The sequence below is a fragment of the Pipistrellus kuhlii genome, unplaced genomic scaffold, assembly GCF_014108245.1.
Source record: "Pipistrellus kuhlii isolate mPipKuh1 unplaced genomic scaffold, mPipKuh1.p scaffold_m20_p_105, whole genome shotgun sequence".
In the NCBI taxonomy this organism is placed as follows: Eukaryota; Metazoa; Chordata; class Mammalia; order Chiroptera; family Vespertilionidae; genus Pipistrellus; species Pipistrellus kuhlii.
The window spans coordinates 515,001-632,309 of NW_023425411.1; the positions used below are offsets into that span (position 1 = coordinate 515,001).

Genomic DNA, 117,309 nt, shown 5'->3' on the forward strand with positions numbered 1-117,309 from the left:
CATACGATTCTTATAGGGAACAGGCCATGCCACCAACCAGCCTGCACAGCGGTGGACTGTTCCAAACACCGTGCTCAGAGGGCCTTCTCCGAGGCAGGACTCACTTTTGAGAATGAGTAGCTCTCTTCCTCAAAGTTCAAACATCACCTTCACCCTTACAGTTTATGTGTACGTTCAACTTCAAAGACATCAGCAGCCCTAACCGGTGTGGCTCAGTGGATAGAGCGTCGGCCTGTGGACTGAAAGGTCCTGGGTTCGATTCCGGTCAAGGGCATGTACCTTGGTTGCGGGCACATCCCCAGTAGGGGGTGTGCAGGAGGCAGCTGACCGATGTTTCTCTCCCATCGATGTTTCTAACTCTCTATCCCCCCCTTCCTCTCTGTAAAAAAACAGTAAAATACATATTTTTAAAAATCAGCATCAGCAGCGAGCGAGCCACAGGCAGCCACGTGCCACGGACCCTGTGAGTTTGCCACCCGCCCGGACAGCAGCGGAGGCCTCAGCTCTAAGTTAGACGCCCTTTTAAATCTTTTACCAAAAAATCCCATAAGCAGTAACCCCGTGTGATAAGAGATAGGTTCACAGGACTTTCCTCCTGTTACAGAATACTCCGAAGAGTCTTGGGTATTTTAACGTTTTTTGTTTGTTCTATTAATACACTCAGAAATCCTTTATTGTTGAAAGCAGGGCATATGTCCTCCCTTTTTCCCCATTAACCTCTCCCAGCTGCTCCATCCCCCCCCTCCCAGACCCCCTCCACCCCATTGTCTGTGTCCACGCACGCTCACTGGTGGATCTCTTCCCACCCCCCTCCCCTGCCTTCCTCTGAGGTTCCACAGTCTTCGTGCTTCTCTGGCTCTGGGTCTAGTTTTGGTTTTGTTTTTAATATATTTTATTGATTTTTTACAGAGGAAGGGAGAAGGATAGAGAGCTAGAAACAGCGATGAGAGAGATACATCGACCAGCTGCCTCCTGCACACCCCCTATCGGGGATGTGCCCACAACCAATGTACATGTGCTTGACCGGAATCGAACCTGAGACCCTTGAGTCTACAGACCGACGCTCTATTCACTGAGCCAAACCCGTTTCGGCTCTGGGTCTAGTTTTGATCTGTTTATTCGGTTCATTAAATTCCACGTGGGAGTGAGATCCTGTGATACTGACCAGCTTATTCCACTCAGCATGATCCTCTCCAGAAAGTAAGCCTGTCAATGTCATCCCCTAAGCCTAGGCCCCCACTTCTCCCCCTCCCCCTCCCCCGACAACTCCTCCCCGGCGACAGCTCCCGGTGGAGAGCCCAGCCCGGGCTCGCCTCTGGGTCTCCCTGTCGGTCACCGGGAGCTCCTTCTGTGTCCTGGCCCCGCTCCCGGCAGCCCACACCGTGCTCTCAGGAAGCGTGGTTTTGTTTCAGGAGTCACTTCGCGCCAGGAATGTCTTCCCCAGCCGCCTGCCCCCCAGGCCTGGTCCCGGCACCCTGGCCGCCGCGCGGACTCAGCACATTCCGTGGCCGAGCCGTGCGCAGCGTGGCCTCCCGCGGCGAGCGGGCGGTATTGCTGACGGAGGAACCGCGGTCACTCAGGGCCAGCTGCCGCCTCCGGGATGACAGAGTCTCCGCCCGGACGGAGCTGCCTCCGGTGTCCGATCCGTGAGCCGCCCCGGCGAAGCCAGGAGCCTGTCTCCCCCACGACTGCGACTCTGTCAACGCCGAGTCCTGAACAGCCGCAAACCCTCCCCGGTCCCAGAGCGCCCCGCCCTGCTCCGGGACAGGTTCTCCAATGCTGTGCGAACAGCGCTGGCTCCCGCCCCGGGGAGCAGAGGCCGGTGACAGGCCACGCAGCCGAGTCCGTGGCCACGGCCGGCCACGCAACCCCCCGGGAGCCGCGGTGCGGCCGTGTCACTGTGTCTCTCGTGGCCCGCTGCCAGGCGCACCGGATCGGCGCCGTGTGGCCTCTGCGTGGCCCCGGCTTCTCCCCGGGGCCTCGCTGCTCCGGCCGGTGGTGTCTGGGACCGGCCGTTTCCCTGCAGGCTCGTCCCAGCCCCAGGCCCCACGGTGGGCGGTTCTGTTAGAACAGGAACATGGGCACCGTGCGCCCCCTAACGGAGCTGACACACTCATCGGTCTGAACGGGAGCGATGATGTCCCCACACCCTGGGGCCGCCCGCGGCTCCCCACGGTAACGCACACGTGGAGGATGGGGCGTGAGACATGGGCATAGGGGCCTCGTGTGGGACCAGTGCTATTTCCCACACAGAATGTCAGCATCATCAAAGGTCCTACTGCTTTAGGTTCCTAAAGAGATGTTCTCCGGGACACAGACGATGGGTGGTGGAGGCCGGGGGCGGGGGGGGCGGGCAGAGGGGCTGTAAGGGGGGAATGGGAGACATCTGTAATACTGTCAACAATAAATGTCCTTTATAATTAAAGGGTGATATGCAAACCGACCAAATGGAGGAATGACCGATTGCTATGACATGCACTGACCACCAGGGGGCAGACGCTCAGTGCAGGTGCTGCCCCTGGTGGTCAGTGCGCTCCCACAGGGAGAGCGCCCCGGGAGGCGGGGAGCTGCTGAGGGCGATCGGCGCCAAAGAGCATGAGGGCTGCGTGGGCACCCAGTGTAAGCCCCCTCCCGGCACCGGCACCTCCTCAGGACAGGCCGCCCCGAGCCCTCAGCTCCCTGCTCCTCGGACGGGACGCTCCCTCCCTCGGATCTCCTCTGTGGACAGCGTGGAGGAGGCGGGAGAGGGGTGGCCAGCGGGACAGACGGACACCCCAGGGAGGGCCCTGCTGGAGCCAGGGCCCCGCCGGCGCCGAGGTTGAGCAACATAAGCTGGAAGCGGTGAGGTGGGGGCCTCCAGCCGTGGGGGACTGCCCCCTCTCTCCCCCCGCAGGCCCGGCCACACGGGAACGCCCCCACAAAGCGGGGCCTGTGTGTGTCTCTCCCGGGCAGGTAATTGCATGTGACAGCTCTTTGGATCACGCATGCACGCGTGTTCTCCTGCAGCGTAAGAAGCTGAGCAGATGGCGAGGCCCCCCCGGAGGCTTATTGCTCCTGGCAGCCTTCCTCCGGCTCCAGACAGCGGCCGCCCGCCTCGCGAGCAGGGGGGCTGGAGTGTCCACGGGCCTCCGGGCCGAGGAGGGGAGCGGGGCCCGCAGGGGGGAGCAGGGCGAGGGGAGCAGGGCCCGCAGGGGGAGCAGGGGGGGGGGAGCAGGGCCCGCAGGGGGGAGCGGGGCCCACAGGGGGGAGCGGGGCGAGGGGAGCAGGGCGAGGGGAGCGGGGCCCACAGGGGGGAGCGGGGGGAGGGGAGCAGGGCCCGCAGGGGGGAGCAGGGGGGAGCGGGGGGGGGAGCAGGGCCCGCAGGGGGGAGCGGGGCCCGCGGGGGGAGCGGGGGGAGGGGAGCAGGGCGAGGGGAGCAGGGCCCGTAGGGGGAGCAGGGCGAGGGGAGCAGGGCCCGCGGGGGGGAGCAGGGCCACGTTTTCCCCGTTTGTTCCCGCCCTCACAGCCCCGTCCGGCCAGCACGGTGAGGTTCTGGACAGGCGGACCTGTCCGTGCGGACCTGAGGGTGCATTCAAGTGCGAACCCAGCCCCTGTGCCAGCCGGGACCCAGGGCCCCGCCAGGAGGCTGGACAGGCCTGAGGCGCCCACCTATGACCGAGGCCAGCACATGCACACGAGCACATGCACACGCACGCACGCACACATACGCCGGCCGGGCAGGTACACGGGGCCCGGAGCACGCCCCCCGCAGGCGCCCGGTCCGAGGTCCCCAGGACGAAGCCCAGCAGGCCCCGCGGAGACGCCAGGCCCGCAGGGCGGAGGGCGCTGAGCGGCGGGCGGAAGGACGGACAGCGAGGGCTTTGGGGAACCTGCGGGAAAGGGGGAGACGCAGAGCCCTGCCAGGGCCTGTGGGTGCTGCTGGGGGAGGGGAGGCCGGGAGGGGTGGGGGCCCAGCGGGGGGGACACAGCCCCCAGGGGACCAGGTTCGGGTGGGAGCTCAGGCTGGGAGCCAGTTTCCCAACCAGCCCCGGGGGCGCCGCAGGGCGCTGCCTCCAGGAAGGCAGAAGCTGCCGGCCGCGGAGACAGGCCTGAGGTGGACGGGGCAGGCGGGGGGCCGGGGGGGGGGGGAGATGGGGGGCTCGGCCGCGGAGACCGGCCTGAGGTGGACGGGGCAGGCGGGGGGCCGGGGGGGGAGGGGGGGGGAGATGGGGGGCTCGGCCGTGGAGACTGGCCTGAGGCTGAACAGGGGAGGAGGGGGGGGGGAGATGGGGGGCTCGGGCCGCGGAGACCGGCCTGAGGCTGGAGGGGGAGGCCGGGGGGAGAGGGGGTGGGGGAGATGGGGGGCTCGGCCGCGGAGACCGGCCTGAGGCTGGAGGGGGAGGCGGGGGGGAGAGGGGGGGGGGGAGATGGGGGGCTCGGCCACGGAGACCGGCCTGCTCGGCGTTTGGCAGCCCGGCTGGCTGTCAGCAGGGCTGCTTTCCAGGAATCTCCTGTTTTCCAAGGACTTTTGCCAAGAGGTGCGGTTTCGCAAGCCCCGCAGCCCATCGCCCTCCCCGCCAACGGATAGAACCATTGGCCCCCCGAGAGCAGCCTGCCCGCCCCCTGCCCGCCCCCTGCCCACTCCCTGCCAGACCTGCCCGCTCCCTGCCCGCTCCCTGCCCGCCCCCTGCCCACTCCCTGCTCACCCTGCCCACTCCCTGCCAGACCTGCCCGCTCCCTGCCTGCCCTTGCCCGCCCCTTGCCCACTCTCTGCTCACCCTGCCCACTCTCTGCCGGGCCTGCCCGCTCCCTGCCCGCTCCATGCCCGCTCCCTGCCTGCCCCTGCCCGCCCCCTGCCCGCTCCCTGCTCACCCTGCCCACTCTCTGCCGGGCCTGCCCGCCCCCCGCTCGCCCTGGGCTGGCCCAGGCCCAGGCCCCACAGGAAAGACACTGTCTGTCTCCCCCGGACCCAGGCCCGCCAGCCGCAGGGACTGCTAGGTAAACGCCATCACTGACCAGCGCCCTTGACCACACAGCGGCCGGCTGCGTGGCCCCCATTGCCCTCACTCCATGTGCGGCTTCCGAGAGAGAGAAGCCAGGCCTCCTGCCACCCAGAGGGCCGGCCAGCCTCCCACGCGTGTGTCTAACGTGTTTCCCAGCTGAGCACACGGACCTCCCCGGTCCGCTCCCCACGCTCGGATTCCAGGCGGAGGGTCAGAGCGAGCACGTTACCTCCCGTCCAGTGCAGACACATGGTCCTCCCGCCGGGCCCTCCTTCTGGCTCTCCTCTCCCCAGCCCTCAGGCCACCCCGTTCCCTCCCTGTGTTTTTCCTGTTTGTGCTGGGATGATAAGCACCTCTTAGTCTTTACGCCCAGTCAGACCGCCCTCCTGACACGGCTTCCATTCGGGGAGACGGCTTGGCGATCCCCTCGCGGCCCGGGAGCCGCCGGCCGGACACCGGGAGGAATGCACACACGCAGCCGGCGTGTGGGTGACTGAACCGGGGGCGCTTGCTGGTGGCACCACAAACTGGGAAGGAACATATGAGAGAGCAATTGTGCAACGGGTGCCCCGTCAGGAGACGCATTCTGCTCGGTGACCGGCGGGGCCTCGGGGGAGGTGTCCCCAGAATTAATTCCGGGAAAACAGATGAATTTTTAAGAAACACTTGTAATTGATTGTTTACAGAGCCGAAGGTGGAGGGATAGAGAGCTAGAAACATCGATGAGAGAGAATCTTCTGTCAGCGGCTGTGTTTGCGTCGCTGCGTCTGCTCCTGCTGCCGTGCCAGCACACGGAGTACTGGAGCATGATCGGGCCCGGTCATGGTTGGCCCGGCACGCGTGTGTCCGCGGGCTCGGGTTCCCACGTGTGCCGCGGGCAGATGTCCGAGGAACGTGACGCGGGGAGAACACCAGTTTCCTGGTCCTGAGACTGTCCGGCGGGAGGGGAGAGGGTGTCTCCCTCCGACCTGCCCTGAGGCGAGAGGACGGCCTGCTGCCCCTTCTGCGCCCCCGCCCCCCGGACTCTGGGGCGTAAGGAGATCCTCCACACCAAGCAGCGCTCGCCGCCAGCCCAGGGGTCTCCGGGGACTGGGAGATCCTGTTCCTCGGCTCAGGTGCATTTTTGCACAAAAGAAAAATGCAAGGGAATCCTTTTCTGTGTCACTCCTCAGCCTCAGGGCGCAGACCTCCCGCCCGGGAGCTGTTACACAGACACACACACACACACATACATACACACACACTCTCACACACCTGTGCACACACACACACACACTCACACACACACACATACTCTCACACACAAAATACACGCGCGCACACACGCACACACACGCACACACATACTCACACACACACTCACACACACACTCACACACACTCTCACACACACACGCTCACACACACTCTCACACACACATACACACACACACTCTCACACACACACTCACACACACACACACACTCTCACACACACACACTCACACACACATACACACACTCACACACACATACACACACACACTCACACACACACACATACTCACACACACTCTCACACACACACATACACACAAAATACACGCACACACACACACACACATACTCACACACACTCTCACACACACACTCTCACACACACATACACACACTCTCACACACACATACTCACACACACACATACTCACACACACAAAATACACACACACACACGCACACACACTCTCACACACACATACTCACACACACATACTCACACATACACACACATACACACACACTCACACACATACATACTCACACACTCTCACACACACACACTCACACACATGCACACACACTCACACACTCTCACACACACACTCACACACACATACACACACACTCACACACACATACACACACACACATACTCACACACACTCTCACACACACACACACTCTCACACACCTGCGCACACACTCACACACATACACACTCTCACACACCTGCGCACACTCACACACACACATACACATATACACTCTCACACACATGCACACACACTCACACACACACTTACACACACACACATACACACTCACACACCTGTGCACACACTCACACACACTCACACACATACATACACACACATACACACACACTCACACACACATACATACACATATACACACTCTCACACACCTGCGCACACACTCACACACACACTTACACACACGCACACACACATGCATGCACACACACATACACACCCTCACACACATGCACACACACTCACACGCTCTCCACACCGACATGGAAGCGCGTCCGTGAGCACGGCCCGGCTGAGAACAACGAGGCCATTTATCTCCGGGAAAAGGAGCCTCAGCCTGGGACAGGGCCTGCACCCCGCCCGGCTCCGGGCGTCCCGAGAGCACGGGGGCCGGGGCAGGCCTGTCTCCCCGGGGGGCGTGCTGGGGCCCGGGAGAAGGTCTGGACCCCAAACGTGTGGGCTGGTGGATGAACGGGAGGACTTAGAGCGGGACCAGGGAGCCTGGCTGTGCCCCGACACTCGCTGTGGCTTCCCGTCCCCGGCCGGCTCCGCGCCCGGGCGCTGAGGGTGCGACGGCGAAGACCGAGCCGCGGCAGGAGCCCTGGGGTCGGACACGCTCACCCCCACCCTCCCGACCCCGCCTCCAGGTCGTGACCTTTCCGTGTTCACTCCGCGGATTCTGCACAAGCGTCCAGGGACGTCCACACGCCGTCCGCGTGGATTCCCGCCCGAGCGGCCTCCGGATCCTCGGGGATTTCCCTGTCCCACCCTGCGGGGTCTGTGACCAACCAACGCCTCGAGGCTGCGTCTGTGGACTCAGCCACCAGCCACTGGACTCGGGCTGCACCAGGCCCGTCCTGCACTGGATTCACAGGGCGCGCAGACAGACAGAGCCCGAGCCCGCTGGACCCGGAGGCCCGGGGGGCGGGGGGCGGGGGGGGGACAGGAGCCGGCCCGCGGTACAACGAACTAACGCGCACCTGGACCCTGACGGAGCACAGGCGCCCGAGAGAGGCCATGGCGCCCGGCCTGGCGGGGGTCAGGAGAGGCCGTGGGGAGTCCGCTAAGAGCCGAGGGGCCGGCCAGGGGCTGAGGGAGGCGAAGCTGGAGCCCAGGGAGAGGCGAGGCCGGGAGGGGAGGAGGCGGAGGGAAGGGATGGCGCACACAGGATCTGAGGACACGGAGCGCGGGCACCAGCGGCCGGGCAGGACGTGGGCGATTCCGTTTCTTCTTAAAGGAGAACACGTGGCTGTGCGGGGCCCCACAGGAGGACAGGGTCCCACCTGGACGTGGGGGACAGGAGGCAGGCCCCGGGGACTCCAGGGCCGGACGGGGCGTGGAGGTGGGGAGGAGGGACGATGCAGAGGGACCAGTGGGCTGGTGATGACGAGGGACGAGAGTTGCCGATGGTGGCTGTTTGCAGGAGGGAGCACAGGGGTGGGCAGTTGGGGGCAGGGGTGTCGAGAGGTCTGCTCTCCTGAGGCCGAGGGCCCATGTGCTCCAGGTGAGGCGGTTAGAAGTGAGGTCCTGGGCTCAGAGGGGGCGGGGCTGCCTGGGGGGGCCTCACAGATGGGCCTCGCCATGACAACCACAGCCCCGACTCCTCTGAGTGCCACCCGCCCCCCGGCCCCCAGCCCGCCTCAGGGAGGCTTACTGTCACCATGGCAACATTTGGAAAACATGAAGTCCAACCACAGAGGCTCCGGAATGGCTGCGAGGGCCCCCGAAGGGTTAAGTTCATAGTCAGCATCCACCTTCCCTCACCCCCCCCCCCTGCCCCCTCCGGCCCCCAGCGGCGGGCAGATCGGAGCCGGAATAATAAAACGCGATTGAGCTGTTGCAGAGCCTCAGGGAGCCAAGTCACGGTGCCAAGTTTCTTAATACATTTTAAATGGAAACACACGCAGGACTGAGAACAGGGAGAGCAGCCGTAAATAAACACACGGACAATTCCCCATTGTGCAGGGCCAGCGCCTGCCCCAGGGAGCCGCGCTCCTCCGCCCAGAGTCCTCTCCCTGGGAGGCCGCTGCGAGGGAGCGGCCCTCGGACCCGGGGCCAGGCTCGCGTCTGTTTCTGATTCCAAGCTTGGCTCCGGGCGTGGTCCAGACATGACTGCGCTGGTCCAAGGCGAGACCGTGACCAGCCAGCAACGGGGCAGGAGAGGGGGGAGCCCGGGAAAGAGAGCCTGGTTGTGCAAACGTCTGGAACCTTCTGGAGGCGGGATGCACCGCAGCTCACAGACACCTTCGTTCTCGGGCTGCGTGTGGTGGATGAGTGTGCACGCCCCCCGCCGGGGCCTCTGACCCTCCCCACGACGACCCCCCGGAACCGGGGTGCCTCTCGGAGTGGGGGTCTCTGCGGGGTCCCCCGTCCGCTCTCACCTCGCCGGCCGGGGAGAGCCCCACAGCTCTGCCGCCTGGCGGGGCCTCAGGGTGAGGGCAGGGCCGGCGCCACGTTTGACGGGAGCGCAGAGTCCGCCGGCATGGAGGGGGCGTCACCGCTCCCGTTCCCACCGGAGCCAGCCCCGCGGGACCCCCCCCCCGGGAGCCGCTGTCCGGCCCTGCTCCCACTCACCCAGCGCCCACAGCACGGGGACGGCAAAGACCCCCTCCGCATCCCCCCAGCCCTCTCGCCCCTGCGGGAACTCCGGGGAAACCCCAGGCAGGAGCCCCTTGGAAACCTCCCCCCCATCACCGCTCTCTCTGCAGCTCACACCGCGCTGGGGGCGGCGGCTCCTGTCACTGGGCCCCGAGAGCCTTATCGGTAACTGCTGGGTGCCCTCAGCTGGGTGCCCTCAGCTCGGTGCCCTCAGCTCCGTGCCCTCAGCTCGGTGCCCTCAGCTGGGTGCTCTCAGCTGGGTGCTCTCAGCTGGGTGCCCTCAGCTCGGTGCCCTCAGCTGGGTGCCCTCAGCTGGGTGCCCTCAGCTGGGTGCCCTCAGCTGGGTGCCCTCAGCTCAGTGTCCTCAGCTCAGTGCCCTCAGGTGGGTGCCCTCAGCTGGGTGCCCTCAGCTGGGTGCCCTCAGCTGGGTGCCCTCAGGTGGGTGCCCTCAGCTGGGTGCCCTCAGCTCGGTGCTCTCAGCTCGGTGCCCTCAGCTGGGTGCTCTCAGCTGGGTGCTCTCAGCTGGGTGCTCTCAGCTCGGTGCCCTCAGCTGGGTGCCCTCAGGTGGGTGCCCTCAGCTGGGTGCTCTCAGCTGGGTGCCCTCAGCTCGGTGCCCTCAGCTGGGTGCCCTCAGCTCGGTGCTCTCAGCTCAGTGCCCTCAGCTGGGTGCTCTCAGCTCAGAGTCAGGGCAGTCACAGCCACATTCATGGTTGTGTGGGGCTCAGAGGCCGGGCCCTCAGGCAGCAGGGAGGGAACTGCCAGGACACTGGGTGCAGGTTTCGTGGGTGTCAGTGTTCAGCCCTTTGAGGGCCCCCCAGGAGTGCGATCGCTGGGGGTGTGGCTGGCGGCGGGCTCCCACCCAGTTCACTTTTCAACAGAGGCTCCCACAGCTGGGCTCCCAGATGGGGTGGAGGGGGGCGGCCTTGGGAGGGCTTCACACCCCAATCCCCGGGCCATGGCCCCCCATCTCTCTCCTCCCCCCCCCCTCCATGCCCGGGTGCGAGCGCCTGGCTGGCTTGGCCGCTCACACGGCTGGGAAAGCAGCTGGTGTGCGACCCGGACGGATCCCCGGGCTGCTGCCGAGGTCGCTCACGGAGCCCCTCACCGGTTCGCACCCCAGCGCCCAGGCACCGGCCACAGGGCGGCCGGGGTCACCGCCCGCCCATGGGGCCTGGCAGCCACGCGCGTCACCACGAGAGCCGCTGCGCGGTCTGCGGGGCTTGTGTGCTTCGTTGGTTTGTTTTTGTGAACGCAAGTCCTCGTTTCTCTGGGTGACGCCCAGGAGCCGGCCTCGGGGTCTCCGGTGAGCGCGCTCCGCTGGGTAAGAAGCCGCCCGGCGCCTGCGGACGGCCCCGGCCCGGCTGTGCGGTCCGTGGCGGCCATCGGATCCGTGTCCCGCGCTGTGGCCTCCCTCCGCGGCGGCCGGCGGCCGGCGGCGCTGACACCCGCACGGCCCCGTCTCCTGCCGGCTCCTCCCGGGACGGCCGCCGTGCCCCTGCGCCCTCCGCCCGGACTGAGAGCTCCCGCCCCCGTCCTTCGCCAGACGTGCGGTCTGCGGGCACCTCCTCCCTGAACTGACGCCTCTCACTGTCCGCCCGGGGCCTCCCCGGGACAGTTCCCCCCCCCCGGGAGGGGACAGCGTGCTTCTGTCCGGGGTCAGTTCTCCCCGGGGTGGGGGGGGGCGCTGAGCTTCTGTCCGGGGTCAGTTCTCCCCGGGGTGGGGGGGGAGGGGACAGCATGCTTCTGTCCGGGGTCAGTTCTCCCCGGGTCAGTGCTCCTGCTCACGGTGGGCGGCCCAGGCCCGCGTGGCGCTGGGAACACTGCGGGCCCCTGGGTGCTCTCGGGTGCCCGCTGGCCCCACAGGCCTCCTGAGCCGCCTGCGGTGGCCGTCCTGTGGCCTCGGTCCTCAGAGACGAAGACCACCCCTCCTGCTTTTTAACGCTCTTCACTGAGGCAAACCAGACCACAGACAACGAGCCTGTGGAGAGGGCAGGCGGACTGACTCCGTGTCAGACCTTTCTCAGCAAACAGGGCTCCCAGCTGAGGGCACGTTCCGGGGGACGGGAGATGTCACCACCCGCACGGCCGGGGGGACACCCGGTCTTCCCGCGAGCTCTCACAGATCCACCCAAACACGGACACACGTGTAGTCACATCACGGCTGCGGAACCAGGAACACGGGATCCCGGAGAGCAGGTGCCTCAGCTCGCCTGCGCCGTCCGTGGCCTGAGCCGGGAGGTGCCGCGGGGAAGGGGCGGCGCTGGCACTGCCCGCACCATCGGCTGCGGAGCCCGGCGGCCCTCTGGAGGGCAACGCGCCCAGAACAGCGCAGGGACAGGAGGCCGCGCCTCTGACCGGCCTCCGCGTCCAAACACACGCCCGCGAGCCAGCCTCGGCTCAGCCCGGCCGCTCTCCGGCGGGAAGGCGGGCTTGCCGCCTGGTGGCATTTGTGTGACCTCGGCGATGGCACGTCCGTCCTCATGTGCAGTCGCCGGGATCATGCCAAAGCACACATGCACCGGAGGGCGGTGCGGCTGGAGAGAGCTGCGGGCCGTTCGGGTCCGTGTGCGTTTGGGTGCTGATCCGTGTGCGGGAGCTGCACCATCTCCCTGCCTCTCAGACCCTGTGCTCAGTTCACACGGGAGGCACTCCCGGCTCCTCACCGCCTGGTTGTCAAGCATAAGGGGCCCTTGCTGGTCTGGCTCAGCGGATAGAGCGTCGGCTTGTGGACTGAAAGGTCCCAGGTTCGATTCCGGTCAAACAGCTGCAGGCGTATTATCGCCAGCCCCGGCGTGCATGCAGGAGGTAACCAGTCAATGGCTCTCTCACTTTGATGCTTCTTCCCGGTCTTTTTGTTTTTGTTTCTGTTTTTTTAAATATATTTTATTGATTTTTTACAGAGAGGAAGGGAGAGAGATAGAGAGCCAGAAACGTCGATGAGAGAGAAACATCGACCAGCTGCCTCCTGCACAGCCCCCACCGGGGATGCGCCCGCAACCAAGGTACATGCGCTTGACCGGAATCGAACCGGGATCTTCCAGTCCACAGGTCGACGCTCTATCTTCTGAGCCAAACCGGTTCCAGCTGTCTTTTTTTATTTTATTTTTATTTTTTGGTTAGGGTTAAGGTTTGTGATATGGTTAGGGTTAGGGTTAAGGGGTTAGGGCTAGGGCTAGGAATAGAGCTAGGGTTAGGGTTAGGTTTTAGGGTTGGGTTAGGGCTAGGGCTAGGCTTAGGTTTCATGTCTGTCTTTCTCTCTCTCTTGCACTCTCTCCAACAATCAATGGAAAAATATCTCCAGGTGACGATTAATAGCAACAACAAAAGAACAAAGTGCGTGTTTGTCTCAGTACTGAAATTATTTTTATTGACTGCCATTGAAGCATAGGGACCTCCGTCTTGTATAAAACTGCTGCCTTAAATTCTCTGCTATTGTTAGATAATCCCTAGTCCTGTACACTCTGTCATTATGAGCTCTGTCACCTTAAGACAGTCTGCCATTCTGTAAAATAACTTTGTTTTTAGTTCAAATAACAGAAAAAGATAAACTTAACCGTCTGACCTTGCAAGCTAGCCATCCAATGTACTAGACTTAATACTGATAATAATTCCCATATTCTTATGCCAAGTACTAACTCATTATGTATTCAAGGTTACACGGTCTGTAACAGTAACCCACACAGAGCCCTTTGTAATATCTGCAAACAAAGAGGCTCGAAAAGTATAAATACGAAGACTTCCTCTATTTCAGGGCTGAGAGATTTGGAGGGAACACCTCCCTCTGGGCCGCGAGCAATAAATGACTCCTAATTAATTGGCTCCTGAAGGCGGCTTGTACCTCATTCGAGGATTTACGACACAGCACCGTGAGTGCTGACTACCTCCACACAAAGCAGTTCTATTTAATAATACCCTAACCCTAACCATTAAATAATGGTTTAAATAATTAGTATTCCTTAACCGTACTTAAATGATTTAACTGCCCGAACAATTGGAAGTATGTGATCACCCAGTTAGCAGCTCTGTTAACTTCTGTGTGCGCTTTCCATTGGGAACAGGCTGCCCTGCTATCAAAGCACAGTCCGGGGCCTGGGGCTGGGGCGGGGTATTGTCACTCGCGGCCCTTTATTCCGCCTTCCATCTGGAGTTTAAAAGCCGTTCCAGCAGCTACTCTCCTCAAAGCCAGGAGCACCGATCTTACCCCGCGCCCGGCCTCTGCCCCCGGTGTCCGGGCCCTCCCTGCGCCCGGGTGCAAGCAGGAGACGCGCCTGGGACTCCTGCCGCCCCGCTCACCAAGCCTGCGCCCAGCGTCACCCCAGAGCTTCTCACACTCACACCCGGGGTCTGCACAGGGAGCTGCTCACACTCACACACACGGGGTCTGCACAGGGAGCTGTTCACACTCACACACGGGGTCTGACAGGGAGCTGCTCACACTCACACACGGGGTCTGCACAGGGAACTGCTCACACACACGGGGTCTGCACAGGGAGCTGCTCACACTCACACACGGGGTCTGACAGGGAGCTGCTCACACTCACACCCGGGGTCTGCACAGGGAGCTGCTCACACTCACACCCGGGGTCTGCACAGGGGGCTGCTCACACTCACACACGGGGTCTGCACAGGGAGCTGCTCACACTCACACACACGGGGTCTGCACAGGGAACTGCTCACACACACGGGGTCTGCACAGGGAGCTGCTCACACACACATACACACGGGGTCTGACAGGGAGCTGCTCACACTCACACCCGGGGTCTGCACAGGGAGCTGCTCACACTCACACCCGGGGCCTGCACAGGGAGCTGCTCACACTCGCACGGGGTCTGCACAGGGGGCTGCTCACACTCACACCCGGGGTCTGACAGGGAGCTGCTCACACTCACACACGGGGTCTGCACAGGGAACTGCTCACACACCCGGGGTCTGCACAGGGGGCTGCTCACACTCACACACACGGGGTCTGCACAGGGAGCTGCTCACACTCACACCCGGGGTCTGCACAGGGAGCTGCTCACACTCACACCCGGGGTCTGCTCACACTCACACACACGGGGTCTGCACAGGGGGCTGCTCACACTTGCACGGGGTCTGCACAGGGGGCTGCTCACACTCACACACGGGGTCTGACAGGGAGCTGCTCACACACACACACACACACACGGGGTCTGACAGGGGGCTGCTCACACTCACACACACAGGGTCTGCACAGGGAGCTGCTCACACTCACACACACGGGGTCTGCACAGGGGGCTGCTCACACTCACACACGGGGTCTGCACAGGGAGCTGCTCACACTCACACACGGGGTCTGCACAGGGGGCTGCTCACACTCACACACACGGGGTCTGCACAGGGGGCTGCTCACACTCACACACACGGGGTCTGACAGGGAGCTGCTCACACTCACACACGGGGTCTGCACAGGGAGCTGCTCACACTCACACACACGGGGTCTGCACAGGAGCTGCTCACACTCACACACACGGGGTCTGCACAGGGAGCTGCTCACACTCACACACACGGGGTCTGCACAGGGAGCTGCTCACACTCACACACGGGGTCTGATAGGGAGCTGCTCACACTCACACACGGGGTCTGCACAGGGAGCTGCTCACACACACACACGGGGTCTGATAGGGAGCTGCTCACACTCACACACGGGGGCTGCTCACACTCACACAGGGTCTCGCTCAGGTGCCGCAGGGAAGAGCGGAGACACGGGTACTAAACCCTCTGCGTTGCTGAGTCCCTGGGGAACCGGCACCGGCCACAGGGCAGGAGATGACAAGGCACAGGAACAAGCAGGGGAACTCCACTTCTCCAGCTTCATTCTTCCCAGAGGCTGTTCGAGAAGCGATTTGTTCGAAACCAGGTCATTTCCCATCAGAAAGATGTAAATGGAATTAACCTGCTCCAGACCCCGAGGGGATCCCACCTCAGCCTTTCTGACGTACAGGGCCTGTGTGTGCAGGTTTAACGTATAAAGAACCAGCTCTTTTCATAATGGATGGTCCACCCGCGGGCCGAACTGGCTCCTGCACAGCCGCTGTGGCAGAGCGCCCTCAGAAGGCCGCCGCTCCGCCCGTCGGCCGTGGCCGTGGCCGTGGCCAGCGCCGTGGCCGCTGTCCCGTGAGGCCTCCACCCCCTGCCCCACGAGCTCTCGACGGCCTCTTCCTGGTTTAAAACCGGTCACCGTGGACTTCCCCGCGACAAGAGCATCGCCCCCCTGTCCGCTGCCGAGAGACGCCGTCCATCGCGCTGAGGTATCAGCATGGAAGGGCTGTCGGGTCGAAAAGTGAAGTTTCAGTCGCCGAGCGAGACTTTTTTTCTGTGACCAAGTTGGTTGAAAACTGAGTTGTTGGAAATGAGATCTTCGGGAACCGAGGTCTGACTGTAGACTGCAATCCCGCTGGTGCTGAAAGGAAAAACACGGGACACTTCTGGGGGATCCGCGAGCTCCTGGCAGGGAGGCTGGTGGGGGGAATGGGGGAGGGTGACCTGGCTCTTTCTTTTTTTATATTAAAAATATATTTTATGGATTTTTTACAGAGAGGAAGGGAGAGGGATAGAGAGTTAGAAACATCGATCAGCTGCCTCTTCCATACTCCCCACTGGGGATGTGCCCGCAACCAAGGTACATGCCCTTGACCGGAATCGAATCCGGGACCCTTCAGTCCGCAGGCCGATGCTCCATCCACTGAACCACACCGTTTTCGGGGACCCAGGCTCTTTCTCTCCAGGTCGCAGCCTTCTGCAGGGCTCCCCTTCGTCCTGAGTGGTGGCAGGTAGCAGCTCCCTGATGCTGGCAGGCGGGCCCGGGCACACAGGCGATGTGGCCACTGAGCAGCCAGGGCTCTCGGTTTGGGGCGCTCATTGCCATGTCGGGGACCTGCCCACAGTGAGCTCCACGCCAGCCGCCCGGGTCCCCTCCAGCTCCCCACAGGAGCGCCTCAGCGGCCAAACAGACCCCCAGGGGACCTCCATGGGGGAGGAAGCTGGCCCATACTCCTCCAGCACGATTTCCTTAGTGTCCAGACGGCCTTAAAATCCAGGAAATTTTTGATTTTTGCTCTAGAATAAAGTCATCTGACTTACTATTTTTTAAAAATAATGTTCTCTTGCCTGGCCGGCGTGTCTCAGTGGTTGAGTGTTGACCTATGTACCAGGAGGTTGCATTCCTGGTCAGGGAACGTGCCTGGATTGTGGGCTAGATCCCCAGGAGGGGGCGTGCAGGAGGCAGCCAATCAATGACTCTCATCATTAATGTTTCTATCTCTCTCTCTCTCTCCCTTCCTCTCTGAAATCAATAAAAATATATTTAGAAAACAAAACATGGCTCATCTTAACAGAGATGTGTTGTGAGTGTGAAATGCACACTGGACTTTGAACACATATAAAGCAAAAGAAGGATATTGCATTAATAATTGTTATTGATCACGTTGATAATATTGATATGATATTTAGATTTTTTAGTTAAATGGAATATTATTTCAAATAATTTTACCTACTTTTCTTACTCTTTAAATAAAGCCACTGGATAATTTTAAATTACATATGAGCGTGAATTATACTTACGCTGGACAGTGCTGTAATAGAGGCATAATATGTTAAAACTGGCTTCATAGAGAGATGGGATATAGCAAAGGTCTAATGTATGTACAATATAATTGGAGTCAAGAGAATAAAGACTTAAGGGCAGAAGCAATATTTAAAGAGATAATGGCCAAGTCCTGTCGAATACTGATGAAAGACATCAACTCATTGATCCAAAGTCTCAGTGAACCCAAAGGAGATAAACAAGAAGAAAATTGCACGTAACTCTCAATGCAGCAACAGTCAGACTGTTGACTTTTTCGCTAGAAACTGTGGAAGCCACAAGACAGTGCAATGACAGTTTAAACTGCTGGAAGGAAAAACTACCCAAGGACTCTATCTCCCCAAGGTCCTTCAGCTATGGAGGCAGAAGGAAAACTTTCAGGAAAAACCAACAAGCCTGAGCCCGCACATCCTGTGAGCAGCGCCATGTGGAACACGGAAGCACGTTTCTTGGAGAAAAGGGAAGGGTCCCCAGATGGAAGCACAGAACTTCGGGAGGAACAAGCCGCCCCGCACAGAACGGCACGGAATGGAGACAAGATGGTTTTCTGTGTGCAGCCCCAACAATCACAACGTCTCCTCAGCTTTATGCCATAAACCAGGGTGACATCACACAGCATCCCCACGTGTGGGTGGCATCAACTCAAACCGCTGTAAGGCTGCTGCATCATCGTTTAGGAGGCCAGAGGGCGACGTCAGGGATGCAGCCACTCACAAAAAGCGAACAACGAGAAGACAGAGCAGGAAAACACACGATTAATTCCCAGCTGCGACTATTGACTTCCCTCTCCCTTTAATTCTCTTACTTTCTATTTTGGAATGATGCGGTTAGGTGCACACCAATCTCAGATTCTCGGGTTTTCTTGCTGAGTCAATAGCCTGTTCTCACAATGAAACGCCTCCTTCACTCTCTAGCAATACGATAGTACTTGCCTTCGGGTGTCGTCTGAGCCTAAGACAGCCGCCCTGACGCATTTTTGCTAGGATTGAAGGTTTAATGTTTTCACCCTTTTATTCTCATCCTAACTCTGACCTGGCATTTGAGGCGTGCTCGCGCAAAGTCTACACGGGGTCTCCTTCTCCGTGCTCAGTCTGCCTACTCGATTCTCTTCCTCGGAGTGCTCTGTGTTTATTTCACGTGACTACCACCAGGGTTGCAGGAAACCCTGCCATGCTGCCGTGTACTTCCCGTTTGTTCCATCTGTTCTACCCCCTGGCTCCCCGTTTTCTGCCTTTCCGAGGATTAATCGTGTCTTTTTCTATCCCATGTTCTCATCTATTAGCCTTTTGATAATACTTTTTATATGTGCATATTCTTACACAGGATGTGTTGCATATGTACACATAGGCACACACAGACATGTGTACTTGTATCCGTTAGATTGATGCTGTTTGTGAACCTTTAAGTTTTGCACGTTACCAGCAATAAAAGGTGTTAACAGGTATTTTAGCCACCAGAACTCATCAGCAGGTGGAAACGGTGATGCACACCCTGGGCTCATCCCCAGCGTGCACGGCTGGTTCAGTACAGGAAATCCCTTCACGCTAAGAAAAGCCGACGCCGTCACGTCTGTGCACGCGCACGCAGAATTCGTCAGCATTTCACAATTCCTTCTTGGTTTTTCAAAGCCAACAACTTCGTCATAGACACCCACCTCTAAACCATCACCAAGCATTGGTTCCTGAACATACGGAAAACGTGCTGTGCCCATCATCAGAATACACAGGTTAAACCGTGCTGGCTCTGAGCAGCGCTGTCAGTGGAAGTTTGAACGCGAACTGTTGGGCGGGCCCTGGAGACACGGCACCGGCTCCTCTGAGGCCGCTGGGAGCGCAGGCTGCCCGCCTGCAGGGGGCACCGGCGACAGCTGTCCCGAGGGCGCCTCTGCCCTGGGTCCCAGCAGCCCCGTCCAGGACGTCACCTTCTGCATGGCCACCGCCCTGTGCGACCGGGAGCCGTTCACTGCGGCTGTTTGAAAGTCTGTGCACGGCCTCCACATCCCTCCACGGGGGCGGCGCCCGCCTCCTGTCCGGCAGCGGCCGTGCAGACCGGTGATGCCTCCGTGTGCGAGTGGCCGCCCTCGCAGGGGCTGCGGCTGGGAGCCACGAGGCCAGAGCGCGTGCGTGTGCCGTCCGTCCAGCAAGTGGAACAGGAGCTGGGGTGGGCTGGGGAGGGGGCATGTTCAATGTGCTTTATGTGCCCACAATGGAAGGAAAACACTCTCCTGACAGACAAACAGTGCGTGAGTGACGGGCACCTTCGGGGGGAGGGTAAGGGCTGAGCAGACGGGAAAAGACACTTCCCATAGGTGATTGTCGGCTCTGGGACCGGAGCTGGAGGAACTGCTCAGATGGTCAGACACGCACTGTGAGCAGGCAGGGAGGGCAGGGCCCCTCGCCGCCTCCGCCCCAGAGCGCGGGCCCCGTGAGGCTGGGCAGGCGGCAGCCCAGGGGGCTGCCATGGCGTCGGAGCCCAGTCCCTGCCGCTCAGACCTATTGGGGCCTGTCCCAAGGCCAAGGCCGCCTAGCGCGGGCGCCGGCGGGGAGAGGCGGGGATGGGTCCTTGGCTTCAGGAGGGGCCCAGCCCCCATGGGAGAGGGCGCTGCTGGCCGCTGACCAGTCCCTCTGCACGGGCACCGAGCAGCACGGCCCCTCTGAACTGACTCCGTCTACTGTCTCCTCCCTCCCAGCGGGAGGCCTCGGGCACAGCTGCAAATGGGGAGGACCAGCGGCTGGAGGGGGCCCAGCCTCGCCAATGCAGCCGCCCAGGCCCTGGCCCCGGTGCCGGGTAGGATGAGGCGGAGGCTGCACACCGGACTCGCGCGGTCACTTCCCCGGCCACACTCCGGCAGCCAGCGTGGCCGGGCTTCCTCCGGCTGCGGGCCCGTCCCCAGGGGGTGGAGGGACCGTCCACCACAGCCTGGCCTGCTGAGGCGCTGCCCGGGCTGCGGCCCCGGCCGAGAGGAGACTCAGGCAGCCCTCAGCTCTGCTCCTCAAGGTCAGGTGCTCCCTCAGCCCCTGAAGCCACCGAGCACCATCCTGGGGTGCCCCTGGGCTCTCCGTGCTCCCCATCCCGCCTGCAGGGCCCCCCGCAGCTCAGCAGGTGTGAGAGCCGGGCTGGCATCGCTCCCTAATGGGTTTTGCATGAACTTTGCTCCCCACGAGGCTAAGGCTGGAAGTGTGGTCTGTGCTCCGTGTCCTCGTGGGCCCAGAGCCCCAGCACACGCGTGAGCACATGGGCTTCCGTGGAAGCTGGCTGGGTGCCGCCAGCCTCCCAGTGCCAGGGAGTCACGGGACGGCGAGGTGAGACAAAGTGGGTCCTCAGCGGTGCCACCCAATGCCACCGGGAACGCCAGTCCTCGCGGCCACCCTCAAGGCCCTCCCAGCCCCGCTGACCCCTGCCCCACCTCCACCGGCCAGCAGACTTGACCTCATCCCCTTCACCCTGTCCGCCCGCCCCCTCACCCCCACCTCCGGGCTGGTGTCCCAGAAGCCGGGGTCTCACCCTCCCCTCCCCTCCCCTCCGTGGGAGCCGGCTCGGAGGCCCCTTCCCCCAGGCCTCCCCTCACTCCACCGGAACCCCCTCCGGCCTTCCTTCTCTCCGGTCCCTCCCCCTGAAGCACCGTGTTTCTCTCCGATCGCCTGCCCATGGCAGCGGCTCCGGGCAGGGCTGTGGGCTGGTTCGGGCTCAGTCTCGCAGTGCCAGGCACACAGTAGGTGCTCAGCAGATCAGCGCTGGCGGCGTGTGCTGACTGAGTGCCCACCACAGGATGCTCTCCGAGTTAATTCAGCTAAAAGGCCTGGATGTGTCCTGTTCACAACCCATGCCTCCCGGACAGGGGCCTCCCGGACATGGGCCTCCCGGACAGGGGCCTCCCGGACATGGGCCTCCCGGACATGGGCCTCCCGGACAGGGGCCTCCCGGACATGGGGCTCCGGACATGGGCCTCTTGGACATGGGCCTCCCGGACATGGGCCTCCCGGGCAGGGGCCTCCCGGACATGGGCCTTCCCGGACATGGGCCTCCCGGGCATGGGCCTCCGGACATGGACTTCCCGGACATGGGCCTCCCGGGCAGGGGCCTCCGGACATGGACTTCCCGGGCAGGGGCCTCCCGGGCAGGGGCCTCCCGGACATGGGCCTCCCGGGCAGGGGCCTCCCGGGCAGGGGCCTCCAGACATGGGCCTCCCGGGCAGGGGCCTCCCGGGCAGGGGCCTCCCGGACATGGGCCTCCCGGACATGGGCCTCTTGGCAGGGGCCTCCCGGGCAGGGGCCTCCCGGGCAGGGGCCTCCAGACATGGGCCTCCCGGGCAGGCTGCCTCCCGCTTGGCCTGTGTTCACCGGTTTTTCAGATCAGAGGAGCAGGAATGGGCTTGGATCCCTGAACTCAGGGATTTATTGCAGTTTCACGTGGGCTCAGAGCGATAGGATCTGGTAACACAGTCCATCTTCGTGGAAGCACAAGGCCTGCTGCCAGCACAGGCAGCGGCCCAGGCTCCTGGCCTGGCCAGCTCCTCGCTCCCCTCCTCCTCGTCCCCCCTTCCCTCCTGCCGTGCTCCCTCCTTCCCCCCACCTCCTGCCACTTCTCTCCCCGCCCTCTGAACCTCTTCTCCCTCACCCCCCCGCCCCTCCTGCCCTGCCCCTCCTCCCAGCACCTCTTCTCCTTCACCCACCCCCTCCTCCCCTCCCAACACCCACCCTCTCCTCTCCTACCCTCCCCTCCCCAGCCCAACCCTCTCGCCTCCGCCCAGGCCCAGAATGCTGAGGCACCTCTGCACCAGGGCGGCTCCTGCTGCCTCCGGCGTGGGTGCTGGTGGCCCCTCTGCACCGGCGATGGGAAGCTCACCCTGCGCCCTGTGGGCCGGCTAAGAGGGCTCAGGGTGAGGGGGTGGGTCTAACGTGTCCGGGTCACTCAGTCTCTGGACACCTGGAGTCGCCAAGCCCAGGCAGGAGCGGGGGGACCCCAAAGCCCAGTCTGGGGGGGGATGTCACCGTAGCTGTCCCCCACTCCCCACCCCACCCCCATGTCATACAGATGTCGCCAGCTCTCCTTGGATTGGTTTTCTCTCGAGTGGCCGGTGGCGGGAGCGGGGTTTGGGGACTTGGTGGATCGATGGCCCCAGTGTGAGTGCCGGATGCAGAGTGGCGCTGCCAGAGCGGAATTTTCCACGGGCGCGGAGTCTCCTCCTGGAGCCAGGGCGCCATCCCCCGCGTGGGCCGCAGATTAGATTAGCCCGGAGCCCAGTGTTCCAGCTAATGAAGTCCGAGGGGCAGGGAGAGGCCGGGAGGGGCAGGGAGGGGCAGGGAGGAGCTGGGAGGGGCAGGGGGAGGCTGGGAGGAGCTGGGAGGGGCAGGGGGAGGCTGGGAGGGGCTGGGAGGGGCAGGGGGGGCAGGGAGGAGCCGGGAGGGGCAGGGGGAGGCTGGGAGGAGCTGGGAGGGGCAGGGAGAGGCAGGGGGGGCAGGGAGGGGCTGGGAGGGGCAGGGAGGAGCCGGGAGGGGCCGGGAGGAGCTGGGAGGGGCAGGGGGAGGCTGGGAGGGGCTGGGAGGGGCAGGGGGAGGCTGGGAGGGGCTGGGAGGGGCTGGGCCCACATCTGTGTCCAAACCCAGCTGGCATGCCTTTACCTGTGCCCTCCCGCACAGAAGGCACCCAGTGAAGTCCGGGCAGAATTAGCATTGGCCCCAAGGAGCAGACTTCCCGGGAGAACAGCCCCGCCCTGGCAAGTGGGGAGAAACGGGACACACACACACACACACACACACACACACACGGTACGTGTTAACAGCAGGTAGACACCGAGAGTCCAGAAGAACCGGATGTTACGAGAGGGAAGGTGTCTCCTACTGAAAAACCATTTCTCCCGGAACCAATGGGAAAGCACAGTGTGTGCCCCCTCCCCCTCACACACACACACACACACACACACACACACACTGCCCCCTCCCTCTCCGGCCTCCCCGATCAGACACAGTCAGTCTCTCGGGAGCAGGAAGCCCCCCTTACAGGCTCTAAGTTGCTGCATAAGCGTATCCGCGGTGAGAGCGCTAAGAATTTCAAGTGATCTTACGCCCGATTACAATAACACGTGCTCACTGAGAAGTTTAAACACACGATGCAGCAAGAACATCTTTCTAAGCCCTCTCCGGGGACTGCATTCCACACGCAGAGCCAGAGGCTGGCGACCGGGGCCCGGGGCACCCGGAGCTGGTCCGGGGGAAGAGAGCTTGGCGGTGGGTGTGTGAGGCCGGGAGCCTGCAAGGGGGCTCCCTGCCTGCTGTGTCTCCGCAGCACCCCTCCCCCTGCCCGGCAGGAGTCCCTGCACCCCAGGAGCCACCACGCGGGAGCGGCATCGATACTGAGGCGCCTGGATTGTCGATGTTTGGAAAGACTCGGGACTGTTAAAACGCCGCGGGACGCGGGACAAATTGTTAAACATCGGGACTGTCCCGCCGAAAGCAGGACCAGCAGGGCCTCCGGTCAGAGGGCCTGGGCGGCCAGCGGGAACGCAGCGCTGGGCTGGCGCAGGCTGCTGGCCGGCACGGCCCCCCACGGGGTGGCAGGCGGGTTTGGCAAACCCCGGACGCCGGCTGCCAAGGCCCGCTGCCTCCGGCTGCCCTGCCTGGAGTATTTCAAGGGAAATTACACCCATGTGTTTCTGATTTGCTGACACTCGCAGCTCCTCTGAAGGTGGTTTGGCAAGAGCCGTTCGGGCCCGAAGCCGCGGGGAACGCTAATGGTGATGGGTTTTCTTTTGAAACGCAGGCCTGCCCGCTTACATAACGGCCGAGGGCGGGCCGGGAAGGCGGGCCGCGGCCTGAGCACCCCAGGCCGCTGGGACACGGCCCGCCCAGCGCCCCTCTGACGGGCGCCAAGGACCGAGCTGGGTGCAGACGTGTGCGCGGCTCCTCCCGCACGCCCCCCCGCGGGGACCGAGCCCACTGCCCGGCCTGCACCCGGACCTGGAATGGACCCTGACCCCCCGGTTCCTGGGGTCAACACTCAACCACTGAGCCACCCTGCCGGCCTCGATTGAGCCTATTGATTATTGATCTCTGTTTCCTCAGATCCCTGGCTCAGGGGCGAAGCCCAAATTCAAGGTGGCGCCCAGGGCTGGCCCAGGAACCAGGTCTGAGGTGTGGGACACGGGCCTGGAGAGAGCAGCCCTCACAGAGGAGCTGCACGGAAGGTTCTGGAAGGTCTGTGTGCGCCTGGGAAGCCAACAGCAGCCAGGCTCGCCCACCCACCTGCCAGGGCCCAGCAGCCGGCACAGGCAGGAAGGCCGGGCTTCCCCATGTGGCCTCGCCCGGCCGGGCCCCTGGGGACCCGCCAGATTCCGGGACCAACAGCCCTCTTCTCACCGGGGATGCACTCTCTGAGCCTCCCACCCTCTCCCACCTCCACACACACACACACACACACACACACACATACGGGATGCACTCTCTGAGCCTCCCACCCTCTCCCAACTCCCCACAAACACACACACACACACACACACACGGGATGCACTCTCTGAGCCTCCCATCCCCTCTCCCACCTCCCCACAAACACACACACACACACACACACACACAGGATGCACTCTCTGAGCCTCCCCCCTCTCCCACCTCCACACACACACACACACACACACACACACACACGGGATGCACTCTCTGAGCCTCCCACCCCCTCCCACCTACACACACACACACACACACACACACACGGGATGCACTCTCTGAGCCTCCCACCCCCTCCCACCTACACACACACACACACACACACACACGGGATGCACTCTCTGAGCCTCCCATCCCCCCTCCCAACTCCCCACAAACACACACACACACACACACACACACACACACACAGGATGCACTCTCTGAGCCTCCCACCCTCTCCCACCTCCCCACAAACACACACACACACACACACACAGGATGCACTCTCTGAGCCTCCCACCCTCTCCCACCTCCCCACAAACACACACACACACACACACACACACACGGGATGCACTCTCTGAGCCTCCCACCCTCTCCCACCTCCCCACAAACACACACACACACACACACACAGGATGCACTCTCTGAACCTCCCACCCCCCTCCCAACTCCCCACAAACACACACACACACACACACACACACACACGGGATGCACTCTCTGAGCCTCCCACCCCCTCCCACCCCCCCACACACACACACACACACACACACGGGATGCACTCTCTGAGCCTCCCACCCTCTCCCACCTCCACACACACACACACACACACACACACACGGGATGCACTCTCTGAGCCTCCCCCCCTCCCAACTCCCCACACACACACACACACACACACACACACACACACGGGATGCACTCTCTGAGCCTCCCACCCTCTCCCACCTACACACACACACACACACACACACACACACACGGGATGCACTCTCTGAGCCTCCCACCCTCTCCCACCTCCACACACACACACACACACACACACACACACAGGATGCACTCTCTGAGCCTCCCACCCTCTCCCACCTCCACACACACACACACACACACACACACACACACACACACGGGATGCACTCTCTGAGCCTCCCACCCTCTCCCACCCCCACACACACACACACACACACACACACACACACGGGATGCACTCTCTGAGCCTCCCCCCTCTCCCACCTCCACACACACACACACACACACACACACACACACACACACACACACACACGGGATGCACTCTCTGAGCCTCCCACCCTCTCCCACCTCCACACACACACACACACACACACACACACCCCCGCAGCCACAGCGGGTGGCTTTCCCTCAGGAGGATGCGGGCCCTGTTCTCCTCACTCACACCCCCTTTCCAGCCCTGGGCCCTCAGCTGCTTGATTGGCATTTGCATCCCAACGGTCGGCCCCTGGAGCCGCCGCCCAGCTCAGCCTGGCCCAGCAGTGTGCTTCGCCCCGGATGGAGGAGGCCGAGGCCCAGAAAGGGCTGGAGCCCCTCAGCCCCTGCCCTCCCCCTTCTCTGGCTCCTGTGGAAGCCTGTGCGCTGCTGGCCCTCCCAGCGCCCACCCCCATTGTCCAGGTCACCCTGCTTATGGGGTCCCCATCCTCCCACGCCCCAGAGCCACAGGGAGCCGTCAGGTGCCAGGCCCGTGCCTGCCTCCCTCCCTCAAACCACAGGCCCTGGAGCCCGGGAACCACCTCTGAGCCCCCCTTCTCCCTGGAACGAGAAGGGGTACCTGGTCAGCGCCCCCCACCCCCACCCCCGCGCCCAATGGCTCCATCCTGGGAACCCGGGACGGTGCAAACGGGCCGTGGGTGTCCAGCCGCTCTGGGTCCGGCACCCACGTGACCTCATTGGCCGGAGCTGCCATAACAGACCCCACCAGTGGACACGGCTTAAAACCATAGAAACGGTTCGCTCACAGTCCGGAGGCGGAGGTCCGAGGTCAAGGTGTCTGGGGGCTGGTTCCTCCTGGGGCTGGGAGGCAGGATCCGGAAGGATCCGGAAAGATCCGGAAGGATCCGGAAGGATCCGGAAAGATCTGGAAGGATCCGGAAAGATCCGGAAGGCTCTGGAAGGTTCTGCTCACTGAGACCCTCGGCCACTTGGCTTGCAGAAGTATCCCTCGTCTCCGCCTCCACCATCACGCACGCTGTCCTGTGGGCATGTCTGTGTCCGATGCCCCGTGTTTAAGGCGCCGGCCACCTTGGCGGGGCCACCGTGATGACCTCAGGTGAACTTCACCATCTGCAAGGTCCCTCCTTCCAACAAGGTCACGTCCAGCTCCCGGGCTGGGACCGGGCGTCTCTGTGGGGACACGGCTCAGCACTGCCGCTGTCGAGCACATTCTTTTCTTTAAATATATTTTTAATTGATTTTTTACAGAGAGGAAGAGAGAAGGATAGAGAGTTAGAAACATCGTGAGAGAGAATCATCAACCAGCTGCCTCCTGCACACCTCCCACTGGGGATGTGCCCGCAACCAAGGTATATGCCCCTTATCCCCAGTAGGGGGTGTGCAAGAGGCAGCTGATCGATGACTCTCTCTCATCGATGTTTCTAGCTCTCTATCTCTCTCCCTCTCTGTTCAAAATCAATAAAATATATTTTTAAAAAAAGGTACATGCCCTTGACCGGAATCGAACCCGGGACCCTTCCGCAGGCCGACGCTCTATCCACTGAGCCAAACTGGTTTCAGCTCGAGTACATTCTTAAAGGCGCCTTACAACCAGCACTGAACACAGCAGCCGCCGAAGCACAGCCGATGGACTGTCCTGGGGATGAGGGGGGCACTGCCACTGCCTTCAGGGACAGCGGGCACAGACAGGACCGCCCGGCCGGCCCCGGGGACGAAGGGGTGCCCCCCCCCCCCCCCACGCAGGCAGCTGCCCCCAGCCCATCGCTGTCTGTGTCCCCCGGGCCGGCCTGTCTTACACACGGCCCAGCTGAGCCCGCGGACGAGCTGTCCCGGCTGCAGGTGGTTCACCGTTTCCAGCGCCCGGATGCGGCCCAGCCGCGCGGTTACCGGTTACCGTGGCCGGATGGAGGCGGGCCCCGGGCACCTGCTCCCGGCCAATGAGGCGCCGGTCTGCCCCGGAGTCAGGGGCCCTGGACTGGCCCGAGCCTTAGCCTAGAACAGTGGTCGGCAAACTGCGGCTCGTGAGCCACATGCGGCTCTTTGGCCCCTTGAGTGTGGCTCTTCCACAAATACCACGTGTGGGCGCGCACGTACAGTGCGATTGAAACCTCATGGCCCATGCGCAGAAGTCGGTTTTCGACTCTCAAAAGAAATGTCCGTCTTTGTCCTGTTGCTATTTGGCTCTGTGGACTGATGAGTTTGCCGACCACGGGTGTAAGTGGTCGCTCCCAGCCAGTCTCCGAGATCACCATGAGGTCTCTGGTCAGCTGCCACCCGGGCCCGAGAAGGGACAGGCCACGTGAAATGTGTGTCTCGGGTCCGAGTCGAAGGGCAATGTGTCCAATGCGAGGGGCAAGGAGCGGCCGGGACAGCAGCTCCCGAACCCGCAGCCAGTGCTGCTGCTGTTCGTCCTCCCGCTCGTCATGGGGGCCTGACCCTCTCCCTGCCCCTCACCTCTCCCTGCTCACAGCCACCTCAGCTCTGTCTCCGCCGATGCTGGTGTAACCAACCCTGAACCCACATTCCCACTCCCCGTCCTCCCCTGTCCGCTCCCCCTCCCCGTCCGCTCCCCCTCCCCGTCCACTCCCCGTCCTCCCCTGTCCGCTCCCCCTCCCCCGCCCGCTCCCCCTCCCCGTCCTCCCCTGTCCGCTCCCCCTCCGCGTCCGCTTCCCCTCCCCGCCCGCTCCCCCTCCCCGTCCACCCCCCTCCCCATCCGCTCCCCGTCCTCCCCCGTCCGCTCCCCGTCCTCCCCTGTCCGCTTCCCCTCCCCGCCCGCTCCCCCTCCCGTCCACTCCCCCTCCCCGTCCGCTCCCCGTCCTCCCCCGTCCGCTCCCCGTCCTCCCCTGTCCGCTCCCCGTCCTCCCCTGTCCGCTCCTCCTCCCCGTCCGCTCCCCCTCCCCCTCCGCTCCCCGTCCTCCCCCACCCGCTCCCCCTCCCCCTCCGCTCCCCGTCCTCCCCCACCCGCTCCCCCTCCCTGTCTGCTCCCCCTCCCCGTCCGCTCCCGCCGGCAGCTCTGCACCCACCTCCCTCCGGGGTACTAGCCTCGGAAAGGGCTGGGTATGGCCAGCATCCCATCTGAGGGGAAACCTGTGGGAATCTTCCTTCTTTGTAAATGACCCCAGCACTGGCAATCGTCACTCCCTTCCTGTCCGGGCCGCCCTGTCCAGTCCCGGCGGCCCTGGGCAGGTTTTGAGGACAAAGAGCATCTTTCAGGCCCCCGGTGTCTGATTTTATGAGAGAAGGTGACGCTGCCACCGGGCGATTGGTGCTGTGTGACTGAGAAGCCCAGTGTCCTGCTGTTCACGCTCCGAGTCTTTACAACAACCTCGGGCCCGGACGGAGACACGGGGCGAAAGGACGGGCTGGCGGAGCTGTGTGACCCCCACCCAACGAGGCTTCCATCAGCCCAGGCGCCAGCCCAGCGGAGCAGCCCCCTTCATGCATGCGGGTGGATACCCTCAGGGCACTGGGCCTGAAAGAGAAGGAAACACACTCTGACAACCTCGGTGTCTTAGTTCCCACAAGCTGCGGCCACAGACCTGCAATGACAAGCCCTCCAATGCCTCGCCCGGCTCCGTCATCCAGGTGAAGGCTAAACACGTTTTATCGTTTTAAACACGGTCACCGGGGTCCTTCTGCTCCGACAGACGGAGAATGCAGAGCGCTCTGACCCCGGGGCCACTGCCCGGCGGCTCCGGGTCACTGCCTCCGCTCAGTCCCCCCTGTGTGGCCTCATCTCCCTCCGCTGGCTCCCTCTCGCTCAGTCCCCCCTGTGCGGGGCCCTCTCCCTCCCTCCACTGACTCTCTCCTGCTCAGTCCCCCCTGTGCGGCCCTGTCTCCCTCCCCTCGGCTGGCTCCCTCCCCAGCACACGCAGTGGGCTCGGCTAGGGTTTCAGCGGTGACGTCCCAGTCGGCTAACGGGTGGAATTTTCCATGAAGGAGCCGCTGGGAGCCGAGGAAAGGCCGGAGCAGAGGCTCCCGGCTCCCCTGCAGCTCCCCCTGCACCGGGCAGCCAGCATCTGGAGGAAAGCGAGAAAACCTGACAATGGAGGGATTGTCCTCGCTCCCAGCAGCCCCGCCCTCCAGGCCGGGCTCAGCTCTTCCCATGTGGACGCCCGGAGGCAGAGGGAAGGGGCCGGTGTGCCCCGGGGGCACCCCCTCCAGGGCTGCCAGGACCTTCCTCCCAAACAGGCGCGGTGGGCAGCGCTGCCCGTCCCGTGTCCACATGAGCCTGAGCCAGGCCGGTCAGCTTTCCTGCCTCCATCCAGCTACCCTGGCCCCACGCTGGCTCCCGGCCCGGCTCCCGGCCGGGCTGCTGGTGCCGCCACGAGAGAAGCCCCTGTGCGAGGCGGGTCCGGCGCGGCTCTGTCCCCACACTTCGGAGCGGAGGGCGTCCGTGTGTGACACCAGCAGAGCTTCCAACAGCACTGCCAGGGAGCACCCGCTGTGCCCGCCCCAACCTCACTCCTCACTCCACCAGAAGGCTTTTGGGGCCCTTCCTCTTCTGCGCTCTCTCTCTCTCTCTCTCTCTCTCTCTCGCATGCACGCACACGCACACACACACACAATACATGTGAGCACAGAGCACACAGAGACATGCACGCAAATGCACACACACATACAACACACACATGCACACACGCGGACATGCACGTACACACACAACACACATGCACGGACATGCACGCACACATACATGCACACACACATACACAATACTCACATGTGAGCACACACAGAGACATGCACACAAATGCACACACATATACAATACACACACATGAACACACACGCGGATGCGCACATGCACACACACACACACACACACACATACACACACACACACACACACACACACTTGCTCTGCTCCGGGGCCTGTGTGAGCTAACGTTTGCACTAGGCCAGGGGTCGGCAACCTTTAAGACATAAAGAGCCACTTGGACCCGTTTTCGAAGGAAAAAAAAACCTGGGAGCCGCAAAACCATTGGGACATTTAAAACAAATGTAACACTGCATATATTGTTTCTTACCTTAATGCTATATACCTGTCAATGCAGTTAGTTGTCAATCTGAAGAAAAAAAGAGTTTTTTCACTTAACAAAAAGAGCGCATGCAGCTCCGGAGCCGCAGGGTGCCGACACCTGCACTGGGCGGAGGGTTAAGGGGTGACCCGTGGGGAGGCGGGGGCTTCGTTGGACTCAGCGCTGTAAGGCGGCCGTGCGGTCAGCACAATGGTCACTGGAGCGGGGGCCGGCCCAGCCGATGGGGAGTGGCCGGGACGGAGCAGGAGGGCGCACAGCTGCTGGGGGGGCGGTCCGGTGGGGTGAGCCGAGGCCCAGCACCCACCCCCACCCCCACCCCCACCCCCACCGGAGGCAGAGCTCAGAGTGCAGCCCCCGCGGCTCCCGAAAACAAGCAGCACCTCAGGCCCCGGACAGCTAGCCGCCACGGCCGCCCGCACATGAAGACGCTTCTCCCCGCGGGCCGGCCTGGCGGGGAAGCCGAGGACACGCCTGCCCCTCAGAGGAACATCCCGTTTCTGGGGCCGGGACCCAGGTGCCACGTGGTCCGAAAAGCAAGCCCAGCGTCTGGCCGGGGACGCCCAGCGCCAAAGGAGGGCTGAGCTGCCTCACTCAGCTCACTTCAAAGACAAGGAAAACCGGGCTCTGACTGTTCACCCGAGGAAAACGGAACTGGAGAAAAGCAGCTTCCACGGCCACGGGGCTCCGTGGCTGAGCGTGGACCTCTGAGCCCGGAGGTCAGGGCTCCATTCCCGGTCAGGGCCCAGGCCGGGCTGTGGGCTCCGTCCCCAGGGTGGGGCGTGCAGGAGGCAGCCGATCCATGGTTCTCTCTCATCATGGATGTTTCCATCTCTCTCTCCTCTCCCTTCCTCTCTGAAATCAATAAAAAACTCTTTAAAAAGAAGAAAGAGAGGGGGGGAGGGAGGGAGGGAGGGAGTTGCTCCCCCCGCCATCCCCGCCTCTGGGTTAGGATCACCGCCTTCTCTGAGTGCCCAGGGCCGGGGGACAGGCTCCCACGTCGCCCCCCGCCCTGTCCCCCGCGCAGCCCCCGCACCGGCCAGCACAGCCCTCAGAGGCGGCCCCCGCACCGGCCAGCACAGCCCTCACAGAGGCGGCCCCGCACCGGCCAGCACAGCCCGCACAGAGGCGGCCCCGCACCGGCCAGCACAGCCCGCACAGAGGCGGCCCCCGCACCGGCCAGCACAGCCCGGCACCGGCGGCCCCCGCACCGGCCAGCACAGCCCTCAGAGGCGGCCCCCGCACCGGCCAGCACAGCCCTCAGAGGCGGCCCCCGCACCGGCCAGCACAGCCCTCACAGAGGCGGCCCCGCACCGGCCAGCACAGCCCTCACAGAGGCGGCCCCGCACCGGCCAGCACAGCCCGCACAGAGGCGGCCCCGCACCGGCCAGCACAGCCCGCACAGAGGCGGCCCCCGCACCGGCCAGCACAGCCCGCACAGAGGCGGCCCCCCCACCGGCCAGCACAGCCCGCACAGAGGCGGCCCCCGCACCGGCCAGCACAGCCCTCAGAGGCGGCCCCCGCACCGGCCAGCACAGCCCGGCACCGGCGGCCCCCGCACCGGCCAGCACAGCCCTCAGAGGCGGCCCCCGCACCGGCCAGCACAGCCCGCACAGAGGCGGCCCCCGCACCGGCCAGCACAGCCCTCAGAGGCGGCCCCCGCACCCCCGCTCGGTGCCGGGGCTGAGTCAGCGCTGAGCTGCAGAGCGAGAGGAGCCTGAGTCACACCTGCCGTGACCGCTCCGGGAAGCAGGAGGGAAGCAGGAGAGGAAGGAGGAAAAGGCTCGTCCCAGCGCCGGCGGAGGGCAGTGACAAACACGAGGCTGCGACACCGGGAGGAATCGCGGATCAGCCTCTTCCGTCCTTCCTTCGGTGTCAGCACCGCTCCCCGCTCCCCGCTCCCCGCTCCCCGGGCCCGGACTGGGCTGCTCCCCGAGGGCAGTCAGCGCACGGCCTCCAGGTCCACACGGCCGCCCCGGCCTCCGGCGACCGCGTTACCGGCCGGCCGGCCCTGCCACCGGCCGCTCACGGGGCGGCTCCCCGGTTCCAGTGCCGACGGCAGTCCCCGGTCTCTGCGCTCCCAGGCGCCTTAGCAGAGCGCCTCGCTGTGCGCGCCCGGCGCTGCCCTGCCCGCCGTGAGCCCGCCGCAGTCTCACCCCGTCCCTCACGGCACCCCGAGTCCGCCTGCAGGGCCTAAAGTCTGACACGGGTCCCTGAGGCCTGGCAGCCGGGCCGGCGCCATCTCCGGTGACAGCGGAGGCTGCGGAGAAAGGATGCGTGTTCCGCTGCCTCCGCTCTGGGAGGAGCTGGAGATGCCGGAGACAGAGCAGGCACCTCAGCACCAGACAGACGTGGTGGCCCAGCCACAGAAGCACCGTTAGGAGGGTCGTTAGAAAGAGCCCAGCCCTGACTGGTGTGGCTCAGTGGATGGAGCGTCGGCCTGCAGACTGAAGGGTCCCAGGTTCGATGCCTTGGTTGCGGGCACATCCCCAGTAGGGAGTGTGCAGGAGGCAGCTGATCGGTGTTTCTCTCATCGATGTTTCTAACTCTCTATCCCTCTCCCTTCCTCTCTGTGAAAAATCAATAAAACATATTAAAAAAAAAGAGCTCAGTTGGTCATTATCAAGTGACCACACAGAATATTGGGTTAAACAAAATGTGTCCGTTTTTCTTTATGTCCTCAGAGTCTCCCAGTGCACTGTTCTCTGTTGGTTTGTTCTTGCATTCATTCTTTGATTCGCCAGGTAATCAAGTGCCCATTATATGCCAGTCCATGTACGAGGCTGAAGGATAAACAAAAAAGACTCAATTCCCACAGAGGAGACAGCATAGGGCAGGGAAGTAACCTGGGCCCACGTGGTCCACGAACTTGAGTGAGGAATTACAACACTGTCTTCACTGACCCCTCCCCCCTGGTCACTGCTGACCTGTCACTATACTTCCGTTTTTTTCTATATAAAGAGGGGCATAGAGTACGCAGAGCTTCCAAGATTGGCTTCTCTCAGCCCGCTCATGCCTTCAAGGTCCATCCAACTTGTGTTCATCCTTTTAAAAAATTGTTTCTTTATTGATGTCAGAGGGGAAGGGAGAGGGAGAAAAAGATAGAAACATCCATGATGTGAGAGAATCATTGATCGGCTGCTTCATGCACGCCCCACACGGGATTGAGCCCGCAACCTGGGCATGTGCCCTGACCGGGAATCGAACTGAGAATTCCTGGTTCATACGAGTAGGTGAAAGCTCAACCGCTGAGCCACACCAGGCGGGCAATAGTTTTCCCCTTTTACTGCTGAGTTGAGTATTCCACAGGGACGTACCCACTTGCCCAAGGACACCGATAGTTCTGAGTTACTGAAGGTGTGAACAGCACTGCTGTGCACATTCAGGTAAGGCTTTGGTGTGACAGGAGTTTCCCATCCACTCGGGGAAGTACCTGGGAGTGGGGTGCCGGGTCAGATGCTGAGCGCATATTCCCATTTAGGACATTACCTGTTCTTGATGAACCGACCCTTTTATCACTCCGAATTGTTCATTTTTATCCCGATAATTTCCAGTGCTTTGAAGTTTGCTTTGTCGGATATTACTCCAGCTTTCTTCTGATTAGGAAATCAGATTTTTCATCTTTTACTTTTAGCCTACCTACGTCATTATGTTTGAAAAGGAATTTCTTGAAAACAATATATAACTGAGTCATTTTAAAAAATCTGTTCTGACAACCTATCTTAAATAGTGTGTTTAGTCCATTTACATTTAATGTAATCACTACTATTTAGAATTTAGGTCTACCGTTTTCTTTTTTTTTATTTTCCCCTTTTCCTGCTTTCTTTTAAGTTATTTAAACATTTTTTAAGTTTTCCATTTAGTTTTAACTTATCTGGTGCATTATATATTTGTGTAATTTTTTAAGTAATTTTTTAAGTATCTAGGAATTAAAATATATATTCTTAACTTTTCAAAGTCTATGTAAATTCAGTATTTGCCACTGCAAGTGATATATGACCACCATATAAGCTCCGTTTCCCTCTCTCCTTTATGCTGTAGTTGTATTTGTTACAGCAACACACCTGGAAAACCCCACTGGACAATGCTGTCGTTTTGTTTTTAAGCATGTTGTAAAGAACTCCAGGAGAGGAAAACAGTCTATTTACCCACACTTACCATTTCTGTTGCTCTTCATTTTTGATGTTCCAACTTCCCTTCTACTGTCATTTGCCATCTGCCTGAAGAATTTCCTTCCGCCCTAGAGTTGGTGACATGAAGTCTCTAGTTTTCTTTAACATGGAAATGCCTTTCTCTCGTCGTCATCGGGCAGGATACTCTTACTGGCTCTAGTATCATGAGTTGCAAGTTCATTGAAAATGTTCCATTTCTTTCTGGAGGCACTTGTGGCTGATCAAATTATGTTCCCCTATACGTAATGTGTTGCTTTCCTCTGCCGACTTATATGTATTTTTCCTTCAGCTTTCAGGTGTTTGATAACGATGTGTCTGGCATGGGTTTCCTTGAGTTTGTCCTGCTTGGGGTTCCCTAGGCTTCTCCATTAGCTCAGTCCATCGTGCTCTGCACTAGAACCCAGTGTTAATCTCATGCACTTAAAGCACGATTCCAAGATAAGAGCCACCAGCCTCCTCCGCCTCCGAAGAGGTCCAGGGCACAGGATGGACCCATAGCCAAAGGCCGGGGGCGGGGGAGGGGGGACAGACGTCATTAGACACTCGCCAATACCTCACACACGCCGAGGGGAGCAGCTCGGATCTCCGGAGCCCTCGGAGGGCACTGGGCCGGCTCAGGGCCAGTGAGCAGGCGAGGAAGCGCGGCTCAGCAGACGGCCCCGCTCATGAGCAGGAAAAGAGCCAGCGTGTGGACAGCGTGGGCCACAGCAGGCTCAGAATGGCCAGGACAGGACCTTCTCCTGGCTCTGGGGACCAGGCACAGGAGAGCACTGCACTGCTTTCGGAGGCTGCGCTTGGGCTGTGACATTCAGGGACACCCAGGGCCGCCGGGAGCTGCACATCTCCGAGTCCAGCTCCAGCCCTCCCCTCCGTTCTGTGTGGGGCCTGGCCAGGCAGCAGGCAGCACTGAGGAAGGAGCGCCTTCATTCCGCACACGTGGCCACTCGCTCGCTGTGGACATGCAGACCACGGGCAGCGAACTGAAATTGCTGTTTCAGAAATCAAAATTTCAATGCGGGACCGGGAGCAAGAGGCAAAAAAAGAATGCAAAAGAATGCAACGGCCCAGGGGAAACTCAGTTCCCTCTTCCCATTACTATGAACTAGAAGCACCACCGACAACAACTGACACCACCAGGCCGGTGCCTCTCTCTGTGCTTCTGGAAAATTCACATTTATCAGAGCTCCGGGCAGGGCATGGAAATAAACAGGATAAAACGGGAAGTGTGCTACGAAATAAAAAGAGGAAGTGGAGTCCCAAAGCAGGTCAATCCTGCATGAAATGACATGGATTCAAATCCCCGTAGACACACACACACACACACACACACACACACACACACACCAGCTGTGGTGAGAAACCAGGGGTTTGCCCCCAAGCCCACCGGCTGAACCCGGCTCTGGCCTGGAGCGCATTTCCTTCCCGAGCAGGAGGAGGGTGGGGGCGGGGAGAAAGAAAGAAAAACCCTGTATTCACACCGAAACAGGGATTTAAAAAATATATATATTTTATTGATTTTTTACAGAGAGGAAGAGAGAGGAATAGAGAGTTAGGAACATCGATGAGAGAGAATCATCGATCAGCTGCCTCTTGCGCACCCCCCACTAGGGATGTGCCCGCAGCCAAGGCACATGCCCTTGACCGGAATCAAACCTGGGACCTTTCAGTCCGCAGGCTGACGCCCTAACCACTGAGCCAAACCGATTTCGGGGAAACAGAGGGATTTTTACACAAAACATGACTGGCTAAGGATAAAACACACACTGAGGAAGTAGCGAGCACCTAATTTCTCTAAGAAAGCGTTGGTGCCATCCCAAGCAGCACAACTGGCTTCCAAGTCAAAGCGGAAGAGAGGACAAAGTGTGGCCTGCACTCAGGCAGCCCCTAGCTTCTCGGAGCACCTGCTACCGGCCACGCCTGCACTGAGCTCCGGCGTGTGCTGGGCTGAGCTGTGTCCCCGTTCAGTGGGGGAGCCCCGCCTTGCGGGCCCGGAAGGGCCTGTCTGTGGAGATGTGGCCTTTGGAGGGGGGGGACAGTGGGACGAGGTCTCTGGGGCGGCCCTAACCCGAGCTGGCGGTGTCCTCACAGGAGGAGGAAACGTGGACACCGAGACCCCAGGAATGTGCGCGCAGAGGGAGGACCCGAGCACAGAGCCCAGGAGGCCTCGGGAGAAACCAAACCTGCCGACACCTTCACCTTGGACTTGCAGCCGCGGGGCTGTGGCATCCACATCTGCGGTGGCCAGCCGGGGGGAGGGTGAGGGCTCCCGGCGCAGGCAGCTCGCCCAGGGCCACGGGCAGCACCGCCCGGAGCGCGGCGGCCACGGCCAGCACGCGGGACCATCATCGAGTGCGAAGCGAACGGAAGTGACGTCACAAAGGGCCCTCGAGGGTCACAGAACGCGTCCCCCGCCGCCTCCTCTGGAAACAGCTTCGCTCCCGGGAGGGACTGAACAGCCACCGGGGCGGCCCCCTTGCCAGGGCGGTCCCCAGCAAAGGTCTGGGCGCCCACTGCTTCCAGGTAGACCGTCCCCACGCCATGAGCATGAAAGTGCCATTGCTAACGGCTCACAGCCGTCCCTCAGCCTGAACTTGTCGCAGGTTCCGGTAAAGAAACGGCTCTGAATGGTCAGGGGTCAGAGCACAGAGCAACATGCAATGGAATGAGAATCAGGAATAAAACCTCAGAGTGAGGAGTGGTGCACGGTGGAGAACACTGCCTCCTGAGCCTTAGAGTTCAAGAAGGGAAAGACTGTGAGGAGAAACAAGCCTGAAAAGCAAGCAGAAGGAAAGGCTCCTTCATGAATAAAGACCAGCCTGTGACCAGAATGTGGGCTCTAAGTACCAAGCAACGTTAATAATAGTAATTCAAACGCAAAACAAGAATCACACCTGGACACTATCTAGCCTTCAGGAAATAAGAGCAAATTATTGAAACAGGGAAGGGAATCCATGGCCCCAGACTCTGCCTGGGCACACGTAGTGCCAGGCTCCGGAGCCGGCCTGGGACCTTGGAGAGAGAAGGCTCTGAGCCAGATTTCTCGGCTCGGCCAAAACCATGCCATGGGAGGCCGGGGAGGGGCTGAGGGATGTGTAAGGGTTTAAAAACGTAAACTGCCCTGTTCCGATCTGGAAAAAAGACACGGGTACACTGCATTAAGGAAAATCAAACTGAAAACAAGATACTCAGGTGAACTGCCAGTTACCAAAGAATGGGGACAAGATGGACAGAGGGGAAAAAAAAAATTTAACCAACAGAGAAAAATAAGAGTAAAAAAAAAATAGGCAAGGAGAAACTGTAAAAAATAGTTTAAAAAACAAAACACATAAAATGAAGATATAAGACCAAAGATATGAGACATCTCAGTAAATGTGACCAAATCCCTCCCATGACTGATACGCATTCTGAAGCAGAGTTAGCAAGCACAATTGGTCATGCCTCCTTATGAGAAAAGCCTAACAGACTACAAAGTGGACTTGAGAAGAAGAGGCGGAGACATCAGCCAGAGTAAACACCGCGGGGCTGGCAGCGCGGCTCAGACAGGACGGGAGAGCAGGCACTTTAAATAGAGCAGACCGGAACACTTCAGCATGACAGCACACGCTCCAGCGAGAACACGATCATGAATCACAGTCCTTAGTGGCACTGTTCCCGGACACACGGGCCAACCTTCTCCAAACACAGGAGACGCGTGAGTCCCGTCCTGTGGGACACTCAGCGGCTCTCCTGGACACGGACAGGCCACGCTGTCCGCCATCTGGAGAAACGGAGCCTGGGAGAGCCGACGTCACAGACTGGGTCTTCGGACGGTAGAGGCAGCGAGCACACTGAACGCGTTTGGGACGGAGCAGGATTTGAGATGCTTTCTGTCCAGATCGGTGTTGGCCGTCTCAAAGGTGGCCATGCAGAGAGAAGAGCTAACAAATCACTGACAATCCTGTTCCCTGGAACCCGGCCTGTCCGGCTGGGAGGGAGCCTTTGGACAGCGATCGCAGCCGGAAACGAGGGTGGGCGGGTCTCAGTGACACACTGCCCCCCGGGAACCTGGGGGAGGTCATAGGTCCGACTGCTCCTCAGCGCTGCTTCTAAGGTGCTTTGTAAACCTGCTTTCCTCCCACCGGAAAACAAAGGAAACGAAGCCAGCGGCTGGTGGACGGGCCGGCTGACCGCGGGGGAGGCTGTGCGGAGGAGAAGTGTTCCCAGGAAGCCACTCTCCGGGCTTCACAGGGTCAAGTGTGAGTTCTGGGAACTGACTTACTCCGGGTTGTGAGCAGTCAGCTGTGGGACGCAAAATGGAAATCTAGCAAACAAAGTCCGGGTTCTACATGTTACAGGTGCTCATCCAGCAGGCCTGGCAGAGCCGCGCTGGCCACCAGGCCTGCAGGGGAGGAGGGCTGGCTGCCTGCTGGCCATCTGAGCAGCCCTTCTAGAGAGTTCCTGGAATCCTGTTCAGCCAGGGGAACTGAGGCCTCCCCCATCCAATCGGAGCTGCAGAGCTAGATCCTTAACATCTTCATCCACCAATCAGAGCAGCTCCACTCTGACCAATCAAGATAGTCCTTTTGGCCGAAACCGGTTTGGCTCAATGAATGGAGCGTCGGCTTGGGGACTGAAAGGCCCCGGGTTCAATTCCGGTCAAGGGCATGTACCTTGGTTGCGGGCACATCCCCAGTAGGGGGTGTGCAAGAGGCAGCTGATCAATGACTCTCTCTCATCGATGTTTCTAACTCTCTATCTCTCTCTCCCTTCCTCTCTGTACAAAGATCAATAAAATATATATATATTTTTTAAAAAAGATAGTCCTTTTGGACAATCAAACGGGTGAGGAGTCTTCATTTGCATACAGACAGGCCAATCAGGGGACAGGGGCAGGGACTTCTGTCTAGATAAGGGTTAGGGCTGGCGTTGGGTTTAGGGTGAGAAACCGGTAAGAAATTTGGATTCAAAGTCAAGAATTGAGGACGCATCGTAAGCTCCAGCTGCTCGAGGGATGAGGAAGCTTCTTGGTTCCAAGGAGAGAGGTTTCCCTCGTCCTCTTTCCAGGCCCGAGAGCCAAGCCCAGGGGCCGTGACCGGGCTCCACCACCACACCCAGGGCTGCGGGGGTGAGGTCTGCGGCAGGTCTGACCAGCAGGGCCAGCGTGTCCATCAGGAGCCCAGCACCTGCTCGGCGCGGGCACGGAGCCCACCGAGACCGCCCGTCCCGGGAGCAAAGGGCCTCGGTGGCTGCGCAGCGTCCACGTTCACTCCCAAAGTTAAACCCGCCTCTCACACAAACACGAAGTGAGCACGTGTCCAACATGAATGTAACATATATGTAACTCATCACGGAGCCGGCTGGCAGGGCAGGGAAGGCGGATCGGAGTGCACACGTGGGCTTCGCTGGCTTTTAAAAACGTGAGTGCGGTGTGGGCCCATTTGTTAGATACACGAGCGCCGGGGCCGGCCCGGCACCCAAAGCCGCGCCTGGCGGCTCCTTTCCGGGGACAGAGCCCAGGCCGCGGCGCCCGCGGCGGGGCAGCGCCAGCAGGCGGTCCGCTGCGGGTGGCACTCTCTCCGGAAATCAGGGGGCACCACCTAGGGGAACTGAGGGACATGCCTCCGGCCTTATTTTCACATTTTAAATGGTTTGTCTGAAGGATCCCTGAGGGAGAGATTCTAAACCAGCCACTCACTCCCGCACTTCCGCGGAGGCCGAGTGCGTCACTCACACCCATCAGGCGCGGCGGCCTGGCCCCGCGGCTCCGCCGTCCGTCCGGCCAAGAACCCGACTCTCCGCTCCGGAGGCCGCTCAGGAGCGAGTGAGGTGAGTCTGCACCTTCATCAAGACCTCATGGGATGGGCACGCCACGGGACCTTCCGGAAAGTGTCCCCGGGCTTCCCAGGACAGATGGCAGGTCCTGTGCTTGGCCCTCCCAGGCCCGAGCGAGCCCAGGCGGCGGCAAGGATGACTTCCCGGAGCTCTGAACCGGTTTAAGGCTGCTCCCCCTCCTTTCCTCTGGGACAATGGCTCCCCATCGATCAGTGTCTTCCCCTAAAACCTCTGCTTCCTCAGGGCACTTTCACCCAGAGTCCTCTTAGGCTGAGTGATCCCAGTGCCACCGCCTTCATCGTCTCCTAATCTTATTAGCGGTGCTTCCTGCACCTCTGGGTCCCCCTGGGCCAGGACGAGGGTAAGAGTCCCCTCCCGCCACAGGCACAAGCCAGGCCTGCACCCAGGGAGCTCTCTCCCACAAAAGCAGGCCTGGCTCCCCCGCACCCCATCAGCACCCCTCCCATGTCCTCCTGGCCCCTCAGCACCCCCCCACCACGTCCTCCTGGCCCCTCAGCACCCCCCCCCACGTCCTCCTGGCCCCTCAGCACCCCCCCCCATGTCTTCCTGGCCCCTCAGCACCCCCCCCCACCATGTCTTCCTGGCCCCTCAGCACCCCCCCCACGTCCTCCTGGCCCCTCAGCACCCCCCCCACCATGTCCTCCTGGCCCCTCAGCACCCCCCCCCCACGTCCTCCTGGCCCCTCAGCACCCCCCCCCATGTCTTCCTGGCCCCTCAGCACCCCCCACATCCTCCTGGCCCCTCAGCACCCCCCCCCACGTCCTCCTGGCCCCTCAGCACCCCCCCACCACGTCCTCCTGGCCCCTCAGCACCCCCCCCCCACCACGTCCTCCTGGCCCCTCAGCACCCCCCACATCCTCTTGGCCCCACCAGCATTCCCCCACCCCCCATATTCTGTCCGCTGGCTCCTCTCACAAAGGTGGCCACGCTGGGTGAACGCACGCAGGACCAAACCATGGTGGCGAGTGTCCCTTGAGAGCCCTGGCTGAGGGCCCGCCACCAGGAAGCTCCTCCGGAAACAGGGAGCCGCCATCTCCCGGTGACCTCCTCTCCCCGCTACTTCCGCCCACAGTGCCAAGACCCTTCTCCCCGGCTGCTCTTCAGAGCGGAGCCTCTGCCTCTGCAGGAGGGAGCTGATCCGGGCCCTGAAGACTGAGCAAAGCAACAGCTGACCCAGGCCGCCTGCAGCAGCAGGGAGTGAGCGCCCGGGCTGGCGCTGGCTCCCCGGAGTCCCCAGGGCTAACAGGGGGCTGGCGCTGGCTCCCCGGAGTCCCCAGAGTTAACGGGGCAGCCCCGGGCTGGCGCTGCTCCCCGCAGTCCCCCGGGTTAACAGGGGGCTGGCGCTGGCTCCCCGGAGCCCCCAGGGCTAACAGGGGGCTGGCGCTGGCTCCCCGGAGCCCCCAGGGCGAACAGGGGGCTGGCGCTGGCTCCCCGGAGTCCCCAGGGCTAACAGGGGGCTGGCGCTGGCTCCCCGGAGTCCCCAGGGCTAACAGGGGGCTGGCGCTGGCTCCCCGGAGCCCCCAGGGCTAACAGGAGGTGGCCCCGGGCTGGCGCTGGCTCCCCGGAGTCCCCCGGGTTAACAGGGAGCGCCCCGGGCTGGCGCTGCTCTCTGCTCTTCAGTGTCCCCACGGCTAACAGGAGGCAGAGAAAAGCATTGCCCACACCCACCATGACCGTTTACTACTCAGATCAAAGTTACACAATGCCGCATGACTGTACCCTCCACATGTTTTATTCTGCATGGTTATACAGTGTGAACGATCAGCTCACAATCCCAGTTAGTTTGATAAGTTTTATTCTTCCAAATGGTGTTAGTGTTTAGGGCAAACATATTACATTTACTGTGACAAGATCAAGAGCGATGCATTTGACTGGGACAGTGGCTCCCAGCAAAGGGGATGGAGAGCTAACCACACCCGGACCCTCACGTGGCACCTGACACACTTCATGTAAAGGTCAGGCGTGTGAATTATTCACCGGATGCTCAGAGGTGAGAGAGCTGAACAGAACCCTCACTTCCTCTTCTTTGTGGAATACAGCTTTTCTTCCAGTGGGACCGGGACAATCCCTTCGCACGCCTTCACTTCCTGGGTCAGAGGGTGTCTTACAATATTCCGTCTGATGACGTCAATGTCTCGAGACAAGTGCTCCATCATGCTTTCCACAGTGGTTGTTGGTGAATAAAAATCCACCAAGAAGTACCTGCAATCAAACAGAAATTCATGAATCCTGCCTTCTGAAATACAACCCTCCCACTTTCTGGGCCAATGCCTTCATCCTGCCCCCCAGAGAGAGACATCACCCACACACAATGCGTCCTACAGCCGCCCCGCTAAACAGTGTGCTGGCACGCCCAGCTCCCTGTCCCCGTGTCCTTTCCCATTACCCTGTGGTGAACACTGGAGTCCAAACAAACTTTAGGGCAGCAAAAAGCCTTGTGACATTACATAGAGTGGGAAACAGAAGTTATGGGTGCAAACAGAATATGCTGTTCAACAAGACTGAACTTTTCAACAAACCATTAGTTGATTTTTTGTGTGAAAACATCTAATTCTCCAAACGATTTTACAAGTGACTTAATGCACCAAAGAGACATAGTGAGACCATCAGCTACCCTTCACAAACAAGGAAAAGAATTAAGACCCGCCTGAGACTTGTCTAAGACAAGTGCACATTCAAAAACTGACCATGAACAAAAAAAAAAACCACCACTTCCTCATCATGGGAAAGGAAATAAACTTCCAGATCCTGGAAGCCCAGAGAGTTCTAAATAAGAATCCACGGGACCCACACCGAGACGCATTATAACTGAAATGACCAGAGTTAAAGGCAAGAGAAGAATATTAAAAGCAGCAAGGGGAAAACAACTTGTTACATACAGGGAACTCCCATAAGGCTACCAGCAGACATGTTGCAGCCAGAAGGGAGTGCCACAATATAGACAAAATGCAGAAAGAAAAACTTTCAATCAAGAGTACTGCACAGCACCACTGGCCAGTGTGGCTCAGTTGGTTGAGCGCCATCCCATGCACCGAAAGGCTGCTGGTTGATTCCGGTCAGGGGACATGCCCAGGTTGTGGGTGTGATCCCTGGCTAGGACATGTACAGGAGGCAGCTGGCCCATGTTTCTCTCATATCTCTCTCTCTCTCTCTCTCTCTCTCTCTCTCTCTCTCTTTTCCTCTCTCTAAAAATAAATAAATCAGTAAAACATATCCTCAGTTGAGGATTAAAAAAATGAAAAAGAGCACTTTATGGCAAAGTTATTAATCAGAATTGTAGGAGAAAAGGATTCCCAGATAAGCAAAAACGAAGGGAGTTCATCATTACTAAACCAGCCTTACAAGATAGGGACTTCTTTCAGCTGAAAAGTAAGAGTGCTAATTAATAACAAAACAAAAAAACAACAACAAAAAACCCACGTGAAATACAATAATCTCACTGGAAAGGTGGGTATGTAATAAAGGTAGTAGATTTATCGCTTATAAAGCTAAAGCTAAAGAAGGTTAAAAGCTAAAACAGTAACAATAACTGTGGTTATGATAATTAGTTAAGGGACATACCAGGTAAGAAATGCTGAGCTGTAGAACGGGAGCAAACGAGCTGTTACCAACCTAAAGTGGACGGTCATGGGTGTCAGCTGTCACATGTAAGCCTCGTCATAACCACCGAGCGAAACCCTTCAGTAAACACACAGAGAGGAAGAGGAGGGATGAAAGTAAGCCACTACCAGTCATCAACTACTCAGGGAGAGAGCCAGAGAAGGAGGGACCGAGAAACTACAAACAGCCTGTGAACCATCAACAAAAGGACCATCAGCACTTCCCCATCAATAACTACTGTGGATGTAAACGGACTGAGTTCTTCAGTCACAGACAGAGAGCTGAATGGATAAAACTAAACCCCTTTATACGCGGCCTGCAAGAAGCTCCCCTTAGACGAAGGGAGACGCAGACTGAAGGTGGTGGGGTGGAAAGGCGTTCGGTGCCAATGGAAACACTAAAAGCTAAGGCGGCTATACTATGACAGAGAAGGGCATTACAGGATAATAAAGGGGCTACCCCACCAGAGGATGGAACACTTTAAACGTGTGTGCACCCAGCACAGGAGCACTCCTTATGTACAGCAAACACTCAGAGAGCTGAAGGCAGAAACAGACAGCAGCACAACAGTGGGGGGTTTTAACGTCCCACTTACCAATGTACTGAACATCCAGACCAAAAACCAGGAAGGAAACATCTGCCTTAACTGACACATGACACCAGCTGGACTTAACCGATACACAAAGACGTAACAGCCAAAGCAACAAAACACACATTCTAGTTAGGTGTTCGTGGAATATTTTTCGGTTATATCATATGTTAAGCCACAAAACAAGTCTTTTTTAAATTTTTTTATTATTAATTTCAGAGAGGAAGGGAGAGGGAGAGATTGAAACATCAATGATGAGAGATGAATCACTGATCAGCTGCCTCCTGCACACGCCCTACAGGGATTAAGCCTGCAACCCAGGTGCATGCCCTTGAACCCAGGACCCTTCAGTTCACAAACCGATGCTCATTCCACTGATCCAAACTGGCTAGGGCACAAAACAAGTCTTAATAAACTTTAAAAAATTAAAATAATGCCAAGCATCTTTTCTGACTATAATGGTATGAAACTAGAAATTAATTACACATGTAAATCTGGACAATTCATAAACATGTGGAGATTAAATAACATGCTACTGAGCAACCAATGGGTAAAGAAGAAATTAAAGGAGAAATAAAATGTAAAAACACCTTGAGATGATGAAAATGAACATACAGGTTTCCCTCGCTGCTCAAAAGCAGACCACGCCTGTGAAGTCTTTCGGAAGCCGAAATGGACCAAGTGAAGAAGCAATTATTATTAATTTATATGAAATTTTTTTTAAATGTTCCCAGACCCACAATGTAATGTGCATGCCATGTTTTCATTCCATTCCTACGGTCAGACTCTCATTCCACCGTGCTACGCGGGGTGACTCCCTTCCGAGCGCTCGCAGGCCGTACGGACACACACAACCAGCAGCAGGCGCAGGTCCAGCACAGACGCCCGGACACAGGACACAGCTCACAGACACAGCTCACAGCTCACAGCGGCGGGGCCGCCCAGCAGCAGAGTGCACACACCTCGGGACCCGCTGCCGCAGACAATGCTACATCCTGTCCTAGTGACAATGCAGGAGCATTTACAAACCCCACACCCATCTCGATAAACATCACAACCCACAGGGGGACCTTCTGCAACCAACAGCAGACAGGCTGGTGAGCGTACTGATGCTGCAGGAGAAGAGGAAGTACCGTATTTTTCGGACCATAAGACGCTCCGGACCATAAGACGCACCAGTTTTTAGAGAAGGGAAATGAAGAAAAAAAAGATTCTGAAACAAATAGTGTCCTAAAATATTTTAAGTGCATTAAAACCCAACATCACAGTCATAAACACATGTAATCAACCCTGTAAAGTAAACAGCAGCATTTAGAACCATTTTAGAGCCGGGCAAGCACACAGAGACCACACAGAGCCGGGCAAGTAAAAAAACTTTTTTTTTAAAGTATATGTGTAGGCTATATTTGGACCATAAGACACAGGGACTTTCCCCCCCAACTTCTGGAGGAAAAAAAGTGCGTCTTATGGTCCGAAAAATACGGTAAAAGCATCCGATTGGTCAACAGGAAGCAAAACGCTCTTCAGCTGCAGTGGTCATGGTTGGGCATATAAAAATCTGAAGGAATTTACAAAAAGATATTGGAACTAATAACTGACTTAGAAAGCTTACAAGATACAATGTTAATATACCAAAAATAAAACCAGTGGTATTTTTATATACTACAGCAAGTAATCAGACCTTGAAATTAAGACACTTAGGAATTAATCTCACAAAAGATAAGAAGGCCTGCACACTAGAAGCCCGTCATTCTGATGGAGCCTCCTTTCCCAGGTGCTTACTCAGAAAGGTTCACGTGCGTGTCCACAGATCAACTACGTAATGTTCAAAGCACTTTACTGCCAACAACCCCAAACTGGAAGCCACACGGAGGTCCATCCCACTGCAGGTGGGCAGCCCCGAGGACACGGGTTCTGAGAGAAAGTGCTCACAGCGGCCCACAGACCCGTCCCCAGAGGGCCACCCGGGGCCACCGGAACCCGTCCCCGCTCACGGCCTCACAGGGCCGACGGCCACCCCAGCGCTTCACACGCGTGAGCAGCAGCAGAGGCGGCCAAGACGGAAGCCAGAGGCCAGGAAACCCGCACTCCCAGCTGGGAACCGACAGGGAGCATGGCTCCCAGGACTCCCAGTGTGCACAGTGCCCTCACCTCCTCAACAGCCGAGGGCCGGGGCGGCGGGAGGCGGGGAGGGGTGGGCAGGTGGGCCCAGTGGCCTGTCCCGGCGATGCTGCAGCTCCAGCAGTTTCCGTGTCTCCCCCGTCTCCCCCGCTGCCGCCCTGAGCTTCCAATGGTCAGTCCCGGTCACTCGGCTGGAGTGGCCATGGCCAGGATGCCTCAAGGCAGGGCCATGGGTCACAGAATCACAGAAGCAAATGCTGGACGGCCCTGCAGACACTGCCGTGCGCCCCTCCTGCTGCTCAGGGACCGTCTGCCGGGCCACGGAGGAGGCAGCCCCCACCCCAGTTCCTGGCCGCCTTCTGGAAACTTCTAGTAAAAGGCCTGGGACCCCAGGCGTGGCTTCGGAAGCTCCTGTTACTACACAGCCCTGCAGCCTCCTCTCCCACCCTCCCTGCTCCCCACCTCATGGCCCTCTGCCTGCCAACCCCAACAGGGAAGGGCCGCAGCCCAGGCGCCCGTGCCCACACACGGTGGGGACAGCCCCTTCGCGCTATCACTGCTCATCTGCGCCCGGGGCTCCGGGCAAAGGAGCAGGAACTGCCACGACCGACACCATGGAAATTTCCAGAGCACCGCCACCGGCCGAGCCGGGGAAGGCCCGGTCACACCGCCCGGCGGCCTGCCTCCCCCTCCGGAGCCCAGTCCTCCCCCGGAGGGGAGCAGGCAGACGTCCAGGACAAATGCCCAGGACAGCCGGTCAGCCGGCCAGTCTCCGCCGGCCTCGGTGGCCCCCGGGGCTTTCCCACGCAGGAGAGCCGCGCGTCCTGCAGCTGCAGTGTGCACGCTGTCCTCACGGTGTGTCTGGGACCACGGGCCTGGTCTCTCACCTCCTGAGCAAACCCAGAGGTGCTGGGAGAGGGGCCCGGTGCTGGGCTGGCGGGAACCTAGGCCCCCCTGGCCTCTGCCAGGACAGTGCTCCCTGCCACCGCCCCTCCCCTGCAGCGGCCTGAGGGGCCCGAGATTCCAGACACGCAGCAGCCTGCCTCTCCCTTTCACGCGGAGAGCGGTCTGGGGAGGCCCCAGCGGCAGTGGGGCCAGCGCTCCCGCTGCCTTCCCAGGAAGCGCAGACCGCAGGAGTCAGGGTGAAGCGATGACCTTGGCACTCCCTTGGCACCGCCCGCAGGCTGCGGAGGGTTGCCATGGAGAAACCACTCTGAATGCAGACGAGCTGCTGTTCCGGGGCCACAGGGCCTGCCTGGTGTTTCCAGAGGCTGCGAGCCCTTTGCCCCCCTCCCTCCGCCCGGAAAGGGGAGGATCCAGGGTCCGAGACCACATGCAGCCCCAAGTGCTTCATCATGGCACCGAGCAGGCAGCACAGCCACCCAGACCCAGGTCACCGCCCCGTGGACCCCTCCTCCCTCCCTCCTCACAACACGCTCCCACTCCAGGGAACAGTCTAGAATTACTGCCCCCCTGTGCCCCCCCGAAACTGGCCTTCCAATCCAACAAGTAATCAAGCTCTCCTACAGCCGCTCCCTCCTCCCTCGGCCAGCGGCCAGCGTGGCACCTAAGACCTGCTGCTGCCCACCCAGCCCCTCACCACCGCTCGGCGGACGGGCGAGGCGCCGGCTGGCACGGGTGGCGGGCGCGAAGGGCGCTGTCCACGTGCGCTCTGGCCAGGCCGCCCACCCACGGGAGCCGTGGGCGGCACCGAGCTCCGGCGGCACCGCCTGGGCACTGGCACTGGCACTGGCACAAAGAGGCTGTTCGGGGAGGAAGGAAGGACAGGGCTCGGACCCCAGCGCGTTCCTCGCCCAGACGCGTGCCCCCCGCGGGGGGACGGGGTTTCACAGGTCACGATGACACCTCCCACCTTCCTATTTCTCAGAAGCACACGGAGTCCCACGGCCGGGTCTGGCTTCCCGGGCCCGTGAACCAAGCGGAGGGGCCACCGCGAACACCCCCCGGCGGCCTTCTGCCCTCTCCCCTGGCCTCACCGACCCCGATCGGACATGAGCCCTGCCCCGGCCCCCGGCCCCCGGCCCCGGCCGGTGCTGGGGGGGGGAGGTCTCCCTGCACAGCTCCCGGTCCAGGCCGTGCTGGCTTTTCACTCCAACCAGTGCCGTGTTTACAGGTTTCCAGAGCGCACGCTGCCTGGATGAGTTGGGCTCTTTGTCTGTCACACAGTCACACACTCGCTCACCGCCTCCCTTCCCCCAGCACACGGCGGAAATTTCCACTGAACTCTCGGTGGCTCGCGGTGGGAGGAGAGGGGAGGGGAGGGAGAGAGAAGGGGAGGGGAGGGAGGGGTTTGGAGCCAAAGCATCTCGGAGCCTTTGGAGACAGAACAGACTGTCTGGATGCCAGTCCTGGATCTGTGGGTCGGACCGCGAAGCCAGCTCCCCCGCGCAGAGCCCCCACCTCAGGGCCAGGCTCCGCCCGGACAGCCGCTCCTCTCACGTCTGCCGGCCCCGCGGGAAGCACGGCCCGGCTGCAGGCTCCGCACACCTGGCCCGGCCCCGGAGCACCCGGGCCTGCAGCCTGCCCTGCGAGCCCGGGAGCCTGCACACACATGGGACGGGGCTGCAGGCCATCATGGGACATGGGAATGCACAAGATACGGAAATGCCCGGGACATGGGTGTGCACGGGACACGGGAAGGAATGGCAACGTGGAAACGATGGGTCATGGGAACACACGGGAATGCACGGGAACACGGGGCCGCTGGGGAGACCACAGCAGGGTGTCCGTCTCCGGGGCTGGTGCCAGCTCTGGGAGCGGCTGCAGACAGTGCGGAGGAGTCAGCCAGGTCGCAGTGCTCCCCAGAGCAGCTCCTTCGATCGCCGTGACCGTACGGAGGGCAGCCCCTGCGTGCAGCCAGGCTGCGCTGTCACACAGGTCCCGTCTCAGAGCAGACGAGAAGCGGCACGGCAGGGAGGAGAGCCCCCGGGCCTGTGCTCCGTCAGCCACGCCGGCCGGCCCGGGCTGGCCACGCGCCTCTGCTCCCGCCCAGCACCATCCCCGGAGGGAGAGCCTGGGCCGCACGCGCAGGGGGAGCACTGTGTGCTGCTGCCGCCGCGGCTGCTCAGATCCTGCCGTCCAGGTGAGCGCCCCTCCCGCCTCCTCCTGCCCGGGCGCCGGCCAGTCTCGCCCCAGAGCCGGGGAGGTGCTCCTGCCGCAGGCTGAGGAGGCCCCGGGAGCACAGGCTCACGGAGAGAACATCTAGGTGCCTCCACGGGGCCGGAGCAAATGCCGAGAGGGAGGGACCAGGCCTCCTTGAACCCGCGCCCAGGCCGGTCTCCAGACACCTGGGCAGCAGGGGCAGAAGACTCACCCCCCTGCACTCCCCTGTCCCCCCACCCCCCAGTTTGCCCCCCCCACCTACACCCCAGCCTGGCCACACACACCCCGCACCCCGGCCTGGCCCGATACTCACTGCCCCCATTCCTAAACACACACACCGGGGACAGCTGACGTGGGAAGTGACTTCCCTGGAAACAGGGTCAGTTCTCAGGTGACGCGGAGGTGCCACGGTCCCTGATCCAGGAGGCCTGGCCCGGCTCCAGGGGCCACGGGAGCGAGGGCGGCACTGAGAACACGCGCCGTCACCTCCGAGGCTGAGCGTTAGCCCTCGGGCGGTTCCAACGGGAACAGGTCCCAGGACGGACAGCAGCCTCAGACAGATGTTCCGGAATGCTGCCTGCTCCTGCCCGGGCTGACCAAACGCACCCTGGGCTGTAACGACCGTGTTTCTAGTTCTGCACAAACGGCACGCGTGGCCTGATGCAGCAGCAGCAGCAGGTGCCCCTCCAGCGGCCCAGCGCCCTCCGGGGCCGAGCCCAGCCACGGTCCCTCCCACGGGAGCCCTCTGCACCGGCATGGCACGTGTGCGGCCGAGGCGTGATGGGGGAAGGGGGGTGGGGAATAGCAGAGGCAGTCCCCCCCCCGAGGGGCCGTCCTGACAGCCTGGCTGGGAGCGGGCGGGAACCTGTGTGGGTCCTGCCCTCAGCAGCAACTGCAACTGGAACTCAGCGACCACGACATCACAGGAGCCACCGAGGCCAGGAGTCCGCGCCACCTCTTCCCCCCGCAGCGCGCACGCCGCGCACACACAGCGCGCACACAGCAGCCTCGGGGCGGTCAGGGCCGCCGGGATCCAGGCATGGCCGCCGGCGGCTCAGGAAGAGCTGCTGACCATGTGCGGGGCTCCGGGGCGGTGAGACCGGCCGTGTGAGGTCCCGCACCCCGAGGCAGACATGCCCCTGGCGGCCTGTGGAGCTAGCACGTCACAGGCCACTCGCTGGGGAGCACCGCCTCCCACAGCACCAGACACCGATGGACCCGAAAACAAGCGTCAGAGAGGCTCCTGGGCGCAGCTCCGCTCCTGAGCACGCAGTGGGAGCGAGGGGAGCAGGAGCCTCTGGTGAGCGAGCCAGGGGCCGCAGCAGGAGCTCGGGCTGCGGGCGCCACGCAGGACCAGGGACGGCGATGCTGCCTTCTCGGCTCCGGCTCCGGCCCAGGGTTTTCCTGTGCCGCCCACGAGGAGGCAGCCCGCGTGGACACAGCTGCCAGGGGGCGGTGCTCGGGCCCGGCAGCGCCACCCGCCCGGAGAGTGCTGGTCACACCGGCCTCCCTGTGACACCCTCCTGCGTCCTCCCCGAAGGGCAGGGGAGAGCACAGACACACACACACACACACACACACACACCCCGACTCCCCGCTGCACACCAGAAAGCACGGACACACACACACACACACACACCCCGACTCCCCGCTGCACACCAGAAAGCACGGACACACACACACACACACACACACACACCCCGACTCCCCGCTGCACACCCGGAAAGCACGGACACACACACACACACACACACACACACCGACTCCCCGCTGCACACCAGAAAGCACGGACACACACACACACCAACTCCCCGCTGCACACCCGGAAAGCACGGACACACACACACACACACACACACACCGACTCCCCGCTGCACACCAGAAAGCACGGACACACACACACACACACACACACAGACTCCCCGCTGCACACCCGGAAAGCACGGACACACACACACACACACACACACACACCGACTCCCCGCTGCACACCGGAAAGCACGGACACACACACACACACACACCCTGACTCCCCGGGCAGTGCCTTCCCCAGAGAACCCGACCCCTCCCCCCCCCCACCCCGAGGTCTCTCTAGACGGAGGCAGCGGAGCCACACGCAGTAGCCTTGCTGTTCGAGCCAAACCCCTTCGTGGTGACCGTGTTTTTAACGTTACACGCACAACCTCCACCTGCCCCGTTACCATGACGGAGCAGGAGGAATAGCCACTGTGCACGCACGTTGCCTAGCAACGCCTCAGGCGCTCCGCAGAGGTGTGTGTGGGCAGCAGAGCACAGCACACAGGTGCGGCCGCCAGGGGAGCGGGCGGGGCCGGCTCGGCAGGGGGAACGCAGTGAGAGAGCCTCAGGGGCGGCCGGCCCACCGCCTGCCCAGGGACCCTCCATCGCATGAACGTCCGCCTCCGCCTTCCCACCCTCCTCCAGGGAGACAGCGGTTCGCGCTGCCCCCTCCAGCCAGCAACCAGGGCTCCGAAAGCTTCCTACCAGCTCCACCGACTGGGCTCAGAGAATTCTCCGCAACTCTGTTCTCCTCCTGCAGACGCAAGCCTCGGCCTGTGAGGAAGTGGTTATATATAGGGTGCCCCAATAATGTACACACACTCTGAGCAATTAACAAGGCGTGTTTATCCAAGTACATCTCATTTCCGAGACGGCGCTCTCGGCTGCCAGGCTGTGCGTGCACTTTCTGGGACGCCCTGCACTGTGTGACCAGTCCTCACCAGGAGCTGTGCCAGTGGCGGAGCGGATGCCGGGGTTGGGCGCTGGGTGAGGCGCAGTCGGGGGCACCTTGGGCTTGTTGTCTGCAACCTGCACGTCCACGAAGGATGCACTGAGCACGTGCATGACACTGCTCGCCAGGTCTTTTCGAGGCCCCGTGGAACAGCGATGCAGAGGGTGACAAGGAAACATTTCCCAGTCGGAAGCTTGAACGCCTGTGCTCCCAGCCCGACCTGTGTCTGTACTGACCACAGGGCTGGGCCGGCATCGCCACACGCTGCTCGGCCGGGCAGCTGCACGCACCGGCGGCAGGCCCAGCCTTTCTCAGAGGCCCGCCCCCTCCGGCCGCGAGGACTCACCCTCCTCTGGTGTGCCGCTGGCTGTGGGCAGAGATCCGGTATGGCAGCGCCCGCTCCCCCAGGTTCTCCAGGTTCCGCACGACCGCGCCCCTGTCCATCAGGGCTTCTATCGTCCGCTTCAGCGCAGCCGCGGTCTCAGGCTGTTTGTTTCGTTTGTTTTTAAAAAGAAGGAAAAAACACATCAGAACCAACGTGAGGACTGGAATGACCGGGTCTGTCAGCTCTAATCAGCACAGCTCTACTGGGAGAAACCTTGGGTCAGAGCTACAGAAACGTGGACTATCTTAAATTAAAAAGAGAGGGAGAGGGAGAGAGCAGGAGGGAGACAGAGAGAGGGAGACGTTGCTGTAAAGAAAGCGAGAGCTCACGGGTGCGGAGGGAATCAGCGCAGCCGGCGGGGTTCGGGGAAGCAGCTCCGGGTCGGAGGCAGGAGCTTTGGGTGGCTCTTCCGGGCGCCCTGGCCGGGATGCAGCAGCGCCGGTCACGGCCGGGCCTGGTCCCACGGCTCCCAATCCAGCTCCAGGGGCGAGCATCCTTTTGGCAGGACCCAGCCCATCCCACCAAAACCACAGCCCTGGCAGGCGTTCCCCCAGAAGCGCGGGGGGACTGCGACCCCAGGAGGCCGAAGGAGCGCCCCCTGCCCTCCCGAGCGCACTCAGAGGGAGGGCGGACACCGGGCAGGGCCAGCGGCGGGCAGCACAGGGCAGCGCTGGCGGGAGCGCACGGCGGCGGGGAGGCTCCAGACAGAGGAGACACGGAGGACAAGCAACCAGGCTGGGAGGCGCAGAGGGTGAGGTGCCCGAGGAAAGAGCCAGGCGTTCCAGGGCGGAGGTCAGGATGGGGGGTTGAGAGGAAGACACTTCCCGCCATGAGTCCCATCACCCAGGGAGAGAAGACTCCGCACTGGGACACAGCGATGGGGGCAGAGCGCAAGGTGGCAGGCAGTGACCCAGCTGAGGCTGCTGGCCCCGTGGGCTGTCCTGGACGTGTGAGCAGGCACCGCGGCCGGGAGCTGCCGGAACCGAGCGTTCCCTAAGGCTGTGTCTGCACAGACAGGCTGGGGCAGACCTCTCCCACCGACTGCAGCCATGCGTCCTCACTGCCGTGCAGCCCGTCTTTCCACAAAAGCATTTCATTCCAGAGCGACTCCGGGATGAGGAGTGGGGGTGGGGCGGGCCTGGAAGTCAGTCTGGGCGGGACTGTAGGAGGACGGACTTCAGGAGGAAGTCACTGGGCCTGCCGCCTGCCCAGTGAGAGGGACCCAGTGGCGGTGGCCTGTCTGTGCTGTGGGGTCCAGAGGTGTTCTCGTTACAGGAAGGCTCGTGTCCCTCTAATTCTACCCTTCGATCCCTCTTTAACCCTGGGATCCAGTAAAACATGTTTCTGCACAGTGACCCTGCGGATAGTTGAAGCTAGCTATTGCGTTTCCTCCATCTGCAGGTCACTGCACTGGTAAAAACAAACTTCTGGAGGGCAATTTAGCAATAAAGACTAGTTTAAACGTGTGCGCCTTCAATCCCACTCACCCTAGATTCACTCTGAACGGGCCATGCCCCCGGCACAGGATTTAACTGTGGGGATGTCACTGGGACGGGGGGGTAAGTGGAAACAAGGCAGCCATCCGCTAACAGGAGCCGGTTCAGTGCCCTATTTTCACTGACTGGACCGTCCTGAGCAGCCATTGACACAGGGCGTTGAGGTGGACGTGCTGACATGAAAACACTTCTATAATAAACGATCAGCATGCGAGTCCACCTCTTTTGTTCTCCAAAGGAGAGTGTTAATGGCGTGCACACCAAAGAGGAAGTCTGGGTGAACACGCACCAAACGTTATCAGCTTCCTCTTCAGGCGTCTTCAAACTACGGCCCGCGGGCCACATACGGCCCGCAGAGGAGTCTGATCCGGCCCGCCAGGTTTTTTGGGCAGTGAGCGCAGCCGAGGTGTTACAGTAGGAATTAGTAGTTCATATAGTCCGGCCCTCCAGCTCTCTGAGGGACCGTGATCTGGCCCCCACTTTAAAAAGTTTGAAGACGCCTGATAGGTAGTAAATATTCTTTTTAACACTTTGTTATCCGATTTACTTAGCGAGCAATGAAAAGGCACTTCAGGGACTAACTTGTTGTGGGCAGATGGAGTCTTGTTTTAAGGACTGCTTCCCCTCCACCCATGCCAAGTGCCCTTACAGCAGATGCCAGAACAGGCACTCTGCGCTAGGGCCCCACCCTCCGCCTCAGCACTGCGCCCTCCCTCACCGGCTCCGCCCCCGGTTGCGGGAGGTGCTCCGACCAGAGGGCGGGGCGGCTCAGTGGTTACGGAGAGCCTCGTGGCCGTGCTCTGGCATTGGGGGGCTGCCACTGCAGCGGCTCCACCTCTCGAGAATTGGGGAAACGAGTCTGAGTCAGGGCCGGGCACCCCTCGCCCTGGAGTCAGGCAGCCAACGGAATGGAACAAGGTGAGGAGGAAGTGAGAGGAGCTTGCTCATTCAGAGGCCACGTGACCAGGACTGTCTGGAGACCCAGGAGACCTAACAAAGTGTATTCTTCAAGGACAGTAATGACAATAGGAGCCCAGAGCAGGCTGGGAGGAGAGGAAGATCCGAGAGCAGGAGCCCGTGGCTGAGCCCAGCCCAGATCAATGCCAAGCACGCGCCAGCCGCTGAGGGCGCGGGCGCAGAGGCAGCCGATGGCCGTGCCGTGGCCCCAGCTGCAAGGCAGGCAGAAGCCTCAGAGGTGAGCGGGCTTGCCTCCTCCCCAGCGCAGGGGCACTGGAGGGGCCCTGCTGCCCAGGAGCTCAGACAGGAATGCCGGCACCACACCAAAGGCTGGCACACACATTTCCAGGAGCCCAGAGCAAGGGCGGCCGGCCGCGTGGACCTGAAGCTACCAGCTGCCAGTCACCGTGTCTGGATGAACACAGATCTGTGGCTCAGCCACACAGCTTTCTTCCTCTTAGCCCGCTGTGTCCGAGCTCTCCAGGCTGGAGTGCCATTTGGAGGTCATTCTCGGTCAGGTCTGGGGCCGGTTCCCCTCAGGATTGGTAAGTCCGCGGACACGGGTGGCATCGCACACACGGGGATCATTGAGGGAGCTCTGGAAGCCATATGCCTGCGCCCACCCTCGGAGGTTTCTCCTCAGTTGGCCTGGGTTTCAAAAATCTTGGCCAATGGAGTTGTTTCCAGCCCAGGTGCACACCAAGGTGAGAACCACGTTCCGGAAGGAAGGTGCTTGGCTTCCATCCCCCCGAGGTAAGGATTGTGGAGGGTTTTCAGCAACCATCTCCTCCAGCTCTGACTGAAGGGTCATAGTCTCCCCTTTGCTCCCGACACTAAGAACCCCCCTTGAATGTGAAAGAGCCATGACAACCCGGCAGGTGACTACTGGTTGATACCACCTCCCCGGCAGGCAACGGCAGACCACGGAGCCCCTGCTTCCTCATCGGAAGGCATTCCCGAACCCGCCATCTGTTCCCGGGAGGTTTCCATTCCACCCTCCCCACGCCCCTCCAGATGCGCTTACAGATGAGCACGGAGCCAGGAACAGATTGGCAGGAGGCCCGTTCCTATGGCAGCGGGTAAATGAAATGCCGGAGCCCGTGAAACGGATAGGAGAGCAGGCATCAGGTGGACACCCAGCTGCCTGTCCTGCTGACGGCTCTCCATGCACAATTCAGCCTGCCTGCGCCTGAGCTCTCCGCCTCCTGCAGCGGGAAGAGGACACGGAGGGAGTGACAGGAGACCAGGGAGGAGAGTCAGCAAAGGCTCCGCCTCTCTCATGACCAAAGGGCTGTAAGAAAATTCTACTCAGACCTGGTGAGTCTTCTAGACACCTTTGTGGGATCAGCAAAAAGACCAGTTAGCTGACTGGTCTAAAGGGGCAGAACCAGAAACGCAGGCTGTGAAAAGTCGGATTTGCATACGAGCTGGACAACAGGCCGAAGGCGTGTCCACCGGCTGGGCCGCCCAGTGGTGCTTCCTTCATTCAAGTGGTGGCGGAAGGCAGGTGAGGGGCTGTGCGTTACAGGAACCCAACCCCCCTCTGCAGCGCCCTCCTCTGCAGCCCCAACGGGTCCCTTCCATCCCCCGGCCTGCAGTGTGACTATGGGGAGCACCCCTCCTTCCCGCAGAGGCCCTCCAGGCGGCATCCTGCTCCCTCACTGCAGGCCACGATACACAGGCACAGGCGCCCCATAAGGTCTGAGGGACACACGGGCCAACGGGGAAAGGGAAGACAGAGGTACCAGCTCTCCCTGCACCTAACCAGCTGCCAGGAAGCCAGGATGGAGCCAAGGCATGAGATCCGAGGACAAGCAGGGTCTCTGCTGCAGAGGAACGCAGCGACATTTTGGGGTGGGGGTGGGGGTGGGGGTGGGAGAGGCAGAGGTGCATAAGGAAGCTAGCACACAGCTTCTTCATCAAAAGCAGCTGCAAGTTAAGGAACCAGGAGTAAGCAGGTGAAAGACAACAGAAAAGAAGACATGGCGAGACTCATAAAGGTGCCTCCAAACATCTAAATGGATTCTTGGACCAGAATAAAAAGTGAAACAGTGGACGTGCAGGGAATGTCACAGCACACCGGACTGTGGGAGCCACGGGCTTCTGGAACCGGAGACACACGAGGCCTTCACAGAGCCCCGCCCCGGCCATGACCATGAACCGAGAGAACTGGGAGGAAAGACAGCGTGGCCACCCTCATTTCGCCTGGTTTGTTTCTCACCCCACAGTCTCTAAGAGCGGCAGCATCACCTGGGGTCCACATTCAACTCGGAGGCCACATGCAAAGGGGGAAAGCAATTGCCTCAGAATTATCCTCCCCAAACCTTAAAAACTCAGTTTGGCATCATCATCATCATAAGATAAGCAAGAATTACCAATGGATGCGGAAGGCAGGGATTCGAGTCCAATGAGGAACACGTTACTCATAGTAGCCAATGAACTCCCCACAGAGACTTATGACGAAAAGGAAGGAGGAAGGTGACAGCGGAGAAGCCGTGGACCACTGGTGGGTCCTGAGGTCCGAAAGGTTGGCAACGCTGATCTAAACCAAGCATCAACCTGATGCCACCCGCGCGGGTAGCGCGGCCCCCACCCTGTGTGAAGCAGCAAGACACGGTGCTCATGCCGTCTTCCCGGCCAAACTCAGTGACTGATCCAAACGGAGGGCGGTCACAGGACCGTCCTCCAAACGTCAAACACCTCAATGCCCGAGACAGACTGAGGAACCACCCAGATCAGACACTTGAAAACACTACATGCAACAGACTGGCCTCTGAACTTAAAAAAAAAATTTTTATTAAAAAAAAAAAAAAAGCTGTGCTATATATAAAAGGACCTAATTGAAAAGCAACTTGAAATACCTATTTAAAACGTATCACTATTACCTTCCAGATGTTGGTACTGTACAGCATCTGCATGGTGACTGTCCTTATCGCAGGGAATGTGCCCGTGTACTGAGTGACAGGGGCTGATGTCGGGGCTGAGGCTCACAGCCAGAAACGGTGGTCAGAGAAACGCCGGAGCTAGCGTGGCCCAGCACTGCATGAGCTCCTGGGAGGCTCGGTGGATGCCTGGCTCCCTCCCACTCTTCTCACAGCTTCCTTTCACACCGTAGGTCGAGAACACGAAGGATATTTTCACTTACTCACTGAGCCACATGCACCTCGGTCTGTCAGTGCCTGCGAGCCCACGCTCACACCTCCGTGGCGGTCCCCGGAGGGCGGCGCTCCCTGGGGCCAGGCCGGGCCGAGGACAGGAACCGGTACAGACCCCCCCTTGCCCTCACGCTGCAAAGGACACATGTTCACACCGAAAACACTCAGCCGCAGAAATGTCCACTTCTCATTTTATTCAAAGTTGGTACATATGTGCTAACATTTCCATGAAATAATTACTATACTTCAGTTACAGGACAAAATACCACAGAAAGGCATATACTTTGCAAGAAATGTAACTCATCTTAAGTTTCCGAATACCTTTGAAGGCGAATGCAGCAGCTGGCGGAAATAACACACAGTATACAGAGAACAGTGTATTCTACAGTCAGGGATGAGAAACGACAGCTCTTTAGCAGATCTGCTTCTTTTTTTATTTTTTTTTTATTTTTTTTTTTTAACAATAACACTTTTAAAAACACATTAAACCAAGATCATACATGTCTACAATTTTAAAAATCAGATTGTATACAATAGGTTAAAATAGTCAAGCTAGAACCGTCACGTATGGTTAACAATCTTAATCTACAATCTCAATTGTACTCCTTTCAATATGGAGTATTGAAACCTGGTTTAATCAAATTCTACTTTCTGCTTGTAACGAAAACATTGTATGAGATGGACCCAACTATACCTTTAAAAAATAAAAATAAAAAAAAGGCTGCAGACAATGAAGAGTACACTGGAAATCTATTTACAATTCAAAAAACTCACAATAATTCAGCAATTTCATTTATGATTACATTTGGTCTACAATGAATAACTGATGAATCGATACATGTACACAATACACACAACACCCAGTGCACAGCTGGTCTCTCAACAAAAGTCTGAAGGAAGCATGAAGGCAGGCCACTGGGAAGACGTTTTCCACCGGGACATCTGACAATGCGTTACTACTCACACAGCCAGCCAGACAGAGCGGCAGTGCCTGCTGACCCTGGCCTGACTGAAAGGGAAGCGATGGGTGAAGCGTCTCTATGGACACGAAACAGGAGTTGGTTTTCTTCTTGAAGAAGACTACTGACCTTTGCACAGCAACTGTGTTTGAAATCCACCTCATCAAACCAACAGAAAGCACTGAGAAACCAACGCGGGTCACGTGATTGCCAACCTGTGTCTGGGCAACAGAAAGCAGGATGTCCGAGCAGAGAAGGGGAAAATCCCGCTCTAGGTCTGAACGCTGGTGGCAATCCACACACGGAGGCAGTCCTGGTGGGGGAAGCAGGGAAGGACCCATACCATCTAACGTAATATGTCATTATTAAAAAAAATAAAGCTTTTGTATTGTAACAACCCCACAGAAGAGTCCATGAGCAGACGACTTGTTGATCTGTTTGCCACTCAAAAGTTAGAGATCTCACAGTGAAATCAGGAATTCCTATGATACATATTTACATGGCGAGGCCTCTTCACCTAGACGAATTAAAGCAATCTTCATGGAAGTATAAACAAAAGGTATTCTGACAAAAGAATCTTGCACAGCATTAAGTTCTTACACACGTCTGCATTGGAAAGCAACATGTAATGGTGCAGAGCGCATTCTGCAAGGAGACCACCAGGGTCTGGCTGCCCCGCCTGGCCACCGGCTGCTGCTCCTCAGACCCGTCCTCTGTCCTGCCTTCCTCGTGCTCCCTCTCTCAGCCGGAAGCCTGAGGCTTTACCTTCTAGATATCCTTGTTCATTCTTTTTCTTTTTTTTCTTTTTTTTAAATATTCTTATTGATTTCAGAGGTGGAGAGAGAGAGAAACATCAATGAATCATGGATCGGCTGCCTCCTGTACACCCTACACTGGGGCTCAAGCTCACAACCCAGGCCTGTGCCCTGATCAGGAACTGTGACCTCCTGGTTCCTAGGTCGACCCTCAGCCACTGAGCCATGCCACCCGGGCTCCTTATGACTCTTGATAAACAGGAACTATTCAGACAGAGAAAGTTAGGGTAAGATAACAATGACAAGCAAAACCAAACACACTCATTCACAGATTCCATCTCATCTGGTCCTGCTGATTCCACAGCCACTGTGAAAAGCAAAGGAGCTCAGTGGTCGGTCTCAGAATTGCTTTAGTGCTGGTAGCAGGTGCCCCTGTAAAAACATGGAATTTCTCCTCATTTCAGGGTGCTATTGATGGGAGATTAAATAGCTTAAGATTAAAACAAAGAAACCATCCAGCCTCCAATAGCTCTACACACAAGTTTGTCAAACCGTCCCACCCACCAAAACCAACTCTGTCCTTGTTCCTTTGCTTCCCGACTGTGGGAAGAGCCCACAGACCCACTGTAGCTGGTGACCCTCAAATAAACTGCAGCACCATTGCCATCTGTGCCCTCTCCCTCCACCAAAGAAACACCAGCCTCCTCAGACTATTGCTCTGAGCTGCTGCCCCTCTGGACCCACATGTCATTGTCTAGGGCTTTCAACACTGTGGTCCCATCTGAACCCCAAACCGGGTTCCATGGCTGGCACTTGTGGAATACTGAGTACCGTTACTCTTGTGCTTTCTACATGTGGAGACACACGTGTGGGCAGGATTTTGTGCTTTTCCCTATCATGGAATGTGAAATTGCTGTCACATATAGGTTCTCAGATACATCTATCAAACCTATACTGGATAATGACAAAGTTAAGACATACTCACAAAATTAATATAAGTGACCTTACTTTTTAATTAAGGAAATAAGCATGTACAATAAATAACATTTAAGCTGCAACTGCTGTTGGAGCTACCTGGTTTCCTTGAACCTAAATAAAGGCTACATAAAGGTACGTAAATATAAATGTACTTTTACTCCCCTCACTAAAGCTATAAATAACAAAGTTTAAAAAGAGAAACTAACCAGTTTTGGTCAGGAAAAGGGAAGGTGTAAACTGGCAATCAGCACTGAACCAGAAGGCACTAGTCACAATGCAAAGCTCAGAGCGGATTCAGTCACAGACGCACTCTGACGGCCTGTGACAATCTGGGATTTCAGTAACAGCAACGAGTTTAATTTGTTTCCAACTCTGACAACAAAAAAGCCAGCTATTAACGAACATTCCACTTAAAGAAGTCTAGGCTGCACTGATATACTGGAAAATTATCCAGACTAGTTAGTCCAGAGACCATTAACAAAAAAGGAACATTGCTTTATCCACAGCACGAGGGCAGTGAGGTGAATTTCCCGAGAAGTCAGTCTCCAATAAGGCTGTGGTATCTACTGAAAGCTGCGCTATTGCCAAAGTCACTAAAATATGTACCCCCTTACCTACAGAGCTCCTGACTGCAAATGTCCTGAACTGGGGGTGGGAGGGGGATGTCACGGCAACAGTTACAGCGCTTTTCTGAGGAGAGCAAAGCCGCTGCGCTCCACTGCTGGAGGCTGGGAGCTCTGGGCCTGTCTGGGCTTGCTCTTCAGCGCGTCATTCATTCTGGCCTCTGTCTTCAAGCACGCTGCACGACCAGGCAACCACCACAAACGGAAAAGTCATCGCCGAGGGAGGCTCATGGTTATGTCAACAGCTTCCAAGTATGGGGCTCCCCTAAAAGTCAGGTTCGTGGCCTGAGGAATGACAGACACACCACGCTGTTTACTTCTGCCCATGGTCAAGGCTGGCACCACATGAATGGAAGGAATGTCTAACCCAGCACTGAAAACGCAATCTGCCTTTCAGAAGGGTTTGAGATGGGAACCAAAACAGATGCCTCCGCATGCCTTCAGCAATCAGTGAGCAGTGGAAAGCCTTGTTCCCGGCTGTGGGGGGAGAAGCTCACGTAAAAACGAGTAAGTGCATCGAGTATGGGACCCAGCGCTGGCCACGCCTGGTAATTATCCGGGGCCGCTGGCAAGTGCTGTGCGATGAGCAAAGGTGGCTGAACACCAGTCTTCTGACAGCGAGGCGGCGAGCAGCACGCCCACGAAGAGACGGGACTTGAATGGAGGAAAAGGGGCGGAGTCAACCAAGTCTAACCAAATGCAGGAACCGAGATCACTGCTCGTGCAGTCCACCTTCATACCTAACCAGTACAAAGGGTTTCTCTAGATGCCTACTGCTTACTCCAACTTTAATTAATGCAAGGGCAAGGCTTTTTGGCAGCAATACACCGTTCCTCTCTGCACTGTGGCTGTCATTTCAAAAGGTCTCGTGAATTTAATTACTGCCGTCTCCCTAATTTTTTGAGAATAAAATCCTGAATTGGGGCCTTTATTATTTGTGAACACGAACTCTGAGAAAATCATTCTTAAGAATTAACAGGTTAAGCTAATAGAAATGTGATATTTTTAGACACATCTATAGTTAATGAATCATTACTTGGATACAAGTTTTCACACTTAAGAGCAGCGCTTTTGCACACCATAGCAATCATCCTGGAAATGAACTAAGAGGACAAAAGGCCAAGCCTAGGGGAAGAATTAAAGCATCTGAAGGAGGAGAAATCAGGGAGGAGACCAGTCTCTCTGGAGGGTGGGTGGGTGTCTCTCTGGAGGGTGGGTGAGTCTCTCTTTGGAGGGTGGATGGGGATTCTCGCAAACAGAAATGGACCCTTACTAGTCAAGTCTTCAACACTGAAATGATTAAACATTAACACTTGGCGAATAAGAAACCTTATGAATACTGAAGCCTAAAACCATTCAAATGTTAGTCATTTTAACCTCAACTATGTTAATAAACACATTTTCAACAAATAACATCAAAGCGGGCTGAACAGGCTGCATCTTACTTACTGGGGCCCTAAGCTGTACGGGGAGGGGTAAAATGGCTGAGAGTCAAGATGCTGAGAATCAGGACTGTGATCCTACCCGCTCAGAAGCTCATGTCTGTCCTCACCGCCCTGCGAACGGCACCTCCAGGTGCTTCTCAGCTCCGCTCTGAGGTTCTCCTGACTCCTCCGGAGGGTTCTGTCCTGGCAAGTCTCCTAGTCACATGATTGACAGGAATGGTCTGGCTACACCTCTCAACCCAAGCCTGGGCATGGTGAGATGTCACTGCCAGTGCCATGTGGTCCTTCCCAGTCGCCGCATCTCGGATGGCGATGCAGAGAGGAGTAACGGATAGGACAGCGGTAAGCGGATACTCCCAGCGGGAACACTGACGGCCTGCTCTTTCAATGGCTGGTAATACAGCCATTCTGCAGGGTGGTCAAAATGAGACTAACTCATCACCTACATCAAATGTTAATCCGGGGTGGGGGTGGAGATCCCCACACCCAGAAGAGGGAAGGAGCAATGGAGTGCCTGGAACAGCGGGGACCTGGCCCCCACAGCCAGGACACACTGCAGCTTCCCCTCCCCTCCGCCTCAGGCTAGAGCTGTTACCAGCCTTTCCACAAGGTGCTGGGTCCCTGCTCACCGCCGGAGCGGCCCTCTCCTCTCAGCGCAGACAATGGCCCTCGGAGCCAGGGAGCAGGACGTGTTGGAGCTGGGAGCTGGGATCCGACCCAGGACACAGCGCTGAGCTCCTGCCTCTCCGTAGAGACGGCGGGATGACCGCACAGGAAAGAGGAGCCGGGAAACGGGCTGGGTGTTCGTTTCTAAAGCTGCTTACACCTCGGCTGGCAGGACAAAACGCTCTCAGGTGACCAGAGGAATCAGAGGTCCCATTATTCTGCAAACCAGAGTAAGGAGCTCTCTCATCAGACCTTGAGACTAAGACGGCCTAAAGGACAAATCAAGCCCTGGGGCCGCATAGCTCTCCTCCCCTTTGAAGACCGGTGCCCTCCTCATTTTGACTCGCAACTATCTTAGTCACTATTCCTCACAGTCAATTCTGAACCTTAGCTTGAGCCAATATAAAAATATATACATGTCTATATAGAGAGATCAATACCATTTAGGACTCATTTAGTGTGAAGGGTGAACATTTTCACTAGCTTAAGACAGACCACGTGTCATTCCATGAACAACATTCTAATGAACTTAGACTGAGATATGACCCCTGAATGAAGCTGCCCTCAGCAATCTGCATCCTTCAAACAAGCACCTTATCTACTGCTGGGAAGCAGCAGGGCCTTCAGTCTAAACAAAGTGGTGTTTACACTGCAAAGAACAAACAACCCTAACGGTATGCTAATAGTCATTCCTATGTGCAGGCTTTCTACTCTAAACTTGACCTACTGCTACACACACACGAAGAGACACAGATGATGCATTGCACTATTATACTAAGACAACAGAGGAGGCAGGGGAACCCTGACAATCCAAAGTGAGGGCTCGACATAAAATAAAGGGGGAGTCTACACAAACACCACCTACTCACTTATGCTGTGAGTGCGAAGGGTGAGAAGGCTGCCAGCCAGTACGGCGGTCCTCGCTGCTGAGCTACCAGCAATGGAGTCAAAGAAAGTGCTAATTCCTCAACTGAGCAGCATTGTGAAAAGTCCAAGATCCTACCATTTCTCAGATGCAGAAGGCTATCTCAGAGGAGGAACTTCCTTTGAGAAAAGGACGAGCCATGAACAAACCACGAGTCCAGAGCTGGACACCTGGCTGTCTGTTCTTCCAGTGGAGGTGGCAATAACCTTGGACATCACGGCCTCAGCCTCCAGACCAGAAGAGGATGGTCCCTATTTATTTGGCCCCCAACTTATAAACCTTAGGAATGAAATCGAGAAAAAATTCTACAAGGCACTGTAAGCTCTCAACAACCATGCTATTCACAGAGAAGTACTGTACTTTCTCGGCTACAGCCTCAGTCCATCAGAAAGCCTCCGGTGGTGGGAAGACACTGAGCTTCCCGATCATTTCTAAGTCAACTTTGGACTAATCAAGCCCATCATTAATGCAACTGGTTTACAGAATACAAAATAGTTAATGTCATTAGGACTGAGTTTTGATTCAAAACCTACAAAAGTACCTTAAAAAGTAATAATTTGCCTAAATATAAGCTTAATAAAACCATGCGATTTAAAAAGTGCCAGAGAGTACAGAAAGGTCAAAGAAAGAAGATACACGGGCAGTGTCCTTCCTGTCACGGAGCAGGGCGGGCACGGTGCTGACAGACAAAGACCCAGAGCCTGCAGAGCCCCTCCGACACCTCCCTCACCTTGTCCCCGGGGGCCATCAGCCCGCCAGGCCAAGTCCCACCTATGGGGGTTGCAGCGGTGAGCCAGGCCGAGTCCCACCTACGGGGGCTGCAGCGGTGAGCCAGGCCGAGTCCCACCTACGGAGGCTGCAGCGGTGAGCCAGGCCGAGTCCAGAGAAAGGGTCTGTGATCACACAGGTCCTGTGACCCTCCGGGAGACATGCTACGAAACCAGGAGCTCCTGCCCACAGCACGCACACATGCTGTCCATCCTGTGAGGACTCTACTGATAAACTACCTACGGCAAAGCATGCACCGAGTGTCCTGTCCCTCATGGCCAGTTTGCATTCAAACATCTTCTATGCTCTAAGTCACTTAACTTTTTAAGCAAAAATGTATAGGGCGGGTACGGATGGTAAGTCTTTTGAAAAGGTGTATCAAGAAAAACACTTATCAAGAATCCAGTATGATCTCAGAATTAAATTTTCCCTCTAGACAGTCTCAGTGATCTGATCAAGCGGGACAACCCGCACAAAGGCAGTGTCCACTTTTCTTCCGGTTTCTGAACATAACTTCCACCTGGATCTACTTGGGAAGGCATCTGGCTAGGAAAGAATGTCACCGAATGCCAAGAACACACCTAGAGAAGTAGTGGAGTACAAGCAATCGCCTGCTTAGCACACGCTGATCAAACACTGCTCAGGGGCTGCACAATTCCCAACAATAGGAACCACCTGAACTTGGCCAACGAATGGGGAGGTCATCAGCAACGTTTACTTCATCTTCCCCCATAACCACTTAAAAATGCAATAATGACATAGAACTTCATTTGCAGACAAACGTGGTGGTCCTCTGAGTATGGTTCACTAAAATTCGAAGTGGGGAAAAGAAACTGAACAAACTTTCCCCCAGCACTGCAAGTACCGGTGGTACCAGAACAGCCACAGAAAGATCCTCTTCCTTCCTTCTGGCAATCAGAATCCATAGGCTCCTGCTAACCAAATGAACCTGGCAACTGACTGGCTTGTCCTGAAACAAGTACCTCACTAGCACAGGGGTTAGATTTCCAGTACATCATTGATTATACAATGTCTACAAGTGCAGCTTTTTAAAAACTGGTGGTAGGGGTTACAGAGACAGGAGAAACTGGGAAATGAGCAAGTCCTCTTCCGGTTAAGACCTACCAGGACCTGGCAGTGCAGTCAGTTCACTTTCTTGTGACGGCTTGTATCTGCTCTACTTGCTCTGTGAGAATAATTGGTCTTACTTTGGTATGAAAAACTTTAAACCACATTTGCACAATTCAGTCTATTAAACAAGCTTTGCTTCATTTAGGTTGAAAATTTACTTTCATCCGTCTCTGGAGAAATAAAGTCTTGCAAATAGATGATGTTCTGCTAAGTAAAAATTGGCTAAAACCTACAGCGTAAACAATGCCTGAAAGATGCAACAGTTACGTAAGTTGTTTTTTTATCCCCCCAAAGACCAGTATTTTCTTAAGTTACTGTCTCACCATATCCTTAAAAGTTCATAAGGAAAAATAAACAAACATGAAAATTCCAAGTGAACACACAGCAAAAAGCCCAATGTTCAGTATTAGCTTAATATGTGGAGGCTCTTCCAACATCTGTAAACAGACGGCCTCCTCCTCCATCAGGTCTCTGAGGCTCCTCTTGCTGAGGCTCTTACTTTTAAAGCCACAGAACCAATCTATTAACTTGCAGCAGCGACCTGCATCCTCTGCTTCTTTCTTTCTCTCCTTTTCCCCCATGAGAGCGGCCTGCCCGTTGGAGTAAGCATCCACTGGGGTTTCTGCCTCTGAGTGGCCTAAGGAAGCCACGGGGGGGCCCTCCTCTCTGCAGGTCCCCAGGAGATTGACATCTTCCTGCTGAAGGCCCTTAATGCTATCTTCCGACTTCCCGTTGGGAATGACGTGCTCACTGGGCTCACTGTTCTCACTGCACCGCAGGATGCTCTTCTCCTGCATTTTGTAAGGCTCGTCCTTCGGGGAGCAGCTCTCCTCCGCCACCACGCTCTTCTTCGACCAGAAGGTGGTGGTACGGATCTGCTCCTTCGTGGGAGGTGCCGTGAGAAGGCTGACAATCACAGTAATGAGTCCAGTGACCCAGAACAGCGCCGTGGCCACGTACATGTAGTGAATGTCCTTGATGAAGCCCGGCCTGTTGTCGGGCTGGTCGCACTCCGGGGCCCGGTAGGTGAAGGCCAGGATTAAGCGCACCGCCCCGAGGACAAAGCCAGCCACTCCGCCGTAGAAAGCCCCTTGCTCGTTGCAGCGCTTCCAGAAGATGGCCAGAAGGAACAGGGCCGCCACGGGGGGAGTCAGGTAATCGGCCACCTCCTGGATGTACAGGTACATTTGGCCGCCTTGCATCTCCACGATGATGGGCACCCAGGCGATGCTGATGGCCACCATGAAAGCCACGAAGACCCTGCCCACGATCATCAGCTCCCGGGAGCTGGCGTTCTTGCGGACGAGCTTGTACACGTCCAGGGTGAAGATGGTGCTGGCGCTGTTAAAGATGGAGTCCAAGTCGCTCATCAGAGCTGCGATCATCACCGCCATCATCAGGCCGCGGAGGCCCACGGGGACCAGCTTCATCACCAGGCGCGGGTACGCGATGTTGGAGCAGCCGGCCCTGCTCCCGCACACCTGCATGCAGTGCTCCGGGTTGATGCAAGCTATGTCGTCAGCAAACAGTATCCTGGAAATCATGCCGGGGACCACGATGATGAACATGGGCAGCAGCTTGAGGAAGCCGGCCATCAGCGTGGAGCCTTTGGCGTGCGCGATGTTCTTGGCGGCCAGCACCCTCTGCACGATGACCTGGTCGGCGCACCAGTACCACACGGAGGCCGGGGTCTGCCCGAGGAGGAATCCAGGCCAAGGCACGTCTTCGTCCGTCGGACCCCGCAACATTTTCAGGGCGTTTTTCTTAGGCTGGACTTTACAGGAATTGGTGTTGGAAAGGTTGTAGGTCAGCAAGATGGAAGTGACGTTGGGTGAGGCCAGCATGTACCTTCGCTTAACTTCCTCAAACCCGCCAACCTCCACCATGCTGATGACCATGAGTGTGAGCGCGCCAACGATCATGAGCAGCGCCTGCAGTGTGTCTGTGTAGATGACCGCGACCAGGCCTCCGGTGACGGTCAGCAAGGCGGTCATGCCGATGAGCAGGATGACGGACACATACAGGTTCCAGCCCAGAGACTCCTGGATGAAGAGGGCGCCGGAGTACAGGTCCACGGAGAGCTTGGTGAAGATATAGAGGATCAGAGACAAGGCTGCGAAATAGACCTGAATCCTATGGCCACCGAAACGCTTGGACAGGTACTCCGGCATGGTGTACACCCCCGACCGGATGTAAATCGGGACGAAAACCCAGCCCAGCAGTTGCAACAGCAGTAAGGCATTGAATTCCCAGGCACCGACTGCAAATCCGCTGGCAGCTCCAGATCCCGCCAGCCCAATGAAGTGCTCACTCCCAATGTTGCTCACAAACAGAGAGGCCCCGATCGCTACCCAGGTCATGGAGCGCCCCGCCAGGAAGTACCCACTCACGGTGCTCCTATTAGACTTCCACATGGCAAAGAAACCAATGCACAGGACCAGGACAAAGTACAGGGCCACGATGGCAATGTCTGCCGTCTCCAACACGGCCCTCATTTTGGGAACTTTGGGAACCACGGTGTCCAGTAACAGAAGCGTCCGCCTTTTATTTACTCATTAGAGGCCCAGCCAGGGCCGAAAACGGAACGTGACCTGGACTACAGGGCCACAGGCAGGCCAGTCTTTGTCCTTTGGTTTGCTGTCTTGATGGTGGTGGTGTGATAAACGTGGCAGGAGACAGTTTAATTGTCCTCCGCTTCGTAATGGGGATTGAGAACTTAGCGCGTACTCTTAATCCACTCTCACAAGACCGTCAGCATTTGCTCGGGTGCGGGAGGAGAGACTCTGAGTTGCAGCTAAGTCTAGTGAAGCCTACTGTACCAACCCTGCAAGGCAGCAAAGACAAAAGACAAAGGTTGAATTAGAGGAAGCGCTCACCAAGTGTGAGGAAATGTTCAGTCTAACAAAACGGCGCAACAAGGCATTCTGTACAAAAAGAAAAAAACCTGAAAATATATTTCATTTCCACAGGAAAGAGCAATCCATACCATCATAGCTGATATTAAAAGTCAGTGAAAATTAATCATTTTGAACTAAGAATAAATTAATTGACCTCATAATTAAATGGCCTAACTTCTCTAGCACTAAGAGCTGTTGGCCGTGACACTGCCCTTTTGTTCTTACTATGGTGTCTCAGACTGGAACAGGCACCAATTTCTTACAGCACCTTTAAGGAAAAAAACACTAATTATTCATAAGGAGCATCAAAATGAACCTTCAAATACTATAAATCCCCAGAGAAACATGGTGGCCAGGAAGTCCCCGGAGAGAGGTGAACTTCCCAGTGTCATCTCCCCCAAACAGGAAGCAAGCATCGCTTAGTCTGTGCAAACCTAATGCTAAAGCGTTCCCAGATTCCTACTGAACATGTCCACCTGTGCTAATGACACACGGGAACCTAGACACTGTGAGGCGACTCCTGCTCTAACGGGGAAAGGGCACGTCACTCACACACAAAGAACATAAAACTCAGAAATAACCCAAATTTCATTCTCTGATAGCAGAAGACACTGAATGATTTAAAAAGTTCAAGGCCATCTCCTTTCCTTCCTCTTCATCAGACAATTATTTCCAAGAAAACCTCTGAGCAGATAAAAGCACCGACCAAGGCTTGATTTTGTTGAGTGTTTTTTTGTTTGTTTTTTTCTTTTAATGCTTTCCTGTTGAAAGATATAGAAAGCAGGGAGAGGAGGAAGAGGAGAGTTTCCTGGAAGACTGAAAAATAATTCAATTTTTATTATAGCTTCCAAATCTCAACAAAACAGACATCTGTCAATCATCTTCAGTCAGTGAGGCAGGAATTTTTCAATCTGGATTAAGAAAATCACTCTGCAAAACACATTGAAATGTACTTAAAATCAATTTTACAGATTTGTTGGTTTTTCTCCTGGAAAAGAGATAAATTCTGATCTTCAGTTAATTGTCATGGTAGCCCACAGATCAACATGAAGAACATTGTCGTTCAAACTCTACCTTCAAAAAAAGAAAAATAAGCAAACCCTGCCTTCTCGTGATGCAGCAAGCTGCGTGAAATGTTTTTCTCTGCGTGGCAAAGCACGTTCTTGGTGAATCTAGGCATTTTTCTTTAAAAATAAGCAGCACACTGAAGGCCTATAAATGACACTAAAGCTACCTCTTTTCAGAACTGCTCTCCACAGACCCAGGACTAACCCCAGGAAGCCAGCGGTGAGACCCCTGCCGGGTTAGGCTCACGGGCCTCGTTCATGCATCTGCCCAGAGAGCCAGCGCCCGCGTGCCGGCCTGATGCTGTGTTAAGCGTGAGGCACTGCGATCATGACCCAAAGGGAGTGGCGGAAATCCTTCCTCCCAGAGGCAGTGTCAGTGAGGACTGGGCCGAGGCAGAGCCCAGCGCAGCCAGAGCGGGACTCCCAGTGCAAACCCTGAGGCAGGCAGAGTCCGAGTCACTCTTCCACCGACAAGGACTTCCTGGTTTTAAAAAGGTATTTGATCATTTTTAGAAAGAAGCACCTAACTTTTCATAGTCTAATCAGATGGCCAATATTGGGAAACAGGATCAGGTCCGCACGGAGAGGGAGAACTGCTGTGGCCGGCGAACCTGCCCCCAGAGCTCCCCCGCCCCCTGGCCTGGTTTCCACACAGAGCAGCCCAGCTCCCTGGGCAGAGGGCAGCAGCAGACCTGTGCTTCCAGGAAGGGACAGGCACCGGAGTGGGTTTTGTTGGAGGGGTGCAGGGGAGGGGTGCAGGGGGTGCTGCAGCGGCAGCCGCAGCAGCTTTTTCTTAGAAACAAAACAAGCGCGTCCTTCCGTCGCCATGCCCCTCTATCAGTGCCGCCTGTCAGCACAGGCCGGGCCCAGGCTGCTCCCTGCCGGTGCTCAGACTCCAGCCCCAGAGGCGAGGTCTCACCTCTGCCTGCTCCGGAACCACAGCCAGAGCAGCCTGCCCACGGGAGGGGACGGGAGTGGGAGTCGGAGCCAGTGGCCGCGTCCACTCCCTGCCTAGGCTTCCACTCTTCACCCACCACTGCCGACACCCTGGGGACACCCAGGTCTGTGGGCAGGCTTAAGACTTTTCCAATTTAAACAAAAACTTCCAGAGACAAGGACCTGGTAAAGACTGAAAAGGGAAAAACAAAACCAAAAATAGGTCAATTTAGTTGAAAACATAGAGAATCCTTAATATTTCACATTCTGAACTTCAGAACTTTAGGAGATAAATTATGCAATCCTTAAAAGTGACTCCAAATAAAATATACAATGTCAGTTCTACATGTTTTTTTCTCTCCTTTTTAAAGCAGCAAACGTTTATTTCTATAACAGCTGCCCCAAGATAGGGGGCGGGGGAGCTGGTTCCAGGCTCCCCCCGATCCTTCAATCCGCCAGCACGCAGTCCCTCCTAGACAAGGGGGCAGTGCCAGCACATACCCCCATCTGCATTGGCTCCGGCAGGGAGCGCCCCATGTCACTGCTTTCTCCTGGATGAGGTCTAGTGTGGCTGACCCAAGTTTTGCTTTTGGAACTTTCTGGCATTTTTTTTTCTCCCCAAAATATTTTTGATTTGCTTTTGGTTCAATCTGCAAATGCAAAACCTGTGGCTACGGAGGCCAACTCTACAGTGAACACTATCCAGCATTCTTTTATTTTTAGAAAAGAAGGCACATGGAAAAATGTTTTCTTCAGCTAAAAAGCGAAGCTTTTGTGTTTGTTCTGTTTTTAATTTCTTGGACTAAGCTGGTTCACAGTCCCAGTAAACCTCCAGTGAGATTGTGGGACAGCAGGTACAGTACTATGGGAATGGTTTACTGGCAGTACATTTTTAAGAAAACAGTTGTTTCTACAGCGAGAAGGGTATTTGTAGGAAGCATAAAGCAATGGTCCCCTGGTGGCCACGGACAGAGCAGACTGAGCCAGACCTTGAGCACAGGGGTGTTCTGAACCAGCCTCCTCCCCACCATAAGGGCTCCTTCCCAGAGAGGAACCCAAAGAAACACACACACCTGCTATGTCTAACAACTAGGAAAACAGGCAAGACATTTCAGTCAGCTACTGAACTCCTTCCACTTCTAATTAGAAATAACGACCAAATCCAACAGCTTTCTTCTAATATCTAGGTCAGCCATTTAGTTTACCTTCCGAACTAGGGTACTGTTCTAGGACAATCTGTAAAATCCAGGACGTGTGTCGCCCCTCGACAAAGAAAGCCGCTGTCTTAAAGCCAGACAGAGCATCAGGCTCCAGCCAGAATAAATCATTGAGGCACATGGGCTGGGTGAGGCTAGAGTCCAGTGGCCATACAGTGACAGAACACTTAGCTGGGAGGTGATTTTAAAAACCACCACCCCCAAAGCAGCCAGGCCCACAGGCTTGCCGGGTCCTTTCATCTTGCGATCCATGACAGGAATCCGCTACACCAGCGGCTCCCGAAGGGCTGCGAGCCCTCTGAGAACTTCCATAGGCAGCCGGCCTGGGGGAGAGCAGGGGCCCCGAGGGCTGGGTCCACGCTCTATCGTTTCCCGGCTTCCTGCGCCTCCCCGTCTCCCTGGGGAATAAAACCAGCACCCGCTCCTGAGGGCTCCATGAGGGATAACCAACATGTCACAGCACACAGTGCTGCCCCCGGCAACAGGCAGGTGCTCTTCGACCTGTGAAACCGTTAGTGATGGCCATCCGGGTTCCTTCAAATGGAACTGTCAGTGCACGCCAGGCATATGAGGGTCCTCATTTAGGTAAGAAGAACTAGACAAATAACGTATTAAATACACAGTTCTCTCACAAATATTTAAGAGGCTCCCAACCACTCACCAACTATCAGTTCCCACTTAAATCCACTTATTCAAATAAACACCAAGAACAATTAAGCGGGTACAGAATTCCGCTTACAGACGTTTCACTTCCGTACTCTGATGTGAGGCCCAGCAAAGCCAATCCGGCTGGTGGGCCAATGCCGGTGCTTAGGACCAGGATGTACGTGCTCAGCGAGACCCTCCTGGCCCTCGGCTCACTCTGACGGGGCAGTGGTCAGGGGTGACACTAGAGCAAAACGAGTGCCCCTAACACAACCGGTGTGGTTCCAGCCCATCTGACATCACAAATGCAGCAGAGGACAACATGCAACCACGTGATGGAGTCCCTGCGTCCGAAGAGTCTGCCCCAACATCTCTCTGACAAAGCATTTCCCTTGTCCCTCCCGCCTCAGCTCCTCGGGTTGAGAAGAGCAGCCAAGAAACCTAAGAAACCCTTCAGGAAGTCCAGGAACAAACTGTGTCCTGAGCATTTCAGTCCCCACAGCCCAAGAAAACCATTTCTTCAAAAAAATGTATTCACCTCAAAGTTCATAAACCACCAGATTTACTATTTCACACACATACACATTCTCCAAGATATGCCCATTTAAACCTGCTTCTGCTGATGAGAAGTTTGGCTCGCTGTTTTTTAAAGGCGGCTCAGCGAAAGAGGGCCATGTGGCTATACATGGGGCCAGCTCTGAAGCTCCTTTTATGCAGTGATACTGATCATGAATGTGAAGCAAACTCCAATAACCTGTTTTTTTTAGATGAAATATCAGAGCACACTGATTGCGCATCACATGATCCCAATGACTAAGCAGCTATGTTAACTCTTCATGGGAAGAATTCAAGAGGATCAGCACTCTTCACATAAAAAACCGGTAACCAAAGATGTTCTAAATAATGGGCATGAAAAATTAAAACCTCAGACTTCCTGCCCTAAGCGGCCACCCTGCAGGCACTGGCCTAGTGCTGTGTGCACCACCTCAGTCCTCAGGACATCGGGGGTGATTTAGTTACGATGACGGTTTTACAGATGAGAAGACTGAACCAATGAGGCCATGAAGCCTGAACCAGGTGAGGTGTGTCTGCTCACGACAGCAGTGACACCTGCATCTGTCTAAACAGCAGCTGCCTCCGTCACCACACAACCCTACCTTCAATACACAGAACACAGTGAACAAAACAGACTACACATAGCCCACAGGGCGAAATGCAACGAGGGTGTTTATGTATGATCATGTGTAAATGGGTGGATGGATGCAGAAAAGTGAAGAGAAGTCCAGGCTTCCTAGGGAAGGAAATCCAAAGGCCCAGAACCTTGAAGAGTCAGTCTCCGGTTCTCACTATCAAAACCCAAGCCACTGCCCTTCCTCTCTTGGTGAAAAGACGAGTCTCAGTCTCCTGACGCCCGGCCGTTCCCATGAGCTGAGTGAGTGCACCACCCGGTCCTCCTCACGCTCACTCACATCCCCGAGACCTCAGGTTACAAGAGCTGGCGTGTTGGTCACAGACTGAGTCCTCACAGTGAAATCTATGGGCCGCTGTTCTCACTGAAGGAAGTGTTTGCGACCACCTATTCTTTCCTTTGTGAGGATAAGTAATGTTGCCCCACCCCTTAGACCCGCTCTCCTCTCTGTCCTCCTCTCAGAAAACGGCAACTCCATCCTCACTGTGGCTCAAGCCAGTCATCCTCGAACAGCTTGCTCACCTCTCACCACACACAGTCAGTCCTTACTTAGCCTGTTGACGTTACCCCCAATATATCCAGTCAGACCATTCATCAGCCCACTTGCTAGCACCCTGGCCCAACCACCATCCCACCTCATCCACTGCTAACTGCCCAGCCTCTTAACCTGCGCCCAAAGGCTCGGCCCTGGCCCATAGGGGCATCAACTGGCCCGGCAAGCTGCCGCTCTGTCACGGTGCACGCAGCACCAAGCCTCCTCGGGGCCTGACAATGGCTGTTGGTTTCCTATGCAAAGTCCACTCGCAGCTTTCCCACACTGGTTCCTCTCATTTAAAGCTTTGCTCAGAGTAACTTTCCTAACCACCCCGCTTCCTCCTCACCTGCTTCATGTTTGTCCGTGGCCCTCCGCGCCGTCTCACTCACTATGAAACTCACTTGTGTCGCCTTCTCACCCCAGAATGTCGCCTCCCCGAAGCCAGGCCTGGTCTGTGCTGGTCACTGGCATGGTCTGCATCAGGAACACTCCTGCACAGCGCTGCTGCGCAAACGCTTGTTCAGTAAGTGAACCAAACACTAAGGACTAAGCAGCTGGAGGACAGTGTGACACTGCCCACTTCCTCGCAGTGTTTCCAAACTTTTGACATATGGGTACCCCTTCTATAATTTTGATAACGCCGAGTACCCCTTACTCATGAGAACATAGAATTAGGCGCAGCTAAGCACGGTGCAACGCGTACCCCCACCAAACTCGTCCCGTACCCCTGGGGGTACGCATACCACACTTTGGGAAACACTTCCTACAGCATGCACAGTGGGCTCAGTAAACAGTCAGAGGTGGCAGGCGGCAGGCCCAGGAATAGGGCACCTCCTCCCTGCTGACAGGGTGGACACTGAGAGGCAGGTCAGCGCCCCTGTTCAGAGACGCAGTAAAAGTCTGGCCTGACGCCATCATCCATCCCGACCACCCGGTCGGCGGGCCCACTGCCCTTCCCTGTACTAACTCCACTTCAGAACGTGCTCCGACGTCACCACGGCGAGCGTCACGCCCTCCTCAGTGCAGGGACAGCACAGGCCTCCTCGCGCAGTGCGCAGTGCGTTCTGTCCCACGGTCACTTCCACGGCCAGGGCAGGGCGCGGCGGCAAGCGCACTTCCTCTCAGCTCACTCCAGACAAGTCCAAGCGCTGTGCTGGTGTGGACCTAGGAAGAACTCCTCCTTCTCCTCCTCCCACTCTACCTGGAGAGTTAAATGTGCCCCACGACAAAGTCACGTTAATAACTATTATTACAGCATTAGTGCCAGGCACCTTTTTACACTACATGCTCAGCTCAGCTCAGCCTCACAAAACCCAAGAGGGAGGCATGGTCATTATTACCAACTCACACGTGATAACATGGAGGACATATACAGGACCACTAAGGGAACCAGAAACATCCTCTGTGAAGTAAAGATGAGAAGCATCCTTTCAACACTTCCCAGAAAGATACACATTAAAAAGTAAAAATAAACAGAAAAACTGGCCAATCAACACAGAAGGAAGGAAGGATGCCATTAGAAAACCACCCTCTGCACCTACCAAATGCTGGCCCCGGGCAATGATCACACCGAGGCCGAGCCCCTCTGTGAACGGCGGACGGGCCTTCAGAAGGGATGAGGGCGGTGCCCGCACCACCAAGAACAAATTTCCTCTCTCTTTTTAAAAAGATATATTTTATTGATTTTCACAGAGAGGAAGAGAGAGGGAGAGTTAGAAACATCAATGAGAATCATCGATCAGCTGCCTCCTGCACACCCCCCATTGGGGATGTGCCCGCAACCAAGGTACATGCCCTGGACCGGAATCGAACCTTTCAGTTTGCAGGCCGACGCTCTATCCACTGAGCCAAACCGGTTTTGGCCAAATCGTATGAACTCTTGTAAAACAAAGCAACCTGAATCTAACCAAATTTCTCTACCTATTACTATAGAAAATACTCAGAACAATGCATCACCAGCAAACGATTAACAAATTCAGAAAGTGTGGGAGGGAGGAGGCATCATTCCAGTCATGCGCCGTTTCAAGCAGGATAGATTCTGAGAAAGGCACTGTGTCTCTGCAGTCACCACAGACGCTCCTGGCTGGCACTGCCCACGGCACAGTGGGCTGTCTGGTGGACCGCTGTCGGTATACAGTCCGTCATCGACCGAGACGGCGTTACCTGGCCATGCCTGCCAGGGGAAAGCACCTAAGCAGCCACTGGTCTGGACCTTGTTTGGGTTACAAGTCTACTAACCCCTAGAGAAACAATGGAGACACCAGGGAGGCTGAACCTGGTCTAGACAGTAAGGGCTGCAAAAGGCACTCTATGGTTTCTTTTCTAAAGGGCCTTATCTTTCAGACACAGGAAATATTTACAGATGAAATTCTGTATCTGCTTTTGCTTTACAGTAATGCATCAATAACTGTTTCAGAATCCTCAACAGATGCTAAAACCAGTGGAAGACTGTGGGAAGAAACAATCTTCTGTCTCAAATGTATCACTCCATAAGCCACCTAATTACAAAAGGAAAAAAGTACATGTACAATGCCGCAATGGGGTGGGTAAACCTAACATCCACAGTGGGCAAACGGACACCCTGTAGGATACTCCTGCCAAAGGTTTAACCGATGAGCAAGCAACCAGACCCATCCGAACTGAGGGGCTCTGCAGTCAGCGGTGTGGGACTCCTTAAGGGCCCTGTCAGGAATGACAAAGGCCTGGGAACTGTTCTAGACCAAGGAGGCTAAACACGATGCACGAGCCTTCACTGAAAACCAGCTTTTAAAGCTACAGGGTCTCACTGAACTAATGATAAACCTGACCGCACACCGGACATTTAAAATAACACTGAATCAATGCCAGATTTCTGTGCAGTGTTGTTGTGGTTAAGAAAGCCCTTATTCCTAAGGAAGGCGTGTCAAGATGCCTACACTTCTCAAATGGTACAGCTACAACATGGACAATTCTAGCAAACAGTGACCCAGGCAGAAAGCTCACAGGCACTCAGTGAACCATTTGTCTTCCAAAGGGTTACATTTACACAAAGTTAAGGAGGACGACGAGGGGGGGGGTGTGCTGTTGTGTCCCAGGTCCTAGATGTGCTGGGACAGAGCCTGACAGGTGAGCTAACCTTTCTTCTCTCCCCTGCTCCCCCCTCGGCTCCCTCAGTGTGGCTGCCAGCGGGAGGAAGCAGAGGCAGGGCCTCCGCCCCCTGGATGCCCTCGCAGACCTGGAGGAACAGCTAAGAACCTGCGGAGGAACTGACTGCTCCAGGCCACCCAAGGGCCTAGGCAGGCACATGGTATGTTTTCACTGCACCCTTTCTGTCCTAAGAGAGACTGGACACTAAAAATAAACAATAGGTTAAGTTAAAAATATTTAAAATAACCCAGCAAAAAATGGGGAGAGGAGAGTGGAGGTGAAGCCAGATCGGTAAATGCCAATTAACTGTTTACACTGGTGAAGGTCTCAGGATCAATTCCCAGACAAGGGCACTTACCTGGGTCTCAGGTTTGCTCCCCGCCCAGTTAGGGTATGCAGGAGGCAACCAGTGGATGTCTCTCTCTCACATCAACGTCTCTCCCCCATCCGTCCTTCCCTCCCTCTCTCCGAAAGGCAATGGTGAAAACATCCTCAGGTGAGATTACCCAAACGAACAGCCGTGGGGAATTGGCACTGAATACCCCCCCTCCCGCACTGTGGGCTCTTTCAGGAAGGCTGGCAGAGGCAGACGAGCCCGGCCTGCTGAGCCGCATGGCCGGCACAGCTCCGATGCCAGCCCGCACCATTCCACGCAGCCCTGGTGACCACAACCTGCGCCCTCCCCCCACTAAGTCTCTGCCTTGCCCAGCAGCCCAATGAGGATGAAATCTGCCCCTTTCCACTCTTCTCTCTTGCTGTTTCTCTTGCTGGTTTTCCTCCCTTCCTAGAATGTAACCTCCCCCAAGCTGGTTACCCCGTATTCCCACATGCAATGCTGGCAGCTGGGAGGCACTCAGCCCTTCGAAGCCTCTCCGTCCATCTACAGGGCTGCACAGCCCGCCCCAGGGCTCCTCTGCAGACCTGCGACCAGAGGCCAGTCCGGGAGCCGGCCTCGAGAAGCCAGCGAGCGCTCTTCCTTTCTAAAAGGGAGACGGCACTCCCACCCTGTTTCCGCTGGCAGACACAGCCCCCGAGAAGCAGGGTTAGACCTCAGGTTCCAGAGGGAGCACCTCCCACCAGGCCGATCGGTGGCTCACCTTCATGCCTGTTCTCATCCTGCTGGGCTCCAACGTCACGTTCCTAGAAAAACCATTCCTAACCCAGAAACCAGTTCGGACTTTTCCATGTGACCGAGGCCGCAAAATGTAAACACAAGAGCTTTCCTGGTGGAGCAACTCTAATTCCCCAAGAGGCCAAGTCATAATAAAAGATCCTAGAATTGGGGTATTTCCTCAGGCAAATATTTTTGGTTGCAATATTTTTAAACTTTAGAATTTTCCCAAGGATCACAAGTGCTTTCATTGGATGTCAAAGGTAGAAGACCTTGAAATTACAGCTTCCAATGATTCCACCCTAATCAGATAAAATCTATACTTATAAAAGGGTAATATGCTAATATATTCTAATAAAAAGGTAATATGCTAATTAGACTGGATGTCTTCTAGACATCCTTCTGGACATCCTTCCGGACAAAGCCACAGTGGCAGGGGGTGAGGCAGATACGGTTAGGGGTGATCAGGCCAGCCAGGGAGAACAGTTGGGGCGATCAGGCTGGCAAGAGAGCAGTTAGGAGCAATCAGGCCAGCAGGGGAGAGCAATTAAGAGCAATCAGGCAAGCAGGGGAGAGCAGTTAGGGGCAATTAGGCAGGCAGGCAGAAAAGTTAAGGGTGATCAGGCAGGTAGGCAGAGAGATTAGGGATGATCAGGCAGACAGGCAGAGTAGTTACAGGCCATCAAACAGGCAGGCAGGTGAGCAGTTAGGAGCCAGTGGTACTGCAAGGATCGGGCCTAAACCAGCAGTCAAACATCCCTTGAGAGGTCCCAGATTATAGAGGGTGCAGGCTAGGCTGAGGGAACCCCCGACCCATGCACGAATTTTGTGCAATGGACCTCTAGTATTTAATAAAGAAAACGGTATTTAGAGAAATTTCTTTCCTTCATGCAAATCTTAACCTGAATTTGCAAAAGCTCCTGGCTGTCAGTTCACAGGTAAGAACACATTCCTGAGACCAACAGCACCACCAGTGTCTGCAGACTAAAGGCTGTCCCTGATGGAAACTTGGTACCAAAGGTTATCAAGACAGCATACTTCACACTGCTTTCACATGTAAATGCTAACAAAACAAAAGGTAAATAGTGCGCCAGCAAGAGAAAAACAAAACAGTCCACTATTGGATCATAAATTTCCTTAATTGGGTTCAAGTAATTTTTTAAAAGGGACACTTAAGTACATCTTTCCTGTACCATTTTCCTGGCAAAAATCCTACCCCCAAATTTAGATTTTCACTCAACTGAAACTCACCTTTGAAACATGAACCTAAACCAGTACCGATGTTTTATATTCATAATGTGCACACAGGGCATCTGAACACAAATTGAAAGCAGGCAGATGTCTGGCTCCGCGCCGCACCCCCCCCCCCAACACACACAAACACACACACACACACACCGGGCTGATACAGCTGTGCTTGGTATTCCTCACCTGACACATTTAAAGCGTTTTAATAGCCAGGGGAGGGTCGAGGAGAGTGCTTTAAAAACTTAACTCCAAACAAAGACGAAATCAGGAATTCATTCTGGGGAAGAAACAGACAAATGCCAGTTTATGAGCTTTGAGGGTTCCAGGTCAAGATGTTGTTGTTAGGCACGCTTTCTCTTGCAATTCCATTTCTAAGCTCTCACCCACACCAACCTCTGCGAAGTTTTCCCAAAGTGGGTAAGAACTAGGGGCCTGGAACCTCAGGAAAAATGGCGGGGGACTAGGTGACTAATTCCCCCTGGACTTGAAGGTGGAGAACAGGGAGCTGCGTGTTTATCTGTAATCTGCTGTTACGCATCTAGAGTGAGTGAGAAAATGAAAAAGACAAAATGGGAAAGTCAGTCAGGGAAATGCATTGACTTCCATTCTGTGAAAACGTGCAGCCTGGTCAAAAACAAAAGCATGGGTCCTGGCTGGTGTTGTTCAGTGGATAGAGCATCAGCCTGTTGACTAAAAGGTCCTGGGTTCTATTCCAATCAGGTCACATGCTGGGGGTTGCAGGCTCCATCCCCAGTGAAAGGCGTGCAGGAGGCAACCGATCAATGATTCTCTCTCATCACTGAAGTTTCTCTCTCCCTCCCTCTCTGAAATCAATAAAAATGTATTTTTTAAAATAAAAACATTCTGTCATCCCTTTGTTCTATAGCATGTGTAGAAGAGCACCTAACTTTTTTCCATAGTAATCCTTTTCCAAGACCATGGATCATACACTCTCATGTGAACTTCACAGATACACGCCAAGCAAAATACAATGCCGCCCTCCGGACAAAGCCGTCTTTGCCCAGAATCACCCAGAGAAGTGGCAGTCTGACAGCTGACACCAAGTCCCACTGCCAGAGAGCAACGAAGACCTGTTATCTAAGTCAGAACTTAGCTCTGTCTAAACTAGGGGTGTCGAACTCAATCAGAGAAGGGGCCAAAATCTAAAATCCAGCCTAAATCGCTGGCCGAATGGTTTACAGTCATAAACTGTCATTGTGATGGAAACGCAGCAGAGTGCAGTGATGACAGCGCAGTGCGGGCCACATTGCAAGGCCTGGCGGGACGGATTTGGCCCGCGGGCCTTGTGTTTGACACATGTGGTCTAAACAAATACACTTCACCTGGTCCACGGTGCTTAAATGTCTTTTAATTAGTTGCCAACATCTTAAAAATCAATTTCCTGTAAAGTCTGGAGTTCTGGTCAGGAAGAGGAGAGAAAAAGGGGAGCCCGCAACACCAGGACCACATTCCCACGGAAGTGGCAGACGGGAGCGTAAGCACGAGCGCCCACACACCATTTCCCCAGCCACTGGCCTGCCCCACATTCCCGCCTGGAATCAAACTGGCAAACCAGGAAAAGGGATCTAAGGCCCATGACAGTCACTCATACTTACCAGTCTAAAACACAATGGTTAAGAAGAATTAACACAATCTATTCCTCAGGCAGCTTTGTGAACAGCTTTTATTAACTCATGAACACACTCACACTTCACCTTGCCAGCTCCCAAAAAGAAAGAAATGGTTTAGAAGTTAAAGCATTACTATTCTCCTCGGCCACACCCTTGTGTCTTCATCTTTATACACACACACATTTCTCAGTCTGCTTCACACGGGCCTAGTACCCTCTGCCACCCCATACCCCATCACACAGCTTCAGCGTAAAATAATCAGGTGCAAAAAAAGTCACAAGTTACATCGGAAATAAAACTGGATTTAAAAGAATGACAGTGAAGAATGTATCAAAAAATCATATTTTCTTGGAAAAGGTCTTATTTGAGACTTGTTGGATCACAGGTACTCCTGGCTTATAATAACTTTAAAAATCAATTAAATATGTTAATGAAATATATACATTCCAGCAACATGTGTTATAATGTAAAATACTTTTAATGCCTTTATAAAAATAAAATCTGAATCAACAGGAATGAAACAAATCTCTTAAAATCACCAATTAAAAGAGAAAATCTAGTTGGTCCGAAGGTTGTGGGTTATTGTTAAGCTGATTAAAAGGGAAAATGTAGTTTTATAATACTGTATCAAAAATGAAAAGTAAAATATTAACTGAAAATACCACGTAGCAACAGCCATCAGCCAGGTTCTATCACTGCTCCATCTGTTGATGCTATGAAAAGCGGCCATCCTTACAGCGTTAGCAGGTGGACAACTGCCAATCAAACGTTTACCGAATACTGCTTAAAATGTTGGTTTTCTCCCACACCTGCCTCTGGTCACCTTAGCACTTAGCCTATCTAAAATGCAGAACTCAGTTCTTTAGATTTTCTCTATCCTCAGCTTCCCCAACCTTCTCATCTAAAAAACACATGTAAGTCCTGTAAGTACTGGTTATATAGAGCAAGACTGGTGCCCTAGCTGGTGTGGCTCAATGGATAGAGCATTGGCCTGTTGACTGAAGGGTCCGTGGTTTGATTCTGGTCAAGGGCAAATAGCCAGGTTGTGGGCTCCATCCCCAGTAGGGGGCGTGCAGGAGGCAGCCAATCAATGATTCTCTCTCATCACTGGTGTTTCTCTCTCTCCCTTCCTCTCTGAAATCAATGAAAATGTATTTTTTAAAAACAAAGCGGGACAAGAGACGAACAAAAGCCCAGAGGAGGCCCAGCACACGGTGCCTGACAAAGGCCAGTGGCTGCTGAGCCAACGCCTGGTATCTGACAAAGACCTTGCTCCAAGATGATCAAGTTCATAGGATCCCTCTCTATCAGATATGCAAAGCTTGCCCACTTCCTTAGCATGCAAGCTCTCATACAGCTCTTAGTATGCCCCGAATTCAAATATGTATTGAGGAAGTCTATAGTCCGGTTTGACCCAGTCTCAGACTCTGATAAAGGAACTTACATAAAAGAAATTTACCTTCAGGAGTCTTTTCAGCAATCAAGGGTAAACGGAAAACTAAGCAATAAAGTTCAAAAACTTGCCTGAGAGCCCAGAGCTAACTTTGACGACATACTGAACACCTACTACCTCCGATGGCCCGTTACCATCAGGTGACATCCTCGGGGCAGTGCCAGGATCCAGAAGCAGGCTGTGCTCCTCCTCAGAAGCTCCTCTGGGCTGCCCAGGTCTCTGTTCACTCCCCCCATGGCACCCCAGCCTCTCCCTTGAGTTCCTCCGCTCATCAGCGCAGTTCACAGCACTCACTGGAGCAGCTTTCCTAGCCAAAACAATCACATCCAAAGGAACAGGGGGAAAGAGAGTAAAGCTAAAGTGCAAAATAAAAAAACTGTACATACGTACCTTAGGCGTTTTACTTAAGTCCAACATATACATGTACACTCATTTGCCCACCTTCCTATGAGCCAGAGCACGTGGCGAACAGGAGCGATGAGGAAGTCCTAGCAGAGGAGCGTGCCTTCTGCTTGCCTACACCATTTCCTGAATGCACCAGAGTCTTGGACTCTTCATTTTTCCTCTCCAACTTTCACTTACTTGCAGCCACATCTAAATCCTACAGCCATTATTTAGTGACTCCCCTTTATCAAATCTTCCCAAAGAATCCAACTCGGAGGGGAGGGTAATTTGCCCTCATTTTAACAAATGACACATTTAAATTATTATTGTAAAAACAAGGTTACCTGCCAGGAAGTAGTATTAGAAGCCAACAGAATGCCTGGCAAGCAGACAACTCACCCAGTGCAAGCCCAGCGCCCTGACCTGACAGCCACTTCCTGGCACAGGTGGTCAGCATGCCCTCCCAGATCCAGAACCATCTCCGGAGGCCGGAGGAGGCGTCCCAGTAAGGAGCCAGGTGGGCGGCCACCTGGTGTGCAGGACGGAGGACAGAGAGGAACAGACTTGACCCTCAGGAACGTGTCATCTAGCGAAGGAGGCAAGAAGCATTCACCAGTAAGCGGTACAGAGTGAGAGGCGATGCCGGTGACAGAACAGAACACATGCAAACCCAAAGGAACAATCCCATGTAGACTCGGCAGAGCCAAGCCTTCCCTGGCAGCTGTTTACAATGAACTGAGGCAGGTGTTCACGGAAGACGGGAACGTGGAAAGGGAGGGCATTCCCAGAAAAGCAGACACACAAGCACCCAAGGAAATGAGAGCGAAGTGGTGGCAGATCCGCGGCAGCCTGCCTGACTTCCAGTAGAGATGGCAGAACTTTAGAAGAGTGGGAGTTTAAAAAAAAGAAAGAAAAAAAAGGCTGGAGTCCTATCAGACAGCCTTGCATGCCGGAATTTGCCTGATGTCTCTTTTTTAGAAAGAGGTGTGCTGTGGCTTAGCATTAGGACAGTCAGTGAGTATGTGAAGCAATGACACCATCAGGAAGGCAGCGCCATACAGTGCTCTGTACTCTCGTTAGAGGCATTTCCACTGGATTCTTCTGAAGTAACTCAACAACGTATCTCTTTGCCCTCAAGAAGCACATTCACAACGAAGCCCTGAGCAGGTCAGACAGCTGAGGAAGACACTGCAGGAACAAGCAAGAACTAGTAGTGGCCATCTCGGGCAGAGACAGGTGGGAGGAGGTGCAGGGACAGGGACAGAGAACCCAAGAACAGAAAGGAGACAAGTTTAGGTAGACCACTCATTCATCTGAACCACACTGAGCTTGCAGTGCCAACAGGACACGCAGGAGGCTCTGACCAGCACAGTGAAAGTACAAAATGCCAGAATTCTTAGCTTGTTACCAAAAAAGGCAAGCCATCCACATGGAGGTCAAAGGCATAGTGCGTACAGTACATACAGAGGAGGAAAAGGAAGGAATGAAGGCAGAAATGTCAAAAACAATACCCTGAAGCTGAGAGACATGCTGAACCTGGAAAACTGGGTCTTGCACTCTGAATCAGGGTCAGCAAATTTCCATAAAGGACCAGAGAGTAAACATAAATGCACTGGGTGATATTCCAAGACACCTGTATTCATGAACTCTGACATGTGAACTTCACACCATTTTCATGTCATAAAATACTTTATTCCCATCCCTCTCCCAGCAACTACTTGAAAATGCAAAATCCTTTCTCAGCTCACAGGCTATACGAATACAGGTAGCCAGTGAGCTCTGGCGTGTGAGCCAGTTTGCCAATGCCTACTCTACATGAGAGCAACAAGGACAGAGCACTGGAGTAACCACCTTTCCACATGCCTGAGGTCTTTTCCTTCAGTAAGTTAACTGGCCACTCATTCACTGAACGGGAGCGATTCCTGCCCGGGCCAGGTGGCTCCACTGGTTGGAGCGTTGTCCCTTACACCAGAAGGCTGCAGGTTCAATTCTGGTCAGGGCTTCATGGATGTTTCTCACATCCATGTTCCTCCCCAAACCCCTTTATAAAATCTATTAAAACATATCCTGGATGAAGATTAAGACAAAATTTTTTTTTTACTAATTCCTTAATTTTTATTCCCCTAGGAGCTAATTATGTGTTGATAATAATCCCTGGCGCTTAAGAATACTGCCTTCCACTAAAAGGAGGTATTCTTTATCGTGAGCAGGCACTAGATGGAAAACGCTACTTTAGAACTTGTCTCTCTGTCCTAGCCGGCTTGGCTCAGGGGATAGAGCATCGGCCTGCGGACTGAAGGGTCCCAGGTTCGATTCCCGGTCAAGGCTCAATCCCCAGTAGGGGGCATGCAGGAGACAGCTGATCACTGATTCACTCTCCCTTCTTCTTTGAAATCAATAAAAATATATTTAAAAAAACACACACACACTTGTCCCTCATCTTTCAAACTGAGTTTTCTTGAAAGTGATCCTATAACCTCAAGGGGAGGAGACTCAAGAGCGTCTGCATGTAAACACTGGATTTAACACCTTGGACATCGGTGTGAATGTGAGGCATGAACAGAGGAAAAGGCAGTGCAGACTGTCCCTCCTGACAGGCTTTCTTCAGAAATACAATCTGGTCTGGGGAGGAAGCCTCCTCACCCCCAGCCACTCCGACAGGAGCCGGCGCGGGAGCAGAACGGCTCCTTCTTCAATCACTGGCCAGTGAGCGGTGAGCTGTAACCGGAGCACACTGTAATCCCAACAGCACTTAATCCACCACGCTCCCTCTCATTACTGGTAGGTGTCTTAAATTGTCCAGTTTCAAGCAGACAAAACACAAAGGGTAATTAATGAAGATACAAGCTAAGCTATCTGGAGGTGGGAAGGGGGGTGTAAGAGGGGAAAAAGACCAGCTCAGTCTTGACAGACAGAACAAAGGTGTTGCCACTTGAATTTCTGTCTCCATTTCCTCGTCATCAAATGTTGCCAAGCAGCCAAGCTAACTGAGCCGGGCAGCCCACGTTTGGTTCAGCACGGAGCCTTCCAAAGTGTCTCCAATGCCAACATTGTAGCCATTACCTCCAGAAGCCCAGCTGGACAGACTCCAGAACACACACACACAACCTGTGCCGGCTCCTAATCAGAAAGGCAGGGAAGAGAAGGGACTTCCCCACAGTGTCCTGCTTGCTACCTGTTAGCAACTGGAACCTCATATCTGCAATTTTCAAACACAAAACCCAGGCGGTGAGTTAAACTCAGATTGTATCATCAAATTCTTAGCCTACAAAGAACCATTTCAGTGAGTTATCTTAAAATTTTATGCTTTTCCATAAAATTAGAAGTAAATGAGGAATATTACATATAACTTGTGAAATGTTTGAAACAAAAAAGAACTTAAGATTTGCAAAGTAGGAGGCTGCTCCTTTTTTCCTACTAGAAAAACATATACTGAGGGGATATAAAGCTATTGTGCTGTACACACATGCCTTCGTCTGGCAACTAAGCTAGTTATTACTTAAAGCACCAACTTAATTAATTCTTCCTGAAAATTCCTGAGCGGCTCAAGACCAGGAGGACGTGTATTCCCAGGGCCTTCACACCCCGAAACGCCAACTCTGGGCAAATGTCACAAGACCCGGGCAGCCAGAGCCGGAGTGCTCTGCGGGGCGGTCTGCACCTCGCCAGCCCTCCTCCCGAGCCCAGCCCACGGAAACGTCTACTTACACAGCTCTTCCTACGCTCTCCACACAGGAGGGGCTTTATCCTTCACGTATGGGCAATTCAGTCTTTCACACACGGAAATTAAATCCCAACCTTTAAAATCCAATTTCCAAATGAAACGAGGGATGTCAGTCCTTCCCTCAGACCGCAGCCGCCCAATCAATGGGTGACCAACCCTGGGTCTAGGGAAGGCCCCGGGCCCAGGACTGGGTTGAGAGCGTGCACCTCACAGGCGCCCCCTTCCTGTGGCTAAAAGGGCCTGCACGCACTGGCTGGGCTCCCTGGGAACGTAGCCTGAGCTTGTCCTCTAGCTCCGTGGTCGGCAAACTGTGGCTGTTTGGCCCCTCGAGTGTGGCTCTTCCACAAAATACCTCATCCTGGGCGAGTCTATTTTGAAGAAGTGGCGTTAGGAGAAGTTTAAAAAGTTTGGCTCTCAAAAGAAATGTCAATCATTGCACTGCTGACATCTGGCTCTGTGGACTGATGAGTTTGCCGACCACTGCACTCATGTGTCCTCCCCCACGTGAAGGCTCCGGCAGTCGATAGGCTCGGCAGTGCTCTGATACAGCTTCACGCTTTCCAAGTGTGTTCCTCCTGGAGACCCCTCCATAAACATGGCCTAAGCAACCCCCTTCCAAATGGACCCAGGCTACCCCCGAAGGCCCTCTCCCAGCATGTTACTTTACCGTGTGCAGTTTCAGAATTTAACCCTTTACTGGCTCTTCATGCGGATTGGAAGTTGGGGGGAGTGGGAAGGACGTTGTTATAGCTACACGTTACAATAAAGGGTAAGCTGAATGGCACCTGCAGATAAAGCTCTTCTTGGAGCACTGGTCTCCACCGTAAGCGCAGAGGGGAGGAGGGCAGCAGCAGAGGCTGGGGAGGCTGCCCGGCTTCGCGGTGGCCACAGGATCCCGCTGTGCCGCCTGAGGCTGGACGCCCGGGGCCTGCCTCGGGTCTTCAGTCCACGAGATGTGCCAGCGCCTCGCACGGCAGCCAGCTTACGTTAAGCTTCTAGCACGTGCTCCATGTTGAGTCCAGTACAGGTCAAAGGAGGTGAGAAGTGGGGAGAGGAGTGTACACTCCCAAGAGACTGGATTGCTCCTGGGGCACCCAGAAGAGAACCAGACACACTCGTCTCCCCAGTTCCAGTTCTGCCCAGTTGTCCGACAGTGCATGACTCAATCCCCAGGCAGAAACGGTCGGGGAAGGTGGTGGGATACGCCATCGCCTCAAAGGGTGACACTGTGAAGATTTCAGATCCAAAACTATGAAAAATACCAACTTGGAATGGAGGAGCCACCGCAGGCTGCCCAGGCGGGACCGCCAAGCGCTGCCGCCGAGGACGGAGCTCCCAGCGCTCCCTGCACTGAATGCACCAGTGTTAACTTTCATCCTTTCCCTTCCAAGGATTGATCCCATTTTAGAATCCTATTTCCCTAAACTGAAAAGCAAAATTGTCAAAAGCAGCGAGTCTTTGTGTTTGTCAAACATTTACCTACTTAAAAATAAGTTGTGTGAAGAAAACATGTTTTGTTGCTGTTTAATCTTTATTTAGGCCAAGGGACTCGGGCACAGCTCGCCCTGTTACAACGTCCTATCTGTGGTGCCGGCCTCCTCCTCTTCCTCCTCCTCCTCCTCACCCTGCCCTCCTGTGAGGGTCTCAAGGAGCGGACGGAATGACTCTTTAAACCAACTGTATTGTGGGGCTTCCCTGAAGTAGGGTAAAACCATGCATGCTCCAGTGCAGAGCATACAAAACACACCAGCACACGCCTGTCTGGCGAAGGAAACCCCAGTATCACACCTGCAGCCGGCTCACCGGGCTGAGGACAGGGGCTGGGGCTCTCACTGCCAAGGCTGATGAGCCCGTATGCCTGCCCACACCCTGACCCTTTCCTCCCTGAAACACGGGAACAGGAGGAACCTCAGAAACTGCGTTTCCCGGGACCTGTGGTGTCTCCTAAAAAGCACAGGCAAAGGAGGAGGGGGCTTGAACAATTTCCATGGATCTAAAAATGTCTCCTTTTCAATAACGTGCTTGTTTTCCTGGCCCCCGTTCTCTCTGTGCAGCGTCCCTGGGGGAGGAGGGGGACTGCTCCAGCCACCATCGCATTTCCCCAATCCTGGGACAGCAAGCTTGGGAACACCAGGGCCCCTGACCAGGCAGCGGTGTCCTTTCTCCTCCCGACGGTGTGCAGCCTCCTGGCTCTGCGCTAAGGCCGGCCAGGATCCAGGCTGAATTTCACCCCAAACTTCCTAACAGCTGCTCCTCAAAAGCAGGGTTCAACAAAGGGCGCCCAGGCCTCTCGCACTGGGAGAGGCTCGGCTCCAGCAGTTCAGGCGTAGGAAGTAGTTTTTATTGCACCTGGAAAAAAAGCACGCGCACATGCACACACGCACACGCACACACACACACACGCCGTTACCGCCTTCACGGAGGGAGGGCTGCAGCGCCGGGAGGCGTCCTTCCCGGCACCGGGACGAGGAGCTGCCTCCGGGCCGCGTTGGTGCCGGTGCCGGTGCCGGAGCCGGAGCCGGAGCCGGAGCCGGAGCCGGTGCCCGGACTGCAGGTCTGCCTCCCGCACACCTGGTCGCCCTCCCGCTCGGCCGGAGGGCACGGGCCATGCGGGAGGCTCACACAGGTCGCGACCGGGAGCCTGAGCCGGCTAACGGCCCGGGGCCGCCAGGCTGCAGTCAGGGAGGAGCCGGACGGTGACCGGGGCGGCGGCCGGGGCGGCGGGGTCCGGGCTGCACACGCTGGAGCGGGTAACGGAGCGGACGGTTCCGGCGGAGGCGGCGGCGGAGCGGAGGCGGCGGCGGGCACAAGGCGGCTTCGCGATCGACCACGGGCGCGGGGCCGGGCGCTCGCGCGTGTCCTCCCGAGGCCCTTCCACGGGACCCGCGGCCCCCGCCGCCGCCGGGAGCCGGGCACACCCTCCGCCCGCGCCCGGGCACACCCCCGCCGCCCGCGCGCACGCGGCCCGGCCGAGCCGGCGGCCACGAGCCCGCGCCGCGGACGCCCGCCCCGCCCGCCCCGGCCCGGCCCGGCCCGGCCCGGCCCGGCCCGGCCTCCCCCGGCCCCGCGGGAAGGCGAGGGGCGGCGGCCGGCGTGAGGCGCCCGCGCGGGAGGGAAGCGGTTCTGGGGGAAGGTCACTCACCCGCTGCATGACTTTCAGGATCAAGGCCAGCTCGTAGCGGGGCATGGCCGACGCGCGGCGGCAGCTCGGACCGCGGCTCGGGCGCTGAGGAGGGCGGGCGGGCGGCGGGCGGCGGGCGGCGGGCGGCGGGCGGCGGGCGGCGGGCGGCGGGCGGCGGGCGGCGGCGAAGGCACGCTCGGGCCGCGCGAGCCCGGGTTTAAAGGCTCGGCAGCCGCGCACGCCGCGCGCCACTTCCCGGCGCAGGCCACGCCCCCGTGCGGGCCACGCCCCCTCCTTAAAGGGGCCGCGGCCCCTCGGAAGCCCCGCTCCCCGCGGCGAGCGGCCCCCCGGGGACCGCGGTGCGGCGCCGTGGCGCCGGGACAGCACGGTGGGCTCGGCCGGCGGGGCCCACGGAGGCCCCGCGCCCCTCAGGTCTCGGCGCCGCCGCCGCGCCTGCTCCGTCGGGCCCGGGAGCCGCTGGAAATTTCCATGCCCTCCGTGCATCCCGGGCGGCGGGCGCCGAGTGCGCGTGCGCCGCGGCTCCTCCGCGCGCCCCTCGCCCACGGCTCCCGCGGGAGAGCCGTCCCCGCGCCGCGCTCCCTCCTCCGGGGGGGTCCGGGCTGTCCCGCCCCCGGAAGCGCTCGGAGGTTCCGGAACGTTCCCGCCGGCTCCGCGCGCCCCCCGCGGGGCTGCACGCGGCCTCGCCGCCGCCTGACCTTGCCAGGCCCTGCAGCCGGGGCGGGGGACGGGGACGGGGACTGGACCGGCCCCCTCCCGGGGCAGCGATGCCATGGAGCGAGCTGGGAGCCGTGCCTGCTCCCGCGGGAGCGACACCGGCGCCGGCCTTGTGAGCGGCGGGACCCACGTGCCGTCAAGGGCAGGCTGACGCTTTGGCCCAAACCGCTGTCCTCTGTGCCGCCTCCATTGGGGCCCGCGGGGCCTGTAAGCCGACAGTCCGGGCAGCGCGTGCCCCTGCCCGCCCCTGCAGCCTGGGCCTGGGCCACTGCATGCGCTTTCCCCAGCGCCGCCATGGCGGAGGCCCCTGCAGCTGCCGCCCGGCGGGGCTCCCCATCCAAAGGGTCTCCAACTTGAATGAAATGTGCAGCGATGACAACGGGTACAACTTCCTCAGACTCGCTGTGTATCAGGCCCCACGCTAAGGCTTGTACGCGTCTGCCATAAAATTCTCAACAGCGGTATGAAGCAAGTACCTGTGATTATTTTTTAGTCCTTTCCCAAGCATATGGTTTTATTGGTATTTAAAGGGAGGAGGCCAGAGAGAGGGAGAGAGAGAAAAATTGATGCCAGAGAGAAACATCCGTCAGTTGCCTCCCATAGGCACCTGGACCAGGGACCGAACCCACCACGTGGGTATGTGCCCCGTGACCCCGTATCCTTTGGGTGTACCTGACGATGCTCCAAGTAACTATTCTAACCCCACTTGAGGGATCCCAAAATATAGGCACGCAAAGGTTATGTAATTGCCCTGAGTCAAACATGAATAGAAACAAAATACGGACCCAGACTATCTGATGGCTTAGTCCAGCCTCTGCTCTTCCTACCACACAGTTTGGAGGTGTTGACATTATGCTGTGGACTTCCACATAAAACAAGGCTAGAGTCCCCTTTGTCACCTTACCCGGTACTCACCGTCTCATCTACTAACCATCCCCCACAGGAGGCAAGGACGGTAACCTTTTCTGTGAAATCTGGCTTCTAATATTTGGCATTCTTGGGCTTCTCCATAACCCATTCGTCCAAAGGGAAACAGTACAGTATTCATATGAGTTACCTGTGAGTGTGGACTACTTTCACCCTCAGTTAAGAGTGGACTACTGTAAATAAGTAACAGAAGGAAGCAAGGCATTCCTGTACCTTGGAAAGTGAGATACAGGTTCCCCAGGGTGGTCCCCATTTCAACTGCCCCACGTCCCAGTTTAGGAATTAGAAAATATGGGCGTGGAAATAATATGTCTGCCCAACTGATCCCTAATCCCATCCATGAGTGAGGATCTGACCTCCCTCCACTCCCTCTAACCTGACAGGTGGCATAAGGAAATTAGCCTGATTGCATAACATCTGGACACCTCTGACCCTCCCAATCTGGTATGTACCCACCAGCTCCTTCCATTTCTTCTGAAGGGAGAGAGAGGGCATCTATCCTGATTTGCCCCCTTTGGCATTTTTTTTTTTTTAAGTTCAGCCCCAGACTGCTGGTGGGGTCATTAAAAATCCATAATCAGATCACAGGGAATGCTGCTGCAAATTTAGTTATCTTCCTACTGGAACCACAAACTTCGCCAAAAAAATTTTTAAATTTTATACTATGCATACTCAGCACTCAGAAATATAAGACACTGCTGCCGAATCTAATGTATTAATTTTAAAGAAATAATTCTGATACTTAGGAATAAGTTAACCAAGGCAGTGAAAAATCTGTACACTGAAAACTATAAGACATTGATGAAAGAAATTAAAGCAGACACAAGTAAATGGAAAGATATACCATGTTCATGGATAGGAAGAATTAATATCGTTAAAATGCCCGTAGTACTCAAAGAAATCTGTAGATCCAATGCAATTCCTATCAAAATCCCAATGGTATATTTTACACAAGTGGGGGGAAAGTCATGAAATTCACATGGGATCACAAAAGACCCAGAACAGCCAAAGCAACTTTGAATGAGAAGAACAAGGCTGGAGGCATCACACCTCCTGATTTCAAACTATACTACAAAGCTATAGTAATCAAAAGACAATAACACTGGCACAAAAACAGGCAGGCCTGTGGACCATGGGACAGAATAGAGAGCCCAGAAATGAACTCAAGCATGGACAGCCAACTGTTCTTTGACAAGGTTGCTGAGGATACGCAATGAAGAAGCGTTAGTCTCTTCGATAAATGGTGTTGGGAAAACGGGATCTCCACATGCAAAAGAATGACACTTTATCATATACCACAGGCAAAAAAAACAACTCAAAATGGATTAAAGCCTTGCACATAAGATCTGAAACCATGAAACTCCCAGCTTCCCTGCCCTGAACCAGGTGGTGGGAGAACCTGCCGAACCAACCAGGAAGGCTTTCCCTCTTGGGAGGCCTGCAGGGGCACCTCCAGCCGGAGCGGATGCCAAGGGGGCAGCGGGCTGGCAGGGACCAGCTCCCAGGGCATCGCAAAGGCCACGGGGAGGGGGAGGGGGCTCGTGACACTTAAAGTCGAGGGTCAGGAGATGGAGTCTCGGTCCGGTGACTGGGTGGTGGAGGGAGCTCGCGTGGCAGACGTCAGAGGTGGCCCTGGTGTCTTCTCCAGAAACAACACATCTTCTGTCCTGGTCACCCCCTCCTGGCATTTCCTCGGCTGCTCGTTCATCGCATTCCTGTCTTTTCTCCCGATGTCTTTTCTTCCTAGGTTTTCGTAGCAAGATCATAATCTCCCGAGGAAGATTATGCTCTAAATAACTCCCTCCTCAGGACTTGAACCAAAAAGAGGAGGGCAGAAGTCCTGGGGTCTGGGTGGCATCCACCGGCCGGTGACCTGCCACCGCAGGCAGGAATGCCGAGGGGAGGGTGTGACCTTCTGGGAAGGTCAGAGCCGGCTCCGTGCGGTCCTCCCACCCCCGTGGCCGGCTGTGGATTCCCCCGGGGACATGCCCTCCGCACACCAGGCAGGTGGCACAGACATTTGGTGACAGGAGCGAAGCCCATCGGGAGGTTACGCCCAACAGTGACGCAGCCGCCGTCAGCTCTGGGCAAGTCCGCTTCCGGCAGCCGGGGCTGCGGCCTCTGTGGGTCAGCGGGGCTGTGCCTCCCCCGGGAAGAGGAGGGCAGGGAGGTAAGCGAGCAGGAGGCCGAGGGGACTCCAGCTGAGAACATGCAGGAAGTACGCGGTGGAGACAGCGAGGCCAAAGCCCTCATGAGCAGCCCCGAGGGCGGATTCGATCAGGATGCCCTATTATCGATAGATCATCGGACATCGTTTTTTAAAAATAAAGGTAATGGCAACCATGGCAGCACCTATCTATGCTGCAAAAACTAAAATATTTCTGCCCTAGTTGGGTTGCTCAGTGGAGAGTGTCGGCCTGCAGACTGAAGAGACCCTGGGCAGGACACGTGCCCAGGTTGCTGGCCACATCCCCAGTGGGGGGCGTGCAGGAGGCAGCTGACCCATGATTCTCTCTGATCACTGATGTTTCTACCTCTCTCCCTCTCCCTTCCTCTCTGAAATCAGTAAAAATATATTTTTTACAAAGTAAAGAATCAAGACTCCTTACGTGCAGCCACAATGACTGGGACTGTTGGGTGAGGCCTCCCGCGATAGGAGAGTTTGCTCCCAGCCTGCACTTCCTCTTCCGGCCTGTGTATCCTGAGACCTGAGGAGACGGGGAGCATCTCGGAGGTCAGCTCCCGACCTCCATGTGAAACTGGAGAAACCGTACTGACGGCGGCCCCGGCCTCTGGAGAGCAGTGCCCCCAGAGCGAGTGCGGCGACCGTGCTGCTGTGGCCCGCGCCCACAGGGGCTGGCACGGCGGCGATGGGCCGTTTACGGAGCTTTCGTTGTTTTCCTTTCCCTCCGCTCCAATGGCCTTCGAGCGGGACGCCGGCTCCTCAGTCACCATCCCCAGTGAGTGCCCGGTGACCTGAGACAGCTGGCCAGGAGAGGAACGGAGACAGCTCTGGGCTTGGGGGGAGAGCTGTGGGCCTGAGGCGGTGGGGCCTGAGGTTAGAGCCAGATGGTTAGAGCCTCTGAGGGAACAGGCAGGGACCAATGCAAATGCAAACCCCTCTCTGCACAGCCCAGGACTTCCCAGCCCCCATGCCCTCAGGGGCAAGTCCAGACTCCGCCCAGGAATTTGGGAGCCAGGCCCTGGCTCCATAGGGGCCCCTGTCTGTCTCCTCGGGCCACTCCTCAACACACACATCGTCCTGTCTGCAGGCCCCCAGCTCTGCAGGCATTTCCCTCCTGCCCTTTGCCCTTTGCCCTCCGCCCGGAGCACATTCCACTTCCTTGTCCCAGCCTACTCCTGTCACCAACCACCCCGTGTTTTTTTAAATGCTTTTTTATTGACTAACAGGATTTAAGTCTCGATTCTGAAGAATAGAAAATGTGTAAAATGACAGTGATTAAACGCCTAATAAAGAGTTCAGAAAACAGCTCCCACAGAGCGCCTCCTGGGGGCGGGTGGTTGGGATGTTCGGTGTGGAAGGCGGGTTTGAGCTGGAGTACAGAGTGGGTGGCATGTAGGTGAGGGGAAGGAGGCCCGGAATAAAGACAGTTGTCGGGTGGGTTCCAGAACAGCGACTTTCAGGAGCTGAGTTTGACGGGAAGAAAACTTTCTGTAGAAGAATCACCGAGATTACGGCGACAGAAACGGGGCCGGCGTTGGAGGGCGGTGAGTGCCCGGCGGAATACTGTACTTCCTCCTGACCTGAAGAAGGCAGGCAGACTTGGCCTGGCCAGTGTGGCTCAGTGGATAGAGCGTCGGCCTGCAGACTGAAGGGCCCAGGCTTCGATTCCGGTCAAGGACACGTATGTAGGTTGCAGGCTCCACCCCTGGCCCTGACCGGGCTTGTGCGGGAGGCAGCCAACCAATGGGTCGCTCGCTCTCATAGGGTTGTTTCTCTGTGTCTCCCCTTCCCTTCCACTCTCTCTCGTAAAAAAAAGCAGGCAAGGCCTCTACCTCTGGGATTGATACTTCCCTCAGCAGGGAACGAGGGAGAAGCTGAGGAGGTGGCGCAACTTCCCTGACCGGGCACGTCCCTCGGAACCCCGGGCCCCGGCCACCGTGGCAGGCTCTGAGAGCGCCTGAGCGGCGGCACAGGAGTCCATCCGATCAGACACCGGCTCCTCCTCTGGGCCTGGCTGTCCGTCCGACCGAACACCTGCTCCTCTGGGCCTGGCTGTCCGTCCGACCGAACACCGGCTCCTCTGGGCCTGGCTGTCCGTCCGATCGGACACCGGCTCCTCCTCTGGGGCCTGGCTGTCCGTCCGATCGAACACCTGCTCTTCTGGGCCTGGCTGTCTGTCCGATCGGACACCTGCTCTTCTGGGCCTGGCTGTCCGTCCGATCGGACACCGGCTCCTCTGGGCCTGGATGTCCGTCCGACCGAACACCGGCTCCTCTGGGCCTGGCTATCCGTCCGACCGAACACCGGCTCCTCTGAGGTCTGACTGTCCATCCGACCGAACACCTGCTCTTCTGGGGCCTGGCTGTCCGTCCGATCGAACACCTGCTCTTCTGGGGCCTGGCTGTCCGTCCAATTGGACACCGGCTCCTCTGGGCCTGGCTGTCCGTCCGATTGAACACCGGCTCCTCTGGGGTCTGGCTGTCCGTCCGATCGAACACCGGCTCCTCTGGGCCTGGCTGTCCGTCCAATTGGACACCGGCTCCTCTGGGCCTGGCTGTCCGTCCGATCGAACACCTGCTCTTCTGGGGCCTGGCTGTCCGTCCAATTGGACACCGGCTCCTCTGGGCCTGGCTGTCCCTCCGACCAAACACCTGCTCCTCTGGGGCCTGGCTGTCCGTCCGACCGAACACCTGCTCCTCTGGGCCTGGCTGTCCGTCCGACCGAACACCTGCTCCTCTGGGCCTGGCTGTCCGTCCGACCGAACACCGGCTCCTCCTCTGGGCCTGGATGTCCGTCCGATCGGACACCGGCTCCTCCTCTGGGCCTGGCTGTCTGTCCGACCGAACACCTGCTCCTCTGGGCCTGGCTGTCCGTCCGATTGGACACCGGCTCCTCTGGGCCTGGCTGTCCGTCCGACCGAACACCTGCTCCTCTTGGCCTGGCTGTCCGTCCGATTGGACACCGGCTCCTCTGGGGCCTGGCTGTCCGTCCGACCGAACACCGGCTCCTCTGGGCCTGGCTGTCCGTCCGACCGAACACCTGCTCCTCTGGGCCTGGCTGTCCGTCCGACCGAACACCGGCTCCTCCTCTGGGCCTGGATGTCTGTCCGATCGGACACCGGCTCCTCCTCTGGGCCTGGCTGTCTGTCCGACCGAACACCTGCTCCTCTGGGCCTGGCTGTCCGTCCGACTGGACACCGGCTCCTCTGGGCCTGGCTGTCCGTCCGACCGAACACCTGCTCCTCTTGGCCTGGCTGTCTGTCCGATTGGACACCGGCTCCTCTGGGGCCTGGCTGTCCGTCCGATTGGACACCGGCTCCTCTGGGCCTGGCTGTCCGTCCGACCGAACACCTGCTCCTCTGGGGTCTGGCTGTCCGTCCGACCGAACACCTACTCCTCTGGGGCCTGGCTGTCTGTCCGATCGGATACCGGCTCCTCCTCTGGGCCTGGATGTCCGTCCGACCGAACACCAGCTCCTCTGGGGTCTGGCTGTCCGTCCGACTGAACACCTGCTCTTCTGGGGCCTGGCTGTCCGTCCGACCAAACACCGGCTCCTCTGGGGTCTGGCTGTCCGTCTGACCGAACACCGGCTCCTCTGAGGTCTGGATGTCCGTCCGATCGGACACCGGCTCCTCTGGGGCTTGGATGTCTGTCCGACCGAACACCGGCTCCTCTGGGCCTGGCTGTCCGTCCGACCGAACACCGGCTCCTCCTCTGGGCCTGGCTGTCCGTCCGACCGAACACCAGCTCCTCTGGGGTCTGGCTGTCCGTCCGACCGAACACCGGCTCCTCTGAGGTCTGGATGTCCGTCCGATCGGACACCGGCTCCTCTGGGGCTTGGATGTCTGTCCGACCGAACACCGGCTCCTCTGGGCCTGGCTGTCCGTCCGACCGAACACCGGCTCCTCCTCTGGGCCTGGCTGTCCGTCCGACCGAACACCAGCTCCTCTGGGGTCTGGCTGTCCATCCGACCGAACACCGGCTCCTCTGAGGTCTGGATGTCTGTCCGATCGAACACCGGCTCCTCCTCTGGGGCCTGGCTGTCCGTCCGACCGAACACCGGCTCCTCTGGGCCTGGCTGTCCGTCTGACCGAACACCGGCTCCTCCTCTGGGGTCCGGATGTCTGTCTCATGCCGGCTCCTCTGGGGTCTGGGGAAACGGTGTCCAGGCTGTGAAGCCACGGGCCCTGGGGGTGAGAAGTGCCCACAGACGGGGTGCCTGGCCGAGGGGAGGGAGGGCTAGCGTGGCAGGGACTGTCTCAGAGGCAGGAGGAGCCCGTGGGAGAGGGCAGAGACGCCTCCGTGGGCCCAGGGGGGAGCCGAGCCGAGGTGTCCGGGGGAAACAGACCGAAGCACCAGGATCCAGAGGAGTCAGGGTTCCGGCTCCACGTGACAGCAGCAGGCCCCATGCTGCAGACCGAGTGCACTGGTCAGGATGGCATTGGGGGTCACAGAACTGGCCGGAGACAGAGGCACCTTACACACAGCAGATTGGCCCCCTATGGGTGAGGCTGGGGGAGGGGCTGGGGAGGGGCTGGGTCAGGAGGGCTGGGGGAGGGGCTGGGGAGGGGCTGGGTCAGGAGGGCTGGAGGAGGAGCTGGGGGGAGGGGCTGGGGAGGGGCTGGGGAAGGGGGCTGGAAGAGGGGGTTGGAGAGGGGCCGAGGGAGGGGGATGGGTTTCATGGCCTGGACTCCGGCCCTGCTGCAATGCCCGGTGCCTGGATGGCCAAGGGGCTCACTGTCCGTGGGCAGGACAGGCAGGCTCTTGTCTGGAGGGGTGTGATGTGCGCCTGTGGGTCCCACATGAAGCCTCAAGCTTGGGCCTGGGGTTCCAGTTGGGACACAGGTCTCGGCTATTCTGTCCCCACACGCCTCCCGCAGGGTCCCTCAGGGGCCCGGGAAAGAACATTCCAGAGGGCGCGGGAGGGTAAACGCTGGCCTCTCACTCCTGGCTGGGCGGAGGGAGGTGGATGCTCCCTGCCGGTGCCACAGCCACGCAGCACGGTGACGTGGCCTCGTGGCTGGTGTATTGTCCCCAGTGCTCGTCCTGCGGAGCGCCCTACCCACATGGGCTGCCGTCCCGTAGCTGAGCCGCCACTCTGTGTGCCAGTACCCCCCGCCCCCCTCCTGTGAGCGCCTCCGGGGCGTGGGAGACAGGCCCTGCATCCGGCCAGCCATCTGCCAGCAGCCGCTGCTGTTCCCCGGGGGACACCCCACGGCACCCACATTGTTTCCCGTGGCCTGAGTCCACTCCTGGCGCCGTGCCCTCCCCAGTGGCCCGAGAGCCGCTCCCAGGCCGGTGTCCGTGGCCTCGGGAGCCTCTGGCAGTGTCCCTCCGGGCTGGGCTGTGTCTGTGTCTAACAGTATTCGTACATCGTAAAGGGACAACCCAGAACAATCCAGAACGGCGCCTGCCTGCCCCACCAGGGAGGGCTCCCAGTGGAGCCTGGGAACCTCCCTGATCAACAGAGACACCCCAGCCTGGCCCTGGCCACGGCCACGGCCACGGCCACGAAGGGTGAGGAAGGCAGAGTGACCCAGCGCTGGGGTCCCTGAGGACACAGGGGGTGTCAAAGGAAGTTCAGGGTTTTCAAATGTCACCGTGTGCAAGTCCCACTGACACGTCATCACCGAAAACGAGGGGAACAGGAAAAATGCCCAGAATCCCACAGTCCACGCGGAGCCCCGGCGCCTGGCCTCGCTCTGGACGCTGGGGGTGAGCTCAGGGCTGTGAGCACTGAGCACGTCACCCCGTGTCCCACCTGCTCCCTTACCATCGCGCTGCAGCCCGGCTGTGAGCTCACAGATCTCTGCCCATCACCAACCCTGGCTCCTCACCAGGAAGGCCGCTGTGCCCCATTCCGGGAGGTTCAATCCACACTCCCCTCCCTCCCCCAACCCGGCGGGGTCTGCCCAGCACCTGGCCCTGTGCTGCGGGCCGCGCCCTCTGCTCACCCTGACGGTCGCTCCTGGCTCCTGGGTCTCCGCACGGTTTTCCTGGGGGGCAGCCTCCGGGCTGAGCAGCCTCGGACCAGCACCAGAACCAGGGAAACGGAGACCCCACAGGGGAACCCTGTGGCCTCAGGACCCGAGAAACTGACCGAACCTTCCAGGCGGGGCGAGCGGTCCGAGGCCCCAGGAGGAGGGACGGGAGCGATGGGAGGCGAGTCTGGGAGCCGGTGCCAAACACCGCGTGTGCTGTGTCTAGACAGGAGCCGCCCACGGCCAGGTGCCAGGGCCCGCCCCCCTCCAGCACCCACCTGCCCGGCGGACGGCTCAGTGCCCGTAGGCGGCGGGCTGGGCGAGGGACTGCGGAAATCAGGTGGAGCGGACCTGGCCATCAGTTCCCTGCAGGTGCTCGGGAAGTTACTGAAAGCAGAAGCTGCCCCTCCCGCTGGCTCCCAGAAGCCCCCTCCACGTCCCCCCCAGGCCACGGCAGCCCCCGAAAAGGCGCCCCAGCACCCACCCTGCTCGGCTCCTGCCGCCGCCTGAGCACAGGGCCCTCCTCCCCTCCTGGGTTTTCCCTGCCCAGTCGGTCCCGCGGGCAGGCTTGCTCGCTGCCATTACGCTCGATGGCAAGGTCCTCGCGCAGGTGGCAGGGGTTCCTTGATCCAGGGGTGGGGGACGTGTCTCCCGCCCCCGGCCATTTGTGTATTTATAACATCATTCTCGGGCCACGCACGATTATCCACTTAAATGTGGCGCGCCGGCGTGGCCATGGCCTCCTCAGCCCCAGGGCACCTTCTGTGCCGCACCAGCTCGGCCAAGGGTGAGCCTGAGAGGGGGTGAAGGATGGAGAAAAGACAGACAAGGTAATAAAGCTGGGTCTGGGTGGGATACTGCTCCCGGGAAGAGAGAGCCACAGGTTACACGCCGTGTCTTTATTTTACAGCCGACGCCACGAGGCACAGGAAGGGCGTGGCCAAGATGTTTACAGCATTCTCGTGGCCTTCGATCCTACTCAGCTACACGCACCTGAACCCTATCAAGCCCACGTTTCTCAGGCACGTGGGGCCACGTGCTCGGACCACAGGTGCACACTCACAACCACAGCTGTTGGCTGTCATGGTGCTGGGAGACTCTGCCCTCCACGCTGGGACCTGCACGTGGCCATGGGGACTGTGCCCTCTCATCAGTCCAAAGCTTGGACCTGTCCAGACGCTGTAGCCGCGCCCCACACTTAAAAATGCACCTGATGTGTCTGGTCCAGCGTTTAACTCCTCCAATGCCTTGGCCGGGCCAGAGCGAGTGATCTCTCGGGCTTCTTACCGTTAACTCTGGCACCACCACCGTCAACAGCGTGCGGTCCTCTGCTTCTTCCTCCCTCTGGCCTCCCGGTCCAGCCCGAAGGCTCCCTCCCTGAGCTCCCTGCTCCCGATCGGGCTGCTCGCAACCCCAGGCCCCTCTCCCGGGGCGGGCTCCAGGCCCGCATCTCAGCCCACAGACATCGCTCTCCCAGGTCCCGGCAGCTCAGGTCCCGGCACGCCTCGCCCAGCCCGGCCTGTGGGTGACAGCGGCACCCAGGGGGTACGCCAGGAACTGACAGCACCCCCCCTCCCCGGCTCCATCCCACTGCTCCGTGCCCATGCAGGCAGCCACCAGACAGCTCTCAAACCCATCCCTCCTCCGACCACCGCACTGCAGGGCTCCGCAAGGCGCTCCCACAAGCTCCCCACCGAGGGTGGCTCCCAGCACCAGCCTCCTCCAGCCCCAACCCCACCAGCTCCTTCCCCACCGAAAACCCCACCCGCTCCCCAGCAAGGACGTCGCAGGGTGACACCCATCCATCCATCCATCCATCCCTCTGCTCACTCGCTCACTCGCTCGCTCGCTCAGCCAATGCTTCTGGAGGCCCTGCCATCGGCCGGCACTGTGCAGAGTACACGTTGGGGACTAGAGCTGACACGGTGACGTGATGCTCCATGAAAGTCAACGTCATTGAGAATGGCTCTTTCCCAGACAGATCCTGCTCAGCCTCAGCGCACCCTGCTCACACTATGCAGCCACGCCCACAGCCCTGAGGTTCCCCCAGAGCACCCCACTTCCCTGCCTTGGACGAGTGGTTCCCCTTTTCTCTGTAGTTACGTTCTTCCTAACTCCACTCCGCTCTCAGTTCCTCCTGAGAGCCTTCCCCAGCCCTTCACCCCAACCCTCCGATCACTCACCCTCCTCAGGCCACCAGCACCCCTCCGAACACCGGCCCTCCTCCGGCCACCAGCACCCCCACCCTCCGATCACCCGCCCTCCTCCGGCCATCAGCACCTGTGCTACCTCCACCACCCCATTCATTACACAGTGGGTGACACTGTGTGGTCGCCTGTGTTCTCTACACACACACACACACACACACATACACACACACACACACACACATAAGCTTCTAATGATGAGTAATTTTTATCACTCGTGCCCAGCAATGCATGGTACATAGTCAGCACGTGATAAACCATATAAAGATAACGTACTTCATTCTGGGGGTTAACGTCCTATTTAATATATCATTATTTATTTACATAATTCATTATAAATGCAAGTAACTACCTTGGCCACTTTTGGGTGTGACATCAAACTTTCGAGAGAGCAACATTAAGTTCATCTGTTCGGTGCCAACCACACACCCTTTTGTTGAGTGCCTACTGTGTGCGGGCACGTGGATGTGACAGTCAACGGTTCGAGTCCCTCTGTTCACGGAGGCTGAGTTCTCGCGGGAAGGTGACCATGACACAGGTGAATCGGTGATCACACAGACCCTGGAGGAGGCGGCGGGGAGGCGGCCGAGGGGATGGCCTCCGTGTTAGCCGGGCTTGGGAAGGCCGGTCCGGCCGTGCCTTCCTCACTGTGAGCTGGGAGCCCCGGGAGATGTGGACGGAGTGGGGCGTTTCATCACAATCGTCCTGTGGTGGGTTTGAAGCCAGGGCGAGGGACCGCATCCTGGGTGGGTGGATGGCTGGGGACGGGGTGTGATGGGACGATGGGCTGGCTTCCTGTCATTCCGCCCGTGTCCCTGTGATTTCCAGAGGCCGTGTGGAAGGCAAGATTCGTGGGCAGGCAGCAGGGTGAGCCGATGCTGCCCGCACCACACCCTCGGTCGCTCACACCCAGTCCTCAGGTGCCTGTGCCCCCGTCCTGCAGCCCCCGCTGTCCTCCAGGATTTCCTCTCCATCATCCTGTCTGTTTCGTTCCTCAGGGCTCAGCAACATCCCCCGCAGCTGCCGGAGTTCGCAGCAGCTGCTCTGCCGCTGCCATGCGTTTATGTCTCAAAGACTTGGTGAACCAAATAAATAAGAACACATGCAATTCTTAGGTCAGGTACTAAACTCTCAGGAATGGACACAGTTCTTTAAAAAATAAAAATAAAAACTCACCCGATTTTTAGAGAGAGTGGGAGAGAGCGGGAAAGACAGAGAGAAATAACAAATGTGAGAGAAACACATTGATTGGTTGCCTCCTGTACAAGCCCACAATCAGGTATGTGCCCTTGGCCAAAATCGAACCCAGGGCCCTTCAGTCCCCAGGGTGATGCTCTATCCACTGAGCCAAACCAACCAGGGATGGACACATTCTTATAAACATCACCTACCTGTTACTGGTGACGTTTCTGAATGTTATCAGACAGGATTTCCATACTGTCTTCAAATGCTGGCCCCTCAATGGCCAATGTCTTCACATACTCTGTCAGTACACATACATCCACTTCCTTCTTAAAACTGCTCCTCTGCTCGGCACCTCACGTGCTGTAGTTAAATGTATCACAGGGCATCTAATCATCCCCTTTTTTCTGTGTGTGTGTGTGTGTGTGTGTGTGTGTGTATGAGAGAGAGAGAGAGAGAGAGAGAGAGAGAGAGAGAGAGAGAGAGAGAGAGAGCCCAACTACAGACTGGGAAAAGACAGAAATGTACAGCTCAATGGTAGATGCCAAAGTGCACACCCATATAACCAGTTCAGATGTGGAATATTACCAGTGCCCAGAGGCCCCGTATCTTTGGCACCATCCCTCTTTTATAAAGCAGCTACTTCCTGGTCTTTATTTTTATGCAAGTCACTTCCCTGATTTCTTTTTTCTTTCTTTCTTTTTTTTCCTTTTTTTCTTTTTTCTTTTTTTAGTTTTATCACTATAGCTCTTATCCCTAAACACTACCATTGGGTTTCCCTTGCTTTCTGAATTCCATGGAATCTTGATGGAATCTTGCCCTCTGCATTCTTCTGCATTTGGTTCGTTCTTTCAACTTACGTTTTCGACATTAACCCATCTTGTTCCAGGCAGCTGGAGTGCATTCGTTTTCATTGTTACCTTATCGTGTGCCGTGAATACGCCAGTTTATTTATCCACATGGTTGTGGCTGGCATCGGGGCTGTTTAAGGTTTGAGTCCGTTGGGAATTTTCCTTCGACATTCTTGCGCATGCGTTTCTATTGGGCATAGAAATGGGAGTGGGATTGTATGGTCACAATGCATGCGTGTCTCCAACGTTCATAAGACACACAGTCTGAGGAGAGACCTCAGAGTCCCAGGAGACAATAATTCACGTGGCGAGAACCCATAATCCAGTCCAATACATAATATCAGGGAATGTTCCTTTGCTGAAGAACATTTTAGATGAATCTTTACATCTAAACTACCCTCCAAATATTGGGCAGGAATACTTATAAAGAAGACAGTCAACTAAACTTGCCCTGGTGAATTCCTTCTCTTCCCCCCAGCTTCATTGGGGTGTAATTAATCAATAAAAGGTGTATATATCTGAGGTATATAACGTGATGGTGTGACAGCTGTGTAAGTGTGAGATGACACCACAACCTACTGACTGACAGATCCATCGCCTCCCCTTCTCTTACTTGTTTGTCTCTGGTGAGAACACTCAATCCACTCTCCTAGCAAATTTCAGCGTGCAACACGGCGCTATTAACTACACCAGATGCGCAGAACTCACTCCTCTTATACCTGCGAGTTTGTTCCCCGTGACCAGCACCTCCCCTTCCCCCTACCTGCCAGCACCTCCCCTTCCCCCACCTGCCGGCCCCTGTCAACCACCGACCTACTCTCTGTTTCTGTGAATTCAACTTTTTAAAATCCCACATATAAGTGAGCTCACATAGTGGCCGTCTCTCTGTGACTGGCTTATTTCACTTAGCGTGATGCCCTGCAGGCCCCTCCCTGGCGTCACTGAGATGAAGAAAAAACCCTACACACTTCCCAACAAAAACAGAAGACTGAGCATTGAGGACTCCCGTAACGGCTCTCCTCTGCATTTCCACGTGCTCCACTGACCGGATTCTGAGGGAACCTAGAACTCTGTTCTCCGCCAAAGGATGACTCACGGGTGACCGTAAGAGGAAGACAGGTTTGGACACGCAAAGATGCAAATTACACACCACCCCGTGTTCTTTCTGAAGAAGTCACTTGAAGATCTGTAATCCAATCAAGATGGGTCAGAACAAGGATAACGGAGGGCCAGGCTTTGTCTATACTGACGACAGCAGGCCTGTCCACGGAGCTCTCACAGGGGTCAGACGGGATCACAGAAGGAGGAGGCTCCTCGGTTGCTGTTGATTGAATTCCTGATGTTGACAGGTGAGTGTGGGCTAACATAGGTTTGTGAAAAGGTTAAGAATATATGGCGAGCGTGTGGAGAAAAGAAAAGCCTCGTGCACTGCTGGTGGGAATGCAGACGGGGGCAGCCACTGTGAAAGCAGTAGGGAGTTAACTCAAAAATTGAAAACGGAACTGCCTTATGACCCAGCGATTCACTTCTGAGAATCTACCCGGAGAAATCTGGAAGAACATACCCACTCCTACGGTCATGCAGCATCGTTCACCGGGGTCAAGACCTGGAAGCAGCCAGGTGCCCATCGGCAGAGGATAAACAGCCGTGGTGCAGTTTACACAGCGGCACACTACGCGACCAAAGAAAGAAAATCTCACCTTTCGCAATAGCCTGGGTGGACCTGGGGAGCATTGCGCCAAGGAAAACAAGCCGGTCAGAGGAAGACAGTGCCATGTGATTTATTCCCACGTGGAATCTAATGAACAAAACAAACTAACAATCAAAATAGAGACAGGCTCATAGAGAGCAGGCTGACAGCTGTGGGGTGTGGGGTGGGGCTGGGTTGGGGGCTGGTTGTGGGAGGAATTGAGCAAAAACAGAGAAAAACCTAAGAGCATAGAATAAAATGAATTTCCCATGATTTAAATTTTATTTTTATTTTTTTTAATTGAGATATAATTCACATTACATTAAATTCATATTTTTAAAGGGTACAGGTTAGCCCTAGCTGGTTTGGCTCAGTGGTTAGAGCATCGCCTGTAGAACAAAGGGTCCCGGGTTCAGTTCCAATCAAGGGCACGCACCTCGGGTGCAGGCTCCTCCCTGGCCCAGGCCCTGGTCGGGGTGCATGCCGGAGGCAACCCATCCATCTGTCTCTCTCACATCCATGTTTCCCTCTCTTTTCCTCTCTCTGCCATTCTCTCTGAAACCAACGGGAAGATATCCTCGGGTGAGGATTAAAAAAACAAACTGTACTGGGGTAGTGTGTTTTAGCGTAGTCACAAAGTTGTGCAACCATTACCACTATCTCATTGAATCACCACACAAAGAACCCCACACCCATTAGTAACCACGCCCTCTTTCTCCTCCCCCGCAGGCCCGGCAGCCAGGAACGCGCTTTCTGCCTCTATGGGTTTGTCTCAGAGAGTGGAGATCGTACGATCTGTGGTCTCCAATATCTGACTTCTTCCTCTCAGCCTGTTTTTAAGGTTCATCCATATGGTGGCGTGAATAAGTACTTCCTTCTGACAGCGGATAATAGTCCACTGCACAGACATACTGCACTGTGTCTATCCCTCTAGCAGGTGATGGGCCTGTGGATGTTTTCAGTTTCTGGATGCCACGGGCATTTCCGTACAGGTCCCCTGTGATTATCTCTCTGGAGTATGTGCCTGGGAGCGGGTTTCTGGGTCATGTGGAAACTCCATATTTACTTTTTTAAAAATATATAGTTTTATTGATTTTTGGAGAGAGAGAGAGGAAGGAAGAGGGAGAGATAGAAACATCAATGATGAGAGAGAATCATGGGTCGGCTGCCTCCTGTACACCCCCTGCTGGGGATGGAGCCTGCAACCGGGCATATGCCCCTGACTGGAATCGAACCCTGGACCCTTCAGTCCACAAGCTGACGCTCTATCCACTGAGCCAAACCAGCTAGGGCCTGCATATTTACTTTTTGAAAAACTGTTCAACTTTTTCAAGGCAACTGCACACTTTTATATTTCTACTGGTAACGTATGCGGGATTCAGTTTCTCGCGAACCTGTCAGCACATGTTGGCTGTCTGTTTTCTAGCCATCCTGGTGGGTATGCAGTTGTATCTCATTGTGGTTTTGATTTGCCTTTCTCTAATGACTAATAATATCAATCATTTTTTCCACATGCTCATTAGCTAATTGTATATCTTCACTGAAAAAAAAAAAGTCTATTCAATTCTTAGTCCATGTTTAAGCATGTTTAAGTTGGGTTATTTGTCTTTTATTGTTGAGTTGTAATGGTTCTTTATGTATTCTGGATACCAGACTTTTATCAGATAACTGATTTCCAAATAGTTTCTCCCATTCTGTGGCTTGTCTTCCTACTTTTTTGATAATGTACTTGGAAGCACACATTCTTAAAATTTTAATGAAATTCAATTTATCTATTTATTTTTCTTTAGTTGCTTGTGGTTTTGTTAGATTTACAGGTTATAACAATTACACCTATGTTTTCTTCTAAGAGACTTACAAATTTAGCACTTACATTTAGGTCTTTGATCCGCTGTGAGTTACATCTTGACTCTGGTGTGAGGTAGGGATCCAACTTCATTCTCTTACATGTGGATATCCGGTTGTCCCAGCACCAACTGTGGAAAATACGTTTCCCATTGAAGTGTTTTTACAGTCTTACTGAAAATCAATCGGCCACAAACGTATGGGTTTATTTCTGGATTCCCAGTGCTAGTCCATCGTTCACAGTCTACCTGAGGGTCACCCAATCTTGAGTACCGCGGCTCGAGTTTTGAAGTTGGGAAATGGGAGGCCTCCAAGTTCTTTCTTCTCCAAATTGCTTTAGCTGTTCTGGCTCTCGCATTTCCATTTGAGTTTTAGGGTCGGTGTAGGTGGGTGGGGAAGAGCAGCAGCTGGGATTCTGATAAGGACTGAGTACGACCTGAAAATCAATTTGGGAAGCAGGCCACCTTCCAAACCACGAGCTCCGGATGTCTTTCCTCTTACGTGGGTCTCCTTTGGTTTCTTTCTCCAACGTCTCATAGTTCTCAATGCACAAGTCTTGTACTTTCTTATTAAACCTACTCTTCAGTTGTACAATTACATCTGTAATGTTACTGTATTCTTAATTTCATTTTTAAAAAAATATATTTTATTGATTTTTTTCACAGAGAGGAAGAGAGAGGGATAGAGAGTTAGAAACATCGATGAGAGAGAATCATCGATCATCTGCCTACTGCACACCCCACACTGGGGATGTGCCCGCAAACAAGGTACATGCCCTTGACCTTCAAACCTGGGACCTTCCAGTCCGCAGGCTGACGCTCTATTCACTGAGCCAAACCGATCTTGACTTAATTTCATTGTTGGATTGCCGTTGCTAATTTTCATAGACTGCCCTTGCGTAGTTGTGCATTTCTTGGGATTTTCCATATGCAAGGCTTTCTTCCTCCTTTGGTCCTTGAGCCATGGTCTTCTTGTTGCTGTTTTTGCGACAGATTTAACGTAACTCACTAACTTTGATGGGTTCAGTGGCTGCTTCCTCGGAGACTGCTTCTGCAGACTGCCTCTCCCCTCTGTGGGACGTTTGTTCTTGTTCCTCTGCATATCTCACAAGTGTTTGTTGAAGACCGGGCATTTAAAATAAAGTCATGCAGCGACGCGGGGAACGGATCCCAGCCCAGGCTTGTTGTCATTGCTGTTGCTGTGAGCTTGTTGTCTGGGTATTGACTTTTCTGAGCTCATTCTGCAAAGTGTGAATTCTTTGCTGCACAGGGCCATGGAAGTCTCTGACCAGTTAGCGTGGTGGCCAGTTAGTGAATCCACAGAGGCTTCCTCAGGTCACTGGAACCCATACTGCTCCCAGCCTTTGCCGAGAACGTCTCTGTTTTTGTTTTTTAAATATATTTTTATTGATTTCAGAGAGGAAGGGAGAGGGAGAGAAACATGAATGACGAGAATTACTGATGGGCCACCTCCTGCATGGAGATCGAGCCCGCAACCCAGGCATGTCCCCCGACTGGAATCGAGCCTGAGACCTTTCTGTCCGCAGGCTGACGCTCTATCCACTGAGCCACACCAGCTAGGGCGAGAATGTCTCTGTGTTGGCAGACACCCTCACATTCAGCCACGCACGTGACCACCTCATCTCATCCGGCCGTGAGAGCTAGAGCCTGTTCGGGTCTTCCCTAAACACACACAGCCCTACTGTGCGCACGGCCTTCCAAACCCAGGAACGTGTCAGAGAGGTTCGGAGCCTCTCTGGACAGATGGACACCTCGTCCCAGCTTTTCCTTTGAAAGGCCCCTGAGCCTATTGTCCGTCCCAGCGGGTCCCCCAGGCGGCAGCGTGGTGTCCTGTAATCGCATTGCTCCGATGACTTCCGCGCGCACCGGGGCAACGCTGCCCGCACGAGGTGGGCTCTGAGCGGCTCAGGAGGCAGCTGGAGCGAGGGCAGGGCCCGGAACAGGCTCTGGGCCCGGCCCCTCTGCCCACCGAGCGGAGCCCGAGCTTCGAGGCCGCTGGCCGCGCTGCCGGAGGAGGGCACAGGACCTGACGTGGACACGACACAAAGCTCATTGTTCTACCAACGCTCGGCTGCTTTTCTCGGAGAAAAGCGCCCGGATTGCCAGCCTTCGGGCCATCTCGTTCCGAAAACGTCGATTCTGACATTTTCTTGCCAGGGTTCCCGGGGCCTGTGCGGAAGATGAAGTTTTTGGAGGCTGGGAAGTGGGGAGGGCTGCGTCCGAGAATACGGTTCCGGTGGAGACTCTCAGCCCTGTGGGAGGCCTGTCACCCCTGTCCACGCGCCACGTGTGGCTGTCACCGTCATGTCCTGAAAACCAGGCTCCTGGGAATTCAGATGTGGGTGTAAAATGCACAATAGAGTTCAAAGAACACAACAAACAGGGAGACGAGATATTGTCACGCTTTTACTTTGACTATATGTTGTAATGACCATATTTTGGCCGTATTGGTTTCAATAACAGAATTAAAATAAATCTCACCTTTTTGAACTTTTTTTTTTCACGAGTGTGGCAACCAGAATCTAAGATGACCCCCAGTGACTATGCTGTTGTGACTGTTGAGATCTTACTGATTTTTTTTTTTTAAGAGAGAGAAAGGAAGAGGGAAAGAGACATAGAAACATCAACGATGAGAGAGAATCATTGATAGGCTGCCTCCTGCACACCTCCTACTGGGGATGTGCCCGCAACCAAGGTGCATGCCCTTGACCGGAGTCGAACCTGAAACCCTTCAGTCTGCAGACCGATGCTCTATCCACTGAGCCACACCGGTTTCGGCATATCACCTTTTTTATTGTCTGAATATGTTTTTATTGATTTTAGAGAGAGAGGAAGGGAGAGGAGCAGAGAAGCATTGGTGAGAGAGACACATCATGGCTCGGCTGCCTCCTGCACGCCCCCTGCTGGGGATGGAGCCCATAACCCCAGCCTGTGCCCTGACAGGGACTTGGTCTGGTGGCCTCTTTGTTCATGGGGTTGACGCTCAACCACGGAGCCACACCAGCCGGGCAAACCTCCTCTCTCTCAGGGCCCCGCGTCTGCTGACTTCATCTCCGATCCACACGCCGGCCGGGCAGCAGACACTGACCGGGTCCTTCGATGGAGTGGCTGCTCCAGCCCCCTGTCCTCCATCGCCTGAGCCCAGACACTGTCAGGGTCCCTCTCCCCGAAGAACCACCCAGCCTCTCCCGACGAGGCACTGCCTGGCACTCCCACCCGCCGTGCGGCTGGGATGGCCTCCACGGCCCCGTACACGGTGACACCTGCTCCCAATCGGTGTAATAACAGGTGTCAGCCGTCAGGAACGGACGGGGGCCCTTGGCGAGGTTCGGAGGCCCCAGCCACGGTGATCTGGCAACCAGCCGAAAGCGGCTCGGTGTTTACCAGACAGACGTGCCTGCCGACCACGGCCCTGACCACGGGGGCGAGCGAGGGGTCCGCGGCCACAGCAACGGCCCCACGTCCACGGGGCCGATGGTCCTTGGAAGCACGGACGTGTCGGGGGCATGAAGGCACCTTACAGTGTAACCCTGTGGTTCCCCGACACCACGGACACCGAGCCGCGGTGACACAGAAAGAACGCTCGCCGCTCACAGCCGCACGCGTGGGCCCGAGAGCGTGATGCTGGGCAGAGCGAGCCGGTCAGAGGAGGGTGAGCATCGCACGGCCTCACTCATGTGTGGAATCTAACGAACAGCAAGAACAGACACATAGAAATAGACCCGGAGACATGGAGGCATCCGACAGACCATCAACCCCACAGGGAAGGCGGGGGCGGAGGGGGAGGAGGCGGTAAGGGGTCAACCGCAGGCCTCGGATGCCTGCCTGTGAGCATGACCCACGGGCACAGACACAGGGCGGCGAGGGCCTGAGCTGGGGGATGGGAGCGGCCTGGAGAGGTCCAGCGGGGAGAAAGAAGACATAGGTATTACTTTCAACAGCAAAGAATTAAAGAAATAAAATAAAATAAAAGACCCATCACAGCTGAAACCGGTGTGGCTCAGTGGATAGAGCATCGGCCTGAGGACTGAAGGGTCCCGGGTTCGATTTCGGTCAAGGGCCTGTACCTTGGTTGCAGGCACATCCCCAGTAAGGGGGGTGTGCAGGAGGCAGCTGATCGATGATTCTCTCTCATCGATGTTTCTAACTCTCTATCCCTCTCTCTTCCTCTCTGTAAAAACTCAATAAAATACATTTTTTTAAAAGAAAGAAACCTGACATTAAAAAAAAAAAAAAGACCATTACAAAGCCATTACGACCTGCCCACTTCCTCCCCGGGATCCGAGCTGAGTCAGGGCAGGTGAGGGCGGCGCTGGGCTGGCACCGCGGAGAGGGCACAGCCCGGGCGAGCCCCCACCCCCGCCCCGCGGACAGTCCGTGTGGCTGTCTCCCATCGCAGGAGCGGGAGGCAGGAAAGTGGGGGCGGGTGGGGGGGATACACTTGAAAATGCCCTGGCCTCGGTGAAGGGACCATTGTTCTCAGGAATCGTAGGTATTTCCAGCCGGTCCCGCGCTGTTGATTTAATCCTAACTCGTGTTCCCTGGCCGAAACCGAACACCGAGCGGACGGGGGTGTCTGAGAACTCCCCGCGCGGCCGAGCCCTGCAGGTGTGGGACCCCCTCCCACCAGGACGCCTCTGTCCAGGTCAAGTCAGGTGACAAGTGTCCCCGGGCCCCCCTGGCCCGGCTTCCGCTCCGTCCCCCAGGGATCCACCCCCACCCCGGACCCCTCCCTGGGTCCCCCCGGCTGGCATTTCCTGCCAAAGACAAGCGCCCTCTCAGTCTGCCCACGGAGCGCCACCTCCCCACCGAGAACAATCACCACCTCGATGCCCCGGGAGGCGCGTGGGCTCCCCTGCTGCCCCCCCCCCCCCCCGGAAGCCAGAGCCGCCTCCGGCCGCAGACAAGGGAGGGAGGCCCGTGGGAGTCAAGGGCCCCATTCCCGGCCTCGGCCTCTGACTGTGGCCCCTGTTTTCTGGTTGTTTTGTTTTAATTTAGAAAGTGCTTCCGTATCTGATGGAAAAGTACTTCATTTTGACACCGATTTCTCAAAATTATTTCCTTAAACGGTCCCATGGGTCTAGAACCCCATTGTCACGTTGCAAAGAACAGACCATTGATTCTTTTAGAGAGAGAAGCGGGGGGAGAGAAACATCGATGTGAGAGAGACACATTGGTTGGTTGCCTCCTTCATACACGCCCCCCACCCCGTGCCTGGAGATCAAACCTGCAACCAGGTGTGTGCCCTCAGCCAGGAACCAAACCTAAGACCCTTTGGTCCAAGAGCCAATGCTCTAACCATTGAGCAAACCGGCCAGGGCAGAAGGGGCCACTTCTAATGTTTATTACAAGAGGAATTTGTAGTCCTAATAGCAAGTCAGAAATGCACAGGCCATGAAGGCCATGATAATTCTCCCTCCCTTCTCCCTAATTCACCCCCTGACACAGTACTGCTTAAGGGTTAGTGTGAATCCGAATACATTCTTTTTTTTTTTTTCTACATTGATTTATTTGGGGGGGGGGGGGGAGAGGGAAACATCCATGTGCTATTCCGCCTATGTATGCACCGATTGCTTCTGGTATGTGTCTCAACCAGGGTCTAACCCACAACCTTAGTGCTTGAGGACCCGGCTGTAACTAACTAACCTACCAGGCCAGGGTCACAGGTACCGTCCTTTAAGCTTGTATGAACACATACATGCGAGTGCATGCACATACTCAAGACTTCGTCCTTTCTCGTCAGTGTAAAGGCATGGATATTGCAGCACACTGTTCACGCTGCTCTGAGGTCTGCTTTTCTCCTTGAGAGGAAATCACAGACACGTTCGGACCCACAAACGCAGACCTCACCGTGGAACGTGTTAACCTCGCTTCCTCCCGCCGCTCCCTCACGCCGACGGCCAGGAGCACACGCTCTGCAGGCGTGTTAGGGACCAGCCACCCGTCAGCCCCCTCAGCGCCACACAGCATGGCTCCTAGCCCCGCAGCCGGCAAACCCATCCGTCCACAGAGCCCAATACCAACAGCACAACCATGGACATTTCTCTGGAGAGCCACATTTTTTAAACTTAAACTTCTAACGCCACTTCTTCAACTCGCCCAGGCCGTGGTGTTTTGTGGAAGAGCCGCACTCAAGGGGCCAGAGAGCCGCGTGTGGCTCGTGAGCCGCAGTTTGCCGACCACGGGTCTTGTCGCCCATTCGGTTTCCAGTTGTGAGATGTCGCCTGTTTGCTTCCCAGACGGAAGACAAGGACCCCCCTCTGCACCCCATCCTGTCCTGCTCACCCCCACACCTCCCCCACAGGAGGACACCCTCCCGTGGCCGACTCCGGCGGGTGCTTGGCTCCCCCCGGAGAGAGGATGGGCAGTGCCCTCGCTGCGCCCACACCCAGAGCCCGGCCCTGGCAGGAGATGGGGAGCGGTGGGCCCCTGGGGGAGCCGCCCCTCTGTCTCCCCCTGACCTTCCCGGGTGCGAGAAGACCAAGAGGTGGTGGAGGCCACGCCCGCACTGTCACGGTGGGAACAACAAATGGCTGGTGGTGAGGGTTCAGCACAGAAGATGCTCTGGAGCCGGTGTGGCTCAGTGGGCAGAGCTCGGCCTGCAGACTGCAGGGACCCAGGTTCGATTCCCGGTCGGGGCACATGCCCGGGTTGTGGGCTCGATTCCCAGTGTGGGGCATGCCAGAGGCAGCTGATCAGTTATTCTCCTTACTGACGTTTCTCTCTCTCTCCCCCTCTCCCTTCCTCTCTGAAGCCAATTTTAAAAATAAGTTAAATAAAAACCAACAAACTTGGCTCCCCAAGATCACGTCTGGAAAACAGCCACTGCTTTGTCCTTGACCTTAAGCTCGTGGCTGTGGGAGCTGGAGGGTCCGGGTGGACGTGGCCCTGGCGATTTTCTTTTAGGTGAGAAACCAAAGCAAAACCACCACACAGCCCCGCCCCCCGCTTCTCCCCCACACACCCAACCCCTTCCCGGGGTGCAGGGCGGCTGCAGGGCGGAGGGCTGCGGTGCTTTCTGACCGGAGGAGCAGGAAGGCTCCGTTCAGCGGGGAGCACGGCGGACGCCCCCACCGGAAAGGCTCCTCCCGGACCCGGTCTGCCCCGGTCCATCCGGCCCGGCTGACTCACCCCCCGGGGGAGGAGTGGGTGCTGATGGGGAACACAGGCCGGCGGGGGAGGGGGGCAGTCAGGCAGGTAAATCACTGCTTTTCCAAGAAAAGGAGAGAGAAACATCCGGGCGGAATCTGTCCCCGGACTCCCGGAGGCCTCTGGGAGCAATCGGTCCGGAACCCTCCGGAAGAACCCGGGAGAGACCGCCCGGCCTGCGGGGGGCGGCTCTGAGCGGAGAGACGTGTGCGGGGTCCCACGGCCGTAAAGGAAGGTCCGAGCGTGAACCACGCTGCGCCGGCCCAGCAATGCCCCTCAGGAGCCCTCACCCCGGAGACAAGGACAGATTCCTCTGCCCACGGGCACGGCCCGCTGCCACCTCCTCTTCTGTGGGCCTCTCCCGCCCCGGGCCTGCCCCGCCCGCCCGGGCAGCCCGGCTCTCCTCCCCGCCGGCCAGCTCAGTCCCGCCCGCACCGCCGGCACCGCGCTCCGAGGGCCGCGGGTTAGAACCCGCTGCTCTGGAGGCCGAGACTCAGTCTCCCACAGCCACGTTCTACCCGGGGAGGGAAGAGAACTGCCGACACACACACACCACACACACCACACACATACACACATACCACATACACACACACACACACACACACACCACACCACACACACCACATACATACACACATACCACATACATACACACACACACCACACACATACACACACACACCACATACACACACACACACACACACCACACACACACACACATACCACATACCGCACACACACACACCACATACAACACACACACCACACACAACACACACACACCACACACACACACACACACCACACACACACACACACCACAGACCGACACACACACCACATACATACACACACACCACACACCACATACATACACACCACACACACACCACACACAACACACACACACACACACCACACACACCACAACACA

At 56.9% G+C, this 117,309-nt stretch overlaps 2 protein-coding genes across 2 annotated transcripts; both read right to left on the reverse strand.

The window, feature by feature from the left end:
• Positions 1–42,599: 42,599 nt before the first annotated feature.
• On the reverse strand, positions 42,600–101,220 carry MRPS6 (mitochondrial ribosomal protein S6). Its single transcript, XM_036430272.2, has 8 exons — positions 101,206–101,220; positions 100,925–100,995; positions 99,378–99,553; positions 99,182–99,289; positions 98,874–99,093; positions 91,620–92,325; positions 53,418–53,557; positions 42,600–43,091 (listed from the first exon to the last, which is right to left on the reverse strand). Exons 1-8 carry the CDS (start codon positions 101,218–101,220, stop codon positions 42,902–42,904), a joined length of 1,626 nt encoding a protein of 541 aa, XP_036286165.2. The 3' UTR covers positions 42,600–42,901.
• SLC5A3 (solute carrier family 5 member 3) lies at positions 61,917–91,750 on the reverse strand. Its single transcript, XM_036430270.2, has 2 exons — positions 91,620–91,750; positions 61,917–70,138 (listed from the first exon to the last, which is right to left on the reverse strand). Exon 2 carries the CDS (start codon positions 69,807–69,809, stop codon positions 67,653–67,655), a length of 2,157 nt encoding a protein of 718 aa, XP_036286163.1. The 5' UTR covers positions 69,810–70,138; positions 91,620–91,750; the 3' UTR covers positions 61,917–67,652.
• Positions 101,221–117,309: the final 16,089 nt, after the last annotated feature.

What these genes read in the sequence shown, in the direction of transcription:
- SLC5A3 (XM_036430270.2), bottom strand. Translation starts at nt 69,809, where the DNA reads ATGAGGGCCGTGTTGGAGACGGCAGACATTGCCATCGTGGCCCTGTAC.
- MRPS6 (XM_036430272.2), bottom strand. An exon ending in CCCAGAGGAGCTGGTGTTCG is followed by an intron (nt 99,094 to 99,181) that starts GTCGGACGGACA and finishes TCGGTCGGACAG; the next exon opens with ACATCCAAGCCCCAGAGGAG. An exon ending in CAGCGGCACACCAGAGGAGG is followed by an intron (nt 43,092 to 53,417) that starts GTGAGTCCTCGC and finishes GTTTGATTGCAG; the next exon opens with GTACTTCTTGGTGGATTTTT.